Source organism: Lepidochelys olivacea (assembly GCF_965140295.1).
Source record: "Lepidochelys olivacea isolate rLepOli2 genome assembly, chromosome: 16".
Taxonomy (NCBI): domain Eukaryota; kingdom Metazoa; phylum Chordata; order Testudines; family Cheloniidae; genus Lepidochelys; species Lepidochelys olivacea.
The window spans coordinates 8883596-9005491 of NC_140426.1; the positions used below are offsets into that span (position 1 = coordinate 8883596).

A 121896-nucleotide genomic window follows, 5' to 3' on the forward strand; every position below is an offset into this window, starting at 1 on the left:
ATGGCCAGGTGAGAAAAGTAAGTAATTTGTGTGATTTAATTTTAGTCATGTGATGAACTTACCTTGTGTTAGGCTCTGACAGGGAAGATCTGAAAGAAGTTTAAAGCCTAATGTAAAGTTCTGACCTCTGGCTCCCCCCCCCCCCATTTTCTCGTGTGTGATTCCTAATAATCCATGGATGTTGATTGTACATAAGCAATGGAAGAAACTAGTCCTAGCTCTTCTTTAATCCGCTAGTGGGGTGCGGGTAGAGGGTCACTTCTGAGTGTGCATGAAGAAGGTGTGCTGGTCCCTTTTCCTGTTCACCTCCTGGGAAAGTACTATGCGTTCACAGCTATTTGTCTGTTATATTCCAGGAAGGAAACAAACTGTCCTCTCTGCACATGGAATAACATGTAGGCTGTCCTCTCTGGCAGAAGTGATGTGCATTAAAGAGCTGTCTTACCCTTTCCTAAACGAGGGGTGCCCAAATTTACAAACGCCTCAGTGGCACCTGAGAGTTATACTTAGCTTATGTGTTCCTATTAATCATATAATATTGAGTATAACCCCACAGGGGTGCATGGTGTTTTACCTAAAATGAAAAAATAGACCGGGCTCCTGCCCCGCAGAACTTACAGCATGTTCCTGATCCTGCAAACACTTAAGTCTGTGCTTTATTCTCATGAGCAGTCACCTTGATTTAAAGTGAAGCAAATGCATCCGTGTTTGTGAGATGACCTTCTGCAATGAAGTTTGGATCGGCACTTCCCCAAAATTCAGGGAAGTTTAGGGCTTGGAGTTGCCCCACGTGCAGTAATTGTCACATACATTTAGGATTTTAATTCAGAAGAGCATTTCAGGAGGCTGTAAAGGCACTCTAATAACCAGAGTCCTGTGTCCTTTAAGATGAAGGACTTAACTCTGCCAATAAACTGAGACTTATTCTATTACGACTAGCTAAACAATCAAAGACACATAACCCAGCATTACTGTTTAGTGTTCAAAGAAAAACATTCATTAGGCTGCATTCCAAAACAGCTTACCATAAATTACTACTCAGAGGTTTCATCAGTAGCAATAAAACCTATACCGCTCTAGCTCCTACACGCCCCAACGACCCCCTCCGGGACTCCAATGGGAGCTGTAGGGGCAGTGTGAAGAGCCGCCTGGCCATGCCTCCGTGTAGGAGCCGGAGAAGGGACATGCCACTGCTTCCGGGAGCCACTTGAGATAAGCGCTGCCCGGAGCCTGCACCCCTGAGCCTCTCCCCCACCCCAACTCCTGCTCCAGCACTAACCCCCCCACCCCCCGAATCCCTCGGTTCCATCCCAGAGCACCCTCCTACACCCCAAACTCCTCATCCCCAGCCCCACCCCAGAGCCTGCACCCCCAGCTGGAGCCCTCACCTGCCTCCCGCACCCCACTCTCCCACCCCAGCCCAGAGCCCCCTCCCGCACCCTGAACTCCTAATTTCTGGCCCCACCCCAGAGTTCTCACCCCAACCCCAAGTTTGTGAGCATTCATGGTCCGCCATACAATTTCTATTCCCAGATGTGGCCTTTGGGCAAAAGGGTTTGCCCACCCCTGACCTATACTGTCTGGGCACAGTATAAGTGATCAGAGTAAATATTTTTCAATTTAATATATAATTAAACAATTATATCAACAAAGGTCTTAATCTTCGCTTAACTTCAGCAATGGCCATCAAGGCACTCTAATAACTAGAGTCGAGCAGGGACCAAATTTTCTACTCTGTGGGAAACTCTCTGATTATTTTTTTTTCCCCCTGAAATAGAACAAAACCAAAAAAAATTGGAATGTCTCCTGAAACAAAATTCTTGGGGGGATGGGGGGGAGAAAAACAAAACAGTTTGTGTCGATGGAAACCTTTCCTTTTGATAGAAACCAAAAATTGAAATGTTCCATTCTGAAAACATTTTCAGATGCCCCATTCTGTTTTTCCTAAATGAACCTTTGTCCCAAAATCGACATCTTTTTGCTTTTGACAAATCGTCATTTTTCTGATGGAGACACAAAAGTGCCCTCCGGCTCTACCAAGGATCTGTTTGCTGCTGGGCTGATCTCACAAACAGGAATCAAATTACTGCAGCTTCACTGCTTGTATCTTAGGCCCTCACCCTGAAAGCTCAAAGAGGGTGCAGAAGCCTGCCTGCCCAAACCACCTTGCAGGGTTGGGGTCTTAGGTCTCCACTGAATAAAACTTCACTGTTGCCAACTCCCATGGTTTTATCATGAGTCTTGTGGTACTTGATGTTCTTAAAGCTCCACCTTATGGAATCACAGAGTTCAAGGCCAGAAGGGACCAGCAGAACATCTAGTTTGACCTCCTGTATATCATAGGCCACCAACAACTGAAATTAGACTCAGGGGTTACAGTCCTCAGGCACCTAGACTATGAGGTGTCACAGACAGAGAATAGGAGGGACCGAGGTGCACCAGTGCCTGAGCCCCTGCAATGGAAGGGAAATGATGAAGTGAGATATAGCCAGATAACCCTGGAAAGTGACCCACACCCACATGCTGCAGAGGAAGGTGAAACTCTCCCAAGGTCACTGTCAATCTGGCCTGGGGAGAAATTCCTTTCTGACTCCACATATGGAGATCAATTAGACCCTGAGCATGTGAGCAAGAGCCAGCCAGCCAAGCACCTGACAGTGAGAATGCTCAGTGCCATCTCCGAGCCCCGGCCCTCCCCATCCAGGATCCCATCTCCAACCGTGGCCATCCCTCATAATTCAGAGGATGGTGATTTCATGAAAAATACAATGGGATGAAGAAAACTCGTGAATGAGCCTCTGATAGTGTGGCTGATGGGATTAGGCCCTATGATGGTGTCCCCTGAATAGATATGTGGACACAGTTGGCAACAGGCTTTGTTGCAAGGATAGGTTCCTGGGTTAGTGGTTCTGTTGTGTGGTGTGTGGTTGCTGGTGAGTATTTGCTTCAGGTTGGGGGGCTGTCTGTAAGCAAGGACTGGCCTGTCTCCCAAGATCTGTGAGATTGTTGGGTCGTCCTTCAGGATAGGTTGTAGATCCTTGATGATGCGCTGGAGAGGTTTTAGTTGGGGGCTGAAGGGGACGGCTAGTGGCGTTCTGTTATTTTCTTTGTTGGGCCTGTCCTGTAGTAGGTGACTTCTGGGTACTCTTCTGGCTCTGTCCATCTGTTTCTTCACTTCAGCAGGTGGGTATTGTAGTTGTAAGAATGATCTACAAATAAATTGGTTAGTCTCTAAGGTGCCACAAGTACTCCTTTTCTTTTTGCGAAGACAGACTAACACGGCTGTTACTCTGAAACCGATCATAGGACCTAATCCCATCAGCCACACTATCAGAGGCTCATTCACCTGCACATCCACCAGTGTGATATATGCCATCATGTGCCAGCAATGCCCCTCTGCCATGTACATTGGCCAAACCAGACAGTCTCTACGTAAAAGAATAAATGGACAAAAATCAGACGTCAAGAATTATAACATTCAAAAACCAGTCGGAGAACACTTCAATCTCTCTGGTCACTCGAATACAGATCTAAAAGTGACAATTCTTCAACAAAAAGACTTCAAAAACAGACTCCAAGGAGAGACTGCTGAATTGGAATTAATTTGCAAACTGGATACAATTAACTTAGGCTTGACTAAAGACTGGGAGTGGATGGGTCATTACACAAAGTAAAACTATTTCCCCATGTTTATTCCCCACCTCCCACCGTTCCTCAGACGTTCTTGTCAACTGCTGGAAATGGCCCACCTTAATTATCACTACAAAAGGTTTCTTTTCCCCCTGCTGTCCTGCTGGTAATAGCTCACCTTAAGTGATCACTCTTGATACAGTGTGTATTGTAACACCCATTGTTTCATGTTCTCTATGTATATAAATCTCCCCACTGTATTTTCCACTGAATGCATCCGATGAAGTGAGCTATAGCTCACGAAAGCTCATGCTCCAATAAATTGGTTAGTCTCTAAGGTGCCACAAGTACTCCTTTTCTTTTTGCGAATACAGACTAACACGCCTGCTACTCTGAAACCTTTCGCACCTATGTTTTCTGTCAGGGCAGGAGAAAAGATTTGAACCTGGGTCCCTCCTCTGGAGAGTGTTCAACCCATTGAGCTAGGGGATATTCTGCCATGGGGTTCCCTCCCTCTTGAAGCTGTTCCACTGAGGGTAAATACTTAAGTCATTGCAAGAGAGAGAGAGAATGACTCGGGAGCCCAGTGGTTAGGGCACTTAGCTGGAAGGTGGGAGTCCCTGGGTCCAGACCCCCTGGTCCAACCACTCTTCCATTATTAAGCCCCTGACCCCACTCCCCAGCAGGAGCTCGAGGGCCAGATTAAAAGGTCTGATGGGCCAGACACGAGCCGTAGTTTGCCCATCCGGGCCCTAGCTCAATCACTAGCGCACACCCCTGAGACATACCGTGGAGAAGACCTGCTCTTCCTCAGGCTGTCTTGTGTGGAGTGAGGCAAGAGCCGAACTCATTCTCCCCAGGAGCTCCTTAGGCACCTGAGCCACTTGACTCTTGGCAGCGGGTGCCAGTTAGGTGCCTCCCTGCAGCTGGCCTTAGGCACCTATCTCCATGACAGGGGCAGGCTCAGCACAAACCCTCTTGTGCGCATCACCCATTGGCCAGCATAAACCACTCCCCTGGTGTGATGGCTTTTGTGGATTGCATTCTAAGGGGCCTGTCTCCCCCCATGAGTTGTATAGGGAGCCTGGGCCCCTAGCTTGGCTTTGTGGATTGCAGTGCTGTTCCTGTGGTTTTCCAGGCACCATGATACTCCACACTGCAATGCCTATGGCACTTTGTGGATTTGGGCCAGAGACTACAGCCCAGATCCTCAAAGATATTTAGGCACTTTAGTGCGGCTTGGTGCCTATATACCTTTAAGGATCTGAGTCAAGATCAGATGGAAAGCCTGTGGTGGATCAGGGAATCAAATCTAAGTCCACTGGACCATCCTTTCTCTCCATACAGCCTCTTTGCTCAGTTTTATAATTAAATCTGAGATTTAATTTTTGGTATATAATTTCCCTCCTGTTCCTTGTTGTTTCACAAACTCCCTTTCACTTCCAGCACACAACCTCCCACAATGCACACCTTTACTTAAGCCAGGTGCACTCAAACGCACACCCTTAACTCTGACCTCATCCAAATGAACCTGTTACCAACAGATGGCCTTAAAGTGTTGCAGGTCAAAGTGAAAGTTGTGTGTTTTCTGCCTGACTTGTGAGGAATAGAGTATACGTGAAGGGAAGCAGGGTGGATGCTGTGTGATAAGTTGATTGTGGAGGTGGATGAGTTCATTCATTTGGGCAATATAACATTTGGTAGATCATGTGAACTGAGGATGGTTTGGATATTAATGTTGCTACAGCTGGTGATTTCCAAATGTTGGTGCTGAAAGGAAATACACTTGCTCTGCTTGAAATCCGTGTTTTAATGAATATTTTTTAGTCCTGGAGTATTGGCTTTAAGAAATGCATTGATAATATCTCCAGTGTATCTCCTTTTAAAGGTAGAAAATAGTCAGAAAGATAACAACTGAAACAATGAAAAGCAATTTAGCTCACTGCCAAACTTACTGAAGGGAGTTACAGCAGCAGAGTTCTCCAGCACTCCCCTAGTGAGGACCACAATGTAGCAAAGAGACTGGTCTGGTGAACCCCAGTGCTCCCATTCACTATCTTATACCTTCTCTGTGGCAACTCCAGCAACTGCTGACATGGGAAAGGAGAAATATAACACCATTCAGTGGAGCTTTTGTTCCTTGTGATTGGAAGTTAGCAGCTGGAACCGAGGAGGAGGAGGAGCCATTCCTATGTGACCAACAACCTGTCCACAGACCACCATGGACTCATGAAGCCCAGTCTGGGAACCACTGGACTACAGCAAGGGAGAAATGAATTGTAGGAGGTGAGACACAGAAGTAAGAGGCTTCAAAGCTTTCTCTAAAGACTGGTGCTGTCAGAACTTCACTGCTATCACCAAGAAAAACAGAGGGAGAGGGAAGGTCTAACTTCCCTGTTGATATACACCACCACCATTCCCCACTGTATTCTCGCTAATAATAGCAAAACCACATGATGAAACCTCTGAAAAGACCTGCACTACTTCTTGGAATGCCATGTACAGAGCTTGTTTCTAGCCACAGAACAGCACTGACAATGGGGTTCTAGTTTGTCTTTGCTATTAGTTGGTAGCAAGAACACAATTTTGTTTCTCTACTTCCAGCTTCCTTTACCTTGAAACAATCTGCATGTAAAGTTGGGCTTCTAATAGAATGACACTGTCTTCTGAAAAGTTCTCTGAAGATTTAATCTAAGTGACTTTTTGCTGATATAAGGACATCTACTTTCTGTTCTTGGCTCCACCACAGAACTCTTGTGTCTGACCTTGGGCAAGTCACTTAATCTTTTAGTTAACTTTCCTCCTGGTGCATAATATTTACTGTACCTGCCTGCCAAGGGTGTGTTGAAGCTAAATACATTGTTCATAAAGAATGTTGAGATCCTTAGATGGAAAGCGCTTGTGGGACAAAATATCATATTACAATCTACGGGATCTAGGCCTGATCCTGAGTTCACTGACACCAGTGTAAATCAGGAGTAACTCTACACAAGGCAGTAGAGTTAGACCAGTGTGAGATGAGACTTAGTCCCACAGTGTGCACAGAAATAGTCCAGTATCTAGATTTTTAACCACTTTAGGACAGGAACCCTGTTCTTGTTTTTGTTTTTTGTTTTTCTGTCTAGTATAGCAACTAGCAGACTTTTGGTGCTTTAATGATACAAACTAAAAGTGATAATATATAGTAAAAGGCAGTCCTTGTTCCAAAATGCTTATATGGGAGAATTGGGGGGCAGGAGGGTGACAGTGCCTACCACAAGGGGGCTCTGATTTCTGATTGGCTAATACGTGCTACTGCAATGCAAACAGATCCTGGACACAGAGTGTTTGTATTCTTAGAGGTGGACTATTTCTTGGTATAGCTGGGAATTTAACTGCCCTCCCTCTGCCTCCCAGAATTGCAGCTGTGTCCCAGGGTGCTGCAGCACTGCCAATCCCATAAATCGCCACATAATCACAGAGTTGGCAACACAGATTATTGTTCGGTTTGTCTGGTCTGATTCTTCTTTCATGACCACATCTGCCTTTTGCCTATCAGCATATTTTCACCTACCCAGAAGTTATTACAAACATAATTCCCTTCAGTTCAGTGGCAAGAGAGACTGGCAGAGGGAGGAAACCTCCGACTTGCACTTTCTCAGAGCCATAGTTAGACTTCAGACTCCAGAAATATTAGCTTGTTGAGCACGGGGCCTATTTCCATTTCTTGGTTCTATCACATATCCACGTGTTCATGGTGAAACAGTGGGCACTGTCTGGAGTTCTCTGTTCATTGTCCTCCCCTGCTGCCCTTCTTTTGAATCTTTGACATCCCCACTCCCATTCCTGGTTGATCAGGTGCTGTCCCATAGAATCAGTTGTTTTCAGGGCTCTGTGGCCTCTCCCGCATCTTGTTGCTGTGGCGGGTTCCCACCACCCCAGGCTTCAAACAGGCTTTCCCCAGTGTTTGAGATCTGAATAGCAGTGATTAGAATACAGAGGACGATTCTGAATGTATTATGTGAAATTCAAGGGGTTCAGAATACAGGTGGATTATTTTTGTTCTAAAAGTGAATTGGAACATTTTAAACAATAACTAAACATATCTCAGTAGTGTCTTTTTCTTTTAAAGTGTGTCTTGCAAAAGGGGGTACAAAAAACCCAAATAACATGTATAGAATTAAATGCTAGAGGATCCAAAATTACTTTGGTAAAAGGTGGGGTTTAAACTGTAATTTGTAAGAGTTGGGGATAACACATTTATAGGCTGGCTTTATTCTCAGGGATTCTTTTTCGTAAAGCAACATTGTTATAACACCGCAACCACACTATTTATTGCTACTACTAAACAACTTCATTTAGCACCCACTGTGCACAAGATGGCCTCCAGACACCAAAAGATACTGCCCCAAATAGCTTACAGTCTAAGGCCCCAATCTTGCAAGCAGTTATTTGTGGATAGACTCCTGCACCTGCAAAGAGCTTGTCAGGGTTCCTTCCCCACTCTGAACTCTAGGGTACAGGTGTGGGGACCTGCATGAAAGACCCCCTAAGCTTATTCTTACCAGCTTAGGTTAAAAACTTCCCCAAGGTACAAACTTTGCCTTGTCCTTGAACAGTATGCTGCCACCACCAAGCGTTTTTAAACAAAGAACAGGGAAAAAGTCCACTTGGAGATGTCTTCCCCCAAAATATCCCCCCAAGCCCTACACCCCCTTTCCTGGGGAGGCTTGAGAATAATATCCTAACCAATTTGTTACAAAATCATCAAAGACCCAAACCCCTGGATCTTGGAACAATAGAAAAATCAGTCAGGTTCTTAAAGGAAGGATTTAAAAAAAAAATAGAAAAGGTTAAGAATCATCTCTGTAAAATCAGGATGGAAAATACTTTACAGGGTATTCAGATTCAAAACACAGAGCATCCCCCTCTGGGCAAAACCTTAAAGTTACAGAAAACAGGAATAAACTTCCCTCTTAACCCAGAGAAAATTCACATAAAACAAAATATAAACTAATCCGCCTTACCTCTACTGGTTGCAATATTGGAGACTTGGATTAGGATGGGTTGGAGAAGAGGGATTTCTGTCTGGCCTCTCTGTCCCAAGAGAGAACAACTACCTAAACAAAGAGCACAACAAAAGCCTTCCTCCCCCCCACATTTGAAAGTATCTTGTCCCCTTATTGGTCCTTTGGGTCAGGTGCCAGCCAGGTTACCTGAGCTTCTTAACCCTTTACAGATAACAGGATGTTGCCTCTGGCCAGGAGGGATTTTATAGCACCGTATACAGAAAGGTGGTTACCCTTCCCTTTATATTAATGACAGAGCTCCTTTCAGGATTTTGGCCACAATGAAGCAATGACAAAGCAAAAGGGAATGAGTAGGTGGAATAAGATACAGAGGTTATAGATACCACGTTGGGTGGAATTTGGTGCATTCCAAAGACCAAAAAAAATCCTCTTAAGAAAGATTGAGCCTGAATAAACCATCTAGGCCAAAGGTGACTGAGCAGTATTCATAGAAGGGGGAAGAACCTCATTGGCGGCAGGCAGAGAAACTTCCCCCAACCCTCCACCCCTACTTGTAATATTAACACTGTTGACTATGTGGAATGGCAGCAAACTGGGGGACTCTCTAACTTCTCATCTTTAAAACTTCTTGTCAATTTTCATGGTTTCAGATAACCCAGAGTCTTAGAAGTGTTTGAGGCTGCATGCCCCCATTTCTCCTCCCCTTAGATAGTCCTAAGAACGTAAGTTCTTCCCCACTGAGATCTGTGTTGGAGGGTAGCCAACCACGGGGTCTGTTTCATTCGCTCTGGTATTCCGGCTTCTGCTTTGCTCCATCTCCAACATAACAAGCACCACAGGAATCAAACAAGGAAGTTTCCCTATCAGGGAGTGCTATAAACAAGCTAAGGCGACTGATGCAAATAGGATTGACTCATCCAAAGTTCATACCAACAGGACATTTAATCTGGAACAGAGAGAGAGGATGGGAGTCCCTGGGACATTCTCTACCACAGAGAATGTTGAAATCTCTCTAACAATATTTATTGGCTAGTTTGGTTTTTTGTTTTTTTTTTAATCAAATCACAGGTTTGATAGAAAACCCACTGGAGTTTGCCTATTTGCATATGGACTGCAGCCTTGTTAATATAGATGTACTGATGCAACTCCAAAGATATAAGGTTCTGAAACTGAGTTCAGATTGGAGAACTCAGTGCAAATGTTACCATTTGCTGATGCAGTATAAGTCAGCCTTTCGCTCAGGGCCTCTGCAAATCCTCACTCCTCTATGCTCTCTCGTTATCTGAGCCTTGTAAGTGGGCATGACTCCAACGAAGTTGCCCTTGCTTACAGCAGGGTTGATTTTTGGCTCACATTTGAGTACAGTCTTGCTGTCCAAAATCACTTATCAGGTTTGCTTTTGTTGTGGTCATTGGCTACACTTCCTGGTTCTTGTGCAATAGCAAACGCTTCTGTGTCTCTCTCATCTAAAATTGGCCCAAGAAAGATATTACCTCACCCAACTTGTTTCTAAACATTTATCATCATAGGCAATCAAAGCACCTTCCGAGGAAAAACAACAGGATTGTTGCTTTATAGTTCTCTACTATTTGCCTCCCCGTCAATAGCAATAAAGGGTAATTTGTGTTTAGTGGCTAGAGCTTTTAATTGTCAAGGAAAAGTAATGGCTTAGAGGTGTTTCAATACAGTGAGCTCATTCAAATGTCTTTGACTCAGGCCCCAAAAATCATGAGACTTAAAAAATGATGAGGTGGGCCTTCTTTGCCCGCTGGGGTTTTGGTTTTTTGTTGTTTCAGGGGAGGGGGGATTGAGCTTTTATGTTATCAAGCTTTTCTCTGAAACTATGAGGGTTAGAATTTATATTTTTTAAATAAAGATGGGAGTCCCATGCAGGCCATGTCTATACTATGGGTGCTACAGTGGCATAGCTGTAACCCCATAGTGTAGACACAGACTAGTGATGGAAAGGATTTTTCCATCCTTATAGGAACTCCACCTCCCCAAGAGACTGTAGCTAGGTCAATAGAAGCATTCTTCCACCAGCGTAGCTGCCTCTACACTAGGGGCTAGGTCGGCATAGCAACAATACTCAGGGGTATGGATTTTTCACACCCCTGAACCCCATAGCTATGTCAACCTACGTTTTAAGTGCAGACCAGGCTGTAATCCCATGAGTCCAGTAGCTGGGCCTTTTTTAGAAAACAAAACCCCACCAAATAATCATGAGCCCCATGATAAAATTCCAAGAGCTGGTCCTCTGCACTGGGGACTGGTCTGCACACAAATCTGCACAGGCTTAATTTGCAATGTGATTTTTTTTTTTTTAAACCAACTTATTTAAACGGGTGCAAATCCCTGGGTGGACACGCTTCTTTTGAGTGAAAAGAGGATTCTCTGTTTCACTTCAATCGATTTAGAGGAATTGACTGAAGCTAAACTGCAGGAAGCCACTCTTGAACTGAAATAATCATTTACACAGGGGTTGCACCTTGTGATGGAGTCTGCAGGCCCCATGTTGAATGAGGATGGGGAGGCCTCACCCCTCAACAGGTTCAGGGCATGTTCCCAGTGGAGGAACAGCTTAAAAAGGACACTGGTGCCATAGGCTAGAGGAGGAATGAGCTGTATGTGCCCCAAACTGAGGAGCTCCAGACGGGTATTTGGGGGTTGCTCAATAACTGAGCTGGAGACTTTGAGACACTCCTGGTTCAGGATAAGGTGAAGTGAGTGGGCCTGGGTTCCCCTACTTTGCCCTCCCCCCCCACCGCACCTTTGTAGTGATGAACTCTGGGAGATCAGTCGGAGCATGGGCAGTAATTGAGGCCACAGCTGGGGCCTCTCTGAGAGCACTAGACCTGCAGAACCTGTAAGGCCATGAACCAGACCTTCCTGCTACACACCTGTTCAACTAAATTGGTTTGTGAATGCACTTAAATTAAACCAATGCTTAACTTGTGTGTGTAAACAAGCCCTTGGTTTTGAAACCCCCCTATTTTATTCTATGCATGGGGCCTGAACTAAGTGTCCAGTTTTAACTTATAAATGGTGCCCATATGCTTCAGGGTGAATATGGCAAGTTTGCAGTGCTCTGCTAGCCAGTACTTTTCCCTAACAGCTGTCACTCTTTTACTCCAGTCGACTCTAAGTTTTTGTTGTGCGTTTTAAGAAAAATTGTCCCTGGTGCCTTTGATTCTAAAGATATACCTTCGGGTAACGGTCTGAAGGCTGTCTGCCACCAGCCTGAAACAGTGGCCCAGAGATGTGAACTTCCCCAATTGTATCCGTCATGACGCAGGGGCCTCATTAGGGTTGTCCAAAAAAAAAAAAAACCATGGCAACAAGTCTCAGAGCCTAGATCTATTGACTTGGGTTTGCACTAGGGCAGGGGTGGCTAACCTGCAGCTCCGCGGAGAGCCACGTGCGGCTCCTTGTCTAGGCACCGACTCTGGGGTTGGAACTACGGGTGCCAACTTTCCAATGGGCCAGGGGGTGCTCCCTGCTCAACCTTGCCCCCTCCCCTGGGCTGGCTGTGCCCTTGCTCCTCCCCCTCCCCCACAAAGCCTCCTGCACGCCACAAAACAGCTGATGGGGAGGTGCTGATCAGTGGGGCTGCCGGTGGGCGGGAAGCTCTGGGGCGGGGGAGCTGATTGGGGGCTGCTGACATATTACTGTGGCTCTTTGGCAATGTACATTAGTAAAGTCTGGCTCCTTCTCAGGCTTGGGTTGGCCATCCCTGCACTGGGGCATTAGAAATCAGCTAGATGTTCCCATTCGGGCTCTGAAAACCAGTGAGGGGGATGGGTCTCTGAACCCAAACAAAACATCTACATGGCTATTTTTAGCACCAATCTCAAGACTGCAGATCTGGGCCCCGAGACTTGCTGCCGCAGGTTTTTTGTTTGTTTTTGATTGATTGATGCTAAATGTCAGTATTCTTAGCCATTTCAGTACGGGTCAAAGCATGCACCCAAGTGGGCTGCTCCTATTACAGAAAGCCACACACAAGTTACTGTGCAGGGCATTTTGTTTTGGTGCCATAGGTGGGCAGAGCTCTGGCCAACACTGCCGTTTCATCCACCGGTGTCCCCTATTGATTTACACCACTGTGACGGGACTGGGAATCTGCTAAATGCTTCAGGTTACATCAGTCTCATCTGTATTTTTTGTTTTTAAATGAAAAAGCTTTAAAAGGGCAAGCTTCTTTTCGAGCAGACCCATTCGATCATTTCTCCAGCTGCTTCTACCCTTCGCTAGTTCTAAGGTCCACCCATGCTCCCACCAACCCAAGACCCAGCCCAAGCTAGAACTGATCCTGAAAAGCACATTCAGAGTGGAGATCGGGCAGAAAGGACATACCTCCCAGAGTCCTGCTAAGGTCCCGCATCCATAATTTGTGAGTCATGTCCCTGAAAATCATGAGCTTGGCTTAAAAATAATGATTTTTCCCCCCATTATTTTGTGTTTTTATTTGCTGTCTGGTTGCCTTATTTTTTCCCTCTGCACCCCAGAGGAATAAAACATATTTTTAAAAAGCAAGCTGCTCTTCCTCTATCACTTGACTCCAGGAACTGAGGCGCTTAGAAGAGTTTTAGAAAGGAGTGTGGGGCAACACTTCATGTACAGGTCACAACTGCTGCCCCAAACACCCCCTTCCCCCTAAAACTTTCTGGAAGATCCATCCCCTGCCCCGCTGTGCCCCTCTCCTCCCCTGGCAGCTAGGAGCCTGGCTCCACGGCAAGCCCAAAAACCATCGGCCCAGCCGCCTTCCAGGCCGGGCGACCCTACAATAACAAAGCAGGAAACAACCCGCTCGAAGACCCAGACTTGTCCCAAGCTGCCGGGGCGGGGACTTAGTCGCAAACCTGGCGGGTGGGGTTGGGGGGGGGGGCAGACTCGAGCGCCAGGCGCCTCCCCCCGCCACCCCGTGGGGCCAGCCCTCGGCCGGCTATTGCATCAGCTGGGGAGCGGCCGCCCCACGCTGGCCCCGGCCCCGCCGCCTGGCTGGGGCGCCTATAAGAGGCGGCGGCAGCCGGGCTGCGGGCGGGGAGCGGCGGCTTCGGGCTCCTGCGCGGCCGGGGCCGGTAAGTACGGGGCCGGGGCCGGGCGCTCCCCGGCGAGGACGCGGCGCCCTGCCCGGGGATCCCGCCGGCCGGCCCCGGTTCCCCCCCCGGCGCTGCCCTTGCGAGTGGGGGCGCTCCGGGGCGGGGGGCTCCGGCGGCCCCCGGGCTGAGCCGCAGCGGCGCAGGCCTGGGCGAGGCGGGAGCCCCGGCCCGCTCCCCACCCTGGAGGGGGCGCCCCCCGCGCCGGCTTCACGCACGCCGGGGCAGCCGCCGGGTCTCGCTCCGCGCACTCGCGTCGCTCTCGGTTTTGCCGCTCCGGGATCCGAACGGCCCCGTGCCCGCCCCGCGGTGCCGCAAGCCGGCGGGGTTAGCGGAGGCGGCCCCTTGGGGGCAGGACTGCCCCGTTGCCCGGGGCTGGGCCGCGCCCCAAGTCCGCGGGGGGTAGCTGTATTTGTGGGGGGAGGGGTGCCCCCCCCTTTTTTTTTTAAGGGTGGGACAAGCTCCGGGTTTCATGTTCGGGCCTCCCCCCCCCTTACAACATTTAAATACGGTTTTTATTTAAAAAAAAAGGAAATGGCGCCAAAGCACCCGCTCTGCCGTGGAAAGGAAGTAGCGCAAGATCATAGAACCGCGCATCTGCCCGGCCTCTGTTACCCCTGGGACGAGAAATAAGCTGCCTGCCCCCTGGGAAGGCGTGAGCTATGGGGGCTGTCCGCCCCGGCCCCTGAGAGGGGGGTTTTCCTGCTCTCCCTGTGGCGACGGGACACTCTGTTCTGGAAGGGTATCTATAACTGGGGCTCTTCTTCTTTTGTTCTCCTCCATTCTCCAGATCCATCAGCATGTCTGTGTCTCACAGTTCCAAGCTGAACAAGGTGGTCCGGGACCAGTACATGAGGCTTCCCCAAGGGGGCAGGGTCCTGGTGACTTATGTATGGATCGATGGCAGCGGAGAAGGCGTCCGCTGTAAAACTCGAACCATGGACCAGGAACCAAAGTGCATAGAAGGTAAAGCTGGGCCTGTTAGCTGTTTGTGTCTGTAAATGGAGCAAAATATAGAAGCCAAGAGTTTTAGATGCAAGGCCTGTAACACTAGTAACATTATGTGAGGAGCTGCTGTATGTTTGTTTGATTTATTTGGTGGCATAATGCACAGAACTTTTCCCCCTGCGGATTATGCAAGGTGAATTAACAGGGTTGTGGATGTTATCACACGGTTATATAAGGTGGAATGGTAAATCGCTAGCCTTCTCCAGGATGATCGTGTTTGCTATCCATAAGCTCTCTGCCATCAGTGCTAGGATGGTGAGGGGGCAGCATTCTTACCTCTTAAGAGCAGGGCTCGTTTCCAAGAAGCATGTTTAAATGGGATTCCATCAAAAGTGGTTTGTAATGGGATTTGGCTAGGTGCTGTGGACACAGAGCCAAAGGCCTGGAGGCCAAACCTCTAGTTCGGGAGGCACCTCTGAGGCTGGAATGGAGATGTTAACCCTGTCTGGCGTGCTGGTCACTAAAAATGCAGTGAACTGTTTGAAGTCTAAATCTACTATCTTGTTTGAACCATCAAAGTGGTTAAGGGGAGTTAAAGTGGGGGTGCTTGCTGAAAGCCATTATACAAAACTAAACCCTATAAATGATGGAAACTGCTTCACATGGGGGGCTGCTGCTGCACCCCTAGTCCCAGCACCTATGGCTGTTGCTGGATTTTTGTCCCCTTTATGGTCAGTGATGGGAGTAGTAGCTACGGGACTGGGCCGTATGTAGGTAGGTACAGGAGAGTCAAAAGCTTCCTGGATTTCCTTTTGAAGCAGTTTTCAGTGGCATGTTGTGGAGTATATCCTCCCTGGGCTCTTGATTGAGCTCTTCTTAAAATTCTTGAACATTTAACATGATCAAATTGAGGGATTTTTAATCTTAGGGATTTTTCCTTTTCTTCTCGCTCCCAGATGTCCCAGAATGGAATTTCGATGGATCCAGTACAGACCAAGCAGAAGGCTCGAACAGCGATATGTTCTTGATACCAGTCAGGATGTTCCGAGACCCCTTCTGTCTGGACCCGAACAAGCTAGTGCTGTGTGAGGTCCTGAAATACAACAGAAAAAATGCAGGTGAGGTTCCTGTCTGTCTGCACTGCCCTAAACTGGTTGTTCCCAGAGCCCGCGTGTTACCAAACAGACACACCAGCTAAGTGCCATGGGCATCAAAATATTAGGGCCTCATTCTCAGAAGTGCTGAGCACCCACAATGCCACTTGAAGTCAGTGGGAAGTTGTGAATGACCATGTGCTACTCAGTGACTGAGCTATAAGTGGTGAGTGGTTTTTGCGATTAGCTTAGGCATGCAAAAACCCCGGATCTGGTGCTGGTTATCTGCAGGAACCCGGTGTTGGGAGGACAGGAGAATTGTATTGAGTAGTCAAAAAGGAGCTAATGTTCTGCTTACATCTGTCTGCAGAGGTCACCGCACGCCTCACAGACCAGGCCAGCACCAAGTAATTTTAACCTGTATTCCCAAATGTATTCAGGGAGATTGTACTTACTGTAACCAGATTACTAGAACGTAGCATATTGAACACTAAGACCGAAACTTGGCAGTTAGGGTTTAAAAACATAGAAATGATTGTAGAGTTAAAGTGTATTTTAAACAAAAACCTATATGCCCGTACTCAAAGCTCGGTTAAGGTACCTGGGAGCCTTAGTGCCGCACCACACTCTCGCTTCCTTTCCCCTTGCCGCTGGAAAGGTCCACTAGTTGCTTTGAGAAAGGAAATCTGCATCTTGTATGCTCCTGTGAGGGCAAAGGCAGGTCAGGTGACCCCCTACATGTGGGGACCATGTGTCTGTATGCAAAGCTTTCTCTGGGATGGAGGTCTAAGGGATGTGGTGGTCCAAGATAGGGTGGGTGGGTTGGTTATAAAAACACTAAAACTCTGGCATTTCACTTTTGTGTGAAGTACCATAGTGTAAATCCTGACTTCTGGACTTTTAAAAATAATTATTGTGTTGTCAATTACTGCTATGCTTCTATTCTGACAAAGGCTTTCTTTAAGAATTGCCCTACTTTTTGAGACACCAGTCTAATAACAGTGTGCAGGCTTGATGTAGATGGAAAGCTCAGTCCTGGGTCTCTACTTATAAATTCATGTTGGTGGGCTCTTTAAGTTAATTCTTGTAACATACATAAGGTAATCATCAAGTGATCCATTCCCAGCTTCTGGCAAACAGAGGCTAGGGACACCTATCAAGCAGTAAGACAGCTCTGAGGAGCAACTGTTGTGATCTCAGATGACTGAATTTATGGCTTAAAGTAGTCGAAGTATTTAAATCCATGCACTTGGCTGTATTCTGTCAAACAGGGAGGTTATCCATGTTACTGTGTTTAAAGTAATATGGTTGAATAGCTTTGTCAGTCACCAATAATTTAAGCATATGAGACATTCTGTATAAGTTGAATTAAGGGGCATTTGGCTTGACGAATGGAGGCAGTGCTTTTCTGGCAAAAGTACCTAGAAAGGTCCTGTCATCCACTTCAAATTTCCTGTGGTTACAATATTTTGTTTAATTAAATTAGCCAACTATCATCTAACAGATAAAGGAAACAGCTGATTCCTAGCAGCTAGCCTGGGGCTCAGTTGTATCTTTAAAGCAGTGGCTCGTTTTGGGGCTGAAGTGGAGCCAGATTCTCCCCCAGTAAGAGCTTCAGGAGACAATAGCTCAGTTTCTGAAGCTTGTTTAAATGCATCTGTTGTACCATGTTCATGATCCTGGTAGAGCTAAAAAGATTCAATGGGGAATATGGCAGCCAGTGTTGCTCATAACAGTTGGCACTTACCTAGTACCCAGTGAGTGCCAGTCCCCGAACTGACTTTTCTCTGAAGGTGCCCAGCTTACATGGTTAGAGGGTCTCTTCAGTTTTCTCTCCACCATACAAACGTTCTAAGTGTGACCTTTAAAAGAAACAGTTGCTGGTGCTCTGTCATTATTTACACATCCCTGGGATTTGTGTCGCAGCAGCACTTGGGTCTCTTCAATGAGCACTGTTGGTAAAAGTGCAACTTATTGCCTGCAGGGTGCCATTTTCAGTGACAGGGAAAACCTGTTGTTTCATTTCCTTCTTCTCCCCTTTACCTGGATTCTTCCGTTTCTGGTCTCTCTTGGGCCAGCAGTATCTTCGGGACTGTTCTGATGGGTTTCTGTGCCACTCCCAGCGGGGAGAAAGCCAGATAGACGAGCCCTGGCACTCAATCAGCTCTTGCAAGCTGTCAGCCAACTTCAATGCTTGCCCAGAACATAGGGGGCAGTGAGGTGGGAAGAGAGCTCAGGAAAGCTTGGCTGGGGACATGTGCATAGGGTGGGAAGATGGCCTTCTTCTGAGTAAGGGACTGTCCATCTGTAAAATGGGAAGACTACTTGCCTACCACTGGTGGCAGTCTAAATCCATACATACTTGGCAGATGGCCAGATACTGTGGTGATGGGAGACATCAGGGCATATGGCTACTTAGATGTTTGTGGATTTTTGTATCTATTTTAATGGTCTGAGGGTTAAATTTGCACTTTGTATATAAAATTACACACCCTTTGAAATCGAGCACTGTTGTCTTCCTCCAATGCTAAAGCAAATGATGGGTGAGCAGAGAACATTTTATTCAGGGATGGAGGGAGATGACCCTGTGTAACAAGTTACGTTCCTTATTCCCTTCCCTGCTGTTGACCACATCTTGTATTGGTCTGGATTTATCGACCTCTCAGCCCAGCTTTTCCACAGCCAGGGCTGTCCTAGTCCTATCTTTGAGACAAGTCTGTTGCCGTGCAAACCAATACAGTGTCATGAATTCATAACGACAATATTGGTTGCAGATTCCCAACAGAGAGAGGCTGGCTGGAGGAGAACCCTCTATAGCTCATAGAGGGCTATTCAGGGAAAAGTGCCAACTGGTGTCTTTCCCAGTAAGAAAGGCCCTCAAGTGATGGGCTGAATGAAATGCTGGAGGGGTCCAATCCCCAGGTTACATGTTCCAGGTCTAATTAAGGAATTTCTCTTCTCTCCAGAAACTAACTTGAGGAACATATGTAAAAAAGTCATGGACTTGGTTAAGGACAGCCATCCTTGGTTTGGAATGGAGCAAGAGTACACATTGCTGGGGATCAATGGACACCCGTATGGCTGGCCTGATAATGGGTTCCCAGGTCCACAAGGTAAGAGCTAGACTCTCCTTCCCCTGAATCCTCTCCTCCCCCTAGTATTCCCAGATTTCTGGTAGCTAACACAGTGGTACCCAACTCCTGCACCTCTCCTACGATGAAAGGACTGACTTCATGAGGTGCAGTTCCCATTGATATCTATGGCAGTCAAAGGCACTCAGGGCCTCACAGGATCAGTGCTGAACCCTGTGCAGTTCATGACTAGGGCTCCAATCCTGCAATGAGAACCAAGTGGGCAGAGCTTTGTATTCTGTGTGGGTGCAGGTCTTTTTTTTCCCCACACACATGCCCTGCCATCCCCAGTGCAGTTTTCATGACAGGATCTGCATCCAAGACTGTTTTAACTTGCTGAGTGAGCGAAACCCAGCAAAAAAGCTCTTGCATCCACACATCCCAAGTGGTACTGGTGGGTGGATGACCTTGGCTGGCTTAGTTCAGCTGCTGTTCTCACTTCAGACAGCCAGAACTCCTTCTGAAGGTGTTGATCCAGCCATGGGCTTCTTGGACAAATCACCCTGCCAATTACTGCTCTCAGGCAAATGGGTGCAGCTTTTTCCTGAAACTGAAATTACAGGCAGCACTGTGCCAAGTTCTGCTAAGTACCAGCGGCACACCTGTTCATTGCATGCCCTGCAGATAACGTGCCCTGCAGTGGTACCACTCGCCTGACACTGCCTGAGATTACACAAACTTTTCCATTCTAGAACTTGTTTGTTGAGGGTTTGAGAACTTGGTTGGGGGAAAAAAAACTGCAGGTGGTTATTAATGTAAAGACTGGTCGTGTGAAGGTTGCGCGCTCCAGCAAATTCCCCCACCCCCTGCACACAAACTGGTTCGGCTGCCTAGACTGGATTGAGTGGGGGTAGTGACACTATTCTTTAAAATCCCCTAACTGGGATTTTTTTCTCAACATCTCCTTTTTCTCTCTGAGTTTGTACTGCAGAGCTAACTGCCTTCTTTGAAGGAGGAAAAACCTGTAGCAAACTGCAGCAGGTTAACACTCATTCAGGTTCCAAGTTTGTTGCAATAAACACAGGCAACATTAGCTGTCAAAACAATCTCAAAAAGCCAGCCTTAGTGTTAGGGGTGGAGTTCATTGTAATGGAGCAGTTCTTCACTTCCTTTCTTCCTGCCACCCCCACAATGGGAAATGCTCCATTTAATTGGGACCAGTTAGCTTGTGCAGTCTCTCTGCTGGAACTTTAAGTACTAAGGAATACAATAGCTAGAAGTTAAATGAGGTTTATGGGAAAATGGATGCTCCTTCCAAGTTTACTGTGGGAATACTGGGGAACAGCCAGAGACTAAATGGCCCAGAGTGTTGGGAATGGATTATGGAGCATTGCACTTCCTAGCTGCTGTTCCAATCAGTCCCCTCGCTGGTCATGTCCACTGAACAGCTCTCACGTGGAGCAGCTTTTGGTCTCAATACCTTTCCCATAGGATGGGCAGGTGTCCACACAACAGAACAGCCCTTTCAGTTTGTCACGTTGCTGGCAAATCTCAGCAGAGGCCTGGATGTGCCGGGGGATTGAACTGCTCTTGCTCCTAGATGAAGTCCCTTCAGCTCAGTGTGGAGCCGAGCTGGAGAAGCCATTGCATCTCTGTGGTTATTAGGGCTCTTGTGCAGGAAGCAGAGCCCTGAGAACATCTCTGAGTTCTAAATGCTTGCTGGAAGATAAGCCTGTGGGATGGGATATGAAGAGTCACTGTTCTTCCCTTGAGCTTGACTTGGTTGGTGACGTGGTGTCTTCCTTCTAGGGCCTTATTACTGTGGGGTTGGAGCAGACAAGGTGTACGGGCGAGATATTGTCGAGTCCCACTACAAGGCATGTATCTATGCCGGGGTGAAGATATGTGGCACCAACGCTGAGGTCATGCCCTCCCAGGTATGTACGGAAGGAGCATTTCTCATTGCCCCTGTCAAGAGAGCGTTCGTTGAGGCAGGAAGCTGAGGGAATTGGAATACTTACCTTGCGCTGCCTGCCAGTGCCCCGAGCATTAGCTCTGCAGTGCTATCCCTGGGGATCTGGTTCTTGCAGTCTCCAGCTTCCCTCTCCCCCACTTACTCACAGCTGCTGCAGCACCTGACCTCTTGCCCAGTACTGAAGAGAGCTGTCTGCACTGAGTATTCATGGTCTTCAGCAAAACTATGTGGCAGGGAGAAATGAGCTCCTTCTCCACCCAGGGTGTCAAGGTTCCTTCCCCACTCTGAACTCTAGGGTACAGATGTGTGGACCTGCATGAAAACCTCCTAAATTTATTTTTACCAGCTTAGGTCAAAACTTCCCCAAGGTACAAACTATTTATTTCCCTTTTTTCCCTTGGACTTTATTGCTACCACCACCAAGCGTCTAACAGATATATAACGGGGAAAGAGCCCGCTTGGAAACGTCTCTCCCCCTTCCCCCCACCAAATCCTCCCCAAGCTCTACACCCCCTTTCCTGGGGAAGGCTTGATAAAAATCCTCTCCAGTTTGCATAAGTGAACACAGACCCAAACCCTTGGATCTTAAGAACAATGAAAAAGCAATCAGGTTCTTAAAAGAAGAATTTTAATAGAAGAGAAAGTAAAAGAATCACCTCTGTAAAATCAGGATGGTAAATACCTTACAGGGTAATCAGATTCAAAACATAGAGAATCCCTCTAGGCAAAACCTTAAGTTACAAAAAGACACAAACAGGAATATCCATTCCATTCAGCACAGCTATTTTATCAGCCATTTAAACCAAACAGAATCTAACGCATATCTAGCTAGATTACTTACGAAGTTCTAAGACTCCATTCCTGTTCTGTTCCCGGCAAAAGCATCACACAAACAGAGAGAACCCTTTGTTGTCGTCCTCCCCGCTTTGAAAGTATCTTGTCTCCTCATTGGTCATTTTGGTCAGGTGCCAGCGAGGTTATCCTAGCTTCTTAACCCTTTACAGGTGAAAGGGTTTTTCCTCTGGCCAGGAGGGATTTAAAGGTATTTACCCTTCTCTTTATATTTATGACACAGGGGAAGTGTGTTCTTCTGGAGAACCTAGTCTCCAGTGCTGAAAGGTTCAGCTAAGGCTTGGTCTCCAAGAGAAAGCTGCACCAGCTTCACTGAAGGTGTGATTTTTAAACTAGCGCCAACCCTGAATGGAGACTCCTGTTTCAGATTAGCTCAAATTATCTCCTAATTCCACATGAGAGGGTTGCACTCATTTTAAAATCACACCTCAAGTCAAACCGGTGCGACTTTCCCATGTAGACAGGACCTGAGTCTTGGCGCACTCAGTATGAGTCGTTCGGAGTTTTTGTTTTGGTTTGTTTTTTTCCCCTGTCCCTGCTGTCTGTGGAATAGGGCTGAGGGTCATTGGCAAGGCAGTGTGTGGGGGTAGATCTTACCCTGGCTGTACCTGCTCTCGGCATAAGTGGAGGATTTTACTGCAGTGTTGTCTGCCCAACACCTTAACAAGCCCTGAATTGATTCTAACCCACAATGAAGTGAGCCCTTCTAAGCTCTTGCTCCACTTCCTTCCGTGTTCTGCACTTGATCCTTGCTAGGCTGGGTAATACCTACAGATGCTATAAAGTTGCCTCCGAAAGGAATCCGATAACGCAAGCCTCTGCTTAGTCATCCCGGGTGGAGCAGCCTCTGGCTGCACATTGGCAGGAGCCGGATGATTAAACCCTTGATAAATAGCTCACTGGCGTGCGTGCCAGAACACTTGGCAGGAGTCCGCCATGATCCACTGTTGAGTCAAAAGCAAGTGGCTAAGGGAGATACCCAAACCTTAGCGTTAATGCTCATCTTTCCCCTTCTAGTGGGAATTCCAGGTCGGGCCTTGTGAGGGCATCGAGATGGGAGATCACCTGTGGATGGCAAGGTTCATCTTGCACCGTGTCTGTGAAGACTTTGGGGTCGTGGCCACGTTGGACCCCAAACCAATGACTGGCAACTGGAACGGAGCTGGATGCCACACCAATTACAGCACAGAAGACATGAGGAAGGAGGGCGGTCTCAAGTGAGTTAATGCCGTTGCTAGGCTGGAGTCTGTCTGGGGTCGTTATGGTTGGTAGCACCTTTCTAAGGGGCTTACTGACATGGTTTCTAGATAATGGGTGAAATCCCTCCCCACAACCTGTGCACAGGGTCCTCATGAGGCAGACCGAAAACTGGTTTTGTAGTTTCACAGCCAAAAGGGACCATTGGATCATCTAGTGCAGTGGTGCCCAACCTTATTACACACGACGGTCACGTAAACCGAAGCACAACCTTGTATGGGCCAAACAGATTCTACATATTTTAATAAGATTTAAAGTCCCCTGTGTTGATTCGTATTTTAAGTTTGGCTTGTTTTGTATGTATTTAGATAGGTTGTTTCTACAGATAGTATTGTCTATTTAAAAACCAATAAAGACACCCATGCATAAAATTTGCGCACAACGACAAAATGCTAATGCATCGTCCATTAGCATAGTGTGTTGAAACAAGTCACAGGCCTGATGAAACGCTCTGGTGGGCGTACGCTGGGCACCCTGATCTAGTGTGAGCTGTAGAATGCAGGCCATTGAATTTCATCCAGATTCCCCATGTTGGGCCCAGTGACTTCTGAGACGCACAAGATTTTCGTGTGACTGAAGACCACTGGTGTGCCCCAGACAGAGAACAGGTGAGACCGAGGTGCCGCTTGTCCCCGGAGCCCTGCACGCGTCTCTTGCTTGAGTAACTGCATTTGGCAGGATTCTCAGTCATGCTCACGCCCCACACTCAAAGAGCACTTCATGTTGACATGGTCTCTGTATTGCGGTAGTGCGTGGGAGCCTCCGCCATGGCCCAGGCTTCCACTGGGCAATGTGCTGCATATCTGTGTTTTCTAAACTGCTCCTCTCCTTGTCGGTTAGATGCATTGAAGCTGCCATTGAGAATCTAAGCAAGCGACACGATTACCACATCTGTGTGTACGACCCCAGAGGGGGCAGGGACAACTCTAGACGACTGACCGGCCACCATGAGACTTCGAGCATCTTTGAGTTCTCTGCCGGCGTGGCCAACCGAGGAGCCAGCATCCGTATCCCCCGCCAAGTCGGCCAGGATGGCTGTGGCTACTTTGAGGACCGCCGGCCTGCAGCCAACTGCGACCCGTATGCTGTCACAGAGGCCATTGTGAGGACGACGTGTCTCAACGAGACAGGGATGCAGACGACAGACTATGCAGACAAATGAGGTCTTGAAGAGGTGGGGGTTTGATTCTAATCTAGTTTCTCATGTGGGATTTATGAACATGTGACCTGGTCAGCTGTAAAGTCCAGACTCTTTAGAACTTGGCTTCTGGTCTTGTGAAATGGTGGCTTAGAAAAATATTTCTAGATGTATTGGGGGAGGGAGAATCTATATAGTTCTCAGCCAAACTCCTGGTTACTGGTTTTAGATCACACATGGGGGTTTTTAAAACTTGGATTTAATTTTTTTAATTGACTTTATACTGTGATGTACATAGACTCCTATGTAAAAGCTGCTGCTGTTGAATCTGTTCGCTCCCCACAACCCTCTTCTTCCCCCTCCGCCCCACCGTATTTGTATTGTAAGCTAACAATAAATAGTCTTATTGGCTGACATGTTAGCCAGTCTGTGCTATAAATACATTTTTTTGTGCGGGGTTTTTTGTTTTGCCTTTTTCTGTCATTTCTCCACAGATTTAATTCTGGGATCACTTACTCTACCACGGATAGGCAGCCACCTGTGGGGTGAGACGTGGCAGCTTTTCAATAGTGTACAGTGGTATTGGCCCTAAGGAATAGTTCTAGTTAGGAAACTTCGGGGGGCGGGGGAGAAGATTCCTGTTCCAAGCAAAACTGCTGATTGCTGACTGACGGGGAATTGAGGTCGCAGTATGTGCAATATCCAGCCTGCTATGGAATTTGGCCAAGATAATGAAGCAACCTTGAAGATGGGTGTTGTGGGATCTTTAATGACCAGAGGTGGTCAGGACCTTTGATTGTATTTCTTGACTGAAAGGCACTCGTAGAGCCCTATGTTGGGGTGTCCTACAAACCTTCAGTAACTCTGCTTCGTGCTGCACCTCTGTTTCCTGAAGGCTGCTGGACAAGGCCTGACCCTGCTTACCATGGACAGGACACCAGGTGGGATCACTACACAATGTGGCCTGACAAGAGCAATGAAGTCTAGTGGGATGCTTGCTGTATCTCAGACCCTGGTGACTGCCACCACAATGCCTGCAGCTGCTGGAAACTAACTCGAGGCAGGAGGTGCCTAACCTGAGTGAATGCGATTGCATCCTGATCCAAGAGAAGATGTTGCTTCCTGTTTGCTCTCCTGGGGGAACAAGACCAATCCCAATATTGGTCCATCCCCTGTCCCAACCCCGTAGCTCCCCACCTCCCAAATCTGGCAGAGCCCTGTGGATTTTTTCTTCCCCTGCTGCCCCATTTTTAACTATGCTTTTAACCACCTTTTGTGGTCCCCTGTGGCTGCAAAAGTCCTTTATGCTGACCAGTGGATGGCCTTATGTCCATGTTGCTTGTGAATATGCTGCAACACATGGCTCACTCGGGATGCCCAGGCAACAGTATGCATGGATACACCTAGCAAGTGATACTGATGCCCCTACTCTGGCTGCATGCCATATGTCCCCTAGGTGTTTAGCATGGTTTTGATCAGTCGGAGCTGTCCTGAGTAGAGCCCCCTACTAGCCTATTGCCCCATGGAGCAAGTGCTTGGGCTGTGGGAATCCAGTCTGGGTCTCTGGTACAGTAGTACACCAGGCTACCTCCTTGGAAGGAAGCAAGAAGAGTTGTCGTTTTCTCCCTACTGCATGGGATTCTGTTGCCACGGGCTCGATAACTGCCCCCTTCCAGTCTGTGGATCATTATTACATTTCCTACAGGTGCCTGGACGTCGCCCGTGCAGCGTGCACAGGGTCTGTGCATCCTGCTTCCAGCCCTAAAACAGGCTGGACGTTGGCTGGCTGCCTTGCCCTGACTCAGTCTGCTCCCGGGAAGCTGGAAGCCCATCCACCTTAGACGTGATTCTCCGAAAGAGCACATACAGCCTGAACAAACATGGCTGGGATGGGGTGAGCAGCTGGCAGTTGTTTACATAGCAGGGTGCGGCCGGGCTGACTCAGCAGCCATCCCCGTGGCCTCATTCCTAAGTATCCTAGTTAATGGGGTAGGGCTCCATTTACAGCGAGAGCCAGACTTAGTTTAACGGGGCCTGAAGCATACAAAGCAGCCATGGGAAGCAGTCTCTCAGGGGCAGCTACTCACTCGTGGGATTTAGGCATTTCTGTGGGTGAGGAAAAGGAGGCGGTGTGGACCCATCACTCAGATTTGTCATGTGCCACTGACACTCCTGGCTTAAATGTTACAGGGGGGAAGGTCCTCTTAACCCATCACCTTCAAGGTAGGTTCTGCCCTATGCTCCATTAAGGAAATAAGGGCCAAGCCCTGGGGTTTGGCTCAAAGCAATGTTTACCAGGCTGCCTGCGTCTTGATTCCTACAGAGTTTATTGACAAAGTGCAGTTTAAAAGCCTGAGCAGGATCATTTCACCACAGCGCAATCGGCTGCCCGTCACTCGCTCAGCTAGTTGGCGTGGTAGCATTGGACTAGGGGTGAGTGCCCAGAGGGCCCCCTGGCCGAAGGGCAAGCCAATGGCTATAGGGTGCCCAAGGCAGCCACCAACCTTGCCCCAGCTTGCTGCCTCCTGGTCAGGGCAGGGCACGGGAAACGCAGATCGGATACAGGTGCTGAATGCAAATGTAGGACACGTACTTCTCCGGGGGCTGGGCTGAGTGGCTCGTCGTAAACGGGCAATAAAAAGCTGCACGCATGGAATGATGCAGCTTGACGCTCCCACCACCGAGCAGCCTTTTTCTTTTGCAGAACTGAAGCTTTTCTGCTTAAAGATACGACCTTTCTAGCCAGGCCACTTGTGAAGGAAAGCCTGAGTGTGCAGAACGCATGCAGGGCTCCTCGAAGGCTTTGCTACACTATAATTGGTGGAGAACCCACTTACTCAAGGCCAGGACCTCTTTGTGTTGTAAGATGCACTTTTAGCAGAGAGGGGACCTCCCCATGTCTCCAGGGAGCCTCTCTGCCTTGCTTAGGCCAAGGAGGTAGTACGCTGTAAGGGCATGGCACAAAACCCAGGGCTTCTGCCCATCAAAGTGATAGGCTAACTAGAGAACAGCAACCCTATCTGTCCAAATGACAGACCATTGCAAGCCACCTTACAGAAACAAAGGGAGATAGTGCTGGGTGGCTTCAAAAGGCTCCTGCAGGGCAGCTGGGGGGATTTCTAAAATAGTGTGCCCAGTCACAACAGACTGCTTCATCCTTGAATATCCTTTGGTGACTCCGTGTCCGGTATTGGTGTAGGGCCAGTACTTAAGAGCCTGATTCTGCTCCTGTAAATCAGGAGACGCTCCCTTGGAGCGGAGGGCATGACACCAGGCCAGACCTCTGAATTGGACTCTACTAGGAAACCTGGCACACTCAGGCTACCATCGGAAATACAAACCCTGTGGGGCTGTGCAAGAATTTCCTATTGGCTCTGAACATAACAGAAGCGTCCAAGGGCTGAATGCTGCCTGGAGTAAATTTAGAATAAATGCACTGACATCCCTGATCTGCCTGGCAACAGACACTTCCAGTGAGGGTGTGGTGAAAGCAACAGGGCCAGAATTTTCCACTACTAATTTTTTGTAACTTCCTAATGAGAAAGGGCAAATATGAGCACACTTCTTAGCGTGAAATGCTGTGCTACTGAGGAAGGGATCGTTCTCAACAATGTAAGGAATGGTATTTACTTTTGGGAAAATAAATAAAGAAATGTAAGTGTGGAACAGAGAGGTTCTTTATAATTACTTCTCTGGCCACCACCAGCTTGCAGAGAGAGCACTTGGGAAAGATGGTTCACCCAACATTATGTTATGTTCCCTGTGCTAAGCTTTTGGGGAGGGGGCCCTAAACACACACAGACTTATTTTTCAAAGGGACATCAAGCTGGTTTGCTAGCTCCCTCCACTCATTGTAGCATCAACACAGGCCCTAGTGGATTTTGATTGCCACAATGCCCCTGTGAGCTCGGGAAGCATTATCCCCCTTGTATAACTGGGAAACTGAGGCACAGAGACAATTCAGTGACTTTCCTACAGGGCGTTTGTGGCGGAGATAGGAACTGAACCCAAGTTTTCTGAAGCCCATACAGGTCCTTGATCCACTAGACCACCCTACTCCGATGGAGAGCTACTGGTAGCTTAGGCACAGCCGAGGCACAGATCCTCAAAAGTAGTCAGTTACCTATCTCTCATTGATTTCAATGGCAGTTAGGCACCAAAATACTTCTGGGGACCTGGCCCGTACCTGTTATTTGCAGCCTTTGAAAGTCTTCCCCAAGACATTATGTTCCAAGCATGTATTTTTGGTCAAAAAAATGGCCAGAACTGATGGTGAAATTGTCCACCCACATGGCCAGGCACGACAGACACTTGAGGGAGCCATTGCCAGGCCACTGATGGCATGAAATGTCCTTTGCAAGCTTGAAGCACAGCCACACAGCAAACCTGGGTTGGTGCGTGTGCGTGCCATACAGCAGCGACTATGCCCAGGGCATGCCGGGATTCCTGAGACCTCCGGCCCAGGGGCTTGTGGGTAATGTACATAATTTACATAGACGTCGAGACATGCTGAACTGCTGCAGCCATGATGTTTGTCATTTCCTGTTTGTGCTGTGGGAAGACCAGTCGGCTGCAGCAGTTCATCCCACATCTTCCAACCCCGGCGACAGCTGTACCATGTCAGCCAGACACGGCGGGCTCCTATTTTGATTCATGTCTGTGTCTTCTCTGGGCTTCAAGAGCTGGAGGCTTTCGTTCTGGTGACACACAGAAGGCCGAACCCCCTGCTGAGGACTGAATTGGGCCCGATGGGGCCTCGCAGAGAGAGCCCAGGTCCCCCGCATCCTTGTACCATCGCCACTGCTGAGCTGTTGTGTGAGTCTGGGTAAGTCCCGTCTCTGTGCCTCCATAGCCCCATCCGTAAAACAGGAATGATGATCGTGACCCTCGTTTGTAACAGGCAGTGAGATCTATGGATGAAGAGCTAAGTATTAAATCCACCTGCTCCCTCATGGGGCTAGCTATATACAGGGAACTTCCCAGCTCACATATGCCTGGAAGCTAAATCGCCACCCACTGCCTTCTTCTGGGTGTGTTACTGCCCAGGTAGGTTTATCCAGGTTGTAACTGGTTCAAGTAACCTTCCCACACACCGCAACACTCCTTCCTGCAGCCACGTGTTCTTTGGACATGTGTAAACTTCTCCCTGACTTTGGCAGGAGACAGAGGAACTTGGAGAAATGGCTTCGAGCCTCTGGGCTGGCCACACCTCTGTGGGGATGAGAGACAAACACGGCAGCTCTGAGGACAGGGGGCTTTTGTGGGAGGTCAGAATTAATTCACCTTTGCTGATCACTGCATGCCAGGTCAGTAAAACCAAAAGCTACTTGTCAATAGAAAGCTTTAAGGCCAGCCCAGAAGAGGGGTAGGAATGCAGCCCACACTGGAATCTGTTGGAATTGAAGTTGCAGGTCAATATTTATCTCCTATTATTTAACGGCATTTTGGGCTGTATAAGTAGGAGCATTGCCAGCAGATCGAGGGATGTGATCGTTCCCCTCTATTCGGCATTGGTGAGGCCTCATCTGGAGTACTGTGTCCAGTTTTGGGCCGCACACTACAAGAAGGATGTGAAAAAATTGGAAAGAGTCCAGCAGAGGGCAACAAAAATTATTAGGGGGCTGAAGCACATGATGTATGAGGAGAGGCTGAGGGGCCTGGGATTATTTAGTCTGCAGAAGAGCAGAATGAGGGGGGATTTGATAGCTGCTTTCAACTGCCTGAAAGGGGGTTCCAAAGAGGATGGATCTAGACTGTTCTCAGTGGTAGCAGATGACAGAATAAGGAGTAATGGTCTCAAGTTACAGTGGGGGAGGTTTAGGTTGGATATTAGGAAAAACTTTTTCACTAGGAGGGTGGTGAAGCACTGGAATGGGTTACCTAGGGAGTGGTGGAATCTCCATCCTTAGAGGTTTTTAAGATCAGGCTTGATAAATCCCTGGCTGGGATGATTTAGTTGGGGATTGGTCCTGCTTTGAGCAGGGGGTTGGACTAGATGACCTCCTGAGGTCCCTTCCAACCCTGATATTCTATGATTAGGCACCATCTGACCAGTGACTAGCCCTGCATGCAGTTATGCAAAGAAGCTGAAGATTCAGGCTTCTGGCCCTAGTTGCCTCCGATGCTAGGTGCGGGGAACCCCGGCTGGCTGCGTGTGAAACGCTGGGGAGCGAGTGCTAGCAATGACTTTGGAGCGCGTTCAGAATGTTCTGCTCATTCAGGAGTTCCCTGTTCTGCCAGCTGCACTGAGCCGAGGTGGGACCCAGGCAAAAACCACGGAGTCACACACTTGTGCACTCTGCCATCTGGAACTGGGTCCCAACACTGCCGTTCCCGTTCATGGCTAGTTCTGAGCTAGTGTTCTGTCCGCGAGCCTTTCCCCGCAGGCACCTGTGGGGTCTTGTGTCCCCAGCAGTGACTCGGTTGAATGTGAGGTGCGGAGGGGAGAATCTCTGTTTTAACAGCAACAGCTGTTCTTCAGCACAGTCTGAGCAGGCCACCCACCCAGCCTGCACCCATCCGTCTTATTCACGGGCTCCAGCAACTCGGGCTCCTGCCTGGGCCAAGATCTTCCCACCAGTTTCCAGACAATAAGGGTGCGGTCCTGGCTTGCAAAACAGATCTCCTTTCCTGGCTATTGTCTCATGAGCCTGGTGCTTGCAGCCTGAGCAGGGCACTTGCCTCTCCTGCAACAGGGGCAGCACAGTTGGGATTCAGCTGCCAGAATTAGATGGTCTCCTCTCAAGCCAGCTCAGGTCCCCCTAGCTTGAGTTTGACCCTGCAAGAAGCACCTCTCAAATGCAAAGCTCCCATCTCCCTCTGCTGCAGGTCTGACTGCTCGCCTTCCACACATGCGTGGAGAAGGAAAAGACAAACTGTTTACTTTGTAGGTGCCTAGTCAGGCTGCTTGTTAGCAGGATTCCAGCTGGTCGAACCCAGACCTTACCGGGCTGTGTAGGTAATGGTCCCTGGGTGACATACAGGTTACGGACACGCTTCTCTGGATGTTTTGCTGCCCCCAACAGGCGCAGACAGGAACAACACATGCTTACCTAGTATGTAACCTCAGACACCTCCCTTTCTATATTTGGCCCAGATTCAAAGTCACTCCCATCAGGGGCTACAATTTCCCTCAACCCCCTTCTTTCTGTCATGTGAGTCCGCTCCTTTCTGGGTGGCAGCTTCCTGCCTGGTGTGGTTCTCGCAGTAACGCTTGCCAGAGAACGGTAGTCTGTGGAAAACCCAAGCCCCTGCTGCACCCAGCCCTCCTCCTCACTTCCTGCCTGCAGTACGAGAACCAGGGGGTCCTTGCTGAAATGAACAGCTGGCAAAGTCAGAGCAAACATCAAGAAACTATTCCCAGGGCATATGGAACTCCCTGCCACAGGATGCGGTAGACTGATGGTTTCAAACTGTGAAGATTTAAAATTCAGATCAGATCTCCCTGAACATTCTGGGGTACCTGGATCTGAGGTTTAGGTTTGTGCTTATCTCTAGCCATAGGTCCATTTCTGTGACAGGATTCACCCTGGACTTCACAGATGGAGGCCCCCAGTGGGGGGTGGAGGGAGTTACAGGCGTGGGAAGTAGTTGTAATCCACTTGTGAGTGTGTTACAGGGCCCTCTCTGTACTGATCCTCAGAGGATATGAGCTGTTCCAGCCCCCCCCCCCCCCAAGGATTAGCTCTTTCACTCAAGCTGCAGCAGCTTATGCTTTCAGCTCTGCAGAACGCCAGTTCAGTCCCTGGGGTGTTGGCAAAAACCATGTGTGGGGTGTGCATGGGACCAGGCTGCCTGTTACGTTTGTAGCACTGGTTGGGACCTGGCCAGGGCCATAGGAGAGCTGATCATTCAGTTTGTCCCCTGAACAGCATCTCCAGGGGAACAGGTGATGGCCAGCCTAGCAGAAGATGTAATTTACATCTCCCCACCAAGAGAGTCAGGTACTGTAGCTGGATAACTTACATTTGCATATGCAGGTAAAAGAGGTGAGTGATCAGACACCATGCTGCAGGGCATATGTGGCTCCCCACCACCAGGGGTCAGGAAGGAATCCCCCTCCCTCCTCCACACAGCATCCTTTGCTCAACTGGCCAGTTGCATGCTGGGCTCTTTCACCATCCTCTGAGCAGTGGGGCACGCCCAGAGGATACTGTTCGGATAGTGGGTAGATCTGGTAAGGCAAATCCTATGGAATCCAGATGCAGCCTTTCATACGGGGCAGCCTGAATGGCTGAGACCCTACCCCTGCCCAGTTGGCTGTAATTGCTCTAGTTTGTCTGGAGAGAGCATCAGTAACAGCCTGCTAGAAAATGTCAATCCTAAGTCTCACTCCCATCACTTTGCACCGCCCCCTGCAGCCCCTGGCATAGGGAGCATGCTGGGGCATTCCCAGGTGGGAGGAGACAACCAGAGTGCTGTTCCACTTTGGCATCCTCGGCTGGCCGACAGCCCCTTGGGGACAAGAACCAGCCAACAGGACTGCTGTGAACACTGCCAGTGGCCCAGCTGGGTCCAGAATCAAGGAACTGCAAATAGCGCCTCCTCAGGGCCCAGCGGATCCAGGGTGCAGCTGAGGAGGCAGGGCCCTGCCTCCACAAAACATGCAGCGAATGAGGATCGGCGCTTAGCTCCTGGTGTCAGGGAACAGGTGGCAGACCAGGCCCCAAACACAGGCCACCAGACCTAGGTGCGAGTCACTGCATCAAGAGGCTGCCGACTCTTCTTTCAAACCCCCGCTTGCATCCCCCAAAGACGACGTTTAAACAAAAGGGCAAGATGAGACGACTGGCAGGGACTGTGGCGATTGTCTAGTCTGAACCCCTGCCTGGCACAGGCCATAGGACTTCCCGGAGTTAATTCCTGTTTGAACAAGGGCAGAGCTTTTAGAAAAACTTCCAGTCTTGTTTTACAAGTGTCCAGTGCTGGAGATCCACCACGCCCCTTGGTGTGTTGTTCCAATGGCCAGTTACCCTCCCTGTTAAAAATTGGCACCTTATTGCTAGTCTAAATTTGTCTAGCTTCAACTTCCAGCCATTGGATCGTGCTACCCCTTTGTCAGCTAGATTGACCAGCCCCCCAGGATCAAATTTCTGTTCCCCGTGTCATTACTTATAGACGATAAGCCAATCGCCCTCGAACCTTTGTGCCAGGCATTGCAACCCAGGCGACACTTTTGGGGGAACCTATTGTATTAAGTCAATGAATGGTTTATGTGTCACTGTGGGCCTGGGATTGTCTGCATGGGTCACCGCAGCTCCTCCAAGAACCAGAAACAGGGGGCAGTTGGGACGGGACACACCCCACCCTGCTGGCAGCGAGCCTAACGAGCCCCTGCACTTGCTAATTAGGTGCACCTGTAGCTCATGCCCTGTTTGGAGAAGGGGAGCTTAAAAAGGTGAAGCTGACCAGAGACTGGGGGGAGTTTGCCTAAGAAGAGAAGCTGCCAGAGAGCCCAGCCCAAGGCAGTGACTGGCCTTTCCTCCCTCCTTGTTTAGGGTAGGGAGACATTGCTGCCTTAGGCATGAATCTGGTTGTCTGCTCTCTGTCAGAGCCCTGTAGCTGCACCTGAGGGGCAGTGCCAGGACCTGGAGGTAATTACACTTAGAAAGGACCCTGGGGGTGAGCTCAGCTCTGGCAGGGAACTTGCCTGGGTTCTGGAGAAGACCTGGGGCATGAAACTTAGGGGCAACAGCCAGGCTGAGAGCCAAATGACTACAGGGGTGATTAAGATAAACCATGGAGGTTGTAGCACCTCCAGGGAGGTGTTGTGCTCTGGGGGGGTGGGCTGCAACTACTGGTTAAACTAGGTTTTCAGAAACCAGCAGACAAAGAAAGGGCTTAGGATAGAAAGAAGGCCCTGAGGCACTTAGATGCAGCCTTTTTATGAGCCAGCAAACAGACAGGACCTTCTGTCCAAGGAGCACCCCACTCTTGTGAAAGGGTCGGAAAGACTTTGGCTTACAAGGGCCCCAAAAGCCTAAGAGTGACTATAAAAGGTTTTTCTCTTCTGCTGGTAATAGCTCACCTTAACTGATCACTTTCGTTGTAGTGTGTATGATAACACCCATTGTTTCATGTTCTCTGTGTATAGAAAATCGTCCTACTGTATTTTCCACTGCATGCATCCGATGAATTGGGCTGTAGCCCATGAAAGCTTATGCTCAAATAAATTTGTTAGTCTCTAAGGTGCCACAAGTCCTCCTGTTCTTTTTGCAGATACAGACTAACACGGCTGCTAGTCTGAAACCTGCCGGTATGTTGTGTGTTTTAATCTGTTTGTTGTTTTTATATGTTTTCTCTGGAATGCTTTTGCCCTATGAATAAATGTGCTTGCCCTGGGAAGTGCTGTGTGATAACAGGTAACTGCAGGCAATACAGTGCCCATAGACCTTGCAGAGAAAGCAGTGCACAGATGCTGGTCGTTAGGCAGACGGGCTTGCTGGGGATATTGCAGTGTTAGGCGGAGAGTGGTGCAGCCTTAAAACCCAAGTGGGAAGAGAGTGGGGAGAAGGCTCATTACCCAGAGACAAGTGATGGCTGGAGACATGAGACCTAACCGGGCACCGCTGGAGTGGACCATGGGGGACGCCGGTTCCATTCTGCTGAAACTGTGCCCACCTGCTCTTTGTTGTTCTAAATAGACTCCAGTGCTCCGTCTATCACTATAAGGCTTCTCTAATCCTCATAGCTCTTCTCTGAACCTTTTCCAGTTTACCAACATCCTTCAAGTATGGACACCAGAACTGGCCACAGGATTCCAGCAGCCGTCACACCAGTGCCCAGTACGAAATAACCTCTCCAGTCCCACTCAAGATTCCTCTGTTTATACAGCCAATGGTCACTGAATCCTTTTGGCCACAGCATCACATTGGGAGTTCGTGATCCACTATGACCCCCACATACACCCACAAACCTTTCCTACTGTAGGCTAGGCCTGAGTAAGCCACTTGCAGAACTAGGGACAGAAGCCAGGTCTCCTGACTCTAAGTGTAATATTCTGTCCACTTGGGCACACCTGGCTCCTTGTTTTGGATAGATGGGGAGGGGGAAAATCTGTGGAGTCTGGTTTGCAAACTTAACTTTTACAGGTTCTATAAATTCAAGATCTCAGACTTCTTTCCCCCTGTGACTTAATCCATTTATCCCCGGGATATTTAGTTTTGCAACAGAAAGGGCTTCCTAGCTGGAGGGAAGCCTGCGCTGTGTATTGGTGACAGCGGAACACTGCACACATGACCCAGCATTTAAACTGTAAGCGCCTTGGGGCAGGGAGTTTGTCATTCTCTATGCACATTGATCCCACTCAGTCGAAGTAACTGCTTCAAGAGCTGAATTATTATAGCAAAGGGCACCCCATAGGCTGCCTGGCAGGAGTGAGATTTGCAAAACACTTGGCAGTAACTCAGCGCTGTCACCTGCGTGCTGTGAGGTGCAGAAAGTCAGACAAACCGCTCCCATCAGGCCTGGAAATGGTGTCTTTGGATAGTGCGACATAAACACAGGCAGGTTGTAGTATTGTGTGTGACCACCAGGGGGCTGTAGTCAAGCTTTTTTTCCATGTTGCCTTGCAACATACCTGGACATGATCAGATGATATGGGGTGGGTGGCTGGGGGTGTGGGTGTGCTGTACAGGACAGACGTCTCCGACTTCCTCAGATTTCAGGTGCTTTTCATAACTATGAATTCCATTCCCTTTAATTCAGTTCAATTATAAAGAGGACACTAGATTTAACAATAGTATTAGTCAAAGCCTCTGGCCAGGAGAGGGTTTAATGGGTCAAGACCTGAACTAAAATGTCAATAATAGCTTCTTTGTCCATATTCCTGGCTGTACTGCTTGGCTGACTCTTTCTTTCAGCTGGAGTTAATGAGCATTGCAACTGCTCCAAACTAGGCCCACTGACAATCAGATCTCTCTCTTCGTAAACTTAGTGCTGCCTTTAAAGGTCTGTGATAAGAATATTTTATTTGATAGAACATCTTTGATCCCAAAGACTCTCAAAACAGCTTACAGGATAGACGTTGTCATGGAGTCAATGCTCTGGAACTGCTCCCTACAAAGCCAGGCAGGACTCTGGGGAAGTCTCCTCTCTGTGAGCAGACTGTCTCCAGGGCAAACAGCTCAGATGGCTTCCATCTTCCTGGGTCTGACCTCGGAGCATTCAGCATCCTCTGCCCCTCCGTGAGCTTTCCACAGCGAGTCTGCCCAGGCAGGGGTCTTGGGGAAGCCAGAGGGTCCTGCACCCCAACTTTGCAGTCAGACGTGACTCTCAGCCAGCCAGTAAAACAGAGGTTTATTAGATGACAGGAACACGGTCTAACACAGAGCTTGTAAGTACAGAGAACAGGACCCCTCAGCCGGGTCCATTTTGGGGGGCAGTGAGCCAGACAACCACGTCTGCACTTCACTCCTCGTCCCCAGCCAACCCCAAACTGACTCATCCTCCAGCCCCTCCTCCTCTGGGCTTTGTCCCTTTCCCGGGCCAGGAGGTCACCTGATTCCTTTGTTCTCCAACCCTTTAGCTCTCACCCTGCAGGGGGGAAGGGCCCAGGCCATCAGTTGCCAGGAGACAGAGTGTCGGACATTTATGTAAGCTGGCCCTGTGCTCTGCAACAATTACACCCCCTTATCCCACCACCTAGAGACTTAAGAAATGCACAGGGGAAACTGAGGGGAAAACATTAAGGACAGGCCCACTTCATCACAGATGTGCTAGTTCAGCAGCATTTTTCTTGCCATTGAAATGCACCCATGCCTGGGGTGGAACACAGCAGTGTATAACAGCACTGAGCAATTCTTTTGGAGAGGAATGAAGGAACATCACCTCCCGTGAAGATGCAGGGGGAATTTCAGGTATGCAAAAGGTTGTCACCTTGCCTGGAATTTGGCTAGCAGGGTGAGACTAGTACCTCAGCTCTCATGAGAAAATCTCACATGATGTCCAATGCCCATAAGTGTTCAGGAACTTTGGTTTAAATCTCAGGCCAAAGCCAGTGCTTCCAGTAGCACAATGTCTTAATATTATATGCACTGGGCCAATGGTTGGCTACTGCCGGTACTTAATGCTTACATAATACTTGACAAAGATGTCAAGTATTATCTGTCCTGACTCATGGGGACGAACATCACCTGCTGAGTCACCAGGACCACGTCCGGCACTTGTCACTGCAGGCAGAAGTGGCGTGGTCTGGTAGATCGAGCCTGGACCTAGACACTGGAACCTCCTGAGTGCTAATCACAATGGCACTGACTCACTACGGTACAGACTCTTAAGTGCTCCGTGCCTTACTTTTCCCATCAGTGACATGGGAAGAATGATGCTTGCTCACTTCATTGGCAAGCGTTAAATAAGGAATTCTGTGCTGTGGAAAAGCTAGTGCTAAAGTGGCTATTTCCCCATTCCTTGCTCTTGCATCTAAGAGGCAGAGGGAATTAACAGTGAGTCCTCTTTCCGGCTCTGGTCTCCCAGTAGGGGATCAACTGCTATTTTATTATGTGTTGCCTTAGAGATTAGAGGGTGTATTGTGCAACCCCCCCACCTTTTAATTAAATTCAACCAGCTACAGTCAGAGGCTCTGAAAGAATTTGTATCCTGGGGGTGCTGAGAGCCATTGAACCAAACTGTAGACTAGGGGTCTCAAACACGTAGCCGGTAGGCCGAAAGTTATTTCCTGCGGCCTGCCATAGCTCTCCTCACCCCCCCCCCCGCTCCCCCACCTCCGCCCCCCCCAGCACGCCGCGTCCCCACTCCTCCACCTACCTCCCAGCGCTTCCCACCGCCAGGACTTTCCCGGAGGGAGGGAGCGGGGACGCAGCGCATTCAGGGGAGGAGGCAGCAAAGAGGCGGGGCCGGGGCGGGGATTGGAGGAAGCGGTTGGAATAGGGGCAGGGAGGGGCGGGGACTTTGGGGAAGAGGTTGGAATGGGGGCAGTGAAGGGGCGGGGCCTCATAGAAGGGGTGGAGTGGGGGGGGCCGGGGTGGGGGGAGGCTTTTGTATCTTTGAATGAAAAGGTGTCAGTGATGCAGCCCTCGGGCCAACGTACCCTCATGTGGCCCTCGTGGTGATCTGAGTTTGAGACCCCTGCCGTAGACCCTGAAACGGAAACAACTTCAAGCCACGGGGGAGTGGCACCATTAGTGCCGGCATCTATGGCTGCCGTACAACTTGCCTTGTCTTGATTAGTGTTTTAAAAGGCCTTAGATTAAGCTAGCTAATACGATCTAACATCACACCTGTAAATCTTAGTCGAGACAAAGCCAATGGGTTTGTCCAGCACCTGGCACATTAGGGGCCTGAACTGAGTTGTGGCCTCTAAGTGCTCATGTAATACAAACAATAAATAATTATGGCCTATCTCAGCTGCAGGCCTTTTTACCACCTTGCCGGCCAACTAGAGTGAGGAATAAGTCATGTTGCACATTGTCTTCTGCGAAGGCTGTGAAGATGCTTTCATCTGGGCTGCCCTGGAGCTTCCACCTTTGACAGTAACAATGATGAAAAACTTCCATGAAGTTTACTAGCCTAGCCTGTGGGGACAGCAAGAAGGGGCAGGACCATGGAAATGGCGAAGTCATCGCTGAACACACGGGGATGGAACTGGCAGGAGCAGAACACAGAGCAACTCAAGGCAGAACCTACTTGACATTAGACGGTCTGATTGCTTAAAAATATCCAGCCTCATCACTGACAAAAGTCCAGCCCAGTCACTTTAATACTGAGCCCAACTAGAATCCAGCTGAACAAGGAACAGATCCACTGGAAGGGCTGTTAAAGGAGAGGGTTCTCAATCATTCTGCAACCTGGGACCTAAACCAGGCTGCAGTTTCTTGCCATGATCCCCAATTCCACAACCTTTAACTGCCACAAGTTTGTAATCTGCATAGTTTATAAAACTGCAAGCAGTCTATGCATTAATGAATCAGAGGCTTCTGCCATCATGGATGAGGGAGGAAATACACGTGGGCCCCTGGGAAGCACTGGAGGAACCTTTTCGGCTGGAGAACTGGATGGTGCATTAAGGCCGTGCTTAGAGATGGTGCTGGCCTGACTTACAACAGAGGCAGCGATTACAATTTCCATTAACTCTATTAATGAGGCAAAGTGACTTGGAGCAAAAGGTAATAGATCAGTGGTTCTCAATCAGGGGTACGTGTACTCCTAGGGGTACTCTGAGCTCTTCCAGGGGTACATCAACTCATCTAGATCTTTGCCTAGTTTTACACCTGGCTACATGAAAAGCACTAGCGAAGTCAGTCCCGAGTAACATTTCATACAGAAAGAAAAGGAGTACTTGTGGCACCTTAGAGACTAACCAATTTATTTGAGCATGAGCTTTCGTGAGCTACAGCTCACTTCATCGGATGCATACCGTGGAAACTGCAGTAGACATTATATACACACAGAGACCATGAAACAATACCCCCTCCCACCCCACTGTCCTGCTGGTAATAGTATTGTTTCATGGTCTCTGTGTGTATATAATGTCTACTGCAGTTTCCACGGTATGCATCCGATGAAGTGAGCTGTAGCTCATGAAAGCTCATGCTCAAATAAATTGATTAGTCTCTAAGGTGCCACAAGTCCTCCTTTTCTTTTTGCAAAGACAGACTAACACGGCTGTTACTCTGAAACATTGCATACAGACAGTGACTTTTTTATACTGTTTTATATACTATATACTGAAATGTAAGTACAGTATTTATATTCCAACTGATTTATTTTATAATTCTATGGTCAAAATGAGAAAGTCGGCAATTTGTCAGTAACAGTGGTGCTGGGACACTTTCGTAATTTTTGGTCTGATTTTGTAAACAAGTAGTTTTTTAGTGAGGTGAAACTTGGGGATAGCCAAGACAAATTGGACTCCGGAAAGGGGTACAGTATTCTGGAAAGGTTGAGAGCCACTATAATAGACAACCCACAGATAATGCATGTGTTGTTATTCTTTTTTAAAAAAATAACAAATAATGGCTGCCATAGAATTACCGAAATGGGACCTTGAGAGATCATCTAATCCATCAGCCTGTACTGGGGCAGGACCAAAGATATCTAGACCGTCACTAACAGACAGTAAGCTGCATGCTTGAGTTACCCCAGTAGAAGGTCAATCAGAAGTGTTCTGATCTACAATGAACTTGCTGGGGTCGTGGGCAGATTAGACGCAGTAGAGAAGGTACACTAGATAGAGTCACTGTTAGAAAAGGATTCGAACCAGAATGCTGAGAGGCCAGATCCTCTGATGGTGTACATGGGAGTCACTCCCAACTTCAGTAGAGGAACGCCCATTTACACCAGCTGAGGATGTGGCCCCAGAAGCTCTGATTTGGATCAAAACTTCTCAGCTCAATAGGGTGACCTTTGGCAAAATTTAGATTCAGATCCAAGTCCAAACCCAGAAGCTCTGGTGGGTCATTTGTCACGGTAAAATAAACCATAATGACATAGTTTTCTCTAAGCACGGTTTGTGAACACACACACACACAACAATACCCAGCCAGCAACCATGGCGCCTTGCAGTGTTTCATCCCTGCCAACGGCCAAGCCTGGTACGTGGCTGTGTCCTGTAGGCAGTTGGGCATGCTATTCATTTTCAGCGGAGACGGACTCTCCTGGTTTCATTGGTGACAAGTGATCCAACGGGCAGACAGAGTTGCAGGGAAGATTTCTTTACCGAGCATACGTAGGGTATGCCTGCACAGCAAAGAACAACCGTGTCAGCCGACTTGGGCTTGCAGGGCTCAGAATGTGGGTCTGTTTCATTGTTGTGTAGACGTCCGAGCTCATACGGGGTGGGAGGGTCCCACAGCTGGGGCTCCAGTCCGAGCCCGGGCCTGTAGTCTACACAGCAATGAAACAGGGTCAAGCCTGAGCCCTGCGAGCTCGAGTCGGCTGGCACGGGCCAGCTGTGGGTTTTTCTTTGCTGTGTAGACATATCCATAGAGGCCAGTGTTATGCTGGAAGGCTCATGTTTGTCTGGTAAGAGCATGGCCCAGCATGCATTCCTGATCCCTCCTGAAACCTGACCCTCTTCCTCCAGTTCCACTCATTGTACCACAACCCTGTGTAACCCGTTTGGCTGGTCCTGCTGCCTTGTAGATCTCTGCGGTACAACCTCACAGGCTGCATTGCTCTCTGTGCGAGGCCCTTCTTGGCCAATGTGCCCCCTGCTAAGGCACTGTGGGAGACCCGATTTTCCCACAATGCACTGCTACAAACGCGGCAAGGCATCATGAAGAAAGCTGCTGTGGACACAAGTCTGTCGTTTTTATTGTGACCAGGTCAGATGATGGTGTCCCAAGCCGGTTGGAAAATCACTGGTGCACTTTATAGTGTAGACGGGGCCTAGCTTGGCTACTTATTTTAGACCAGAGACCTCCACAAGCAGTAGCTGTGCAGGTTAAGCCACGTAATGAGACCTGTGGGTGCATTTATCACCTGTGTCATAGCAAGGCGTACTTTTTAATTGCACCTCCGGTTGCTAGTTGCACAGGCATTACTCATCGTCAGGCATTACTCATCAGCCTCATGATGAGGCCAATTGAACTAGACTCCAATGACCTTTTAATCTCTCATGTTACCTCAGGTAAAATCAAATCAAATGATAACTGTCCTGTGGGGAATAACATCCTGCTGTGGCCAGGTGGATGAGCTAGTCAGGGCCCAGTCAGGGTTTTCCCTCTCAGGCTCCTCTGGGGCTCTGAGCTGAAATGCTCAGCGGGGGAGGAAGATCTGTGAACTCATCAGACCCCCTCAGCAAGACTCTAATCTAGAAGCATTACATCAGGAGGAGAAATGTTCATTGGCTGATCCTGCCCTGAAGGCAGAACAGGGTTTCTTCCAGCTTCTGAAAGCAGCTTTGTTTGAGAAATTAACCCTTTCCTGGGCACCACACGCAGCTTTGCCGATCTTGGGTCCATATTTAGATTGGCCTCAGAGCTGCCTGTGGCCCTGAGGAGATGGTCTGGCAGTCAGTTATCACTAGGGTGCAACTGTGTCCCCTTTCCCCTGGCCACACCCTTATGCTTGGGGGCTCAGGAGATAGTCTGGCCCTACACCATCTAAACCATTCTTCAAACAGAAGGGGACACCCCAGGCCTAGATAGCCAGCTAAGCTGGGTTTCTGGCTGCTTTGTGTCACCAGAGCTGTGCAAGGAAGACTAGGCCCCATCAGGGCCAGCATGTCCTGGGTGTAAGATTCTTACAGTACGTGCTGAGGGTAGACCTTTTAATGACCATGAGCTGCCAGGGCGTTGCTTTTATGTCATGCCCAAGGCACTGGTGAGTCTGGCTTGTTGTGAGTGTGTACCAGGGAACGGTGAGAAGAGCAACCTGAACATGCTTGTTAGGGCTGGAGATCGATTTTTAGTCTGGATTCTGGGAGGGACAGATAAATTGCTGAGAACCAAGGTGTTGCTTCTGAGTTGGTGAAAGTGATGGTAGGGAATAGGGGGATTAATTGTGCTGGGAAAACAAGTGGAACCCCCTGGCCCAACACTAAAACGAAGGGGGTTCAGAAAGGGCGTAAAGCAGAAAAGAGAAGAAGGTAGGAGCCAGTACTGCAGGGGACAGAATATAAATACAAACTGCAGGTATCTGTGGCGATGACTTGAGGGAGGCAGCCGTGTCTCTCTATTTATATTAGGTACTCATCTGGCCATCCTTACCATAATACCTGAGCACCTTGCATTCATCATTATATTTAGCCTCACAGCACCCGAGTGATAGGGATGTACCTCCTCCCTATTTCACAGCTGGGGAACTGAGCACAGTGAGACCACGTGACTTGCCCAGGGTCACACCGGAAGTCTGTAGTAGCTCAGGGAATTAAATCCCGGTTTCCCATGTTGAAGGCAAGCTCCTGAACCTCTAGAGCATCCTCCTTTCAGGGGGAAAGGCTGAACTGAGATGGAAAGAGTTTCTCTCCAATGGAGAAAACAGTCAACCTTGAGCGCTGTTTGTTGTAGGTTTCAATAGGTATTTCAATCTTGGTGGGTGGGGAGGAATAAACGTAATTGACTTTTAAATTAGCTTCTTTTTGTTAATTTTGGGCCAATTGTGCAAGTCTCACCCTGCGGAGCACTTACTCACAGGAGCAGTCCCAGATGAACCACTTGTGTGAGTAGGGGATCATCTATGGGTGAAGTTCACCCCTGTGCTGAGGGCCAACACCCCACTTAAGCCCTCAAAATAGGACCTAAGTAGAGCATAATCCCTTGTACTGGCCTTTTGCAAGTGTGTGAATTTCACCCCACCGTGCATAAAGGCTGCACAATTGGGCAGATTTGTTCAAATCCTGACCACTCTGCTCAGAGCCAGATTCTGATGTCCTTGCTCACACTGAGTGGCACCTTGCTGCACAACTGGTCCCATTGGGGTTGATGGGATGACTCCCACACCGGGGCCTTGTCTGCACAGTGGGTGCGTCTATACTGGAGTTGGAGCGGTGATTTCCTGCTCGGGTGGATGTGCCCATGCTGGTTTTGAGCATGCTAGCACGCTGGAAATGGCAGTGTTGCACAGATGGTGGGAGGGACTAGCCGACCCAGGTATGTTCTTAGCATTTCAGACAGGATCCTGCTCCAGGCAGCTAGCCTATCCCACTGCTCACACCACCGTGGTTGAACTAGTATTCTTGGCATGCTGGCTGACCACAGCGAGCGCACGTGTGTCTGCCTGAGCTGAAGATTACACCTGCAGGGAACGAGGGGTGTGTTCTCGGCTCAGTTTGGCTAATCCCAGCTGGGATCCTAGACAAGACAAGGCAGTTGCAGTTTTCAGCCAAGTTAGTGGGTCAAGTTGAGCTCCAGTCTGACCTGTAGTCTTTGGCTGGGCGTTGCTGTTCCTGTTCTGTGCTGTGTGAGTAGCGATCGAGATGCCTGAGCCGGCGAAATCTGCCCCTGCACCCAAGAAGGGCTCCAAGAAAGTGGTGACTAAGGCCCAGAAGAAAGGGGATAAGAAGCGCCTCAAGACCAGGAAGGAGTTACTCCATCTACATGTACAAGGTGCTGAAGCAGGTTCACCCTGACACCAGTCTCTCTTCTAAGGCCATGGGCATCATGAATTCCTTTGTCAATAGAAAAGGAGGACTCGTGGCACCTTAGAGACTAACAAATTTATTTGAGCATAAGCATCTGATGAAGTGAGCTGTAGCTCACGAAAGCTTATGCTCAAATAAATTTGTTCGTCTCTAAGGTGCTACAAGTCCTCCTGTTCTTTTTGCGAATACAGACTAACACGGCTGCTGCTCTGAATCCTTTGTCAATGACATCTTTGAGCGCAGTGCTGGGGAGGTGTCCCGCTTGGCACATTATAACAAGCACTTGACCATCACCTCTCGGGAGATCCCGACCGCCGTGTGCCTGCTGCTGCCTGGGGAGCTGGCTGAGCACGCTGTGTCTGAAGGTACCAAGGCTGTGACCAAGTACACCAGCTCCAAGTAACCGGTCTGTGTGCTCCCCAAGAGACTTCAATTTAAAAAACCTTGTGTTGGAGCTGCAGCTGCCTTGGCTTCTCTAGAGTTTGGATTGAAGTTGGCTAACTTCAGTTGAGAACACATCTTTGTTTGCAGTGAAGACAAGGCCCCAAAATTACTCAGTGGGAATAATGGTATCAGAGTCTGTCCTTCCATTTTAATTCAGTCTTTACTCAGGCAAAGGCCCATTGACTTCAATGAGAGCTTGGACTGAAGGAGACCTACTTCTTGCAGGGCTTGTAGATGAAGACAGATAAACTGTAACTTCCACTATGCTTGGGGCTGAGCCTCTGAACTGCATAGGGAGGGAAGAAAGATTTCCCATCTCACCTTTGTCCCTCTCTCTGTATTTCAATGCCAAAGTCACACAGAGAAACGTCCCATCAGGGAGGAGAGCAGAAATCCAGCTAACCAGATAAGTATGATCATAACCCTACCGTACACATCCCTAGTGCTTCTTTTCAACAGAGGATCTCAAGGTGCTGTCAAGGCATTAACCTGTTCACGCTTACAGCACCCCTGTGAGGTAAGCAAGTGCAGAGTAATGGGACTGGCCCAGCTGAGTCCTTGGCTTGCTAACAGTGATCCTCCCTGGTTCTCTTTGCTCCTTTGGAGTTTGAATTAAAAGGAAGGAGGTGACTAGCAGGGAGTGGGGAGGCTCTCCGTTAGGGTGAGGGCTGGTCTGCATGAGAGGAAGCAGTTCAGGGGTTCCATGGAGGTAAATAACGAATCACCATCTGCCTATAAGAGCATGTATGCCCAGATACAGGAACACCATGAACTCATGCATGGATGTAGACATCTGCACACACACATGCATGAACGGATGAGCATGCACACCCCTGAACAAATGTACACGCATAAACATATGAGCGCACATACACCCTCTTACCTACATGTTGAAACATACCAGGATGTTGCACTCAAAATGGAATGGGTCCACCAGCAAAATCAATAGGAGAGAGATTCTTTCCATCTCAGGTCAGTCTTTTCAAAGGACCATGGCTATCTCCATGGACAGAGTAAATTTCACCTTTATCTTGGAACATTCAAGGTTAACTTTGTCAGAGCCCGTTCTATTGGCTTTGATCCAAGATCACTTTATTCTGAAATGTTAGTAAACAGTAATATTGAGCACCTATAAGGCACCTAATATGTTCATGGAATGGCTGGAATTTTCCTCTAAACGATATGCCCAATGGAAGGAATACTTTCTGTTTTTCATAGGCACTGATTCCCTTCTTCAAACTCTCCTTTGACATGCCTACAAAAAACCTGACAACTGTTAGGCAGCTGGTGTTTTATAACCATTGCCTACCATGTTAACCAACTTTATTTCATGGTTTCCTTGTTTTCCCCTGTCATAAATATAAAGGGAAGAGTCAACACCTTTAAATCCCTCCTGGCCAGAGGAAAAACCCTTTCACCTGTAAAGGGTTAAGAAGCTAGGATAACCTCACTGGCACCTCACCAAAATGACCAATGAGGAGACAAGATACTTTCAAAAGCTGGAGGGACGGAGAAACAAACTCTCTCTCTCAGTCTGTGTGATGCTTTTGCTGGGGACAGAACAGGAATGGAGTCTTAGAACTTCGTAAGTAATCTAGCTAGATATGCCTTAGATTCTGTTTTGTTTAAATGGCTGGTAAAATAAGTTGTGCTGAATGGAATGGATATTCCTGTTTTTGTGTCTTTTTGTAACTTAAGGTTTTGCCTAGAGGGATTCTCTATGTTTTGACTCTAATTACCCTGTAAGGTATTTACCATCCTGGTTTTACAGAGGTGATTCTTTTACCTTTTCTTCTATTAAAATTCTTCTTTTAAGAACCTGATTGCTTTTTCATTGTTCTTAAGATCCAAGGGTTTGGGTCTGTGTTCACCTATGCAAATTGGTGAGGATTTTTATCAAACCTTCCCCAGGAAAGGGGGTGTAAGGTTTGGGAGGATTTTTGGGGGAAAGACATTTCCAAACGGGCTCTTTCCCTATTATATACCTGTTAGACGTTTGGTGGTGGCAGCGATAAAGTACAAGGGCAAAAGGTAAAATAGTTTGTACCTTGGGGAAGTTTTAACTTACGCTGGTAAAAGTAAGCTTAGGAGGTTTTCATGCAGGTCCCCACATCTGTACCCTAGATTTCAGAGTGGGGAAGGAACCTTGACATCCCTCTTCCGACTGTCTGTATCCAACCCTTGACTCTTGTCTCATACTTAGGCCTGGTCTACATTAGGAAATCAGGTCCGTATAACTACATCGCTCAAGGGTGTTAAAAATCCACACTCCTGAGCAACGCAGTTAAACTGATCTAAATTATAGACAGCACTAGGCTGACAGGAGACTTCTCCCGTCAACCTAGCTTCTGCCATTTGGGGAGGTGGAATATCTAAACCAATGGGACAACCATCAGCATGGGTACCATCTTCGCTGAAGCACTACAGCAGCATAGCTTGAGAGCTGAATTGATAATAGCGTATAGGGACCTTCACAGGGAGAATATACTGAGTATTAAAGGGCTCTTTAGTCTAACAGAGAGAGGCAGAACAAAACTATTGGCTGGAAGCTGAAGCCAGACAAATTCACATGAGAAACGAGCACAGATTTTTAACGATGGGAGTCATTAACCCTGGGAACAAACTCCCAAGGGAAGTGGTGGCTTCCCCATCTCTTGATCAAGGCTGGCTGCCTTTCTGGAATCTGTGTTAGTTGAACACAAGTTATTGGGATCAACACAGGAGTAAAGGTATGAAATGTAAAGGCCTGTGCTAGACAGGAGGTCAGACTAGACGATCTAATGGTCCCTTCTGGCTTTAAACTCTGTGAGTCTATGAATGGGTCCTTCTCGGTGGCTGGGGTTCCTAGGTGCTGGGGGAGTACAAATAATAAACAGATGGGTCAGGGATTAGCGGCAACCTCAGAGTCATAGCAAATAGCTCAATAAAGACATCTGCTTGATTTGGTTATATTTTTGGACTGTGCTTCGCACGGTGGGGTCCTAGGCCAGGAGTGGTGCTATCATAAATAAATAATGACAATGGAGTGTGGTGGTCACAAATCAGCTAAGATGTTACGGTGTGCTGAGGACAGAAAATGGCAAGGGAAATGTTTTAATACCAGTATATAAATAAACCCGTGGTGTGACTTCACCTGGATGACCCTGGTATTTGCTACTTCATCTACAAACGGCTGCAACAGAAGTAGAAAAGATCCAGACCTTAGCTGGCTTGAGGGGTGCATGTTTTCAGATGAGGCTTCAGTTTCCTGTCATTGGTTCTTGTTATGCCCTTCTTCGCTTGATTAAAGAGCCCTGTTAGTACCCGTGAAGGTGCTTAGACAGTATAGTCAAGTCACTTCTTGATCTTCTTTTTGATATAAATCCAGGGGCCTGACTCAGCCCAGCTGTACGCTTTGGCTCCCTTGGTTTTGTCTAGATGAGTATTTTTTTTTTCTCCCACCATGGCTGGAGCTCAGGTGCCTGGCTTATGACGTTATGGGACATTCATTACGCTGCATGGCTTTCTCTCCAGTGTGAATACCTTGCCTAGAAAAGACAACAGGCCAAGGAATTGTGCACAGTGCTCCTCAGTGTAAGAAGTCCACACTGCGTGCCTTGCTCCCACAGCACACCCCTGGCACCACAAACCCTCTGGAAATGGTCCTGTGATTTGCAATTGCACTAAAGATAAAGAGGTGTTGCCTCACCTTGATGTGTTCACATAACTGGCCCGTGTGTCTGTGCCTCTCAGTCATTACGTAGTTATTTAGGGACATTTCTATAGAACTTCTCACTAAAGTCACTGGTTGCCTCACAAATTCAGCCTCACACTCTCCCTTGGCTAGGGAAGTGTTACCATCCGTAGTTTGTAGATGGAGAAACAGAGGGGTGACACAACCAGCCCAAGTCACACAGGAAGAGACGGCTAAGGAATGGGACTTAGATCTGATTCAGAAGAAAACTCCCATGCTTTAACAATTACACCTTCCCCCTTACAGATAGCTCTATAATATACTAATAATATTTTGCACTTACTGCTGGTCTTTGTGTGTGTACATTGATATCCTTATTTTATTTCATAAATACAGCTACACTTTGCTCCCCAGGTAGTGACTGGTGTCTTTGGTCCCAAAGGAGAACAGATGCAGTTATTTGTTTTTTAACCTGGGATTTTGACAACAGTTACATTTTTCCAGGACACATTTCATATTCCTCAACACTTTTAGTCTTTTGATGAACTTTCCAAACAAAACATTTGTTTTAAAATTGTAGTGAGAATCCTGCTTCCTCATACTTTTTGAATGTATCTTTTTTCAGCAGAAAAAAAGAGGGGAAGGGAGAGATTTTTAAAAAGTAAAAGAAAGTGGGATTACACCTCCCCGCCCATGAAAACATTTCAGAACATTTTATTTTAAACTACAATTTTTGTTTAGACATTTTTGTCAAAAAATTTTGTAAAAAATTCAAATTAAACAAAAATTATTTAATTAAAATGTTAATATAACATACTTTTTTTCACCAGCTCTAGCTGTGAATTTCATGCCTCATGCTTCTTTATGTGCTGTTATATAAGAATTGTACTTTCAGTGCATACATGTAGCTGCAGATGAGCAGATAATTAGGTATGTAAATAGTCTACAAATACGTACCCCATTGGCAGAACATAATCAACCAAGAGGTGAGGAGTAGGGAATGGTGAGTGAGTTGGCATTCAAGTGTAAGACATTGTGTCCATATAGTTATGTTACGTAAATTGCTAAGCAAACTGCAACCATGGATCCTTGTAGCTCCTGGCAAAAGAGTCAATTCTGAGGTTTCATAACCATCCATATAAGAAAAATACTCATTATCCAGAAAGAGAGATAAAATTTACAGCTTGCAGTTGTACTACAGCATAGGGAGCATACCTAATGGATAGACCAGCGAATAGGGTGCCTATGTGCTATTCCTGGCTCTGCTACTTATTCACACTTTGGCCTTGGGCATGTCATTTCACTTTTCTGTGTCAGTTTCCCTTGTGTAAAGAGGGGATAATAATGATATCAGATTGGAGGGAGGTCTCAAGTGGGATTCCATAGGGATGTGTTCTGGGTCCGGTGTTGTTAACATCTTTATTAATGACCTGAATGTAGGAATAGAGAATGTATGGATCAAGTGGAGGTCTCAAGTGGGATTCCATAGGGATGTGTTCTGGGTCCGGTGTTGTTAACATCTTTATTAATGACCTGAATGTAGGAATAGAGAATGTATGGATCAAGTTTTCAGATGACACAAAGCTGGGAGAGTTGCCAATACTTTGGAGGATAAAGCTAAAATTCAGAGGGTGATACATTGGAGAACTAAGCCATAGACCACAAAATGAAATTCAATAAAGACAAATGTAAGGTGCTACACTTAAGGAAGAAAACACAAACGCACACAAATACAGAATGGGGGATAACTGACTTGGTGACAGCACTGCTGAGAAGAATCTGGGAGTTGTTGTGGATCACAACCTCAACATGAGTCAGCAATGCAATACTGTTGCAAAAAATGCAAATGCAATTTTAGGTTACATTAACAGAGGCATAGCATGCAAGTCATGGGAAGTGATTGTACCTCTCTACTCAGCGCTGGTTAGGCCTCAGCTGGAGTACTGTTGTGTCCAGGTTGGTCACCAATGTATAGAAAGGATGTAGAGAAACTGGAAAGGATCCAGAGGGAGCGACAAAGATGATGAAAGGGATGTAATCTTTAGTTTGGAAAAGTGGAGATTAAGGGGGGACACAATAGCCGTCTTCACAAAAGGCTGCCATAAAAAAAGATGAAGAAAAGTTGTTCTCTCTTGCCACAGAGGGCAGGGCAAGCGGCAATGGGTTCAAGCTATAGCAGAGCAGATCTAGATTACATCTCAGGAAAAACTTCCTAACTGTAAGAACAGTAGGACAATGGCACAGACGCCTAGGGAGGTTGTGGACGCTCCTTCACTGGAAGTTTTCATAAGGAGGCTAGAGATCCACCTGTCTTGGATGGTTTAGACACAACAAATCTTGTCTCTTGGCACTAGATGACCTTTGCTCTCTTATAACCCTATCATTCTATGCCTACTGACTTCAAAGAGTTGTGGTGAAGCTTAATTACTAGCATTGGTAAAGTGCCTTGGATGGGATCATTAATGGGACAGAGCACTCCCACTTTTACTACTACTAGCGGGATGGTACTAACGCTAGGAGACTTTCAGAAAAGTGCTTGCAGAGCCCAGGCCTTAATCACCAGTGTGAATCCAGCCAGGTTGGTGGTAACCAACAGCTGTTCCCTTTCCCAGCTAATGGCTGCTAAGGGGTCCAGGTGAAATTAATTGGGGTTTCAAGTCAATTTCTACTGGATAGCCATTCTCATCACAGGACCTACCATTACAACTAACAGTTCTTGCCCCCCTCTTTACTGGCAGTCTCATCATAGAGAAACCCAGGACAGAATAATGGGTCATTTCAACTGGAGTCTCTTAAAAGTCTAAAAAGAAAAGGAGGACTTGTGGCACCTTAGAGATTAACAAATTTATTAGAGCATAAGCTTTCGTGAGCTACAGCTCACTTCATCAGATGCATACAGTGGAAAATATAGTGGGGAGATTTTATATACATAGAGAACATGAAACAATGGGTGTTACCATACACACTGTAACAAGAGTAATCAGGAAAGGTGAGCTATTACCAGCAGGAGAGCCGGGGGAGGGGGAACCTTTTGTAGTGATAATCAAGGTGGGCCATTTCCAGCAGTTTACAAGGACAGTAGGAGGGGAAATAAACAAGGGGAAATAGTTACACTTTGTGTAATGACACATCCACTTCCAGTCTTTATTCAAGCCTAAGTTAATTGTATCCAGTTTGCAAATTTATTCCAATTCAGCAGTCTCTTGTTGGAGTCTGTTTTTGAAGTTTTTTTGTTGAAGAATTGCCACTTTTTGACAGAGCCAGAAGAGTACCCAGAAGTTACCTACTACAGGACAGGTCCAACAAAGAAAATAACAGAACGCCACTAGCCGTCACCTTCAGCCCCCAACTAAAACCTCTCCAATGCATCATCAAGGATCTACAACCTATCCTGAAGGACGACCCATCACTCTCACAGATCTTGGGAGACAGGCCAGTCCTTGCTTACAGACAGCCCCCCAACCTGAAGCAAATACTCACCAGCAACCACACACCACACAACATAACCACTAACCCAGGAACCTATCCTTGCAACAAAGCCTGTTGCCAACTGTGTCCACATATCTATTCAGGGGACACCATCATAGGGCCTAATCACATCAGCCACACTATCAGAGGCTCGTTCACCTGCACATCTACCAATGTGATATATGCCATCATGTGCCAGCAATGCCCCTCTGCCATGTACATTGGCCAAACTGGACAGTCTCTATGTAAAAGAATAAATGGACAGAAATCAGACGTCAAGAATTATAACATTCAAAAACCAGTCGCAGAACACTTCAGTCTCTTTGGTCACTCGATTACAGACCTAAAAGTGGCAATTTTTCAACAAAAAAACTTCAAAAACCCTCCAAGGAGAGACTGCTGAATTGGAATTAATTTGCAGTTAAAACCTTGATTATCACTACAAAAGGTCCCCCCCCCCCGGGCTCTCCTGCTGGTAATAGCTCACCTTTCCTGATCACTCTTGTTACAGATAAATAAATAAATAAATAAACAAATAAAGTCTGCTGCAGTTTCCACGGTATGCATCCGATGAAGTGAGCTGTAGCTCACGAAAGCTCATGCTCAAATAAATTGGTTAGTCTCTAAGGTGCTACAAGTCCTCCTGTTCTTTTTGCGAATACAGACTAACACGGCTGCTACTCTGAAACGCATCTTGTTACAGTGTGTATGGTAAAACCCATTGTGTCATGTTCTCTGTGTATATAAAATCTCCCCACTGTATTTTCCACAGTATGCATCTGATGAAGTGAGCTGTAGCTCACAAAAGCTTATGCTCAAATAAATTGGTTAGTCTCTAAGGTGCCACAAGTACTCCTTTTCTTTTTAGGGATACAGACTAACACGGCTGCTACTCTGAAACCTGTTCAAAGCCTAAGTTGAGGAAAGGAGCAGTGTGGGCGAAAGCTTGCAGGGCTGCTGTCTATACCATCCCCGTTCTGTGGATAAACAGGGCTTATTAATTCTTCCAGTGTCCACAACCTGCCTGTCCTCACCCAGGCCTGAGTCTCCAGGAGGAGCCTTTCACCAGCACTAAAGTCACACCAGTTAATTGCTAAATAAATGGCATTTTGACTGCATTGACTTGCTCAGCACATACAAGAGGGTTGGAGACGGGGGGGCAGGGAGGTAGATGGTTCTGAGGCCAGAGCAGTCTCACAACCTGGCACCTCGGGTGCAAGGTGCGTCCCACCCCTCCCAGCTGAGGAAGGCTGGATTCTTCATCATCCTCCCCACTAGTAGGGCGACCGCCTGCACCGCAAGGAAATAAAGGGCAGATGGCGCTTATCTTTCGGGGGCACCTGCCCATCCCGTTTCCCCCTTTCATTACCGTGGAGGGTAGGAAATGGTGCATTTGGATCACAGTTCCTTTGCCCATAGCCGCCGCAGGCGATTGGTTTTATCTCCATGAGACAGACGGGCCGAGAGAGACACAAACAGGCCCGTGCTGGGAAGCAGGCTTTCTTCCTGCCTGGATCCAGATCTCAGGGCATCAGACCGCGAGGCCGGGGTCCCTCCTCCTCCTCCTCTAGCTGCAGGCTGCGGGGATGGGGTGCGCGGGTGCGGGACACACCTCCTAGGCATCCCCCCGCCCCGGGCGGGGGCGGGGGCGGCGCTGGCCCTTTAAGAGGCAGGGACATTCCCGGCCGGGGCGTCACTAGCAGCAGGTATCAGAGTAGCAGCCGCAGCAGGTTGAGTCGCCCGCCCGCCCGCCCGGGACGCAGCCCGGCCATGGGGAAGCTGCAGCTGTTCGAGATCCGCCTGAGCGAGAGCCGCGTCGTCTACAGCCCCGGGGAGCCGCTGGCCGGCACCGTCACCGTGCGCCTCTCCGGGAGCCTGCCGTACCGCGGTGAGCCCCGCACGGCCGGGCTGCGAGCTCCTTCCCCCCCCCCCCCCCCGCATAGTGCCCTCCTCGGGCTGCGAGCTTCCCCGCCGCAGTGCCCCTCCCCCCCTCGCATCCCCGGGCGGCTCCCCCCCCCCCGCATAGTGCCCTCCTCGGGCTGCGAGCTCCCCCCCCCCCCCGCATAGTGCCCTCCTCGGGCTGCGAGCTCCCCCCCCCCCCCCCGCATAGTGCCCTCCTCGGGCTGCGAGCTTCCCCGCCGCAGTACCCCTCCCCCCCCGCATCCCCGGGCGGCAGGGCCCCTCCTCCCTCTCCTCCCCCCCCCCCCAAAGCGCCCTCCTTGGGCTGCGAGCTTCCCCGCCGCAGTGCCATTCCACTCTCCTCGCGCATTGCATTTCCGGGTGCAGGGCCCCCGCTCCCCAGGGGTGGGAGATTCCCGGCCGCGGCGCCTGCTGGCTCCTCCTGGTCTATCCGCCCTTGCACTTCAGAGGTTGAGTTCAGTATCACCTTGTTGAACCCCCCGCCGCCCGCCCAGCCACCCACCTTTTTACTGGGAGTTTCATTATTTATGACTTTCAAGAGCCTGATTTTCACGGAGCTCCGTTATGCCGAGGATGGGGGGCGGGGGGGTGCAGCCTTTTGGACCGTCCCGCTCATTCCCTTGCTAGCAGGGCTTCGATTGTGTTGTCTGTTGTGTTTCATTTCTACCTCCTGGGGGCTTCAGCAGGAGTGTGACTCCTATTCCCCCATCCTCGGCTCCAGGGAGGGCGTGGGGATGCGGGAGTTTCTTCCTTGGCTCATGGGCAGCGGGAATGAAACTTTCTCTGCTCAGGGTCTGTGCATGCGGGGGCAGAATAGCCTTGGTAAGGGACTGTTTACGCATGGTGGGTGCTAGCAGGCTTCTGGCAACAGTCTCCCTGTCCGGGGTAACCATGGGTGAAACATCGACCAGTTTCAGGTGTGAGATCCATCTGGTCAAAGTCAGTGTCTGTGTGTTGCCCCCCACCCCTGGTTTGGGGAGCTGTTGCTTAGACCCCCTTCTTAACAATTGCTCAAATTCCCTTGCTGCTGGCATGGCTCTGACCACCGTGTTGATTGCATGCAGCGGGCACTCGGGTGCTGTGGTGATGGCCGTGGTGTAAAACCCTAAACCAGACATGTGGTGTTGACCTAAAGCTCAGCTGTGATTTTACTGGAGATGGGACTTGGTACAAGCAGTCTGAACTTCCCCATAAAGTTTGGGGAATTGCCAGGGTTTGGCACGTAGGAATTGTCAGGTGTGGTCTGCTCCAGGGTCCACCTACTCCAGTACCCTGTCTCCAACACTTGTTCCTACAGTAAACGAATGTGGGATCAACTGCCCTTCCACCCATTTCTCTTTCCCCCCCCCCCCCACTAGATCTCTTCCTTATCGTTTAAGATCTGAAGTGTGAAGTTGAATATCTGGGTTCTGGGCTGTTTCTAGTTTGTCCCAGCTTGTGTGAATAGGACTGAAGTGAGTTAAGTCCACAGCCATGCCTAAGTTGTCTTTAGCTAAGTTGGAGAATGTGTTATGTGCTTGGTCCTAACTTGGTAGGACTGTGTTTACAGAGGCCAAACCATAGTGGAGGATGTTTGAAACACAAGCAAGTGTAACCGTTGAACTCTGCTGTCACTGTAGTGTGTGTCTGGGGAGGTAGGGCCATATAGATGCTTGCCCTAAAATCTGCATTCTCAGCACCGCGTGTTAAACGTAACTGATTCTGATTTATGTTAAGACCCTGTTTCTCATATGGAAGGTGTTCGGCGAGAGCTGTTTGAAGAGGTCTTGGTGTCTCTCTCTCCATAGAATTATTGACTGTAAAGGACCAGGTTGGGGGAGTGGGGAAAGAGATCATGTACAGGTACCTTGTAGAGAGTGTTCATTCTCTCCCGCTGAATATTCTCCTTCCCCTCACCCCTTCCCCCCCCCCCCCAAAAAAAGCACCCCTAACCACTTGGTTCACAAAATACGCTGCCACAGCTCTGACTCAATGCTTACTCAAACATGAGGGCAAAGAGAGATGACAACCTGAGTAGCTTGGAGGCAAAGCCCAGCAGAGGTGGGTCCAAGTGATCCTCTGACTCTTCCATTTCTCACACTCTTCAGTCTACGCGGCTTCCCCACAAGTTGTGCTGTGATCTGAGAAGCAGCTCCTTGGTGAAGCACTCATGCTCCAGAGTGCGGTTGAAAGTGGGATTTCTACATTTTTCTCTTGGGTCCAGTTGGACTGTGACTAATGAAAATGACAAGCAAGCCAGCTGAGGTGGTAACTTAGCCTCAGTTCTCCCTCTCCTTTCTCAGACAGTGGGGATGGGAGGGTCAGGGGACTAGGAGGCGCTAGGCTGTATGATGTCTGTGCCAGGCACTCCGGCTGTAGTCGAGGGAGAGCACTGTGGTACCATGTTTGCAAATCTGGCCATTGAAAAACTCTTCGTAGCAGATTCGGCAAATCCTGTATTGTTAGTTTGCCGGAATTCTGCCAGTTGTGAAGCCTGACTTAGACTGGACTCTTCCTCTGAAAACTTCCAAACTCTGAGGCCCAGCCTATGCTAGGGGGGAAACTTTCTAAAACGGTCTTTTTAAAAAGACTTAAACCCCTTCCCATCATTGCTAATGCTAGTTCAGCTCCACCTGCAGATACTCATGGAACTGACCTGATAGTGATGGAAAGTTACCTTACAGAATTTCCTTCGCGTAAACAGGGCTTCACTGTATAAGCAAGGGATGGTTCATGGCATGGGGGTGGTTGGGGATAGGTGATCTTGGTTCTATCTTTGCTCTGCCACAGGCTTCCTGTGTGACTTTTAGGGTGAGCAACTTTTGTCTGTACCTGTTTTCTCCTTTTTTGTAAAATAGATATTAGCATCTTCCCTGTCTTCATTATTGCTTCCAAAGTGCTCTGATAGCCCTGGTGCTACAGAAGTGCAAATTATTATTTCTTGCTTCCCCTAAGGCTGAGTCTCTCCCTTCCCCGTCTTCTGCTCTCATTGCCTCTGTCTCGGATTCTTGGGACTGTTTCCAAGTATTTAGATTTAGTCCTTCTGGGCCAGGACCTTGTTCTGTTGACCTTGTCTGGCAAACACCATTGCTGTGGAAGCAAGTATGCCTGTCTCGATTTAAAACACCTCTCCCATTGGACCTTGGTTTTTCTGGCTTCTGAAAGCTATTGTACAGAACTAGTTAGAGGCTCGTTGCTGGTGGTGGTTTATACCTATTCTCCTTAGGAAAAGCTATTTACTACTTTCAGCATGAGACACCTAATTTCTCTCTCCTGCTTCTCTCTGGCCCCCCCAAGCATATAGACTGACTTTTCTCTCGCTCTTCCCGAGAACCTGCTCCCAATAATAGGGCAGCGAGCTGAGTATCCCAGGATTCTGAGCTAGTCCAACTAGCCCGGATGCATTATGGGCCAGCTGTGAGGTAACTATGGTTACACCAGGCTACTGACTGCTGTTTGCATGTGGGGCAGCCATAGGCAATCAGACTTTCTGGAGAGTGTCTCTTCTCTTCCTCCACCCCCACCCCCCCTTCCATTTTTCCTCACTTTGCCTTCAGTTAGGGTTTTCTTTAACCCCCTCGACAGCTCGAGATCTGTTGTAGGATCTCTTTTTTTCTTCATTTTGGAAAAGTTCCCCCCGCCCTGCTGTAGCAACCTATGCAGACTTGAGCCTAGGAAATTTTGGAGTCTTGCATAAATAAGCTTTAGCAACAAAGACCGGCAGATGTTTCCACCAGCCCCTGTCCTTTCAGTACTTGCATAGTGGGTTTGGTAGTGCACCAGTGAGCCATGGGCTGTAATGGGACCTGAGCAGGGTTTCTGTAAAACTTGTTGGGAAGTGGTAGCTGACGAAGTTTTATTTTTAATTGCATGCAGGGCTGGCCTTAGGCATGATCATCTGCTCTAGGCAGAGGTGTCCTGGTTGACTCAGCGGCTCACGGAGCAGTGTTATGTCCCCTCTGGCTGTGGCAATGCCGAGGGAGGCTGTCCGTGGCCCAGTTTCCCTCTGACAGCTTGCATGAGCCCTTGCAGATCCGCACGTCTGGCTCTGCTCTCCAGGGCGGGAGTCTGCATATTTTTAGACTCCAGGATTTGGTGTGATCCCGTCCCCTGGCTGGAGTCTGAATGTGTCCAAATGTGAAGTCTGCATGAAGGGCCAGTGGCAGCTGCCGGGCAAACGCAGGCTGTCTGATTCATTCCTGTACATCCTCCCTATTGACTTGGCTAATGTCTTATTTATTGTGCTTGTGGGAGACTAGTGTCTCAACAAGTCTAAGCAGCTGAGTTGGGGGGTTGTAGTTTGCACCCTGAGGTTTACAGCCTCTTCTGTTTGCTCTCTCTGGCTAACTCAATGGGCTGCTGCCAGTGGGGAATCCAGTTAGTTGTGGTGGTGGTGTCTAGGAGCTCTAGTCAAGGCTGAGATCCCACCATCTTTGCCCAAAAAAATACACCAACCTGAGCCTACTTCATGTTGTGGCTCATATAGTCTGGCTCTCAGATGCTGTCTGATGCCACAATGGGCCAGCACAGGAGTATCTTGGTCATTCTGCCTTGCCCAACACATTAGAAACCTCAAGCATGTCCTTTGAAAGAAGGACTCGGATACCAACACACCTGCACCTTTAAGATCAAACCACATTTCTCTGATCTGCACACCTTTTGGTGCCAACTCCATAACTAGAGATATCTGTGTTTAGTCAGAGGTCTCCCTGAAGGAATCATAGACTTTAAGCTCAGAAGGGACCATTATGATCATCGTCTGACCTCCTGCACAATGCAGGCCACAGAATTTCATCCACCCACTCACTCCTATAACAAACCCCTAACCTATGTCTGAGCTATTGAAGTCCTCAACTCATGGTTTAAAGACTTAAGGTGCAGAGAATCCTCCAACAAGTGACCTGTGTCCCACACTGCAGAGGAAGGCGAAAAACCCCCAGGACCTCTGCCAGTCTGCCCCGGGGGAAAATTCCTTCCTGACGCCAAATATGGCCATCAGCTAGACCCTGAGCATGTGGGCAGGAATATCCCGCAATGAAGTCTTAAATACTAACTCTGACCTGCTAAAGAACAGGAAGCTGCCATCTTGACCACTGGAGACGGAGTCAAATTGGAAGACTCTGCTTTAGCACAGGGGAAGATGGCTTCAGAGTTGTAAGGAAAACGCTACAACAGTGTGTTCAATTTTTTTAAATTTATTTGACCACTTGCTTCAGTTGTAGAAGTGCTTTTTTTTAACCTTTCAACAACTTTGAAACGTTCTGATTTCCAATGGCAAAGCAGATTGTTTCAGTTCTATTTTCCATTATCAAACTGAGCTCCTCCTGGAAAATATCGTTAAAAGAACAGTCCTGACTCCCACATCGCCACCAGAGACACTCAAGGATGAAGAAACTAAAGGTGTTTCTAAAAGCAGCTCTGAAAATTCCTCTCTGTGTTCCACACGCACTTATTTAGCTGTCCAGATTACTAGGGTCATGGCTCTACTAAGTGAAATGTTAAGGTATAAAAGTCTCAAATACATCAGGCCTAAAATGTGTGTGTATACATGTTAACTCTTTATCCAGGTTCTAAATACCGGCAGCGATGGGGCTATCTGATCACCCACTGGGTATTTATCCTTCTTATAGGTATTATAGCCCCATTTTATAGATCGCAAAACTGAGGCACAGAAATCCAGGTCACAGAGAGAGTTGATTTTTTTAGAACTGAGAATTGAAACTGTCATTCAGTGCTAGAACACCAAGACCATCTTTCTTCCCCTGGCTTGTCTATGGGCTTGTCTAGATTAGGAAAGGATGGTGGGCTTAGCTAACTTAACCTGCACCCATGCTAGGGGAAAAACTTGTGGCTAAATAACAGCTGGTTATCTCTATCTCTCATTTATGTGGCCCAGATCCCCACGGGAGTGAGCTGAAGGTCCACCTGGGCCAGCTAAATGGAAGTGAAAGATACTAACCTGAATCCACATTAGGGAGCAGGTCCTGGCTGACTCTGCTGAACATGGTAAAATGATCTTGAAAAGATGGCACCTGAAGCAGCGTGCTGTCGAAGACAGGGCCCCACTGATGCAAGTGGTCAGTAACACCAGTAAGAGTGGATTTGGAATATGTACAGATGACGACAAAGCTTGTGGGTCACCCCAAATAGCACCTCTATAAAATCGTTCTGGATGTGACCGTCAAGCAGTGGGTCCTTTTTGCAAAATGCAGGTCAGGGACACAGCAAAGATGTTTACTGTGTAGAAGTGTGCAAGTGTCCTGTTCAGGGGAAGTACCCAAGCACCGATGCCCCTCCTCCACCCTAGACCCCTCTCCCCATGCATTCAAAACCCAGCTAGCTATTCAAATGACCCTGGCATTGCTTTGCTGGCTTAACACTCACCACAGCATATTCCTGTACATCAATGCAATGAACAGTGTAATTCTGTGTCAGTCTACCAGGCTGACTGTTTGCTACTTCCCAGTTTAAAAATCCACTTCAGCCATGTGTGGGATGAGAGCACCCTAGCTCTGTGGCAGTCTGTCTGCTGAGATGTGGTGCAAAAAGGGATTTCTGCCCCTCTGGCTAGTTCACTGGTGGATCAGAAATGCTGTGTAAATAATTATTCTCAAGATTGCGCCGTATGTCTTGGTCTGTAGTGCACTCCTTCCTCCCTCCCCTCCCTCAGCCGCACCTGTGGGCAAAGCTTTGCTGTTAAATTCCTCTTTGCTGATGGAAACATGAGAACAGGAGCCATCTGTGGTGTTTAGTGCATCATTGGGCAAGTGTAATGTAGACCTGAGTGTCTCAGGGCTAGTGGCCAGCATCTGATATGCTGCCAAATGTGGTACTGGGGCATGACCGCTGCAGGGGATAAACAGGAGAATAAGCAAATAAGAGTGGGCAGTACTGTACCTTATAGTCTTTGCAGCATAAAAGTCTGTTGCTAAGCAGGAGAGAGGATTTAGTGGCTCCCTAGCTTGAAGGAGTAACTCTTCTTATGGTTGGCTACCACTTGGAAATTCATATCCTTTAATGGAGAGGGAGGCTAAGTTCATATCGGGATCCTGAGGTCCCCCTGATCTAGGGGATGTTCTGTTCTGGGGTTCAGTCTGTTTGTTCATGTTTACTTTTCCATGGTGGTGGGGAAGATTTTGGAAGTGGGTGGAGGGGAAGAATCCAAATGTAGTTGGTGTATTGTAGTGTAACTTCTCTGGCAGAGACATCTAAAGTATTTTGCAGGCAGTTGTAGGGGGATCAACCATTTCTTGGTAGAAAGTGATGCTGGCTCTCATATGTTCCATGAGAACTGGTGTGATTTTTGGGAGCGTTGTAGGAGAGCAGGTGGGGAGAAAAAGGAGAGTAGAGGATGTGGAAGAGGGCTATAGTAAAGGGGGCAGTGCAGAATGGATCTGATCAGTGACCGAAAGAAGGCGGCCGAGGCTGAAGAAACAGAGACCAGAAAAGTGATCCGACGATGGCTGGGAAGAAAAGTGGCAACTGGGCTCTTTGTGTTAGACGCTGGTATTTAAGTCTTTCATTTAATTATTATTTATTAAACTTGGAGGGCAAGATACTCAAAAGTTGCTGTGCGCTCACTGAGAACGGGGGAGACTCAATCCCCCACTGTTTTCAGTCTTAATCTCTCTTTTTTTTTTAATGCAAATCTGTCTGTCAGGCCATTCCATGACCTCTTGCCCTGTTATAGGATTGCTGTGAAAAGATAATCATCTCTTTCGTGTGGCTTCTCTAACTTTTGTGTGGAAGTGAAAAGTGCTTAGAGAAGAAATGTACAAAGGATTTAACTGCCTCCAGTCAGCAGATTTGTGTGTGTGTGTATAATTGTGCATCTGTGCTTGCGCTTCCCTTATTTCCTATTTGTTTCTGGGGTCTGAAAGCAGATGAACTGATGTCTGATCACAGAGATGCTCTTCAAGGCAGACAAAATCCTGAATTTACTTTGATGCCCAACTAAAAATAGATGACGCTCCAGTGTCTGATGTGATTTGACTTTTGCTGGGGTGTGTCTTTAAAACTTGCAGTGTAAAGGCCTGCCACCAGAATTGACGGGTTTTACTCTAATGGTATGGGGGATATTTGTCACTAGTTCTTGGATCGATACAACCTTGTGTGGTACCAAATACGGCTCTTGGATATCTGCATGCAACCACTGTGTGTGTGTGAGTGTATATGAGAGTTGAATTGTAGGGCCTGATTGAAGCCCTATAATATAAAGCCTGTGGAGGTATCTGTCTTTTAGAAAGCTGGATAGCTGCAGAGGAGGGATACTGTAAGTATCCCAGTGCAGTAAAGGATTTCTCTTTGGGGGCGAGGGGGCATAAATTAGCTGTAGATTACAAACTGTCTGAAAGTGGCAATTGACTCTCGGCTCAAAATAAAACCTTGGGCTTCTCTGATATCCATAACAACAAGCATTTTGTTATGTCCACATTGATTCATACGCATAAATTGTGTAGGTGAACAAATACATTGTCTCAACCTTTCACCAACAACGGGTGCCCATTTTGGCAACTATGTCCTTGTTCCCAACATTCCCTGCCCCGGTGACTCAAGTGCTGAGGTGGTTCCCATTAGCAAGCAGGGTCTAGAGCCTGAAGAGGGAAGTTCAGCTCCATATCTTCTTTAAGGCTGGCTCTGTGCTATAGGCTTCTGCTGGCACAGCTTTGTCCATCAGAGGTGCGAGGAGGTGTGATTCCCTCCCTGACAGATGCCCCTGGTGTAGAAGCAGTTCAGCTAGGTGCGATTACCAGTAGAGCTTGGATTTGCTGGTGGGGGTGTGGATAGGATAAATAAACCATACCGGTAAAAGTGCAGCTTTGCTGCTTTAGCTGCATTCACACTAGCAATCCAATACTTTGCTGGTCTAGTGTACCAGTAAAGTGCTCCTAGCATAGACAGGGCCGAAGTTCCAGAGCAGGCCCTCTTTTTCCAGGAGGTGGACTGAGACCGTTCATTTCATGAAGGTGCTGAAACAGGAGGCATGAATGAGAATCTGAGGTCTCACAAGGTCTAACCTCTTCGTAAGAGGGGTTTAATGGACTGTCATCTCTGCTCTGCACCTCTGATAACCAGCATTTCAGGTGCATGTAAGCTTCTGAGCAGAGTAGGTACAAGTTGGTCTGTTGGAAAAGGAGGCCATGCAAAAATGAACATAAATGAAGGAGGGGGGTGTGTGTACACATACAATTTCCTGGACTTAGTAGTTGCTATTTAAATCCCAGAAAGGCACTACATGGTGCTGTCCAAAAACAAAAGTGGAGGATGATGACTGTCCTACGCCCTGCAACCTGTGTCCTCACTTACACAAGTGCAGAGCATTGGGGATCAGGGCCAACATAAACTGTTGTTTAGCTGGATATAAAAATAACCCCACGAAGTGTAAATTTCCTTTCCTTATTGAAGCCCTTTCTTAAAATGAGTCTGGAAAGGCAGCAGGCTTGTTCAGTGACTAAAGCCCTTTGTGGTGATGGGTGATTGGTCCCAGGAGTTTTACACAGGAGTCTCAGTGCCATATGGGGTCGCACTCCTTTGAACTGATGTTTGTGGTACGCACAATGGCTGATGCTGAGGGGAAAGGATTGATTGTTTTCCTCCCACAGCTCTCCTGAGCTGGCTTACATGGCCATTGGTATTGGCCAGATTTAAAGGACTCTGTGCTCCCAGAATGTCTGAGCACTGGGTATCTTGGCCTCTCAGACTGCTTATTGCTGATCTCTCTCATTCAGTGAATTGCTGGCTCGCCCTGGCAGCCAGACAGGGATGGGATGTTTTGCTTTGTGCTTACAGGGGAAGAACAATACATGGATAACATGTTTGAAGGGGCAGCTTATTAGGCTGTAGACTTGACAGGCATTAAAACACCTTGTGGGGAGTGTTTGCCAGGACCTAAAGCGTCATTAGAGCTTGTCTAAATGTGAAATGTGCACCAGAATAACTTAAGGTATGAATTTAAACCAGTGCAAAATGTGGTGTGGACACTTCTTTTAATTTTAGGTTTAGCAACCTATTTTGGTCTAGCTAAAGTCGGTTTAGGATCAGATTTAGGCTAAATCAGAATGAGCCATTGGTAAATCAAAATGAGAGGAAGCCTGGCTCAGTGGCTAGGGTGCCGGCCCGAGACTCTAGAGACCAGGGTTCAGTACCCAGCTCTGCCACATACTTCCTGTGTGACCGTGGGAAAGTCACGTAGGGCATGTCTGTACTGTGCCTTTAAAAAAAGGGGCAACCTGTGGCAGTGAATCTGGGTCTCAGACTCTGGGTAAGCTGCCTTGAGCTCATGCTATGGGGTGATGAAATAGCGGTGTAGGCATGCCTGCCCCGCTGGGTTCCAGAGCTGAGCGGGAACATCTACAGGACTGTCGTTTGCCCCGTAGCAGGAGCCTGAATTGGTTGGTCTGGGTTCTGAGACGACTACTGCTGCAGATGTTGTGCAGTAGAGACGTACTCCTAGCCTCCTGTGCCTCTGATCCCCCTAAAACCAGGAAGTAATAGCATTGCCTATGCTCACAGGAGCACTGGGGGAGGGGGGGAGGTTGTGCGGCTCTCTGACGACAGCGATAAGCGCCATATCGGTACACACTGGCTTAATATTTAAATGTGCTCCGGCTGAACTGACTCACCCCCTCTCGCACCCCAACCCCCTGCCCCAACCTGGTGAAAATGAGCAAGTGAGTGAAGGTGAGGGAGAGCAAGCAATGGGGGGGAATGGAAGGAGCGAGGGGAGGGGTGCATGGCCTTGGAAAAGGGGTGGGGCAAGGGTTTCGGTTTTCCGCAAACCGAAAGTTGACAACCCTATTTATGTTCCAGGGGTGGGATTCTTCACTCCTACCCCTGTACACATTTTGGGAGAAGGAGAAGAATGACCCACTGGGGAAAGGCTGGCAATGTGTCGGGCTACTGTAAGTGGCCCTACAGATTCTCTGCCTCTTCCGTGTCTCTTCCCCCCCCCCCCCCCATTTCCTTTGCAAGCCCAGGTCTAGGAATATTGTCATTCCTAGACTCCAGTCTGGGGTAACTTTGTGGGGGAGGAGAGTAAAGGAAACATCTGTGCAGCAGGTTGATCCCCAAAGCCCATGAACCTACTTGAGGATCTGAAGTGTTGGAATAAGCCTCCAGGAGCCAGGATCATTAGGCAGAAGAGTAAATCAAAGGTGCAGCTGATCACATGGCTCTGTAATTACATGGACATGCCCACTGTGCATGTGTGTCAGATGAAGGGAGATAACGAGAGTTATCAGGGGAAAGTAACTTCCCCACTCCAAGACTTGATGGAAGCAGCAGGATTTGGAACTAACCCAGTCTCTGAGTTCAAGAAACCCTTTTATGTCGGGGTTGGGGAATCTTTGTGAAGAGATGCTCCCATGCCAGTGCAGTGACAGAAGGGGGCTAAAAATGAGCTCGTACAGCAAAGCTGCTGGAGGTCAGTTTCGAGACTCCTGTCCCAGGAGGAACAGCGCTTGATGCCTGTTGCTAAGAAACTAGTTGCTTCTGGCAGTTTTTTTTTTTAAATGATGAGCACACGTTGGTTGTACTTTTCTCTCGTTTCTTCTTCTTTCCCCCTCCCCCTCCAAACCACCAAAACAAATCTAAGTGGGATGCACTGGTTCACTTTCCACTCCCCACCTTGCCGCATGTGTAAAGAAACAGGCTTGGTGGTAAACATTCGCAAGCTGGATTTTGTTCCAGCTGTTCAAGGTGACTCCTTTTTTTTTCTTCCTCCTGGAGCAGCCAGCGTGCTGATAACCTGCATGGTGCTATAAATAAGTGTGTTGCCTAAGTAGGGGAAAGTGCCTGAGGCTTAAACACACAAGACTCCTGTTTACAAGTCCGGCAGCTGGTGAAGAAGTGGCTGTTCCTTCCCCAGACAGCCAGCAACGAGCTGGTCTATATCGCCCACAGGCATGGTGGTGCCAATGTCCCCCGCATGGGTGACCTGTGTGACACGGCGGTGATCACCCACGCCTTCCGCCTGCTGACGTGTCCCGACGCCATGGTAAGGAACATCGCAGCGAACGCCCTCCATGATGTAGCAAAGAAGCGGATCGGCAAAGACACCGCTAGCTTCCTGAGCGGTTCCCTGGATGACGAATTCGGACGAGACTGGCGCGACATCGCTTCACTCTGGTCCCGCGCTCACAATGCCACGCGCCGCCTGGGGAAGCGCATTGGCTGCCGCTGGGAATGGTGCGAGGAGCGCCAGGAGCTGGGAGTCCTGGTGCCGCAGATCAGGTCTGAGGGAAACACCATCACCCTGAGCGCCAGGGGCCTGCTGGAGAGGACCCTGAAGGCGGCCATCCACTCGCTGTACATGGAAACCCTGAAGCGTAAACCAGACCAGGGTAAAGCCTTCGAACTGACCAGCAAATGGGACGCCAGCAACCACTTCCTCGCCGGGGGCGGCTTCACCCACTTCACCGACTGGCGGTTCATCCACCGCGCCCGGCTCAACTGCATCCCGCTCAACGGAGCCGTCCGCCACGGGAACCGAGACAAGCGTTGCAGGAAGTGCGGCTACTCCGAGACCCGCCCCACGTCCTGTGCAGCTGCAAGCCCCGCTCCAGAGCCTGGCAGCTGCGTCACAACGCCATCCAGAACCGCCTGGTGAAAGCCATCGCACCGCGCCTGGGGGAGGTCGCTGTGAACTGCACCATCCCCGGTACTGACAGCCCGTTGCGACCTGACATGGTCGTCACTGACAAGGCCCAGAAAAGATCATCCTCATCGACATCACGGTCTCCTTTGAGAACAGGACCCCGGCCTTCCGCGAATCCCGAGCTCGTAAACTGGAAAAATACGCCCCCCCCCCCCCCCCCGGCCAACACCCTGAGAGCGAAGGGCTAAGAGGTGCAGATGGATGCCCTGATCATCGGAGCCCTGGGCGCTTGGGACCCCTGCAACGAGCATGTGCTGCAGACCTGTGGGATCAGTCGACGCTACGCACGGCTCATGCGGCGTCTCATCGTCTCAGACACCATCCAATGGTCCAGGGACATCTACATCGAACACATCACCGGCCACCGACACTACCAGGAGGTGTGAGCCGGTACAACATCGTGCATCCACTATGGGAAAGGGACTGAGACTTTTTTCCATTGGACCGTATGAACTGGAACCATAAACTCAATGAACATTAAATCCCACCAAATGAGGGTAGATCCATCCTCATCATCGTATCCACTCATTATATTCCACACCTCAACATAGCCCCATATCTTTGACTGGTTAAACTTTTACCCCCAATCAGGGAGATTGCAGATTATGTATTCCTTATGCCACCAGTTCCTAACCAAATTTCACACCCCTTGATAATCTGTACCTTATTCCCTGATAACTAGAAACTTCTATGCTTGAACTCTGTACCGTTTCCTTTTTATTTCAACATTATCTTAATAAAATTATTAAATCTGAACTCGGCAGTTAATTTTTTTTCTTCCCCTCTCCTGGGATGCATGCAGACGAAATCCCTGATTTGGGGAGGGGAAGGGAACCGGTCCTCTTGTCATGCTCACTTTGTCTATCATTGAAGAAAATGCTTGCAGGCCGGAGAAGATGGACCCATGTATCACATGGGGGACACTGTGACAAGTGAACGCTACTTTCTTCACCATGGGGATCTATCTGCACAGCGCTTCTGTTAAGGGGTGGGGGGGAAATCTGTATTTGCCTAAATCAAAACTTCTCCTTAGCATGGAGACAGTTACCCTGAAAAATAAAATAAAAACTCTACCTGACCAGGTTCTTGGTATTACGGACACAGGCTATGTGGCCTCTTGCAGCAATGTGCTGAAAGGTCAAGGAAGGGTGAAGTTTGGCCAGGGGAATGCTCTTTAGGATTCCTTTGAAGTAAAACCCCGGGGGGAAGATTGCACAAACCCAGATGCATCCCCTTGGGCTGGACTAGCAAATGGCCTGTAGCCCAAGGGCTGGGTCTAATTTGAATATTTGCATGTATTATCCAAATTTACTCTGCCAGAATACTTGCTCCTATTTCTCTTCCTTGTGGGACAAACCCAAACTCTCTGGAGTTCACAAGCAATACAGACCTGCAGCTCAACTCTACAGAGGGAGGGATACTACAGGCTAGATTTGGCAGTTGATCTGGACTTTCTACAACCCTGCTGCAGACACAGGTAAGCTGTAGTGTTGAGCTAGTGCTGAATGCAACTCCCTTGGCCATCACAATTTGTTGTAGCCAACCACTAGCTAGTCCAGTTTGTTCCATGTTAACTGGTGTGCTTCTAAGAGTAACTGTCTTGCCTGGCCCCTTCCAAGAAGCAGCTTTCAGCTGATTCTCTAAACGGTCCGCGTAGGTTGGAGGTTTGAGCACCTCCCTTGTTTCCCAAGGCATGACACAACATTCACAGCGGTCTAGCACCAAGTCTATACAAAATCCTACTTTTCCCCTCAAAGTGGGACTGGACCGTTGGTGTGTGTCTTGTGTGTAGGTCTCTGCATAAGAGTAATCTTCCACCAGGGTGGTGGGATTCCTAGAGGGAAGCGTGGGGAGATGGGGCACAAGATGCTCCTCAGAGAAGGGTTCCTATCTTTAGAATTGGTCTCTCTGTCGTGACTCCCACAGCTTTGGTCCCTGCAAACTACTCTGACTGCAGGTGTGTGTTTGTGGTAGCTTGTTTGTTTGTGGTAGCTGTCTGTAGATCCATGTGTGCATGGCTGTCCTCAGAAATATGGTCAGCTACCCAAGCAGAGGTAAAACAGTGGCATTTACAGCTGCTTCTCTTGCTCTGGGGGGGTAGTGTGAGTGTGTGAGATATACATTTGATCGTGGTTGGGGTTATCGTAGAGTAGCAGGGAAGGAAACATTCTGCAGAGATGCTCCTCCCCTTCACTTTTTAGCTGCTGCTGCCTCCCCCCTCTGCCCAACACAACCCTTTTGCAAAACAAGGACGTTCAGTCTTGCAGCTGCTGCCCTACCTTGAATGTCATCCTGTTGGGCCATGCCTCGTGGGGCAGAACTCCTCGCTGAAGTCAGTGAGGAAATCTGGCTCTAATGACCACTGTCATGCCTCAGCATATTGGCAACCGTGGTATGAGAGGCATCAATAACACTGGGCAGCATTGTATTCCTGTCTGACTTTTATCTACCTTCAAATAGCAAGTGAATCCTTAACCCAAGAAGGTCACCGAAGCGTAAATACATGCTGGAGTAATAGCTGTTCTAGACTGACTGATTTTGGTCCCAGCCGTTCTTGTACGGCCTCTCTTGTGATGGCCTGTATCTCAGTACAGGGTCTACCTCCCAGTCTTAGTGTACAAAACAACACAGGCTTTTTTCCACCCCTGAAGATCAATACCCATGATATTGGGTTAAAGAGGAACTCTAAAGTTACCACACTAGAATTATGCAGTGTCTTCCTACAATTTTTGGCCGTAATATAAATGGCAGGGAAATGTACAATGTCTGTTCTCCATCTTGGGCTAATCAAGGGTTGTTCTCCTTCAGCTTCTTGTGTGCCCAGTAGCTCCACTGCATGATATGGATTTTTTTTGTGTGTGCTAATACTTGAGGAAAAACCTTACGGTCAGCCAAGAGGCCACCGCAACTTCAAGCGGAAAAGGAACCTCTAGGTCTTGGTCTATCCCTCTCCTTACAATACACAGTTCTCTAAACTATATTTTTCCAGTGCCTTGTTCTGTCCACTTCCAACTCTCCCTAGCGATGTGGCTAATGTCCCTGTTCATCCTTCATATAATTAAAGACTGCTATTCCCTGCTTGATCATCCCTTAGCTGGACTATACATATCTGGCTCTTGGAAATCTTACACCTCTCTAGCACCTGACTGGCTTTGTTGTTGTGCTCTGAACACCGATTGTGTCACAACATCTCCTCGGAAGAGCCACAAAGGGTGGTGTAATAGTTCAAACACTAGGCGCAGAGAGCATGACTGGTTCTGAGCAGAAGTGTCAAGGTCAATGGGGGGGGGGGGTAAAAGTAGCCTGAGTCGGAGCCACAACTTAATGTTGTCGTTAGACTATAAACTGTCTGACTCTGAGAAGACAGAAAAGGTAGCTGAGGTCATATCTTCTATTGAACCAGCTTTTGCTGGGGGTAGAGACAGGCTTTCAAGCCCCACAGGGCTCTTCTTCAGGTCTGGGAAATGTACTCCTAAATGCAGGGTGGAACAGGCTGTTTAGCAGAAGTAATTAGCACATATTCTAAGGGGCTGCTCAAGGTAGAGTGGCCCAGTAACACCTCTGCAGTCCTAGGCTGAAAAGGGCGGCTAGTGAGTTACAGATTGTTGTAATAAGCCATACATCCAGGGTTTCTGTTTGTCCATGATTCAGCAGAGTTCTGAATTTAAGCTCCCCCCAGGCTTGTCTTTCCTCAGAGGCTGAAGACCGGTTGGATATGGAGAGATCGCTTTGTGAACAGTGTTCTCCCACGGGTGATAGGGTGTTTTTGTCTCTAAACACTTCTATGACTAGAGAACTATTTCATAAACCCGTTGGAGAACACTTCAATCTCTCTGGTCACGCAGTTACAGATATGAAGGTCGCTATCTTAAAACAAAAAAACTTCAAATCCAGACTCCAGCGAGAAGCTGCTGAATTGGAATTCATTTGCAAATTGGATACTATTAATTTAGGCTTAAATAGAGACTGGGAGTGGCTAAGTCATTATGCAAGGTAGCCTATTTCCCCTTGTTTTTTCCTACCCCCCCCCGCCGCCCTCCCCAGACGTTCTGGTTAAACTTGGATTTGTGCTGGAAATGGCCCACCTTGATTATCATGCACATTGTAAGGAGAGTGATCACTTTAGATAAGCTATTACCAGTAGGAGAGTGGGGTGGGAGGAGGTATTGTTTCATGGTCTCTGTATATAATGTCTTCTGCAGTTTCCACAGTATGCATCCGATGAAGTGAGCTGTAGCTCACGAAAGCTCATGCTCAAATAAATTGGTTAGCCTCTAAGGTGCCACAAGTACTCCTTTTTCTTATTTCAGCCATGATTCACATGATTGCATCTGACACAACTCCAGCTCCTGGGAAGCGTGCTCTCCCTCTTGTCACAATGATCAAAGTTCAGTTACCGCAACTCAAGTTCTCCCACCCTTTTTAATGCTGTAATCAGTGTGGGTGACAAGTATCTATTCCAGACCAGTGGAATCTAAATCCCCTTCTATATTACAAATAGCCATGCCAGGGGCCTGGTTACACCATGGACCCCTGACATAGTCTTAAGCATGTCTGCCCCATTTTGTAGAATCAAAAACCCTGTTCCAAGAGCATGCTTTTAAGTGGAGGAATGATCCCATCCCCTTGTAAATGAAGGGTAGGCTAAATTAGAATCTGGATCCAAACCACTCTTGGTTTTGCAAAACCAAAGTACTGCCTCTTACCCTTTCCTCTCATCTTGCTCAGATGACTTGCTCTAATGTTTCAGTACATAGGACTTTTTTGTGTGTGTGTGTGTGTATATATATATATATATATATATATATAGATATAAAACCATACAAGAACTGATAGGACAGCCCCAGCAGGGTGGGGACAGCTAAACATTAATTAGTAGCTATTGGTTAATTGGGAGTGTCTCTTTTCCCAAATTTGCATAAATTGCTAAAGTATGAAGCTAAGGTTGCCAGCTCTTCCACTGAGACTTCCCAGCCCTCTCTCCAATAGATTTCCTTGCTCCTCCAACATGAAGGTGTTGGATTTTTTTTAAATCTGTGGGAACTGAAGGTGCTTTTCACCTTTGAAAGTTAGTCCCCTTTGTGTTCTGCTACTAATGAAGTTTCCATTGACCTTTCGAGATGCACTCTATTTTAATTTTCTTCTACACATTGAGCAGAGACTAAAAGTAACTAATTTTTTACCTAGAGATTTTGTAGTTCTTCACAAACTTTCCAAAGTCTTGTCTTGTCTTAGTGCTGGCAGATGGACACCCAGAGTCCTCAATTAAATTCCAACCATCTATTTCCCCTCCGTACAATACTGGGGCCTACCATACACCCAACAAGGCCAGCAAGAACTCCGAGCGCACTTGAGCTTTGACTTCTGTCTCTGAGATGAATCCTTCAACCTGCTGATAGGTTGATACACATGCTGCTTGTTACAGGAACTTGCTGAGACCTTTGTGGCATTTTCTAACCTGCTGCATGTCTTGGAATACAGAATCTTGTGCCTCCACTTCAGCAAATTGGTGTGGGCTTCTTATTTTGTCTGAAGCCAGCTCTGCTCCCTGACGCTCACTCTTGGGAGGTGGTGCAGGGGTGGGGGTGTGTGTGTGAGAGACACATCTCTGTTGTGCCTTGGCCATGCTAGATAATTGACCCATTGCTGGCAATGACAGGTCAGTAACGTCCTCCGTCAATCATCCTCCCACTTCAATCCCATCAACTGGTGCCAAACGTGGCTCTTCAGCTGCTAGTGTAGAGAGAGGGACAAATGTCTTGTACTAGACAAGAGTCTAGAGGATCCAACTGAGATCACACCGCCGCCCCCCCACCCCCAGAGCTCAGTCTCACTAGGCAAGCTAAGGATGGAAAGGGTCACCAGAGGCAATGTTACTTGCCCCACGCTGCCCAGCTGGCCCAAGCTGGGCAGAGAACTCTCCTCTCGTGTCGCCCCAGCCAGGCGGTCACACAGGCTGTAATGGTGCTCAAGGGCTGAAAACAGCCTGTGCTAGCCCTTAATTTGCTCTTATGACCCTACTGGGACTGGAGTGGGGTGAAAAACCAACTTACTGACACCCCCCTTTGCTATAAAACCCAGTCTTAGCGCATGTGGGGCCCGGATGTACTGTTGCTATCCCCAGCATTGTGTTGGTTATGAAGGAGCTTCCTCCCACTTTATTCATTGATCGGGGCGTGGGTGCTCAGGATAATTATCTCCTTCCTCTTTAGGAAGGGAGGGCTTGGCTTGGCTATGGCTATTTTTGGTGCCTTCCGCTATCGACTGACTCTTCTGAAAGCTCGTCTCTGGGGTCCAGCTGCAGATACGTGGGAGGAATTCCTGGTCTCAAGCTGCAGGGGGTGTGTGTGGGGGGGGTGTGTGGGGGGGTGTGTACACACATGGAGAATCTAATTAAACCGTGGTGCTCGGCTGACTCTGTCCTCTAATGGAGGGAGGATGAGAACTGGGCCCCAAAGCTAAAATTGGCTGGTGTTCAAATAAATCTCCATGTCACAAAGCTGAATCACTAGCTTCCCAGAGCACCTGCTGCTATCTCCTCTCTCCTGCCCCCCCTGGCATAGTTTGACTTCTTGGGCCAGCTCCATGTGCTGGGGCCTGGTGAGACCGCACCACCTCCACCCCCTGACTCACCTCAGCAGGGCACCCAGCCTGTAGGGTTGGGGGGGGGGCACCAGACTCACAAAGGGGAAGGGTTCAGCTCAAAGTTTGAAAACTGGGGAGGGTGCAGGCAGGGGGTAGTGCTGTGTGCCAGAAGAGGGGGTAGCTCAGGGTACAGGGAGTGGGTAGCTAGGGGCTTTGCCAGGCACCTCAGCAGGGCAAGGGCTGGAGAAAGAGGTGCTCCACCCAGGTACATGATGGAGGCCATTCCTGACATCAACCCCCACCCAGATCAGGAGGGAGGCTCCCAGTCCCTAGCAGAGCAGCTAGCAGTGGCTCCATGGGGGACTGCAGGACAGGGAGAGCATCTTCCCTCCTACTGCAAACTTCATACCCAAACGTGGTATGAAACTCAGCGAGGAACTACCTGCTCTCCCTAAATGGCACCCTGTCTCCAGTCAAAATTGGGGCCCCTGTTAGGTGCTGTGCAGACACCCAGAGAGCTCCTCACTACCCTGAAGAGCTTCAAATCAAGCAAAGGGTGGGTGGAGAAACAGGGCATGGCAGGGAAGTGACTTGCCCAAGGTCACACAGCAAGGTAGTGGCGGAGCTGGGAACAGAGCCCTGGTCTCCTGACTTCTAGCCCCATTGTCATGGGGATGCTTCTTCACAAAGAAGTGGGTGTAGGAGGAAGACTTGTCTCTCTGAGGTGTTTCAGAGTAGCTGGGGCAAGGGGAGGGGTTGCAACCTTCTGGATTTTATTTTGTTGCAGAATGTCCTGCTGAGCGTTGTATTCACTCCTCATGCAGGACAGCAGGTGATGTTCTGTGCACATTGGCAACATCCGGTTAGAGCTGTGGGAAGCAGAAGAAATCGTAGCCCTCTGCCTTGCTTGCTACGCTTCCCTGCCCTCTCCTGTAGGGGAGAGTGCCACGCAGTGTCTCATTCGCATGTGTGTCTGTCCTTGCTTTTCTCCCACCTACGATGGAAAGGGAGCTTTCCTGAGGGTAGACGCTGCCACGCTCTGAATCGACAGAGAAAAGCAATTTGAGCTCTGAACAGGACTTGGCTGCTCTCTTAAATCACCTGGAGGGGAGGCCAATGTGCTCAGGCTCCTCTGCTGACTCGGTTTACCTTTAATACACAGCTGGATGTGGCCGATCTGTCTGCCTTCGTCTCGCCATCACTCGATTCTCCTACTTGCATCCCGTAGACCCATAACGTGGGGCATCACTGGGCGCATGCAGATGCGGCTGCCCATCTCATAGGCCTGGCTGTACTGCAAGCGCAGGGTACTTCTGGATTTTGCTCTATGTACATTGTGGGGGGTGGGAGGCTTGGATGTCTCTTGTTTCTGTTGAACCCTGGAGCTCTTACTATTGGAATATCAAGTCCACCCAGTGGAACAGGAAAGTGCAGAAATATGGGGCTGCTGGTGTCACTTTAGAGTGACCAACTTACTGACAACCCCTTCTGTTTGCTTGTTGTAAGTGTGGCTCAAATAGCTGAAATTGGATAGTATGAGGGGGAAACTACCCACTTCCTTCCTCTCCCCAGGAAGTACACACAGGCCGAACGTTTGGAGCCTCTGCACCCATGCATGCCCCTCCAGTACAGCACTGCCGAAGGGGGGATACTAATCCCAGTGGTATAGCAGTGAGAAATAGCCACTTCTGTGCCCAGGACATGACTGCCCGCCTTCCTCTCCGTCCCTAGGCAGTGACCCAGTGGAACTTCTATTGGGGTGCTACAGATCCAGTATCGTCCTCTCGAGATTAAAAATCATGAGTCAGCCCACCCCCAAAACGATCCAATAGCATTGAGTCTGACTCGAACTCCCCTTTACTCCTCTGCCTGCGAGTGATTTCAGGTTGAAAAGTCAAATTTTAAATGCATGCCTCTCCCTGGCTGCTCAGATGGAGACTCTGCTTCCCCTCCCCCTCCCCTCTGAGATAGGGAGACTGCCATAGGTTTCCTGGTTCTGCCTTGAGTACTCCTGGCATATTTTTTTTGATAAAAGAAGGGCTGGATAGCAAATAACACGAGAACCATGGAGCTGAGTAATGCATCACGCTGGTACGGGGTTGATGAGTTAGAGATACACATGAGCGAACTTTGAACGCCTATCAATCATTGCTATGCATGGGGGCATCTCCTAAAAACCATGAGAATGGCTTAACCTTTAGCAAGAAGCAGCGCTTCCCTGAACACCTCCTGCCCCCTCACATTCTTCTCCCCCCGTCCTACCTCCCCTATATTAGGCCCCTCTCCTTCCCACTCCCGTCCACCAGTCACAGTGTCTCTGCTGTCCAGCCCCCCCCCCCCGAGCCATAGAGTGGCAGCTGTCCAATTTCATCCACGCTGCCACCTCCCACCGTAAACTTTATTAAGGGCAGCATCACTTCCACGAGCAGGCACATAGGGACATAGTGGTTATGTTGCTGGCTTCAGTCCCACTGAGAGTAATGGGACACAGTAGCCATTTTGAGTAAGGGAAAATTCCGGAGGGGGCACCCGGTCTTCACAAGACCGGTTAAAACATCCCACATCGCTAGAGTCCCGATAAAATCATGAGAGCTGACAATATAGGGGGTGCACAGTTACCTGTCCAAAGCCTTTTTCTGTCCTCCCCCAGCCCCTACTGCTCATTAGGGAATTTGGTTTTAAAGGAGGAGGACAGCTGTAGCTTTCCTTTTTACTCTTTCAAAGGCAGGAGGGTTTTCCCACCTGTGTAACTGCTGCTCAGCTCGAGGCAAGGGATTTTAGGCCTTGGTGAGCCAATCCTAAGCTGAGCAAGCTGGCACTGAAATGCCAGTGCCCATGGGTGATCTGGAAACCCTGCTGTCTAACAGCTCTTCCTGCAGTGCGTGTGGGTCTAGCGCACTCAAAGGAACGTGGCTGCAATAGAGACTGTGACAGGATTCCACTGGAACGACAGAAAACTGAATGAATGGCAGATAGTTGAGTCCAGTGGCCCAGCTGGGCCACAGACTTGCTCCCATTTCCTTGACAGAAAGCCAAGGAGTCCTTAGGTGCCAAAGACAACCTGGTTCTGGCCTGTGATAAGGGAGATCAAGCAAGCATCCCCAGCTATGCGCTAGACTAAAGCAAACACTGCAAGCTTGGCTGTGTCCCCTGTGTTCCGCATGCATGCATCTGTGCCTGGATAAAAACTTTGCAGAGTGCCCTCAGAGCAGGCAGGCAGTAATGCTCTGCAACTGGGCATTGCAACAGATGCTGATTGCTTAAGAACATCCGAAGTGGCCCATGGAGGTTTCCTGTTGAGAGCCTGAGGTGTCCTTTGGGACTGTAAAGATTAAGAATTTGACAGGAAAATTACTATCTTGTGGAGGGGGAAATGTAACTGCGCTGGGAGAGGAGCTGGCTGGGTTTCAGAACAGTTCATCTGTGACAGATGGGCTGGCTAAGCAGTTGGTGTGAGCTTCCCCCTGTGGGAAGGACTAAACCCAGAGACAGTGGCAGCTATGTTTGGAGTGGAAGAATTCCGCTAATGATGAGCAAAGGCTGAGTGACTCGACATCTGGTTGGTGTGCTTGGGAGTCCTGACTGCAGTAAACCTGGGCTTCCCTCTGTTGTTCTTTCTGGTATCTGCCCTGGTGAACAGTGATGGGTTGTAGCTGAGCCTTGAATTCCCTTCCTCGTTGTGGGCACCCCCTCCTGCTAGGGCTGAAGGGTTGGATTTTTTCCAAAGCTGCCAAGCCAATTTGGAAGCGCGCTTCCCATTAATTTCTAATGTGGGCCTGTCAGGTGACACATACCGGCTCAGAGGCTGGGGGCTGTCTGGGTGTCTGCACCACTGAGCAAAATCACAACTGATGGCCGGAGAACTTAGTCTCTCATTTGGCCACCTGCTTAGGAAGTATTGTAGTGGGAAGGCATTCCTCAAACCCGTCTGGTAGCCTTTTACAGAAGGCCTTGCCTCTGAGCTAGGAAGGGAAGTATAAAGCGTTGGACTCTATATTGCATTGACTCTTAAAAAGAATTGCTCTTTGTGGTGTTCTATAAAGAACTCCTTCCAGATTAAGTCAGTCATGTTACGTACACATGCCAATCTCCATGCAGTATTGGGGTGGGGGTGGGAGGGGGGTAGAACGTATTCTGTCTAGCTACTGGTCAATGCAGGAAAAAAATGGTAACCAGTGGGTCTTTGCTTCCTTCTATGATGACTACAGCACTGCAGGCACAAGGAACCTTATGGAGTAAATTGGCACCTTGAGTCTGAATGGGGGAGAAAACTGAACCCAGTGCAATGGGGAAGGCAATGATTCCAAGTGAATGGTGTGGTCAGAGGACTGCCCAAGGAGACGATCTCCAGAGCTGTAGGCTGGAGGGTATGACACAGGTGTGAGGGACACTGGGTAGGAGGCTACAGCAATAAGGTGAATGCTGAAGAACCCGACTGAGAAATCTAGCTGCATGGACCTGGAATGTGTTCTAGCAAGATTTGGACACTGCTTGCTTGGCTGTGTGAGGAGAAGGAGCTGAGGAGAACTCCCAGGTTATGGGCCTGTGTGGCAGGGAGGATAGTGAGGTCACAACAGTGGAAGGGAAGTAAGTTTAGGCCAAGATGAGTGACGATGACAAGACTCCCCCTGGCAGGAGATGTCAGAGGCAGGCTTAGATGCAAGATTGGATGAAGGGAGACTCTTCAGGTAGGGCCGGGTAGATCTGAGTCAGCTACTTAGTGGCTTCTGTTACTTCCAATCAGTGGGTCATCCAGAGAGGCTGCCAAAGGAGGAACTCTGTGGAAGCCTCAGAGTGGGGGAGGATGAGGACCCCAAAAAAGAGCTAAAGTTTCTGCCAGGGAACTTGGGGAAAACCAGGAGAGGACTGTATGAAGACACTGGATGTAGTTCTGGTCCCATCAACTTGTATCAGGGTCTACATGTACACCCTTCCACCCAGCAGAGAGAGGTACCGCTCCTGCTGTAGGAGGACCATCACTGTATAACAGGCTCATTTTACATGTCTGACTCTCTCCATGGTTCAGGATATAAAGCCATACTTTGATTCCAGCTCTGCTATGACTTTGCAGGACTAACTGCTCTGACTTCTGTCAGAGCCGCCCAGAAGGAATAACTGCCAACAGCCCAAAGTGAAAATGTTTTGGTTTAAAGAGTCTCTGATCTCAGAGATGATGCCCAGAAGCTTGGCCTAGAAACAGGGATCTAATTATACTATAACCCGGGAAAGATCAGGTTATGTCCATAGTGCAGCTGGGGACTTCTGAGCGTAGCTGTGAACAAGTGAAGCTATTCTGCTAGAATCCTGTAGAGAAGGCCTCCAGCATGGTTACTTTCTTCAAGGACTGGGGTGGTGCTCAATTGGTGCATACTAAACACCAAATTGGGCCAGCCATAGCTGTGTTGTAAAGCCCAGGGTCTACTCCCTACATAGGCAGATCAATAAACCCGGTGGTGAGAGGACTTGTTGGTGTTAGGACATGGCTACACTTGCAGATGTAGAGCGCTTTGAGTTAAATCCGCCTTCGGAGAGCGCAGTAGGGAAAGCTGTCCACACCGGCTGCTTCAAGCGCACTGGCGGGGCCGCATTTGCAGCCGCATTGGGAGCGGTGCATCATGGGCCGCTATCCCAGCATGCTAGTGACTGCAACCTGCTTTCCAAATGGGGGGGTGGAGTGTGACAGGGAGCGTCTGTGTATGTGGGGGGAGAGAGTGGGTTTTTGGGGGGCTGAGAGCATGTCAGCATGCTGTCTTGTAAGTTCAGACAGCAGCAGCCCCCCCCCCGTGTGTCTGTCTCTCGCACACACGCGTGCACACACCATTCCACACGAATGGTTGCTTTGTCTCAGAGCAGATAAGCAGCGGCTGTCAGAAACGGGAACTTTCAAAGGGCATTTCCACATTCCTGCAGCGATTAAAAAACAATGACAAGAGTGGCCACTTGACCCAAGGGGATTATGGGATGTTTCCGGAGGCTGATCAGAGCGCAGTAATGCAACACCTCATTCACACTGAAGCCCAGGCGTTCCAGCCAAGACGCAGCAAACGTTAATCTTCTTGCTGAGGTGGAGTACCAGGAGTGCTCTACGTGCCTTGCCAGTGTGGACAGGAAGTGAGCTAGGGCGCCCGGGGCTGCTTTAATGTGCTGTAGCCACGCCCTTAGGCTTGTTCAGTGTTCTGCCCTAGCCTCTGATCAACCCTTCCTGCAACTCCTCACAAGGGCTCTTGACTTGACAAAACCTTTTACAAAAGGCACAAAGCACCAGCCTTTGTTTCAAGAGAGGCCAAGGTAAACACAGCCGCTTACTTCACTTGCTAGGGAACTGTCTTCTGGCTGTCTGAACTGTTGGGGTGTGAGTGAGCTGTAAGGGATCAGCAGTGAGGAAAACTCCCTCCCTCTCCAGAGTGCTTTTCGAAAAACCAGAATTGCAGAGTGTTCAGTCATGATTTTTACTGCCCCTAAGAATGCTCCATGTTTCCTTTCTGCAGCCTAGCAAAAAAGGATTTCTGCCTTGGGTGAAAAGGTCATGAAAAACTCCACCATGGGGAGGCACTATGAATTGGACCCAGGCTCCTTCCCAGCTCCGCTAGTGACTTCCTGTGTGGCTTCACTGGTTAGTCTGGCCAGCCATCATGTCTGGTGCTGTGCTGGATGTTAACTTGCCTGCATGAGACTTTTCCACCCCTGCTCCCTTTCCCTAATAGAAGGGGAAGGCTTGATGTGCTTTCAGAGCCCTACTGGTACTGGGCAGCACCACCAGGGTGGGAAGGATGGTCTAGTGCAGCATTTCCAAGATGGTGGGTTGTGGGGAAGGTTTTCGGTGGGTCATAGGCCAGGTGCAGACAGGTGGCCTCAGGGAGGTGGGGGGGTGGAGAGCAAGCCCATCCTGCACACATCCTCCAGTGGAAACTCCTGTGCCATGGGGCTGGCCCTGATTCTCGTCATCCTCCCCCTCACCAAGTAGTTCAAACTGGGCACCAGGCTCACAATGCTACTTGCTCAACCCCACCCACCTCAGCCTCCCTTCTGGGCTGGGATTAGGCCCACAGTGCAGGGGCGGAGAGTGCTGCTGTGGGTGGTTGGTGCCCCCTCAGTGGGGTGAGGAGAAGGACACTGGCCTGTGGCTTTGGGGGAGCCCCCATGAATTTGGACCCAGTGTGGATCACAAAATAGGCTGTGTGGTTGGTGGGTCGCTGAAGTAAAGTTTGGGAACCTCTGCTCTAGCAGCTAGGATGTTGGAGTGGGATTAGACCCAGGTTCAGTTCCTTGCTCTGCCGTAGAGTCCCTGCATGATCTTGAGGAAGCTTCTTCATCTACCTGTGCTTCAATTCCTCATCTCTGCAATGGAGAGAACCCTTCCCCTTCTCCCACAGGCCTGTGGTGAGGGTAAAATCCATTAATGTTTGTGAGATGCTCCGACAGGACAGTGAGTTCTGGAAGTCCCTATACAGACCATCTCGGCTCCTGTCCCCCAAACAGTCCCGCTGAGCGAGTGGTGGTGCTGCCCCCCTTTGAGAACAGGGAGGCCAGATGGTGTCATAGTTCTCCTTTGTTCATATGACTGCTAGGTTAGTGTGTGAACTGACCTTGCTGTGCAGGGGCCAAGGGAGCCATTGTTGGGCTTGGTGCATCTGTCTCTCTAAGTGAAAGGAGACAAAACCCTTTTCCCTGAGGTGTTTGAGGATTGTGGAGTTCTTGCCGCTCTCTGCTCCCTTCGCTGCATTAACAGGCCCTTCTGGCACTGAGAAGGACCAACCTTTGGATCAGTGGTTGCTCTGCTTGTGCACAGGAATTGGGGCTGAAACCACAAGTTACCTGGTGTCTGGGAGTGTTTGAGGAGGATTAGTTGAACTGAAGGGGAGGGGAACTAGAGAAAAAGGGAGACAGGGGTCTTTGAAAATTTTACCCTAAGTCCCACTGATTTTTTTTTTTCTAGGAGGTTTGAGCTCCTAGTTGCTCTTAAAATCTTACCCAGAAGCTTTTAACTTGCCTAGCAAGTGTGATGAGAATATCTTAGAAAATGCCCTGGCTTGCTGGAGAGAGATGCTGCATTTTGAGCAATAACTTTTGAGTAAAGGGAGACAAATACCCTTTGAACTGAGAGCCACTGACCTCGGTCTCCTCTCCACTCCCCACCCTGTGTGTGTGTGTGTGTGTGTGTGTTTAAAAGGGGCACTGTCATCCGCAACTAGTGCACAGATGCGCTACTTGTAAGTAAATTGGCTGTGTCTCTGTGGAGAAGGAAGCCCACAGGAGGCAGCAGGATGAGACCAGAGATGGGACCTGTACGCTTCTTTTGCTAGCCTAGGAAGACCACTGAAAACTCTACTCCAATATTGATGTAGATGTGTGTGTGTTTTTTTTTTTTTCACCCCCCCAGCTATCAAAGTGAGCTGCGTTGGATCTTGCGGCGTGTCCAACAAGGTCAATGACACCGCGTGGACTGTGGAGGAGCAGTACTTCAACAGCACACTCTCGCTGGCGGATAAAGGTAAGATCAACAAGGGAAGGGGATATGGGTGAATGGAGAACTGTCTGATTAGTTGGAAGGGTCCTTCCCTTTGGATACCTTTTTGGACAGGTTTTTTATTATGATGTAGGTTCCGCATGTGTGCGCCAACCAGATACCTAATGCCTCCATTTCCTGAAATACCCCTATATTGAAACTGGCTCAGCTGCATGCAAAGTACAGGTGACTTCACGTTAGCTGGGCTATACGCAAGATGGCTAGGCCTTGTCTACACTATGCAGAAAGGCCTTGGAACCCCAGTACAAGACAGCACCTGCCTCAAGTGGCTTTCAGACATTGCTTGCAACATCTGGGCCAACGTCTCTAGCTCATGCCTGGTTAGGACCAATGCAGTGTACAGTGGTTTCTCTCTGGTGCAGTCAGTCGACGGGTGTTGCAGCTACACCTGTTTTTTGCACAGTGTCTTTAGAAACTACAAAGGCCCTGCCTGCCACTTCAGTGCTGGATCTTCTAGAAAGGTTGCTTCAGGAACCGCAGAATGCACTGGCCCTAACCATGGGGATGAGGTGTGGGGAGTCCCTGTAGCAGTGCTAGAATTGTTGTAAGAACGGAGTCCCTGCAATGCTTCCCTCGCTCAGCAGATGCACACCCAGTGTGTGTGTGTGAGCTCCTGGCATATATTCCTGCCACAAGTCAGAATGACTTGGGTGTGCTCCAGGGACTCTGCGTTTGAATGAATGCTGCCTTTCAGCCACTAAATAGGTCAGTACACCACAAATAATTCACGCTGTATCTAGGCTTCCATTGAAACCGATCGGTACCAGCATTCACCTGCCACAGCAGCGTATCAAGTTGTAACTTATATACTGAAGTGTGTTGTGTGTGGCAAGGAAACAAACTAATGGGCCTTCAGAGGCCTCATCTCCTAGTAGGAAATGGACAAGAGGCAGTAAAACAGGACTGACAGCTTTTGCTAAGTCGGCAGTTTGCAAGCAGAGCTTTTAGCACATGCTGGAGAAAGGTCAGCTATATCCTGCAGTGTTTCTTGGGATAAACTTCTCTCCAGCCCAGACCCAGGGGTGAAGAGGAACCATCAGGGTTACTTTCCTGTTGGCTTGGCACATGGATCAATAGGCTGGAGGAGTGGATTGAATCACACTTTTGTTTTCCACATACAGCATGGGGGGGAAGAGTAGGAAAAGCCCCCCTGTCTCCCTTGGAAATGGCCTAGAACAAAGCCAGACAGTGCATACAGCAGGCTGGTGAATATCTGGGCTGCCGAATCCCAAAGGGCTTTACAAAGCACTCCAGGTAAAACAGCCCTAAGTGAGTTGAGAGCTGGATGCTTTCTGCACGTGGACTGTAGGGCTTTTGGCTGGCTTAAGACTCCATTTAAGCCACTTTAAAGTGGTTACAGGTTAAAGTCTGAGCATTGGAGCGTGGTGGGTTTTTTTTTCTTTTCATGCCAGTGATTTCTGTGAGGATCCTGCATCTGAATGACTGTCTGCTGCTTTGGAAAAGCTTAACCATGTAGCAGTAGATAGGGAAAGTGAGCTGCATGGATTTTGCGACTTTGCAGTGTCCCAACCGCAGAAGTTCAATTGAGGGATTCAGGCAAAATAAGCAAATACATTCTGTCCTAGCAGTGCTGTTGCCATCAGGCATCCTCCCATTTTGTTGGAATAAAGACTGGGGAGACTGAAGCCCACAAACACCAAGAGAAGGCAGAACTGCCTGTTGGGGATGTGCATTGCCTGTGAAACTTGCCCTCTGTTTAATCTTTGAATCGTTGTCGAGGGAGGAACCATCATACCTGCACTTCTGTCCTGATTCACTCAAAGTAGAGGAAAACAGTGTGGCCCTTGGGATCCTTGGAGCCTCTAAATTAGGGCTCCCCTGCACTAACCTGTGGGGTGGAGGAAGGAATGCAAATCCCTGGCACAGATGGGGAATGGACTGTTGAAGTCATGACAAAGCTCAGATTTTTTTAATGTCTCCAGAATGAGCAAAGAGACTTAAGCCTGGATTTCCAAAGCAGCTGAAGAGTTAGCTGCCCAGTTCCCATTGAGTTTCACTGAGGGGTGGGTGCCCTGCTTCTTGGGCTCAGTTGAAAAGCCCAGCCAGTGTCCTTAAAATCTCTAAAGTTGGGTAACTGTGTCTCAGCTAACATTGACCAAGGATAGGAGGCACCTGGGAGTCAGAACTCCCTGGAGTCTGTCCCAAGCTGTGGCCACAGACAAGCTGTGGCCACAGATTCACTTAAGACCTGATTTATCTTCCGAGGTGTTGAGTGCTTACAACTCCAGTTCAGAACCATGGGGAGCTGGAAGTGCTCAACAGCTGTGATAACAGACCTTATGGCCTGTCTTTCACTTCATCCTTCTTTTCTGTGCACTTAATACAGAGCTCACAGGGGTGTCTGTGTTGAATTTGTAAGGGGCTTTGGGATGTACCAGAAAGTGCTAGAGAAAGGTAAAGTCAGATCCTAGTTTTGGTGACTTTTTCCTACAATTTGTTCATTGTTTAATCTGCTAAGTAGAAAGGACTGAGCAAGGCAGCTAAAAAACAGCCAGTGCATGAATACCTGTCAAAGGTATTGGAAGGTGTGCTCAGCTACCTATAGAGGAGTTGAATATTCTCCCTATTTTTATAGATTTGGAAACTGAGGTGAAAGGTCAAGTCACTTGCTTGGAACTGGTGACGTGGATTGGCAGATTCGGCATTACAGGGACTTGGGTATAAGAACCAGATTACATATGGACTCTGCTGTGTAACCATGGGTGTGTCGTCATGTTTGCAGCATTGTAGTGGCCATGTTGGTCCCACGGTGGGTGAAGTAATGTCTTTTATTGGACATTGGAATAGACAAAGATCTGTCAGTGATCTTTGCCTAGTCCTCAGGCATAAATAATGCTGTACGGTGCTTTTTAAATACGACTTAGTACTGAGGCTTGGGCAGTCATTTTAGGTGAATGTAGCACTCGTGACCTCCTGCCTCCCATCCCTTTTGCTCATTTCCCTAGAGCAGAGGTAGGCAGATTACAGCCTGCGGGACTGTCCTGCCCAGCCCCTGAGCTCCTGGCCCGGGAGGCTGTCCCCCTCAGCCCTGCCACCGCGAGCGCAATGCTCTGGGCAGCGGGGCTGCAGAGTCCGGCCTGACCCGGTTCTCTGTGCTGCGCGGCTGCCTATCCTGGTGCAGCCGTGCCACCAGCGCTCCAGGCAGTGCAGTAAGGGAGCAGGGAGTCGGGGGTTGGATAGAGGGCTTGCCCCTGCCCCTGCCCAGAGCATGTTACTTGTGCTAGGACACTAGTCTCCCCTGCCAGCGTCTGTCTTTCTTGCCAATCTTTGTGCTGGAGGATTTTGAAAGTGCCGGTCTATTTTCCACACTGGAATAGGAACAAACATTTCAGCAAAAAGTCCATTTCTTTTAAAAAAATAAATAAAAATAAAGCAGCCATTTTAAAATGATGTCTCTCACAGGCAAACTTCATAGAGGAAAAAGTCTTAGCGTAGGTACCATTATTCATAACTCCAAAAATATTGATCTGAGTTCACGCTTTCATAAACTGAAAAATGACTGAACTTGTAGAGCTGTCATCTTAGTGGTCCAGAGTTAAATGTTGCACACCTGTTCAGATCACACAGGGTGGATGTTTGTGTGTCAACTGCCAGCCCTGTAGACTCCACTTGAGATCTGAGGGTCAAGCTGGGCACTTTGAGGCTTGCCTGCCATTGCCAGGAATAGTGGTCTGTGGTGGCTTTTTTTGCAGTTGGCACTTACCCATCGGTTTGTTAGATGCATGATGAAGAACAGAATGCAGCTTATTCGCCTGTAGCTGTGTTGGTTCTGCAGGGCTAGCTGGCGTAAAAAGCAAAAGCAAATGGTTTTGTCATAAAGTCAGCAGATGCGTCTCAAAAATGCACTGGGAGCAGATCTGTTGAGTAATAAGATGGTTTAGCGATTTATTGCTATTCAACTGCCTTCTAAAGCAGTCATTAGTCACTTCACTTCTCTCCCCATACACCTGTCACTTATTCGGCTGTCTTGCAAATTTGTAGTACAGTTATGGAAAGAGGCTTAGTGCTATTTCGACTAGAAATTCACAGCTGAGTACCAGGTAGTCATCTCCATGACATCCAGCTGTATTATTGTCTCTTGCATCTCAAAACCACAGTGGCACCATCAGTTGCTGTCACCCAGGAAGTGTCAGACACTGAGGCCCTGGCTGTGCCGAGTGCTGTTGCAGCGTCATGTACGTGCTCCCTACAGAGACGGAATTTTTCCATCCCTGTCGTTTAATCCACAGGAGAGTGTGTGTGTGTGTGTGTTTGTGTTTTTTGTTTGTTTTTTTTTCTCCCCCTCCATTGACCCAGCCAGGCCTACACCAGGAGTTAGGTCAGCATAGCTACAGCATTCAAGGGGTATGAATTTTTCACGTGTGTGTGTAAAACCCACAACCTCATGGGTGTGGTGCTCTGTCCCATCTAAACCGAGACCACTTAGAGAGCGCTAGGGCTGTAGAGCAGACTCAAAGGGTCATGTGGCTTTTAGCTCATGCAACAGAGCAGTGGCCCCCACCCTTTGTGGGGAATAGCGTATTCCTATTCCCAGAAGACTGTGGCGGGTGCCAGACACCCCGGCCGCCAAGAAGCGGCACCACCGAAATGCTGCCGAGCAACTGCAAGGCTTCTCGGCAGCATTTCAGCGGGCGGTTCTCCGGCGGCCGTGCTCGGCGGCACGGCGTCCTGCGGGCGCACACAACTGCCCCGACGGGCGCCATTGCGCCCGCAGGCACCGCATTGGGGACCCCTGCAACAGAGGCTCATGCATTTCGCTCCAGAGGTCCCAGGTTTGATCCCACCTGCCGATGGCTGGCGTCTGTTGGTGTTGCATGTGAACCATTGGTGCATTACTCCACTGACCATCTGTTCCCGTTCTGCTCTGCTCTGCCCTGCCTTCCCAAGCAGGCCTTCTGATGAGGCAGGCTGTGCTTTCCAACTCCTAGATCTAGTTACCTCCTGCTCAGCTGCTGTCCCCTTTGCCATTGGCTTGGAGTTGAGGTACAGTCCTGTGGAAACAAACCGTAGATTTGAATATGCATAACTTCTACTCATTGTGTGAGCCTGCTATGTAGTGCGACATTCCCAACTGTCTGCCAAAGGCAAAATAATGAGTTTCAGGCCCTTTTGAAATGGTTAACCATCTTCTGGCTATAAGGAAGTAGGAGTGGGGAGGAAGGACAAACAGCTCTTTGTGTAGGATCTTTGCTAAGGGCAGCATGTGCTGGGTGTTCACTGTTAAATGAATGGTATGTGCTAGAACTGCAGACTCACTGTTACTCATCCCACCTGGACGACTGTGGAGGATGGATTGCAGCAGAAACAGGCTGTAAGGGAAAAGGTGGTAGAGAATGAAACTAGATTGGCATTGTGTGTTTGTGCTTCCATTTGCATCTTGGCTCTGTGTTCAGACAGTGTAACAAACTCGGTTGGTGAGCTCTGCAGTCCAAGTTCTCAAGCTTTGGCAAGCTGACGTCTTCTCTTCCCCTTTAAATAACGTGTCTGTGTCTGTCTCTGGTTATCTCACCCCTCTGTCCTATGGGTGCACAGTGCGAGCCATACAGCTTTTTATCTTGATACCTAGGCAGATCCAGCATGACAAACTGTCCCCTTCTTTATCTGATGACCATGCCTATATTGACAGGTTTCAGAGTAGCAGCCGTGCTAGTCTGAATTCGCAAAAAGAAAAGGAGGACTAATGGCACCTTAGCGACTAACCAATTTATTTGAGCATAAGCTTTTGTGACCCACAGCTCACTGCATCCGATGAAGTGAGCTGTGGGTCACGAAAGCTTATGCTCAAATAAATTGGTTAGTCGCTAAGGTGCCACTAGTCTTCCTTTTCTTAATGCCTATGTTATAAACAGCTAAACAGGAAGGAATCTCCAATTTTCCGTTCATTTGGCTGCTTTTCTCTTCTGTATCCCTGCCTCTGCATGTGCCAGAGTAAGGTGTGTGACTTCGAAATACTCTATGGGTTATTCAGAGTACAGTGCCTCAGGACATGCCAGGAAGCATACCCGTACCCATAATCAGGAAGTGGGTTAGGTTCCTCTTCCTGGCCTATGCTCATGCTTTGTGCTTTGTCGGGGAGGAATGCCCCCCACCTTCCTGGATGCTGAAGCACATAAGAAGCTATTCCTGATGAGCAAAAAAGAACCCTAGAAGGGATGGCTGAGTAGACTAGGATGGTCCTGTCCTTGTGTGTTTAGAAGTCAGTTGACAGCCTAGTACTTAAAAGGGAACTGCAGACAAGCAGCCTGTGCTCTCTGCTCCCCTGTGATGTACAAAGGTGCCCCTGGAGTTCTTGTTCCCATCTCCGGGCTCAGGAGAACCCCTTGAGCCTGAATTTCCATCTTCTGGTGGGAGGACTTCAGCTGGAGCTCTGGAAGACCATCGTGGTGGCTTCACGTGAGGCTGAAGCCTGGGCGTCAGCTTCCCTATTAAGCTGAGAACCGCTGCTTATGTACCACTGTGGCCTGCATATGCAACTCTGTTACGTGAGCCGCATCCACACAATATCTATGCTACCTGGATGGCCCTGAGGATGTCACATGGGCCGCAGCTATGTGCTCACTGGGCCGCAAGCGGCCCAGGGCCACCACCGGTTGAGAGCCCCTGCTGTAGGGGGAGAGGGAGGGAATGTAAAGTTTAATGAGGGTGGGTTGGGCTGGAGTTGCGTTTCAGCCAAGTGAGTAACACTTACTACTACTGAGGCCTTCCGGTTGGCAGGCAGGAGGGGAGAGGCTTCCTCTGAAGGCTTTCTTGGCTCTGGAATGTTTTCCCTCTTTCTGTGGGTTGCCTATGCAAAGTCAGCCCATGTGCAACTTCCCCTCCCCTTGACAGAATTCAGCAAAAATGCAGGCTAAAAACCAGGGGACAATGAGAGCTGGAGTTCTTGTGGCTATTGACTTTATTGCCATGGCTTATGGGGGGTGTGTGTGTGTGTGTGTCCTGGGTAGGGTTTTTTTGTTTGGCATATATTTACATACATTTCTGGAACCAAGGACTAGAGTTGCAACTACACCCTAAACTGTGCATCCCTTCTGCTCCCTCTCCCCCTGCCCCACACTATTAGGGGTCCGGGTTGCTGGGAAAGCTGATGCCCAGGTTTGGGTTTCCTATAAATCACTGTTCAGGCCTCTCCAAAACTGAATGAAGTTCCCTGTGGGTCTAATGAAAGACAACCAAGCAGAGGAAAGAGTCCTATGGCTCTAACTGCTCCTGGACACTGGATTGTCTCTTTACACCATCTTCAGCTCTCTATCCGAGGTCTTTGTCACCGCTCTTTCTGTATCCCTGCTGCTCAGCGCTACCCTCCCTATGGAATAACCCCCAATCTTTGGGGATCCCTCGACAACAGCTGCATTGCTTCCATTGGGAAAGGCACAAGCTGGGCAGGCCGCTGAGCTGTGTAAAAGCTCCTTGACCTTTAACCAGTTGTATCTTAACTCCCAGCCCTCCCAAAGCCACACACTGGGGAGCAGCTCGGGGAGAATGTGGTGAAGCAGCAGGCGGTGGAAAGCAGCCAAGAGACAAGACTTTCCAAAGTCTCCCATCTGCACATTTGTACTCCCTCCTAAGACCCATAGGTACTAATTTGGAGTGTTTCTGGAACTGGGATGGGCAGGAAGAACAGCCCCTGGGAGTTGAGTAACCAGCAAGAATGTGGCTGAAAAGTGATCTGATCAAGGAATCTAACCTGTCTTCCCTCTCTTCCACTACTTCCCCCCCCCCCCCCCCCGCATGGAGGTGGGGTGGCAGATGAGATGCTTGCATTCAAAGCAATGGAAAAAATCTGGCTCTTCTCCAGCATTTGTACTTCTCACTCTTGCAAGAATCCAGTTTATCAAGCCTGACAGCAGGTTTGTTCCAATTCAGGGGGGAAACCCAGCAGGTGGGCTGCAAGGCCAGGTTGCAAATAGATCTCGCCTCTTTCAGGGAACAGTTTTCTCTCTAACAATTCAGCCTCATGCTCCTTCCCCCCCCCCCCTTTGTAATCGGGAGCAGGGGAAACATGAATTCAGGGAGATGCTCCCCAGGGTAAATAAAATCCCTGGGAAGTGCAGAGGAAGCCAATCAGTCTCTCTCCTCCCTCTCCCCCCTCAAAAAAGCCCCAAGCTTGTGGATTTTAGACTGGACAAATATTTTGGAACACTAGTGCTGTCAGCCTGGAAGGCCCCTCTGTCTGCACCTTGTTAGGGAAACTGCAACAGTTCTGCAAAAACAACCTTTGAAACTGGCCAGCAGTCTCTAAGATGCCATCATCTTTGTTTCCCCAACCTCCACCCACACGGCCCCTCCTGGAAAGCAGTGGGGGGCTGAAAATCTTGTTTCCATAAGGTTTAGGCCTCATTTAAACATACTGGGGGTGGAGGGGAGAGTGCCTGTGTGGGGGCGGTTTGTACTGACCATAACTATTTTGGTTCGGGGTAACTTACTTAGCTTCATGCTATTTTAGTTTAATAATATGTTGAAATGCAGAACCTTTTACACTCGTGCAACTGCATCCATTCTACAGTGTGGTCCACCTTAAAACAGGGGTGCTCAAACTTTTTCTTTCTGAGGCCCCCCACAACATGCTATAAAAACTCCAGGTCCAGGGGGACACTCGGGGCTCTGGGTGGGAGGCATAGGTGTAGTTTGACTTCTCTTTTGGGGGGCAGGAGCCAGCAGGGCTTGGGCCACTTCTGCACAGTGGGGTCTGGTAGGAGAGCGCCACGTCCACCCCTGACTCACCTCAGCAGGCCACCCAGCCTGTCTGGGGTCTGTGGATGGGGGCGTAACCAAAAATTATAACTCAAAAGGTGGGGGGGCTCAGTTCAAAAAGTTTTAAAAGTGCTCAGGGTGCAGGGAGAGGTAGCTAGGGCCTGGGAAGTGGTGGCGGGGGGAAGCTCAGGGTTCAGGGAAGGGGTGTGCCAGGAGGGCTCCCCTGTGGTCCCTGTTCCCAAAGGGCTCTGCCAACCTCTGAGTCAGGTCCCCCACTCAGACAGCTCGGGAGCAAAGGGGGCTGGGAACTGAGGAGCAGCTTCAACCCCCTGCAGCAGCAGGAGAGAAGGAAAGCCGTGGCTGCCTACTCCATGGCACCAGCCAGAGCAGCAGCAGCTGCCTGCACTGCCCTGTCTCTGGCTTCCTGCCTCCGACCTGGGCAGGGAGAGAAGGGGGGAGGTGTGGAGCTGCCCCAGGACTGTCCTGCTCTTTCACTGTAGTTTTTTGGGGGAGCTACACCCCCTGTGCCCATCAACTCCCAGCTTCAACCCCATGGGGGGGCAGTGTGTGCTAGGGATTGGGGAGTGGGCTCCTGGCTTCAGTCCCCCGGGAGGTGCTTGGGCTCTGGGTTTTAGCCGTGGGGCTGGCCTGCTTGAAAGGATTTGCGGACCCCCTGTTGAGAACTGCTGCCTTAAACCATACTTGTCTCAAATGCAGTTAAAGCAGTAAAGAAAGACGCTCTTGAACAGTGACGGGGAAGATGACCCTTGTTGTTAAATACAATGTGTAAACTTTGTTAGTTTATTTTTAAAAAGCTAGTTCTGTTTTTCACAGCAAGATGATGTTTCTCTGGGCAGGGTGCGTGAGAGGGAATCACTGGCATTTACTTAAAATCTCACCGGAACTGAAAGTAGGTTTGAACTCGCTCCTTCTGTAGCTATGTCGGAGTCGGAAACAGGCTTGTGGCTCGCTGTGGTTTGAAGAGCCATGCGCTCAGTGTGGGATCGCATGCTGCGCTCTGTAGCCTGCGTCTGTTTGCACGAACATGTGACTTAATGGGCTCTGATTTTTTTTCACATGAAAAGCCACTGGAAACTGGGGAGTGACCCAGGCGACTTGAAATGGAATCGGGCAGGAGGCTTTCCGAGATCTCTCTGGCTTCTGCTCTTTGCTTGAGCACACACTGAGTTAGGTCATCTCCCTCTGACTACAGTGTTGCCCTTTAATGGAGCTTAGTTAAATGTCTGCTTTCAATAGTGAGGTAAAGGAGCATTTGCAGACACTCTTGCTTGGTTTGGCTTTTGTGGTTTCTGTTCAACTTGGACTCTTGCTTATTTCCTGTTTTTGTGCATTAAATGGGTGGCATTGCTCTTGTACGACTCCCTGAGCACTGGTGGGGAGCGCACTAGTATTTATAAACCAGCAATATCTGAGGCATTAAGTGAATCCATCATGTTGGTCGCAATGTTCCCTCTAATTTTTGACAGGCCGTGTGCGCAAAAAATTTCTTCTGTGCAAATTGTTATGCTTCCATGCAAATTTTTGTGTTTCACTGTGTGCACGGGGTTTAGGATCTGTGTGCGCGAGCACAGCTTAGAGGGAACAGTGGTCGGTAGAATCCATCATGTCAGCTGGTCCCATTAAGCTGGGCAGCCTGTGTCGAGCTGCCTACTTGTGAGATTCCCCAAGAGGACTGCAGCTCCCACTTGCCGTCCATGTGCGATTCTGGGCTCGCTCTTGCTGGGGAGGAGCAGATGCACCCACGCATGCCTGTTCTGAGCGGCAGGTGTAAAAACCATTCCCTCTCCAAGAGCAGGGACACTTCCAGGGGAGGTGGTGATGGCATGAGTCAGCAGAGTTTTCTCATCTCAAACCTGGTCTCGGACTATATAATGCCTTGACCAAGAGGATGTTCTGTGGCCGTGCAGGGTTGAAGAAATCCATAACTGGCACCTGCATCATTGGACGTATTTGCTGCTGCATCTCCTGAGAGACCGAGCACAGACAGCCCAGCCCAGAGGGGAGGGTGTGAAGGCACAGGTGGACTTAAATCACCTTTTGTTGCCTGGATTCTGCTGAAACTGCTGGTTGGCCCCGTTCTCAATTCTCCCTTGCAGCACTACGGCTTCTTTCCCTCCTGCTGTGCGCCTTCCACCAGCAGCTGCAAGGGGGAGCAGCATCGAGCCCCCTACACATGCTCAGTGCCGGTCCTCCACTGGAGTTGTTCTCGTGGCCTGGGTGTGCCACCCAAGCAATGTATGGGGGGCTAGAGCAGTGTGTCCAAGCTCAGTATAGTTCATTTTCAATTTTAAAGGGCGGGCTGACTGGCTACTGAAATGCCATGGAGGTCTCTGTGCCGGGCTCAGAAATTACTTCCATCTAACATGCGCCCAAGGCCTCTGAGCAACAGCATGAGTGGTTAAAGCACTGGACTGGGGCTTAGGAGACCTATTCCCAGCTCTGCTACTGATTCTACTGGATGACCTTGGGCAAGTCACTTCATCATCTCCTCCCGCCTCAGGTTTCCCCATCTGCTTTTATTTATAAAAAAAAAAAGGGGGGGGGGGTTAAGTATCGCTCTCCATCAGATCCCAAAGTACTGCACAAAGGCTAGTGGTTTTATGCTATCTGATGGCTGCAGTCCCAGAGTGGCTAGGAAAAGGAGGACTTGTGGCACCTTAGACTAACAAATGTATTTTGAGCATAAGCTTGGATAAGAGCATAAGAGTGGATAGGTGCTCCCATCACTCACACGCTCACTGTAGTGAGCAGCTTCACCGGGAACAGAGTGGCACCTCTAGAGACAGTCCCTCCAGCTCTGGCCTGGAAAGAACGTGTAGAGGGAGCAGCCGTTGATACGCTGTCTTCCTTCCCGTTGATCCGCTGAGCCACTAAGTCGCCCCATATGCTGTCATCCAGGGGAGCAGGAATCTGAGGCCCTTGGGCTTGGCCCCAGGCAGCTGTAGCACAAGAGTGGGGGCAAGCCCTGACCTCCTGGTAACTTGCAGCAAGCAATTTACAAGGAGCTGCTGCTGCTAAGGGAAGGTGGATGAACTGAAGACCACATTTAATCTGAAAGCCTGCGAGGTGGGAAGCCCACTGGCTGACTCTCCCGATTATAGTAACCTAGAGGAGAGCGGCTACTCTTGCTGAGATGCCCTATGATTTATTATTTGTATTACCATAGTGCCTAGGGGCTCTAGTCCTAGGTTCGGACCCCATGGTGCCAGGCACCCTGCAAACACAGAACAAAAACCCTAGTGTCTTGCAACATAGCAGAACTTTTGGCTCTTTCCCACTATCTTTTGGGGCCCTGCCAAAAGCTTGAAGTTCTGATGCCTACCGAGAAGCAAGAAGCTTTGAGTGGAATCCACTAGACCTGGAAGAGAATTCTTGCTGGGGCAGAGCCGTGCTAACAACACTGTGTAAATACCAGGAGTCTGCAGGAGCCCCTCTCTCCTCTAATGAAATCTTTGGAGATGGAGGGCTAATTACAGCATACAGGAGGGTTGTGCTATTGTGATGGGCGGCAGGGGGACCAACAAAAGGCACTGTAATTTCTTCCTCTCTGGAGGAATCGGCTGAGCGTGTTTAATGCATCATTCTCTAATAAGTAGCCTGAGAGAAATTACCATATTGCCAGGCCTGTTGTTTGTCAAATAGTCTTGAAAGTCTCTCGCTGCTGCTTTAAACAAAAATGCAGCATTTTTATGCGTTTTGGTGAGAGACTCCATGCTAACCGCTCTGAGTGTATCCAACCGCCTCCTCTCGCGTGGCAGGGGCAGGGGAGGGCAAGGCTGGTGCCCCAGTCTCTCCAACAAAGAGAGGCCTGAATTTAAAGGTCATGACCTGGCTCTGTTCCATTTGGGCTGTGTCTACATTCAAGGATGACCTACACTAGGCAAGGCTGAAGTGTTTCTGGTGGTGCGATACACATGCTAACGTGACTTGTAATCTGCGTGGCTGTGCAGCAGCCTATTAAGCGCCATGCAGTTGCTCCGGGGACTGGCCAGGAAAGGGGCACCTCAACTCAGGCCTGGACCTGCCGCAGCTGGGGCACCCCTCCCCTGGCCTGGGCCTGGACCTGGACCCAGCCCCAGCAGAGACCTGCTGCGGCTGGGGGAGGGGCTCTCCTCCCCCAGGCTGGACCTGCTGCAGCCAGGGGTGGGGTGCCTCTTCTGCCCAGCCCCAGTGCTGCTGTGGCAGGAGAGAGCTTGGGGGAGTCCTCTCTTCTCCACTGTAGCCCTGCACCCCAAACCCCTTATCCCTGGCCCCACTCGGAGCCTGCACCCCCAGCTGGAGCTCAGTCCCCTGCCCTAACCCCAAGCCCCCTCCCATGCGCCAAACCCCTCAGCCCCACCCCCACGACATGAATTTTGTTATGTGCACCCATATGGACGTGATGCGTCACACAATTGGTGCACATAACAAAACTCATTCCACACATGGGTGGGAAAAATTAGAGGGACCACGATCTCTAAGTCCTACGATATCCAAAGCCTTGGTAAATTAGCAGTGAAGAAGTGCTGGTGGCATGCCTGGCTCTGTTTTGCCCTGCGACTGCACTAGTAGTGTACTGCATTTCTGCCTTTTCACTTCCCTCTGAGCTGGCGCAGGCCTGTGGGCGAGGTTTCAGAAAGCTTTCTTGGAGACCACAGGTACAGCTGCAGAAGAAATCCAACTTCTCACCACTTCCACTGAGCTGAATGATTGATCACTAATGATCTGGAGGGTGGGGTGGACTGCACCCTCAGCAAGTTTGCAGATGACACTAAACTGGGAGGAGTGGTAGATAGGATACAGAGGGAACTAGACAAATTGGAGGATTGGGCCAAAAGAAATCCGCTGAGTTTCAACAAGGACAAGTGCAGAGTCCTGCACTTAGGACAGAAGAATCTCTTTTACTGCTACAGACTAGAGACCCAATGGCTAGGCAGCAGTTCTGCAGAAAAGGACCTAGGGGTTACAGTGGACGAGAAGCTGGATATAAGTCAATAGTGTGCCCTTGTTGCCAAGAAGGCTAATGACATTTTGGGCTGTATAAGTAGGAGCATTGCCAGCAAATCGAGGGACATGATCGTTCTCCTCTATTCGACATTGGTGAGGCCTCATCTGGAGTACTGTGTCCAGTTTTGGGCCCCACACTACAAGAAGGCTGTGGAAAAATTGGAAAACGTCCAGCGGAGGGCAACAAAAATTATTCGGATACTGGAACACATGATTTATGAAGAGAGGCTGAGGGAACTGGGATTGTTTAGTCTGCAGAAGAGAAGAATGAGGGGAGATTTGATAGCTGCTTTCAACTACCTGAAAGGGAGTTCCAAAGAGGATGGATCTAGACTGTTCTCAATGGTAGCAGATGACAGAATGAGGAGTAATGGTCTCAAGTTGCAGTGGGGGAGGTTTAGGTTGGATATTAGGAAAAACTTTTTCACTATGAGGGTGGTGAAACACTGGAATGCGTTACCTAGGGAGGTGGTGGAATCTCCTTCCTTAGAAGTTTTTAAGGTCAGGCTTGACAAAGCCCTGGCTGGGATGATTTAGTTGGGGATTGCTCCCGCTTTGAGCAGGGGGTTGGACTAGATGGCGCCCTGAGGTCCCTTCCAACCCTGATATTCTATGATTCTGAAGGCTGGCGTGAATGTGCTCTTGCTCTATGCCCAGCAGAAGCTTTGTGAAAAGCAGCCATCAGGTCATTGAGGTGGCTGTGAGGACAGGTAGTGGATGTTGTTCTGACAATGTGCATGGAGAGCTGGAGACTGAAGCCAGTCCTGCTGCATGGCCACGTACTTCTCTCCCCTCACCACACATTCCCCCAGTGTTCTTGCAGTAAAGCTGGCTATGTGTTGGTGGGGCCAGGTTCTTCTCTAGACCCGAGATAAGCAGCATTGGTTGCAGAAATTCAGAACCAAGGAGACGTTTTCTATACCTTGGGGAGGGGGGAGTTGCTTTTAATTAACGGTGACTCTCAAGTTAAACTTGGTTAGCCCATTTTGCCCACTAATAAAAGCTCCTCTTACCATATTGGGTCCCATCTACACTATGAGAGGGGGGAAAAAGTCACAGCTATGCTCTAGTTATGCCTGACATTAGGAATAACAATACTGTACCTACCTGTGAATAGCACTTTGCATCTGCTCTCAAATGAGTGGGGAAGGTGAGGCACAGGTGAAGTGACTTGCCCAAGGTCACCCACCAGGCCAGCGGCAAAGCTGGGAGACAAATCCAGGACTCCTGAGTCCCCAGTGTGGTGCTCTAACCTCTAATGTGGTTCTGTCTGGCAGATGGAACAAAGTCCTGTCCTCAGACATTGCTCAAGCCTGGGGCTTTGCAGGTATATAGGATGGCTTGGGATCGTAGTCTAAACCAGAGGTTCTCCACCTTTAGCTTTCTGAGGTGCCCCCTTCCCTGAACATGCTATAAAAACTCCATGGCCCACCTGTACGAGGCTGACTTTAGGGGGTAGCAAGCAGGGCAGTTCCCTGGGGGCCCCATACCACGGGGGCCCCCTGCAGAGCTAAGTGCTTCAGTTGTAGCCCTGCTTTCTGGTTTATTTTGGCAGGACCCCTTGAAACCTGCTTGCAGCCCCTAGGGGGCCACAGACCCATGGTTGAGAACCACTGGCCTAAACTTTAAACCATGATTTGGTCCTGTCCCACCTGCATTGCAAGACTAATCTGTGTCCAGGAGCAGTGGTTTGTAACCAGGAAACCACAACAACTCTGGAGCTTCATGTAATTATAAACCAGTCTGAACTGTCTGCCCAGACAAAACGCTGTGTAACCTCCCCCTCCCTGGAAGGGAGGGGGCCCGTGTAAGTAGGGTTGTCGTTGATCCTCCCCTTGTCTCCCCTCTAGATCAGCCCCACTTAGCCGCATCAGTACTGCGAGTCATGCTGTTTAAGGGGTGATGCAAAGGTTCTTTCCCTGCCCCTTTTCTTCTCTGGTGCCTGTATGTCTATAGACCAAACAGTTTTTATTCTTCTGGGAATGTGGGGTACTTACGGGCCATTAGATCTTAATTGCTCTGGCAGCCAGTGGACAATGGGGGTCAGCCTGGGTCGTTAGCCTTTAGAGTCTGTGCATCCCACTGCAAGTGGCTGTTACAGCAAGGGTGTTGAGCACATCCAGCCACTTCACATTGGACAGAAACCCCAAGTCACTATTTGTTAGTATGTCTACACAGAGAGAGAACCTGTGACTGGCCCCAGTAAGCTGACTCAGGCTCTGGGGCTGAGCATCTACACAGACTTTCTTTTTCCTGCCCCAGGCCATCCACGGCTGTGCCACAGGTCTTTTTATCCCTGTATAGATGTACCCTGAGAGAACTGCATTGGGCAGTCAGGCCTGCCCCATGGGCAAGAGGGCAGGTGGCTGTTGCAGGAACCCATTTGAGAGAGAGCATGATCCTACTGGAATTCTATTTCCATACGCCTCTTGTAGTCCCTGTGCACTTTGTACATGGGGGTGGTCTCCTTTTGCGATTCTTCCCTAACCGCGTTCATTCCAGGGCCTAGTGCTTTGCAAAGGCTAGTGGATTAAGAGCTGGTCTACTCACAGGTGGGGTGCACATGTGGTTTTGTTTTCACCAGCATAGCTAAACTGAATCAATTTATCATCAAAGCAAACTTCTAATGTAGATGCTCTTAAAACTGCTTAACTGTTAACTTGCTGAATTAAAATAAACTGTTAGATCCTGCATATTACCCAGTAAATGCATCGACATTCGAGGCAGTTTTCTTCTGACAGTGGCTCGGTGTTTATCTATTCTGCCACTCAAGCGTTCCTGTTCATCTGGCATGTCCAGAATGTATGTTTGCACCTGGACAAGCAGCAGGGGTCAGCACTTCATCAAACTGCCTTCCATAGTTCCAGCACCCCTTCAGCACTTGTTTCTGTGGCATTTAATACTCCTCACTAACTTGGATTTGGTGTCATTGCCTTGGACTTAAAATAAATACCAAGAAGACAAAGTGGCTGCGTCTTGGAAAGAGGAAGGTGCTAGAGGAAGTGTTTGAAAGGCAGCCGCGGTGAAGTCCTAGAACAAGTAGAATCTTGTGTGGACTTACGAAGCTTGGTCAGTACCAATGGTTCTGTCCAGATCGGGTGCAAAGGCCGTGTGCCTTAGCCACAAGTCCTGCACAGAATCAGACACCCGTATGGATGGCTAAACAGTATGTTTTGGTACCAAAGTGGAAAATGTATCAAAGCAGTATGCTAACAGTATTACTCTGTCTGCTTCAGACCACAGAAGGCTGGAAGCAGTAGAGATGAGTTTCTTAAAAGATGGCAAGTGTAAAGCGGAGTGACTTTCAGAGAAATGAAGACTGGCCCGTCCACACTACAGCACTATGCTGGTGCAGTGCTGCAGTGACAGAAGGAGTATTTCTGTCAATTTTTGTAGCAAGCCACTTCCCTGAGCAGCAGTAGCTAGGTCCACAGAAGAATTCTTCCATTGACCTAGCCACATCTACACCAGGGGTTAGGTTGGTGTAACAACAGCTCCTGGGAGTGTAGATCAGGGCTAAGAGGAGAATAGGATACAAAATCAAGGTATGGGGGTGGCTGCATTTGAAGAGATTAGGGGTGGGGCCACTGCAGAAGACAGATGATAGGATGCCAAAGAAAATGATGCAGCTATAATCCAGGTCAGTCAGACCAAGAGGCCGACCGCTGACTAGATGGCCACTTCACCTCCCTGTGCCGTAGGTTCCCCATCTGTAAGTGGGGTAATGATATCCACCTCACTTGTATAGTGCTCTCTTTATCGAATCGCCAAGCCCTTCACAAAAGCTAGTATGTATAATATCTGGTGGCGTCAGTCCTAGAGCGGGTAGGTGTGCTCCTCCTAGAAGCTTTCGCTAAAATGAGCAGTGTCCATCATACGCAGAGACGTGATCAGGCGGGGCTAAATAGAGGAACAGGCAATAGATGGGAACAAATGCAGGCGCTGTACTGGTCCCCGTGTCCCCAAAGACGTTTTGGGATGAGAAGACCCTTTTTAGTGCAGTGATACTCAGACTGAGGCTCGGGAGCTGTAAGTGGCTCTTTAATGTGTCTCCTGCGGCTCTTTGCAGCACATGATGATTGGTTAATAATTAAATCAGGATGCGTTTACTATGTTATCAATGTGCATTAAGTTATTAACTTATTTGCTGTAAGAAATTTATATATCAATTAAATATTTGGCCCATCATACTGTTTATAGTACAATAGCCAGCTACTACTGTGGATCTTCTGGGTAATGTTGATTGCTAATTGGACTCCTGAACTGCTGAGCTTGGAGTATCCCTGCATTAGAGACTTGTGTTGGTGGTTATGGTAGAGACCAGAATTGAGGTCCTGTTGCTCTACTAGGCACTGTGCAGAGGAGTAGACCTCCACATGTCCTACTGACCAGCAGTGTCTCCTTGTTTCCTTCTGCTTTCTTCTGTGTTCCCCCGTTCTCTTGTCTTACGATCTAAGAATAAACTCTTTGGGGCAGGGATCATCTCTGTTCTGTTTGCTCGCTCATGGGCACAGTGGGGTCCTGGTCCGTGACGGATCTCACATACTGCAGTACAAATCACAAACACATGAGGCAGTCCTGCCCAAAGAGCCCTCAATCTAAGGCCTTGTCTATAGGCTATGCAGTTCTTTTTATTAGTAAAGCAAAGGTATGAGTTTTAATCTAAACTCCTACACTTATGCTGGTGTGTCTCAGATGTGGAGTCTTACTCTGGTACAAGAGTGGTTTTTGGGGTTGGTTGGCTGGGGTGATAGGGATTTGCTTTCTTATGCTGCTTGGGAAGGGGGTTAAACAAAACCAAAAAAAGCCCTCTTCTACCTGGAGACGTGTTCACACTGGGAGTTCCCCTGGTCTGTCTCTACCTGTGTAACTGGTAACACTTCCCCATGTAGACAAGGCCTACATAGATAAGAAAGGCAAAGGGTTGGACAGGACTAGATCACGGGAGCAGAATGATGGCTTGTGAACAGCAGACTAGTGCTGCAGTCTTAATGCGTTGGGTGTGGTCTGGGTAGGAGGGAGGTCTCTCAAAGGAGAGACAAGGGAGTAAAGTGGACAGAGCAATTGGAGTGAGGCTGAGGTGAAGACTGGCTGTCTCTTCACTAGGATTAAAAAGAAGTCTTAAAGTTAAGACAAGGAAGTTTGTAGTTTTCACACCTGGCTTGCGGGAGGGTTGCTGGTGCCACATGGGCCCTTGTGCCCTGAGGGGAGAGCCACTGGTACATGTCTTGTTCCATTAGGCCTGGTCTACCCTTAAAGTTTAGATCGGCATTGCTCGGGGGTGAAAAATTCACGGTTTGTGCCATGGGTTTCCCATCTGTACAGTGGGGATAATAGCACTGTATTAGCTCCCAGGGATGGTGAGGATACGTATGCTAACGATTGTGATAGGTTTGTCTGAGTAGCCCGTGTGGGACAGGGCATTGGAGTCTGACCATCTGTTGCTCTTAATGCTGATGGCCTCTTGTGGTTCATGCTGGAGAACTGGAATGGGGGCCTGGCTGCACCAAATTACCCTGTGACCGGGAATAGAGCCCAGGTATCCTGTTTCCCAGATCGGAGTTAACCATGAGAGCAACCGACCTTTCCAGGCCAACATCTCTTACTGGATACCCTAGCAAAGTCCAAATCCTTCTTTGAGACAGTGTTGCCACGAGGTAACAATGGCTTAGAACAGGGGTTGGCAACCTGTGGCATGCGTGCCAAAGGTGGCAGGTGAGCTGATTTTCCAGTGGCACTCTGCTGCCAGCCAGGGACCCGGCTGCAGGCCCCGCTCAGCCTGCTGCCAGCCTGGATGGAGCCTGCTGCCTGCCTGGGGTTCCGTCGGGGAGGGGGCCCCCTGTAAATGTAATATTTTATTACTGGCACACAAAACCTTAAATTAACGAGGACTTGGCACGCCGCTTCTCAAAGGTTGCTGACCCCTGGCTTAAAACAAACTAAAACCTGTCCCATCGTTACCTCCACTGTAGGATCAAACAAAACGGCTGGGATGCAAAGCAGAGAGTCCCTTGTTCCCAGACAAATCCTTAGTTGGCAGTGAATGCAATGAGGAAAACTGTATGTGAGACCCTGGGACATTGTTCTCTGCTGTGCACAGTAAGACGGTCACAACTGGTGTTTAGCAGAACAACCTTAGTAATAAAGATCAAGCTCCTTCCAGTCTATGGCAGGTCTACGCTACAGAGTTAGGTTGAACTTGCGTCGACCTAACTCTGTGAGTGTCTACACTAGAATGGTGTTCCCGCTGATGTGAGTCACCCACTACACCGACCTAATAACTCCACCTCTGCGAGAGGCGTTGCACTTAGGTCAATGTATTTAGGGCAACACAGTGTCTCTGTAGACACTGGGCTACTTGCATCGCCTGTTGGCTGACAGCCTGGAGCCCCGACACTGCCTCCCGGTGTGGGATGGGGAGGGGGAGAGCTCTCACTGGGAGGTGGCAGCAGGGCTCTCCGCTATGAGCTCCCAGTGGGCTCAATTTCATAGCAGGGAACCAACTGGCAATGAAATTGACATTCTTGTCAGTTTCATGGCTGAAACTTTTTTGCATTTGGTCTGGGTCTCCAGCTGTCAGCCCCAGAGCCTGTGGTCTCCAGCTGTCAGCCCAGTCAGAGACCAAATGTGACATAACCAGCTCCCTGATGTGAAATGGAGCTGTCAGCCGTCAGTGCCCCACACTCAGGCTGTCAGTCGGTGCACATGCTCCTGGTGAGGACACGCACCACTGCCAGAAGCAGGGTAGCGTGGACATCAACAGCCAATTTAATTACCGTGGTGGCTTTTGATTTCCACACTAATTTTGTAGTGTAGACAAGCCATTCTTCCCCTCAGGAGTCTGTAGGGGAGATGTTTCAAAGGCCACAAGTTCTTCAACCTGGAGGAAAAGCTGCTGCAGGTGGAATCCTCATCACTGAGCCCTGCTGATCTAGCTGCCTCTGCTGCATAATGACTTTCTCGGAGGTATTTTTAGCTGCATGTAAATGTCAGGAAAAGCTTTTGTGTCTGCACAAACTACACCCTTTGTTCAGGCTTCTGGAAATCCTAAGTTAATCACTTGCTGAGGATGGTAACTCTCTCAACCCCTTCGTGCAGACTAGACAGTCTCTCCAGAGGAGACTCTGGGTATCCAAGTCGGAATGGGTGGGAGGGGGGAGAAATGGGGCTGAATTTGTGGGCTTTGCTTTCAAGACCTGCTTCACACAGCCTCTGACGGGGGGGGGGGGGCAGCAATCCACACATAGGTTCCCTTAGAACACTCTTGTTCCAGACCGCAGGTGGGCACTTCTCATGTTGCTCTCAAAACACCATCTCTCGGCCCTGCTGGTTCCATGTAACGAGACTTTTAACATCAGGCTGCGGACTAAAGAGGAAACCTCCCCTTTTTTTGTATCTAAGGGAAAACCTTTTTAGTTAAATTTGGCTCTTAATTGTGCTCCCTGAGCAAGCTTTAATACAAGTAAGATCAAGAACAATTTTCTTATGGTGGTGCCCAAAGGCCCCAGTTAGGGAATTGGGGGAGCTATGGGGAGAATGGGAGTGTCTGTCTCTCTCCCACTTCTCATGATCCATGCAGTGCTTGTCGTCGAGGCCTTCCTCCTACCAGCAGGTCCCCCAGACTGACTGCCCAGCAGTCAGTGAGTGACAGCTGCTGGTGGATGTGAGATGTAGAAGCAGCAGTGAAGCACAGGACAAAACTTGTCACCGCTGACTCTGGACTCTGCTCCTGGCAAAGTGTGCTGTGTGCAGAGAGGGTGGATGGAGCCGTCCTGTCCTGTCACCAGTGTGGCATCAACAAGAGGAGAGCAATCCGCTTGCTTCCAGGAACAGGGCTGTTCCCTCTCCTCTTTGGAATCCCACTAGGGTGCATCTGCCCAAATCTGTCTTGCACTGTGGACTTGCCTTCAACAGGAATAAACCAGAAGAGTGGCCAGTGTTTGGATCACATTAGCCCGGTCTACTAGTGCCTGAGCAAAGCTTTATCCCCTTCAGGCGGGGTATCTAATGCACATCCTCCACCAGGGTGAAGAAGGCTGCTTCTTCCCCTTCCCATCTCCTGGGGGCTTCAGGGAAGGGAGCACAGAAGCTAAGCCACACTGGCATGAGGTGGGATGGTGAGTCGTGGGACTCCAGCCATCCGGGCTATATACGGAGTTAGTGGAGATTACCCTTGTACGTTTCTCTGCAATAGCCTGTTGCCTCTCCCCCACACCTGCCTCCCAACTCTGCTCCCTCCCTGGTATTGGGGGGTAGGGGGGTGTTCCTCCACTGAGGTCTCTGGAGTTGCACCCACTTAGGGTGTGGGGGATTTGTGGCAGTAATGCAGGATGGAGCTTGTGCCCTGAATGGGTCAGACATGGCAGCTAATTAGAATGAGTCTCCCTGCTTTGTGTGCTTTGGGGGAGGGGGGCATCCCTTCCTCCAAGGGATAGCGAACAAGGAAGCTGGGAGGAACAACATGATTACTAAACACCCAGCTCTCGCTGGGATGAGAGGCAGCAAGCCAGTGACAGGGAATCCCTGCGCTGTGAAAGCTGCGTAATCTGCCAAGCAGGGTCCTTTGGAATGTTCACAACCCCTTGAAGCTGCCTACCGAATCTGTGGCTTTGGGTACGTCTACACTGCAAAAAAAACAAAAACAAAAACAAACACCCACATCCTGCGGCAACAAGTGTCATAGCCCAGCTCAGCCAACTTGGGCTTGTGCTGCGGGGCTAATAGCAGGGTAGATGTGGCTTGGGCTGGAGCCTGGACTCTGACCCGCTCCCCTTGCTGGGTTTCAGAACCCAGGCTCTATCTAGCCCAAGTGGGAATGTCTGCACTGCTGTTCTTAGCCCCCATAGCGTGAGCCAGAGCCAGCTTGGAGACTCACCGCCATGGGGGTTTTCGCCGTGAAGATGCACCTTTAACTCCTTGCTTTGGAGCATGAACCCCTCCTGGTTTCTCCCCAAAGTGACATTTCGGTTGAGGGCTCCTAAAAATGCCAGACCCAGCTGAGGCTCTACCCACTCTAACACGCCCCCCGGTTCTGCCTTGTAACACCTGCTGCTATATTGCAGCCCTGAGCTTTGGCTGGCACCAAGGAAAGCTGCCGGTGCAGTGAGCCAGGAACATCTACCTGCCTCTAGCGGGGGCGCATCCTTCCAATCATCACAGTGACCTGCAGCCTCTTATTGTTCTTGACGCGCACTCAACAGCAGTGAGAACTGTGGGCTCCATCTCCATTCAGCCAGGAGCCTGGGCTCATTCCCCTGTGGTGGCTTAGCTGCTGTTACCCATGCCTTCAGACTAGGATGTGTTGCTCTGCCTGGGAATGTAGGCTGAAACCCTTCAGACACTCCAGTTTGCACCCCCACGTACATAGACACCCAGGAGCCTGCCTGTTGAGCTGGGCTCAGTCTGCTGTCCACCAAGACCTCTGGAGAACTCCTCATGTGCAGGGGGTCTCCTGGCGTAAAGCTGCCCTACCCTTGGCAGAAGGAGGGGGCCATCCATGGGCAGGACTGAGCGGGGACAGGGTGGAGCAACTCTGACCTGGGTCACCGTAGAGCAGACCTGAACTGGAGCCTCTCTCTGCCTTACAAAGCAGAGATTCGAGAGCATGTCGAGTTCCACTGGCTTCTCATTCCATTTCTAGTCCAGCATAATGGCCAGGCCCTAAAATTAAGGCCTGGCTACTGGCCATGAAGACATCCGCCTCTAGGCAGCTTCTGTCTCCAAAGGCTCACTTGATGGGATGCTGTGGTTGGCAGAGCCCAAGATGGCATTCTGGGGGTACTGGGGCTTTGGGGGAGGCTGGTCTCGCTTACCTTACTGAGCCTACGCCCGTGACTTTCTCAAGCATGGTGCAAACCCACCCTCGAGCAATAACGAAGACTACAGAGAATGACCCATTACTGTTCTGTGAGGAGGGGCCGGAAAAGTAATTTCCGGCAACAGCACAAATTGAACTGCAGGATGGTCCAGAGTAGAGTTCGTATTCAGTGAACTCTTGGTAATGGGAGCATCACAAATGGCACTGGTACCTTAAGGCCGCCCCAGTCTGTTTCCTGAGGAAGGCTGAGATCCACCCAGCGGAGCTCCTTGTCTCTGCTGCACTCATCACTTGCAATAACTAGAACAAAAGGTGGCCCAGCAGCAGCAATGGGCATAACTGACTTCGAGAGTCAGCACGGCCCTTGGAAGTGCAACTGTCTCAAGGGTGGCCTGGTCTGCATCCAGCCGGGCCAGGTGCTAGCGAGCCAGCCTCCATCTTATAGGAGGGCGCAAAATGCCAGACTTTTATTTCTCCCTCTTTCTCCCGCCCTTCCTCCCCCCCCCCCCCACTTTAATTGTTCTCATAAATAGTCTTTGTGTGCAGCCACCAGAAACCCTTCTGGGCACAGGTGCCTCTCCAAGGAAGAAGGCCGCATGTTGTCTCTTGTGTATCCTCTTTTTGGAAAGCTTCCAGAAAAGCAAAGCCAACTGTCCGATGCTGCAACCGGAAAGCTTCCAGAAAAGCAAAGCCAACTGTCCGATGCTGCAACCACACTTCAACTGTGTGCGGCTAGGGCTGAGAAGCCAAGACACAGCAGTCGGGGGTTGTGACTGTAGCAATCAACGCTTGATATGGAGCTTTGCATCTCCAAAGTGCTTTGCAAATAACTCCAGTGTGGTAGGTGAATATAGTACCCTGTTTACATGTGGGGAGACAGAGGCACACAGCTGAACTCATTTGCCTGAGGCCGTGGTGTGAGTTGATGGCAGAACTGGGGATTGGAAATCAGGTCTCCCTCACCCAGGCCGGTGCTTCAGCCATCCTATGTAGAAATTACATTGTTAGAGCGGTGGGGGTGGGGGGTTGGTTTGTTTTTTAAGTAGCTTCAGTGCAGCAACTTTATAGCATGATCTTTATCATGAATTGGTCTGCACTTCCTGTCGTTGTGTCTCAGTGCTGGGCAAATAAAGGAAACGAAAAAACTACTCCACACAGACACCTCCTCCAACCCCTCCTAAGAACACAAGTGTAACATTAGGATTTCCAGGGTATAAGGGGTAATTCCCAGCAAAGGCTTGTAGGCCTGCAATTGAAGAGTTGCTACAGAACACCACCTAGTGACTAAACTAGTTGTTAGACTTTAGCCTACATCTGGGTGGGTGGGTGTGGTGTTTTTGGTTTTTTTGGGGGGAGAGGGGAGGGAGAGGATTGAAAACCAGTCCAATAACAGCATGTCTAATGGATGATTCGCTTTCCTATCCTAAAGGACAAGGTGCTTATACATTGTTCAGTCACGAGGCATTTGGGAGGAATTAAGATCTTAATGCTTGTCACAGTCTGTGTGTCTTTCCATTGAAGGTCAGAGAGGCTTGTTTTCTGTATGTACTGAGTCGTGCAGCTGATTTCTCTCCCCCGGCATGCACAGCCCCCACAGCTTGGCTATGTGAATAAAACATTGTGAGAATTGCTAGCAAAGCTTGCAACCAGGCAGACCTTGATCCAAACTCCTCCAGCTCTGGAGAGTGAATGAAATCTCTGTTTGGAGTTGTAACAGGGTGGCATGCCCTTGGGCAGGAGAGCCTGGGGCCTAGCTGTCCCTGATCACCGAGTGAGCCCCACCTGAGGGCGGTAAGATCCGGAAACTGGTGAAGGGCTCCTGCAGAGAGACCAAGGGAGCTGTGACAGAAAGGAGGCTCCTAGATGGGAGTTGATCTTGGCGGTTTGGGGGCCGAGAGGCCAGTGCCGGAGGGCTGAGCTCTAGCTGGGAAGATGGCCTGGGAGACCAGACGGGGACAGAAGAAGAGCTCTGGTGGTGAAGTCTGGAATCTTGTGCAGCAGTGGACTTTCTTTTGGGGCCCTGACGACGTTAAGAACTCTGTTGTTAAACTGGCTCCAGGCAGTGGTGGTGCTGACCCGGAGAGAAGTTGGTCACAGTTCTGGGGCAGCCCTGAAAGGCAGGGTGGGAACAGAAGCAGGTGTCAGCAGAGGCACCCCGACTGCAAACAGGCCTTCAGGAAGTGGCCCACCCATTACAGGAGTCCATGTAGCAAAAATGTCTCCCGCAAAGGGGGAAGAGAAACTCCATTGTTGTCAATGTCTCTTTCCCCGTCTGCGTCCAGTAATCTGCTTAGTCTGCTGACAAATGGGGTTCTACTACTAAACTGACTGTCAGCTGTCTTGTAGCCCATTTCTTGCATCAACAAATTAGCTAGCTTAGTTCTGGGTTTTGGCTCTGGCTTCCTAGTATAAGTTACCTGCAGAACATACACAGCTTCAGTGAGTCGGTAGCAGGTTCCTCTTGCTGTGCTGCCAATTAAAAACATCGCGTGTACATGTAAACAGCAAGAATGAAGAGGGTTTTACAAAATTGTTGTCTATTGCTGGAGATTAAATAGGTAGTAAGTATAACAGTATCACTTATCTGCCCTTAACTGCAATTTATCAACTGCTGATGAACTAGGTTGGAATCTAGAAATGAGAACTGTGCACAGAGCATTGCAGTTGGCTTGTAAATTTTAAAAGGCAGGATTGGCTGATGGCTTTAGCCATGCCAAGCTAATCTTGGCTCTTTGCTCTTTCAGAAGTGCTCCTACAGTCGGTTACAATGCCATTAATGTGGTCCAAAGACGTTACTGCGAGTTGCTGCGTGGTCACTGGAGTTAAAGTAACAGTGGGTTTGGAAAAGGGGCAGCACGTGCTGAAGTGGAGAACTTGATGCCAAATAAAATGAAGTCTCTGGTACAAAATCTAAACCCTTCTCCCAATGCCTGATCAAATCAGAGTGTCTTCAATACCCACAACTGCTAAGGCAAACCACCAGACCGGCAATTATCTCTCATGTCACAGTCTCTTAGTCTGTTCCCGTCACAAAAGATGGACGTGGGACCCAGAAACCAGAGGTGCTGGAACTGAGGGTACTGCCGCACCCCCTGGCTTGAAGTGGTCCCCATTCTATATATGGGGTACTTTAATGGCTCTCAGCATCCCTGCCAGGAGCCCAGCTCTTTAGGTGAGGGCCTGCGGTGTAAGGGCCAGGCAGAACGGAGGGAGGGGAGACTGCCTGCTGTGCTAAAAGCACAAGAGTCATGTCTAGGATCTGCAATCTATCTAGGCCTGACGATTGCATTACAGGCCTTGTTCACTGTATGATCCTTACACTTGGTTGTGGAACAAATCCAATCAACTGCACTGAAGTCTTTTCAAGCTGATATTTGTGAGATCTCAGCCATGTCCTCTAAAAACCAGGACCAAAACTGTAGGGTCTAGAAGTCTGAAACTGTACTCTGCCTTTAACCCTAATGGGGCTCAGGAGTTCCAGCTTTGGCCCATCACTGATGAGAGCCAGAGACTGCAAAGCAACCTGCGTGAAGGAGGGGGAGTTTGGTCTTATCTAGGTAAATGGGCTCCGTGAGGGTGAGTAGCATGTGGAGAAGATTAAGATTATACTGGCTTGATACCACCAAAACTTTCCCCAAGCCCAGGACAGCCAGCACCATCCTGGCCTTGTTCACATGCATCTCCTTCCTGGGTCCCACACCCAGTCACCTGTGGCCAGCCAGTAGCTATAGACCTTGCTCCTCTGACCACTGCACTGGCTGCCCCCAGGACTCTGCCCCATAGCTCCTCTGTTGCTAGTGTTTAGACAGGTAAATGGATCTTGGCCTATTCCATGCACTGAGTGTGAGTGCTTCAGCTGTGGTGAGAAGAATGCTTTGTGGGGATGAGTCCTGGACATGTGCTCTCAGCTGGCAGTCTGTCTTCTCGGGGAAGCCTGTTGCTAATGCACTGATATCCTGTTTCAGGCTCAGTGCCTGGGATGCCTCCAGATTGTCTCATTTGCCTTTTGCTCTCTCTTTTGCAGGGGTTCTGACAGCTGGCGAGCACACCTTTCCCTTCCAGTTCCTGGTGCCAGGTATGGTGGAGATACTGACTGCTTGGGAGGCTCAGGGTTGTGAAAACGTAGTGACGCTAGTGTTTCCGGGAGACTCTTCTCTCCTCTGCCTTATACAGTAAAAAGCGCATGCTGGCCAAGTGGGGAAAGGACCTTTGTTGTCAAGCCTCTAAGACCTTGGCTCAGCTAGGAGAAAGGGGGGGGGGGGGTGAGATTCAGAGCTGGCTGGCTAATGGGATTTTTAAACATGACTTTAGTACCTATTGGAGACACTGGTGGGAGCCCAGAGTCAACCACAAACAGCTAGTGACTCTTGATGGTAGTAAAGCATGTCCGTGCCAGGTGCAAAGTCACATTTTAAGGTCATATCCACTGATATGTTTTCAAACCAGAGCTGTTCTCCTGGTCTAGTCGAGGCCTAAGAGCATATTAAGCATTGGAGAGCGCTGGCAGGAAGAGCACAAACCTTTATTAAAGAGAGACCCTCAGGGCTGCCTCTCAATGCACAGCTGGAGTTAGTCTTAAATTGAGCCCGGCTTTTTAGAAGAGCAACTTTGCTGCATAAATCTGGCCCTTCAAGGAATTATCCCTCTGGAGGTTGTCTTCATTAGAGAATCTCGGTGGAAACCCATCTCATTGGGAGCTGTTGGGCTGATGGGAGCCCTAACTTGTGTCTCCACGGGCCAAATTCAGACCCCTACACCCCTGCTGGTGAGAGCGATGATGGAAGCTGCACTGTAGTCATGCCTCTTGACCACACGGCTGGCTAACCCGAAAAGGACCTAGGCAGTTCTTCTTTGCCTAGTGCAGATGAGGCTCTGGGAACCTCTGGTACCTCTACAGCCATATTAACTAAACCACACAGTAGTAAAACTAGCTGGAAGCTGCTGGAGTCTGCCTGCATTAGCGACCCCACCTCCTCACCAGCGCTGGTGGGAAAACCGGTGGGAACTCTGTATTGTAAACTTCTCCAGAGCAGAGTGGGAGGACGATTGTCAGCTCCTGGGGGCAGGGACCGTCTCTGTTCACTGTTTTGTACAGCACCTAGCACAGTGAGGCCGGGTCTGTGACTGGAGCTCCTGGCACTACCATAGCACAAATAAGAGGAGTTAGTGCTGTCCCTGCTTCTGCATACACCATGGCTGCATGGCCCAGGTTGCAGCTTCCTTTTTACTGAAGGGGCAGTAGTCCTGATGGACCAAATTTGGTCCCTGATTCTTCATGCATAGGCTCAAATGCACTTGGGAGACCAACTCCCAAATAGTTGCAAGGTTCTGCCTCTCCTCTTGCTTTGAGCCACAGGAAAGTGTTTCAGGCTCTGTGGGTAAGGCCGAGCTCCCCTTTCGATGGCTTGAGGCATTCTCTTTTTGACTGCCTTCTCTCTTATGAATGTAGCATCAGCCCCCACATCGTTTGAAGGCCCTTTTGGGAAGGTGGTCCATCAGGTCAAAGCCGTGATTGATACACCCCGATTTGCCAAGGACCACAAGTGCAACAAGGTCTTCTACATTCTCTGCCCACTCAACCTGAATGACATCCCTGACATTGAGGTAAGAGAGCAGCAATGGGGAGAGCAAGAGGCTCTTGCACCCTTGAGCGTCTCCCACTGGAATAAAGGAGAAGCCAAGCGTCCCTCTCCCCCATCCAGTGTCTCCCTGCGAAGTCAGGGCAGTAACTCGGAGGAGAGGGTCGCTCATGGAGCACATGGAACGAGATGCAATAGGGGTTAGCACGTTGCCACCCAAAGCACTGCAGGGCATCGTTGGTCTGGGCTGTAAATCCATGGGCCTGTTCCGCTGCCGTTTCCACTAGTGCCAGTGAGGCTAGTAGGATTCATTTCTTACCAGTATGCCACACCAGTTAAAGGCAGGGGGGTCGGGAGGGGATGTGACCTCCCCTAGCCTGGGACCCCCTGGTGTCCCCCCTCCCCTCCCCATGATCCATCCCACATTACCTGGGGGGGAGTGCTCCCAGTGGGTGGACCCAGCACAGCTGCTGTGTGGGATGCCAAGAGAAGAGGAACAATAGCCGGCCCAGTCGCACCTGCTTTGGGAATCGCCAGTGGAAGAACTTCAAACCAGCTCCCTCTGACAGCAGAGAATATATTTATTTCAGACACGCTGGCAACTGAGTCCACACCAGCAGCTCCACCGGCACGGCTGTATGCCCTAGCCACGCCCCCAGCCCTGTCTCCGGCAGGGCTGCTGTACAGACCCCAGACAGGAGACAGGGGCACGCAGCTGCATGGAATCCTAGGAGAACCGGGTGGCCCCACGTTCTGCTCCTGTGTCTTTCCAGTATGCCATACTGACTATAAATGGCTTATAGCAGACTAGACCAGACCACCCTACTTGCCCCACTGACTAGCGCAGTCCCCTTCATGCGTGGGCTGCAGAGATCTGCATGAGAACTAGCCTTTTTCTAGGTGATCCCACTGGGTGCAGGCCTGGGGGAGTGTGTAACCAGCCCCACTCTAGGGGTTGTTGTAATGACCCTTTGGGTCTAATGACACCATCCTCTGGCTTTTGCCAGCCTGGAATCTTTTCTGATGAATAGACCGTTGTTCTGGGGTGGCTGTCGCTGCTGTGAAAGGAATTGGGCACTGGCCCTTGATGAGATCACTATAAGCACGTATGGGCAAAGCAGCTGCTTTGTGTGTGTTTACCTGTGGTTTGCAGCAGCCCTCTGGGGACCAGCGACGTCTGCCCTACTCTGGAAGATGATCTGTGGGGTACAGTAGCTCATAGCGTTGTATTTGTCCCCGTGTGGGAGATGTGGCCTCCACTGGGAGGCGCGCTCAGCCTTATTCAAACTGTGTAGAATACCAAGCTTGTTGGAAGACCGGGTGTTTCGGATTTGGCAGGGGGAACCCAAGCCCTCATTCCCTTTGACCATTTTTTTTGCAAACTCCCTCTTGAGCCCCCGCGTCTGACCACCTGCTGTCCCCCCACAGCAACCGAACACCACGTCCATCACCAAGAAGTTCAGCTACAAGCTGGTGAAGAGTGGAAATATCGTCTTAACCGCCACCTCGGACCTTAAAGGTTATATCGTGGGGCAGGCGATCCAGCTGTGCACCGACATCGAGAACAAGTCTGGCCGGGACACTGGCACTGTGGCGGCCAGCCTCCTCCAGGTAAGAGACCTCAGCAGGGACTGGGACTGATGCTGGGCTGGCTCGGATAGAGCCACATCCAGGCAGATGCTGAGAGCAGTGTCTCAAGACTTGCTTTCCCTCCTAGGCGCAATGATGATATAAATGGGGGTCTGCTAAACTTGAAATCCTTGTGCATCTCCCTTCCCAGGTGTGTAGTAGGTGGTGATGGGAGGAGGTTAGGTGGAAACCAAATCCTTAGAGGGGATGCAGAATTAACTAACTTGGGCATGGGGTGGGAGGAGAGACGCCCCCATGAATGCAATCCAGGTGTAACTCAGTGAGCGGGCAGAGGGCAGGTTGCAGATCCTCATCCCACTCCGTGCCTACTCCACTGAGTCTCTTGCAGCATCAGCTAGAGAGCCTTGCTGCTTCAGCTCAAGCTGTAGCCGTCCATGCTTTCAGCTCTGGAGTCCTTGATTTAATCTCCAGTGTGTCTGCCAAGATGGCAACTGTCACATAATTGATACAGGGCAGAAACTCCATGTTGCTGTCTGTCACGCCAGACCTCTGCTTACTCTCACTCAGCAAGGGTTTCTAGTTCTTGGCAACTCTGAGCAATGCTGGAAGCCCAGTGAAACGGACCCTGTAGAAATTGTTCTGCTTAATCCCATCTTCGCTCTTCTCTATAGAAGGTCGCTTATAAATCCAAGCGTTGGATTTATGACTTGAGGACCATTGCTGAGGTGGAGGGCTCGGGGGTGAAGGCCTGGAAGCACGCGGAATGGAAGGAGCAGATCCTTGTCCCTGCACTGCCGCAGTCCATGCTGCAAGGCTGCAGCCTCATACATGTCGACTACTATATCCAGGTAGGTACTGCCCTGCCCTGCCCCTTCCTTACAGCAGAACATCCGTGAGGGCTGCCAATGGGCTGGGCCAGGGCTGCCAGAGTCCTTGGGGAGGGTGGAGCCAGAGGAGTTTCTGCCTGGGGGAAGAAGCTCTCCAAACAATACTGCGCTCCATGGAGTAAACACCACCTGGTCTGGAGGAGACACCTATGTGGTAGGACTTGCCTGTCAGGCTGCTCAGCAGATGAGTGTCTGCAGCTCCCTGGGTTACAGAGCTCCAGTCTGCTTCCTGGTTTTGGTGCGGGGCAATACTACAATCCCTACCCACAGATGCACGGTTTTACATAGGCTTGTTGCTGAAAAATGCTAACGGTGCAGTCCCAACCTCGGCAAGTCTGGGGTTAGCCAGTTAGAGATTGGAATAAAAGTGATGCTTCTGGCCAAGCTTTCAGCAGAGCTCTGCCCACTGGGTCCTGAGTACTTGGAAATTTGGCCCTGAGCTCTCTCAAAAACCTGGTTAAGACACCAAACAAGACCATGTGGGTGCTGCAGCATGAGACTGGGGACCTCCCAATAACTTGCTACCTTTCTGGCACATTTGGGCCTAGAACTGTAGCTGTCCTGTTAATCTCTGCTCAGTGGCTGGAACTGCCTGTGTTTGGAGCAACTGGGCCTTTGGCAGAACCTGGATTGACTGACTTGGATGCCTCTTGTTTTCTCCCCTCCCCAGGTTTCCCTGAAGTCGCCAGAGGTTTCAGTCACTCTTCCTATTTACATCGGCAACATCGCTGTGAACAGGGTTCCTCTGACCCCGGCTAGGTCGGTCCAGCACATTCCATCCGTTGTGGTACCATCCGCCCCACCAGAAGAGGAGGAAGCTGCCAGTGGCTATCACCCAATGGACAATGTTTCAATCCCCACCAAGAGCCATTCCCAGCTTCACACGTTCAGCTATGCTCCAGGACTGAGCCTCCAGGACGTAAGGCTGGATTCAGACCAGACTGCCTCCCCAAACCACCCCACACTTTGCTTGGCAACAGGAGCGACGGTCCCGTACTATGCTGAGGGGACAGTGGTTCCGGTTCCCACCGCCAGCTCTCTCATCTTGCCTCCGGAGTACAGCACGTGGGGTTACCCCAATGGTGAGCGCTCCCTCCCGGAGCTCTAAAAGAGCTGCTGTCGAGGTTGTGAGGGGAAATCAATCCAGTGGCTGTTGAGAGTGTAGACTTGTCCCTTACCCCGCTGCTGCCAGAGCAGTGGTTGAACCCCTGTCGTGTGGTAGTGGTTCTTTCCGTGGCTGCTGAGCCAGGCCAGGACATGGGGAGAGCCATGTAGGAGGAGACCAGGCCACATGGTCTGTTAGTCAGAAAAGTCACAGGGTCTCTGTGTCCAGTAGCCTCCGTAAAGGATTCCCCCTTTATAGCCATGACAGTCATGTCACATGTCTACTATGAGGGAGGTGACCTACCCACAGCCAACATTATCTTGAGGATAGCTGTGGAAGTGGAGAAGATCTTTGCAAAAGACGGTATTGGTCCAACAGGATGGTGTAAATGTCTGGGCCCATGCTGATGCTGTTGGCAACAGAACTGGAAAAGCAACTTTAACAGGAGTCTTTCCTTTGTGAATGGGCATTTGGTCTGGCTCAAAGAGGGGAAATTCTACATGTGTGATGAGATGGTCCAGCATGTAAGAATTTGGGAACTCCTTTATACATGAGGAGAAAATCCGTGGAACCTGCCTATCCCAGAACTGCCCATCTAGGGTCTGTGAGAGAACAGGCTTAGACCAAACCAATATCCTAATGCAATAAGAACACCCTTAGCACTCAGGGTAAAAACTGAGGCACTAGGTGTTGTCTTGGCTGTGTAACTGACCCAAACTGTTTCTTCGAGGCCAAACATCAGCAAACAAGGGATGGATGAATTGCAAGGGGAGTGAGAGGATGCTGATTGACGGGGAGGGGGTGAGATCTAGGGGTACTAACCTAACTGCTGCATAGGTAAGCAAAACCATCACTACTACTTAGAGTGCTAGTCCCTAAGTGTATTGTACACGCGGGTACGCACGCATGCCATGCACCTGAGACTGGAGATTTCTAGCCAGTAGTGTCTGTCGGTTGGTCCGCGGCTGCGGAGATGCCCTCCTCAGGCTCCGAACTGAGGGAATAAGAGTTGGTGCAGACAGAGACCTCTCCAGTTTCTTCTTACCACTGCATAGCCCGAGTTGGAATCTTCTGTGTCCATGGATACCTCCGTGTTTCGTCTTCAGAACCTGTAAATGTGTTGTACGTAGTCTTGGTGTTCGTTTGTCTTGTAGTAGTAAGCTTAGCTTGAGAACTGTCTCTATCCCCGTTCCTTCCCCGTGAGCATCAAACAACGGTGCTGCCTTTGTTGCCAGGAAAAGGATCGATTAAGTGCAGCATCTGTCACTCCGCTCCTTCCCGCCCCTGCCTTCCGAAACTTGTGAGGAGGGAGATCATCTGAGAAAACACCTTACGGAGATGGTTGAGACCTCAGTCAGATACAGGCTAGGGAGGCTCCCTCCTCCCTCACACACGCCATACATTGACTTCTACCAATGAGAAACAACCCTCCAAGCACGAGCTCCAGAGTTGCAAAACCCAAATAGTCATCAGCGAGGGCTGCTCATGAGAGTAAGGGGCACTCTCATGAGTACAAAGACCGATGTCTTTTCAGGTCTGCTCCCTCCCTGACTCGGTCAAGTCAAGTGAATCCTCGTGCCCGGATCCTAAGGCTTTAGCCAGCTTAAACCCTCTGATCATGAGGGTAAAGCATGAAGATGAAAGGATCTGCCATTTCTGACATCTCCAGTTGATAAGCCTAAGGATCGGCACACCAAGACCATCTCCGTTCCCAGTTAGACTCTTTGATGGTACCGACCCATTTCTGGACTAGAGACATGCCAGATCTGTTAGTCCCAACTGTAGAAACACCTCCTACTTCAAGACAAACCAAAACTGACACCTCCCTATAGGACAGTGTTCTCCAAACATTTTACACCTAAGATTACTTTTTGAATTTAAGGGCAACCCAGGATCTACCCTGCCCTGCTTGCTCTCCCTTCCCCCTGCTGCAGTCACTTTCACTGGGGTGGGCTCTGGTCTGGGGCTGAGGGCTTCACAGTGTGGGAGGGGGCTCTGGTTGAGCCTGGGGCAGGGGGTTTGGGTGCAGGAAGGGGTGAGGTGTGCAAGCTCTGGGAGGGAGTTTGAGTGCAGGAGGGGGCTCCAGGCTGGGGCAGAGGGTTGGGGTGCGGGAGCAGGCTCAGGGCTGGGGATTGGGGTGTGGCCTTCTGCTGGGCAGCACTTATCTCGGGTGGCTCCCAGTTGGCAGCGCAGTGAGGCTGAGGCAGGCTCCCAGAAGGGGCCAACATGCCTCTGTTACCAGCATGGGGCTGGGGCAGGCAGGGAGCCTGCCTTAGCAGCAGCCCCGTTGCACCACCAGAGATCCTCTAGGATCGACTGGTTGGTGACCACTGCTGTAGGATATCTTCACCCTCCCCTTCTTTCAGGGCTTGAGACATTTTGACACTGGAGGAGGAAACCTTGAGGAAATGGAAATGCTCCCCACTCCCATCTGTAGGCAGGAGCTTTACCCACCAGTGCAGACGGCTCTGCTGGTTGAACAGGAGCCAGCTTTCTCTCCCGATGGGTTGGAAGCTCCAGATGAACCATCATTCCCCACATAGGGAGGTGAGTTCAGACAGACTCAAAGATCTGGAGTCCATCCTCCACCCAGATACTATTATCCGAGGGACTGATGGTCTGTGATTCCTTGGGATCCCCCGCAATTGGTCAGCCCTTCATATTGGACCTGTTAGGGTCTATAGGATCCCTACTTTAGACACCTTTGATCCATCCATGAGTCCCATTGACCCTCTTCTACACTACACCAACCAGCTCCATTGTAGTAAGAGGGAGAAGAATTTCAAGCCAGATCTGGAGCGACCAATGGGTGTTTCTCTTGCCTTCACCAAATGAGGCAATTTGTCCCTTCTTCCCTATCCCTGCGTAATGGCCACAGGCAATATCAGGAGCTCCTGCAGAGAGTGGTGAATGAACTTCAGGTTTCACTTGAGGATGTCCAAGATACTCAGCACACAGTCTTTTACATCTTGTAGCCTTCTGCTCCCAACCAAGTAGCCTCCCAGTAAATGAGGGCATCCTGGAACCAGACAAGGTAGTGTGGCATTCTCCAGTCTCCTGTGCACCACCCCAAAAAGGGGCAAGAGGTGATATTTTTGTACCAGCCAAGGAGTGGAGTTTTTCTCACACACAGCACTCAGCTCCCTGGCAATACAAGACGCCTCCGAGATCTAGCCTGCAATGTCCCAAAGCAGCACCTGTGGACAAGAGCTCGAAATGGCTTGATCTTCTAGGAAGGAAGGTATTATCTTCTAACAGCCTTCAGTTTCATATTGCTAACTACCAGGCTCTGTTGGTAAAATAATTTCAACAGTTACTGGGAGTTTGTCCCTGTAGTCCAAAATTTTCCTCAAGAATTTCAAGACTTCATTGAGGATGGCAAATTGGTGGTGAAAACACCAAACAAGTTGCCATGGATGCTGCTAACATGGCATCTAATGGGTTGGAGACAGGAATACTCATGAGGCAGGAGTCTTGGCTACACTCCTCCCAAGTTTCTCTGGGAGGTTCAGAATGTCCTAGAGAACTTGCCCATCGAGTCTAATCTATCTAGTGTGAAGCCTGAGTCTCTAGGACAGTCCTCTGCTCCCCAGGCATTTACACCCCTGCCCCAAAGAGAAAGCACAAATGTATGAGCTGAAACTGCCTCCTCCACCATTCCACCACCAGCGCCCTTTCAAGCCACCATGCAAATGTCTGAGGATACAAAGATGTAGGTATTTATCTCCCTGTGTCACAACTGCAAATACTCCAGCCACATCCATCACTCAGGGATTACTTTTTGATGGGATGATCAAGAACCTCCTACCCCTACTGATGCCATCCACTTCTGCCCTCTGGACCTTGGGTGGCCACCCCGTCCTCTTTGCCCACAATTGGGTGGTTATCACAACAGACCAGTGGATATTAGAAATCACCCACTGCAGCTACTCTGTAGAATTCCTCTCCCCTTCCTGGTTCCTCTTCGGGGACCACTCGTGAGGAGATTCTCCATCCAACAAGGGGCTATAAAACAAGTGCCACCTCAGCACCAAGGGAAAGGTTTCTACTCCCCATATTCCATCGTTCCCAAGAAAAAGGGAGGATGGAGACCTGTTCTCGACCTTCAGCAATTAAATGTTTTTATTGGCAAATCAAAATGCCAAATGGTTAAGCTGGCATAAATAATCCCCTTCCTGGTGGAGGGAATGTGGTTTGCAGCTCTCAGCATGAAAGACACTCTCACATTCATGTGGACGTTAACCTGGAGCTCCATTCATAACATTAGGCCTTGTCTGCAGATGCAGCTAAGGGGAGAGGGGGCAGCAGTATTAGACCTCTATACCAACTGCAGCCTTGCACCTCCCCCCCACACACCTCTACCTCTACCTGACTTGAATACAGTTTACCAATAACCCATGCGTGGAATACACATAGGAACATACACTTTAAGAAGAAATGGAGGCTACTTACCTGTGACTGGAGGTTCTTCAAGATGTGTGGTCCCTATCTGTATTCCACTACCCACCCTGCCTCCCCTCTGCTGTGGATTGTATCTGATCAGCAGAAATAAAGGAACTGGGGAGGTGTTGATCTGCACCTTCTCTTATCCCCTGGGTTTGGAGCAGGAGGAGGAGAACTGCAAGCACAGACCAACGGACGCTCTTCCTCAAATTCTCCAATCTCCGGCACATGGTATGCTTGTGTACGCATGTGTTGAACGCAGATAGGGACCACCTGTAAAACTGAGTATTTTCCCACTTGTAAAACTGAGTGTTAATCCCTACCAGACCAGGGAGTTGTGAAGCTTAACATTTTAAAGAGCTCTGAAGGACTATGTAAGTGCCTGTGTTGGTGGCCATCCACCTAATTGAAAGTACTTTTTCTTGCATGAACAGACAAATTATAGGGGTATGAGTGTCTTTCAGTAGCTACAGGCTGTCCTTTACTGCCTCTCAAGTGATCAGTTCGTGTACTTCCCAGGTCAGATGGCAGGGCTGGGGGCTGCTTCTCTGGTGTTCTGTGGTCCACAGTGTCATTCCTAGCTCCTCTGCCCTCTGGTTCATGCCCTGAAAGGAGCAGAATGGCAAATTGTCCACAAAAAGTCACTCACTCAATTGTGCGTCTCTATGGGCTCTAGTCCTGTAAAGTCCGAGACGGTGGGGGGTTTTTTTGGGCCATTGGCTTCAGTGGGATTTGTATCTGGCCCTAGCTGGAGGAGCAGAGTGGTGGGAGGGAAACCTTCAAAGTAAGCTGTACAATCTGACTCCTAAACTTTTTTTTTTTTTTTTTTTTTTTCCCCTCTCCCTGGCAGAGGCACCCCCTTCCTACGAACAAAGCTGCAGCACCGTCAACTCCAGCCTCAGCAATGGCAACTAGCCCTGTGCTTGGAACCTTGACGACAGTGCTGTCCCCATCTGCTGCCAAGTCCGGTACCGCGCAAAGCATCTCTTGTACTTGGGGCCACCGGCTACTCCTGGGCTGAGATATTTTTTTTTAAGTCTTTCTTTTTTTATTTTAAAGAAATAGAGCGGTGAGAAGCAGTGTGAGGCGTAGTGTATGTGGGGTGGGGAGGGGAATTGTACAGCCTCTTCACACCCGCTCTCCTGACACACCGGGGCAGAGACGTTACCTGCCCTCGGGATGCCTTGCACAATGGTCTGTGTTCCTGTACTGTAATCAACACTTTATTTAGCACCTGTGATGCCTTATCGAAAATGCTACTGAATTGTTGTCTGTCTGCGATAGCAGGCTTGTGTGGATTCATTTGATATATTTTTTGTGGTGGGTTTGAGTGCTTTTTCTAATCAGGACTGGGCTCAGCAGCCTCGGTCATTCTTCCATGTGGGCCTTTGGTGTAGCTGACTTCCTCAAAGCCCTTCCTACCTGCTCTGCACCCCTACTTTACACCAAATCAATGGGGCAATGTCTGCCACCATAGGAGATCTCCAGAAGGCACAGCCACAGCACAAAGGGGTAAAAAGGGCCTATAGGGCAGGCTCTCTGCATTGCCATGCTGCAAAGTGACTGGCCAGCTTCCAACAGTTGCAAGCGAAAACATTGCCAGTACGTGATGAGACAAGGGGGCTTCTGTAGCCATGACCTTGATCTAGGCACTCATCAGGAACCCTAGCAGGATTCCTACTGGGGATAGTCCCAGGTGGTGAGGAGGGGAAGAAGAGTGATATACAATTTAATACCTTTCCATGGCACTTTTTGAAGCCAGTCTTTAGAGGTCTCCTGCAGGAATAGAATTGCCTATAAAAATCTTATAGGATTTTCTGAGCAACACCTGCAGCACCCTATTGGCTTCATCCCTTTTAAATTCTTAGGACTTTGGTATAAAGGGGATAAGCTCTGCCATGCCAGCCAAATCAGCTGCCAGAAACCTCCCAGGCACTCGGTCTGCAAGTGGCTGATAGCTCCTGCTCTGGAGGGCGTAACCTCTTTGTTCCCACAATCCACTGCTCTCAGCCAGCTGGAAACTGACAATCAAGCTTCAAACTTCCATCTAACACTACCTCTGAGTTCTCCCAAGGGGCTTCATGGGGAACCCCACCCTTTGAAATGACCCGAAAGCAGGAAATGCTCTCCCCGCAAAGAGCCTTGCTGTCCATTGGATGGAAGTGCCAGAAAGGCCTGTGGACTGTGACCTACTCCTGTTTCTCACCCCATCAAAGCTATCTGCAGCTCCACCCCCAAACTTGTGCAGCCCTGGGGAAAAGGCTGATTTTCCATTGGAGTAGGGTTCCCTGGCTTGTAAGGAAAACCAGCTTTGCAAGCTGCAGTGCAAAACCAAACCAAATGAGCATGCTCCAGGGGCAGAGGTTAGGGGCATTTAGGGGCAACATCTCCAACAGTGGGCCTCTGACAGGGTGTGTTTTTTGTTTTGTTTGTTTGCTTTGTTTTTTGAGGGTGCCCATCTTGACCTCGTACCAGTGTGATGATCAGAAATGCTGATCACCTGCAGCTGCATTTGACATTGCTGGGTCCTGCAGACACTTTTCAGCTGTGAGTGCTGAACCCAAGATAAGGGGTCTCAAGCTGCACACCCTATAGCAGAAGCCAATTCTGAGAGCCGAAGCCTTTCTCTCATCCCCGCTTCCACCTGCCTCTACCTAACCCAGGGCTGGCTGCTGGGGGACAGCTCTCCCTTTTCTGTGCAAATGTCATTAATTGTGTGGAACTGCTTTGGGGGAAGGGAGGATGGGGGGGGGAGGGGAAACATTCCCTAGCAGCACTGGCGTGCTCGCTCTCTCTCTCTGCACCCATAGTTATAAAATGATTGTCCAGGTCCATAAATATATGAAATACAAACTTGTTTTTAATGACTGAATTCATAACAAATAAAATTTTAATGCTGTATTTAATAAATTATTCTGAGAAAAATGGAGTGATTCTTGCAAAATGATCGTTTCTATATGTACACATGGCCCAGAACTCTGCACCTGCGATTTGGGATCACAGGGGATGTGTATGGCCCTTTAACTGCCATGAGAGGGAGGTGCTTTCACAGGAGTGGTTCTGCGTTTCCAGCAAGGGTCTGATGTTTGCAGACACATCTATTCATTCTGTAGCCTAATGATTTTGGGATGGGGGAGTAGCCATGTGTCTTAATGGCTGAATCTCATTTCCTAATCACTAGTGAATTGCCTGCTGTTAAAGCTACCCTATAATGGGGTAGAGTCTGATCCTCAGGTGTTGAGTTCCCTCAACTCCCATTGGCTTGGATCAGCGGGGGGGTAGCTGCTAGATTAGTTCACTACCTCTATTATGTGCCTTGCTGTGCTGAGAACGTACAGTTCATCAAAATGGCCAGCAGGTGCTGTCTGATCACTGGTGTGGTCTGAGCTCT

General features: G+C 49.3%; 2 protein-coding genes and 1 pseudogene across 3 annotated transcripts; all 3 read left to right on the forward strand.

The window, feature by feature from the left end:
• The first annotated feature begins 13562 nt into the window (after positions 1-13562).
• Positions 13563-24516, forward strand: LOC311532050 (glutamine synthetase). The gene is made up of 7 exons (XM_084650110.1): positions 13563-13720; positions 14529-14704; positions 15643-15804; positions 18747-18893; positions 20661-20788; positions 22696-22895; positions 23776-24516. Exons 2-7 carry the CDS (start codon positions 14539-14541, stop codon positions 24095-24097), a joined length of 1125 nt encoding a protein of 374 aa, XP_084506236.1. The 5' UTR covers positions 13563-13720; positions 14529-14538; the 3' UTR covers positions 24098-24516.
• Positions 24517-43949: 19433 nt separating this feature from the next.
• Positions 43950-44517, forward strand: LOC311531909 (histone H2B 8-like; annotated as a pseudogene). Its single transcript has 2 exons — positions 43950-44145; positions 44335-44517. The product of its transcript is annotated as a histone H2B 8-like (transcript).
• An 8882-nt stretch (positions 44518-53399) lies between these two features.
• Positions 53400-121399, forward strand: ARRDC1 (arrestin domain containing 1). Its single transcript, XM_084650447.1, has 8 exons — positions 53400-53587; positions 81219-81329; positions 108926-108976; positions 110351-110505; positions 111909-112091; positions 112742-112918; positions 113628-114039; positions 119356-121399. The coding sequence occupies exons 1-8, from the start codon at positions 53470-53472 to the stop codon at positions 119418-119420; spliced, it is 1272 nt and encodes a 423-aa protein (XP_084506573.1). The 5' UTR covers positions 53400-53469; the 3' UTR covers positions 119421-121399.
• Positions 121400-121896: the final 497 nt, after the last annotated feature.

Bases quoted from the DNA above. Each gene is read 5' to 3' on its own strand.
- ARRDC1 (XM_084650447.1), top strand. From the start codon at position 53,470: ATGGGGAAGCTGCAGCTGTTCGAGATCCGCCTGAGCGAGAGCCGCGTC. The intron at 53,588-81,218 runs GTGAGCCCCGCA...TCACCCCCCCAG, and splicing joins CGGGAGCCTGCCGTACCGCG to CTATCAAAGTGAGCTGCGTT. The intron at 112,092-112,741 runs GTAAGAGACCTC...TCTTCTCTATAG, and splicing joins TGGCGGCCAGCCTCCTCCAG to AAGGTCGCTTATAAATCCAA.
- LOC311532050 (XM_084650110.1), top strand. From the start codon at position 14,539: ATGTCTGTGTCTCACAGTTCCAAGCTGAACAAGGTGGTCCGGGACCAG. The intron at 18,894-20,660 runs GTAAGAGCTAGA...TCTTCCTTCTAG, and splicing joins TGGGTTCCCAGGTCCACAAG to GGCCTTATTACTGTGGGGTT. The intron at 22,896-23,775 runs GTGAGTTAATGC...CTTGTCGGTTAG, and splicing joins AGGAAGGAGGGCGGTCTCAA to ATGCATTGAAGCTGCCATTG.